The sequence below is a fragment of the Polistes dominula genome, unplaced genomic scaffold (assembly GCF_049000335.1).
Source record: "Polistes dominula isolate Pdom_NZ unplaced genomic scaffold, Pdom_raw_medaka contig_49, whole genome shotgun sequence".
NCBI lineage: Eukaryota > Metazoa > Arthropoda > Insecta > Hymenoptera > Vespidae > Polistes > Polistes dominula.
In genome coordinates this window covers 3,976,586-4,084,895 of record NW_028300914.1, presented here as the reverse complement: position 1 = coordinate 4,084,895, position 108,310 = coordinate 3,976,586, and the positions used below count along the sequence as shown (strand labels likewise).

General features: G+C 29.1%; 2 protein-coding genes and 1 long non-coding RNA gene across 8 annotated transcripts; 2 read left to right on the top strand and 1 right to left on the bottom strand.

Annotated features, from left to right (window-relative positions):
- Positions 1 to 8,207: 8,207 nt before the first annotated feature.
- Positions 8,208 to 108,108, top strand: LOC107068971 (uncharacterized). 4 transcript variants are annotated; one of them, XM_089169976.1, is made up of 5 exons: positions 8,208 to 8,418; positions 8,517 to 8,796; positions 8,897 to 9,093; positions 105,288 to 105,528; positions 107,507 to 108,108. In XM_089169976.1, exons 4-5 carry the CDS (start codon positions 105,321 to 105,323, stop codon positions 107,647 to 107,649), a joined length of 351 nt encoding a protein of 116 aa, XP_089026102.1. In that variant the 5' UTR covers positions 8,208 to 8,418; positions 8,517 to 8,796; positions 8,897 to 9,093; positions 105,288 to 105,320; the 3' UTR covers positions 107,650 to 108,108. The 4 variants fall into 4 exon arrangements, with proteins under 4 accessions (XP_089026102.1, XP_015181335.2, XP_089026103.1 ...); XM_015325849.2 differs by lacking the exons at positions 8,208 to 8,418; positions 8,517 to 8,796; positions 8,897 to 9,093 and adding an exon at positions 57,759 to 57,822; XM_089169977.1 differs by lacking the exons at positions 8,208 to 8,418; positions 8,517 to 8,796; positions 8,897 to 9,093 and adding an exon at positions 62,773 to 62,917.
- On the bottom strand, positions 25,052 to 27,558 carry LOC149033326 (uncharacterized). Its single transcript, XR_016175752.1, has 4 exons — positions 27,320 to 27,558; positions 26,903 to 26,966; positions 26,677 to 26,781; positions 25,052 to 25,379 (listed from the first exon to the last, which is right to left on the bottom strand). It is a non-coding gene; the product is annotated as an uncharacterized LOC149033326 (long non-coding RNA).
- Positions 41,236 to 44,135, top strand: LOC149033325 (cytochrome P450 4C1-like). 3 transcript variants are annotated; one of them, XM_089169971.1, is made up of 12 exons: positions 41,236 to 41,532; positions 41,600 to 41,706; positions 41,795 to 41,885; positions 42,143 to 42,325; positions 42,415 to 42,484; positions 42,573 to 42,699; positions 42,832 to 42,880; positions 42,990 to 43,102; positions 43,182 to 43,250; positions 43,359 to 43,533; positions 43,632 to 43,808; positions 43,895 to 44,135. In XM_089169971.1, exons 1-12 carry the CDS (start codon positions 41,361 to 41,363, stop codon positions 44,056 to 44,058), a joined length of 1,497 nt encoding a protein of 498 aa, XP_089026097.1. In that variant the 5' UTR covers positions 41,236 to 41,360; the 3' UTR covers positions 44,059 to 44,135. The 3 variants fall into 3 exon arrangements, with proteins under 3 accessions (XP_089026097.1, XP_089026096.1, XP_089026095.1); XM_089169970.1 differs by having other exon boundaries at positions 42,832 to 42,892; positions 42,996 to 43,102; XM_089169969.1 differs by having other exon boundaries at positions 42,573 to 42,701; positions 42,825 to 42,892; positions 42,996 to 43,102.
- Positions 108,109 to 108,310: the final 202 nt, after the last annotated feature.

Here is a 108,310-nt window from a genome sequence, read left to right as displayed (position 1 = left end):
TAATAAAATATACTATATAACGAGAAACTTGGAAAATTCCAGTTCACTTTACACTTGCCTTCAGCCAGCAGCCGCCGTCTTTTCGCGCGAGTAGTCTCACCGCATTTTAACAAAGTCAAAGTCGTCTAGAGTATTTCGCTTAAATCGAGATGAAAAACAATTTACAATGGTTCGAGGCAAATGTTACAGATGTATATAAAGTTGACTTAGTTTCTGAAAAACATCGAAACTACCAAAGATGTTTACGCGGTTTTACATTTGAATAAACAACTAAAAACCGCGCAAATAAATATTTACTTTCATTTATTTTATCCTACTTTTCGTTTTAATTAAATACGAGTATCTTGTAAAATATATTATTTCTATGTGTAAAAAAAATATTTATTTTTAATTTAGAATAAGTAAAACAGTATTTCAGAAATGTAATATTTTATATATTTGTGCTGTATAAATATAAAAAAAATATTTTATTAAAAAAATATAATTTAGTATTAAGATTGTATCAGAATTACATTTCAGAAAGAATAATTGACGATTTGTGTCAAATTTATTTTTAGTTAAAATATTTTCAATAAATTACAACATGATGATATTGTTTTTATAAATATAGATCAATAATTAAAAAAATACTTTTCCAATCAATACTAGAAAGAAAAGAACACATTAAAAAAAAAAACGTTTTCTAATTTCGCAACTATTCTACGTTAATTAAAATTTTCAATATAATCAAACATTATTTAAAAAAAAAAATAACAAAGAAAAAAGAAATCTGATAAGATTGAATCATAAAACCTAGGAAAACCAACGTCGATACGAGACAACATTTCTCTCTCTGTTTCCATGAATTTTCAACGCGAAACTTTTCTACGTCTCGTTGTAACTTTTACTTTCTTTTACGAAAGTTTCCGCTTAGCAATCTGACTTATAAAAGTAAGAAAATAGAACACGTAAGTGTGAAAAAATTTCAATATTAAGCCAATTTTCAACTCGACATTTCTTTACTTTTTTTAATTCATGAATTAAATATATCTCCCTACATTCTTTCAATAATTTTCTCATTAAACCCTTAACACGTGCACACATGAAAAGCTTTAACAAAGTATTATTCGTCACGTTTAACTGGATAACTTTGAAAGCACGCAATCGTCTTAGCCAATAGTATTTACCTTTAGATTTATTGAATATAATTCAGAGCAAAGATCGATGACACACGAAAGATTCATAACTCAATCGTTTAAGCTAAATTAATTGCTTCATCTTCGAAAAGGGTATGTTAAGTTAAAACGATTCATTAGAATTACAAATGATATTTCGTTAGAAATTAATTTACGAAAGTGAAATAGCATCATTTTTTATTTTATCGATAGCATAATCCATTAAAATGAAGAACGTCTTACAAATGATTACATATAGCAACGTAGTAGGTTCATAGATGCAATGTACAAAATAATATGATGTAACTAATGTAACTTAAACTGAGCTTATATCTGATTTCCAATCAATGCTATTGTATTTTCTGCAAATAAATAGAAATTGCGTTTATCGCGTGACTATGCATAATGAAAATACGATATGAATTATACTCAACGTTATATTCGATAGTTTTCATATGGATATTAGATAGAACATAATCGTAATAGGATATATTATACAAAGTAAACTAATTAACATTTATTTTAACCACAAAACACTTTCTAATGATATTATTATATTTACTTATACACTTAATTCTTAATTATTTTGATAAATGACACTGAATTAATTTCTACACATAATTGTTAAACAAAAAATGCAATAACGTCTTAATAATATTATTTAATACTAAAAAGATATCAACTACAGTTTTATATTGATTTATGCTCGAACGATTCATGTTTCTTTTTTTTTTTTTTTTTTTTTTTTTTTTTAATTAAATAATTCAAATTTAATGTAGAGAACAAGCTGAAAGTTAAGAAAGAAGCTACGAATCATCGAACGAAAACCAAGGAATCTTCGATTTAGGTGTAACCTGGCAGTGAATGTGGTGTGTACCCTCGAGACACAGGTAAATTCCAAGTGGCGAAGTCAGCACCACGGAGTCACGGAAGATTAAGCTTTCCAAAGCACCGAAAAGTCTATCGTGCGGAAGCTCTGTAATCGCCCTAAAAGAGACGGAAAAGGGGGGTGTAGAAGTATACCGAGGTCAAGTGTCTTTTGGATTAAAAGAACTTGCTTGCTTCTCTCCTTAACTCGACATTCGGAGAAAAAAAAACGAAGAAGAAAAAAGAGAGAGATAAAAATTAATATCAAAACGAAAAAAAAAAGAAAATGAAAGAGAGAAGTAGAAGTAGGAAAACATAAACAAAACAAAAAAATAAGAAGAAGCAAATAATAAAAGTTCGTGTTTTTTACCACAATATAGTATTACACGAATACATTCACATTTCCAATCTACGAAATTGCTTTTCCGAGAATAAAAGAGTAACAATCGCGTTCGTGTTACAACGACGACAACAACGAAAGATGGAAACGTTTCGAAGCGTGAAATTTTTCAAAAAAAAAAAGAAATAGAAAAGTATTTATATACTCGGAAAATTTGGTGGCTCTAAAAAAAAATCTTTTACAAATCGTGACTTCGTTCCTGACGAATTTTCACATCGGTGAATTTCGGAACTCGTATAAACAGGGAGACTTTTAATTCGCTTCATTCATCCATTTCTACTTCCGTCTGATTAAACACAAACGCTTTCTACTACTACTACTACTACTACTACTACTACTATAATTATTGTTCTGTTTGCGGCTAGTATCGAAATACTCTTTTTTCTTTTCGAGTGTCAACATTATCGGGTCATTGCGTTGTTTTCGAATAAAAACTTTTACTAACTCCCTACTCTCTTGTTCGTGTGCATGATACACTGATATAAAAAAAAAAGTAATAACAACAGCGATAACAAAAACCCATCTACACCAAACAAAAATATTTCATGTATATATATGTAAATATAAAAGAAGAAAATAAAAGTGATATGTAGAAAAAATGATTAAAAAAAATTAAAAGCAGAACAAATTCGATGGAACGTATCACAGTGAAAAAATATTAAGTAACTTTTCTACCCTCTCCTATCCTCCATCCTCTGTACTGAATCGTTTTAATAGAAAAACTTTTGTTGATTCATGTTTCTTTCGTTATCGTTAAGTAAAAAACCAGAATCGTCAACTTTCTCAATCGAATTTTTTTCTATCAAATTCATTCATCTTTTTATTAAAAATGAACCCTCATTTATATGGTCATATAATCAGTTGTACTAAATTTAGTGTTACTTGAATTTTTTTCCAGACTATAAGGACAAATGTATGCAACTTAAAAGTAATTAATATAAATCTTTAAATATAAATAAAGAATAAATTAAAAATTACGAAAAATCTTTTCAATCGTATAAAAGAAATTGTGTGATGAGAAGAACAAAAAATTAATTTAGACGGAAATAAATGACGGTATTTCATTTCAAAGTTATACAAAATTATGAAATATTAAAAAAAAAATAGGATAAAATTTTGAAATTAAAATTAATGAAGGAATAAAAATTGTATAATTATATTTCTTTTTCTGACGTTATTATCCAAAAGAAAAATGAAAACTTTCGTTCCTCGTATCTACTACTTAAGGTTTATTTAGGAACATCGTAAGTTTTCTTCACGAACAGTCAACGATCACATTTACATGAGCGTTCGTACTCATCTCGTACTTCGAAGAAAATTGGTTTCAATTAAACTGATAAGTTAGTTCGAGAAAAGTTATCAGAATCGTCCGTGCACATCTCGCGAGTCGCTTTTCTGTAATGAGCGAACGATTCAGCGAGTGCTAATGCATTCTCTCCTACTTCCTGTGAATAAAACAAAAGCCTTAGGATTCCTAGAAAGCTATCTTCTATTGGATTATGCAAAAAGGATTTTCTCGCAGCTTCCAAGGTAGAAATGTGATTTTATTTCTTATAACTGAAATTTGTACATTTGATCTCACACAATTTCTTTTACATTTTCTCTGATTTTTGTTTATTTTATTTATTCATTTACTCGAAGAAAATTTCACTAAAATATACCTGATATTTTTTTAAAAAATAATTTACATAAAAAACTTACCATGTTTAAATAAAAATATAAATTATTATAATACAATTAGACAATTAACAAAAATATTTATAATTTTTTGAAATAAAAATATAATATTTTAAACACTGCAAAAGTTATAAGAAATATTAATACGAATTCAACACTGCATCTTTTTATTGAAATTTGATTAGGTCATATTAACTTGGCAACATACATTTGTTTAAAAAATCACTATAGTTGCAAATATTTGCTGTTACTAATATACGTCATCTTGTACAATTAAAAAAAAAAGACAAGTTTATAAAATCGATTAAACTCGTATATGAAAAAAGAAAAAAGAAAGAAGACCATGAAAAAAAATTAAACTGTAAATCCAGTTTCGTAGGTGAGACTTTCACGTGTAAGTGAATCTTGTAGGTTCGTGAATGTATACGTCGTATCATAAACTTGAAATCTCCATACTGCCGTAGCAACCCGTTCATGTAAATCCATGTGAAACTTATATACGCGTGCACGCGTATCGCGCGAAAACAGATTTTCCGGTCACCGAACGAGTCGTGTATCTTGTTTCGTAGGGCTCTAAAGTACCCAGAGTTCCCATTTCTTCCACTTTGAGAAGGAACGCGTGGAAATCTTCTTAGGGAATAAGCTGGATAAGTGGACGATGAAATTGGAAAGGGTCATCGTTCCTAAAGTAAATCGCCTTGGGTTACGTCGAGTTGAGTTCAATCGAAAAATGATAACCTAGGTACAATCGATTTTTCCAAATATCAAAATATTTCTCAGGGGAAAAAAAAACTTTCATTAAATGACACGTTTCGTCGAGAAAAGCAATTTTCTAAATAAATTGATTTTTTCACCTAAAAAAAAGACCATTTGTCGAATTTTAAGATTTCTACAATTTTTAGAAAAAAGAGAAAATGTTAATAATCATTTACAGTAACTATTAACAATCAACAAAACATTCAACATAAACTTACACATGATTTAAAATCTGATAAGACACTAGTTTATCGCTTAACATCTTAAGACGTTAAAAAGAATAAATGTTCTCTCATTCTTGAACTCAAAAGGTTTACACTCAGTACACTCAGCGCGACATAAACGAAACAATGATGACGTTGGCGCAACTGGAGCGGAAAACCGAATACTTCTACGATGTTTCTCCTTGTTCACGATTTAGGTCATTAAATGGCTGTTTCGTTACTTTCAGGATACTTTAGATAACGCGTCCTACTTCCTGCTATCCTATGAGACCACCGCGCCATGAAGTATAATTAATCAAAAAACATTTGACAAAATATCACAGTTGCATATGGCTATTTCACTCTTTTCTATACGGCATTTTCTGTTGGATTATGTAAATAATACTGAATTTAAATAATTAGGAAGATTCTATCTTTAGCTAATAAAATAATCAATAGAATAAACTATTTTCGTGAGATACTTAAAAACAAGACTAATCTATGTGCTTGAAAATAATATATTTAAATAATAACAACTAGTAATTCTTGCCGATGAGGACCTTTAATCCTCGAAATGATTGAGCACTGGAAGGACTTTAAATAGAAACTCATGGTTTAGAAGTTCTGCGATGGCTCCAAAACACTCCTACTTCGCAGCAAGTATTGTAATCTGACGATGAAAGACGATACTCGATTTACCATTGAAGAAGATCCATCGAAGATCCACCAAAACTCCATTAAATATCCATCAAAGATCCTTCAAAGAATTCATTCCACATGTTTGAAAAGGAAGCAAATCTATCGTCTTATCTGTAACATAAATTAAAAAATAACAATAAGTTATCAGCAATATAATCAAAAAATTATATCAAATAAAATCGAATAAAATGTAAATAAAAATGGATACTTACAATGCATTCCAATGGGTTGAAGCTCAACTGCACCATAGCGATGCACCTCGCGTGAATTTAATAACACGATATAGACGAAAATAAGAAACTATAGATGAGTTTCTTGTCGCGAAACTGAAATTTTATTATACAACAAACAAAACTGAGTTTAATTTGCGTTTGATTTTAATTCATTACTCGCCCGAGATCGCCCTGATTCTACAACTAATTCAAAGACTGCTTTGCACACAGTTTGATGTTACCACCATAAACACTGCACATATTGCTTCTTACATGATTGCAATCTGAAACAGAAATAAAAAAAACAATATTATTAATATCATTACTATTAGAGAAAAGCATTAAAATTTTAGAGATTTATTTAATAGAAAAATATACTTACTTTGATAAATGCACGATAAATGCATGATGGGTCCCCTACCCTTATGATGACGATGAGCACAGGTTTAAACAGAGTAAAAGAAACTTACGTGTTTTTTAACCGAGCAAACGAAACTTTAACATGCAACGATCAACACTGAATCTACTTGTCGACTTTTTTTATATTTTGTTTTAACACGATACAACACACGAATAAGTCATTGCCTACACGCACGATTGCAATGATCTTCTGAAACAGAAAAAGAAAAAGAACAAATTATATCATCGTCGTAATAAAAACCCATTGAAATTTTCATAGAAATGTTTGATAGTAAAATATACTTACTTTTAGTCTTCGTTGATGACTGCAGGATGGGTATCCTACCCTTATGATGACGATGCATAAAATAAAATTGAATAAAAAATCTAAAAAGCTGAAACATTCTAAAGATTATATGACAATATTTCCTCTAAATCATTTCTGAAAGCAGGGCACACATTAAAACCATTGAATATTTTTGATAAAATATTCAATGGTAAATGTAAAGAAATAATTTAATACTCTATGAAATTTGACATAATTAAAAGTTAAAGTTATTAAATATTTCTGAAATTGATCAAAGTATGCAACTATTTGCTTGCAATATTACCTACCAAGTATGTAATATTAGTGAAAATATTAATTAAAAATCTTTAAAGTTGTCTAAATAAAACAGTAATTGTATCAGCAAACTCAATAAAGAGTAACATAAAAAATAAACCAGTTTTTAAATCGTTCTATGCAATGAAAAACTTTTTAAACTATTAAAATCAAAACGATAACGTTAGAAGTAAAATTATTAAATAATTTATAAGTCTCATTTTCCTTCATGTTATCTAGTTGAAAGATAGAAGGCGAATACGAGGTACGTTACTACGTAACCTTGGTAGAGGAGACCTTGAGAGTGTCGAACGTTCGGCTCTTACACCTATATTATCGGCTGTTTTCGTTTTGTCGTTGTTTCGAGAAATATCTGAAAATATATATGTATATACATTAATAATAGCCAGTATGTCGAGTGTTTTGTTTACTTATTCTTCCTCTCTCTCTCACTCCATCTCTCTCACACTTTCTGTAGTATTTCTATATGACAGATATACTTAAATAAAAATAATGCTCGTTCGACACTTTCAAGATTTGCTTTACCAAGGTTACGTAGTAACGTACCTCGTATTCGCCTTCTATCTTTCAACTAGATAACATGAAGGAAAATAAGACGTATTAAATTATTTAATAATTTTACTTCTAACGTTATCGTTTTGATTTTAATAGTTTACAAAGTTTTTCATTGCATAGAATGATTTAGAAACTGGTTTATTTTTTATGTTACTCTTTATTGAGTTTGCTGATACAATTACTGTTTTATTTAGACAACTTTAAAGATTTTTAATTAATATTTTCACTAATATTACATACTTGGTATGTAATATTGCAAGCAAATAGTTGCATACTTTGATCAATTTCAGAAATATTTAATAACTTTAACTTTTAATTATGTCAAATTTCATAGAGTATTAAATTATTTCTTTATATTTACCATTGAATATTTTTGATAAAATATTTAATGGTTTTAATGTGAGCACTGCTTTCAGAAATGATTTAGAGGAAATATTGTAATATAATCTTTAGTATGTTTCAGCTTTTTAGATTTTTTATTCAATTTTATTTTATGCATCGTCATCATAAGGGTAAGATACCCATCCTGCAGTCATCAACGAAGACTAAAAGTAAGTATATTTTACTATCAAACATTTCTATGAAAATTTCAATGGGTTTTTATTACGACGATGATATAATTTGTTCTTTTTCTTTTTCTGTTTCAGAAGATCATTGCAATCGTGCGTGTAGGCAATGACTTATTCGTGTGTTGTATCGTGTTAAAACAAAATATAAAAAAGTCGACAAGTAGATTCAGTGTTGATTGTCGCATGTTAAAGTTTCGTTTGCTCGGTTAAAAAACACGTAAGTTTCTTTTACTCTGTTTAAACCTGTGCTCATCGTCATCATAAGGGTAGGGGACCCATCATGCATTTATCGTGCATTTATCAAAGTAAGTATATTTTTCTATTAAATAATTCTCTAAAATTTTAATACTTTTCTCTAATAGTAATGATATTAATAATATTGTTTTTTTTATTTCTGTTTCAGATTGCAATCATGTAAGAAGCAATATGTGCAGTGTTTATGGTGGTAACATCAAACTGTGTGCAAAGCAGTCTTTGAATTAGTTGTAGAATCAGTGATCGGGCGAGTAATAAATTAAAATCAAACGCAAATTAAACTCAGTTTTGTTTGTTGTATAATAAAATTTTAGTTTCGCGACAAGAAACTCATCTATAGTTTCTTATTTTCGTCTGTATCGCGTTATTAAATTCACGCGAGGTGCATCGCTATGGTGCAGTTGAGCTTCAACCCATTGGAATGCATTGTAAGTATCCATTTTTATTTACATTTTATTCGATTTTATTTGATATAATTTTGGATTATATTGCTGATAACTTATTGTTATTTTTTAATTTATGTTACAGATAAGACGATAGATTTGCTTCCTTTTCAAACATGTGGAATGAATTCTTCGATGGATCTTCGTCAATACCAAATCGAGAAATTCGTTGATCGTCAGACTGCAATACTTGAAACGAAATAGGAGTGTTTTGGAGCCATTGCAGAACTTCTAATGCTAACTGTTCATGTTTCATATATGTGATATAACAGTTAGTCTTGAGTGAGTCAAAAAATTTAAATCCTCTTATAGAACTTATAATATCAAAGATAATACAGTTGATATAAGCATAGCCAATGTACTCTCAACGGATTCGAAATACGAAAATCAAACGTCCTTAGTCCGTTGTTTATCTTCGTCCAAAATGTCATGCGTCACGTACTCTCTTGTGGATATTCCTTTCTCTAACCCAATTGAGATCATAGGGCTTTATCGATCACGTTATATACACTAGACTACTCGAAATGTTATTCTACGATCTATATTGTTTCTAATATATCTTAAAACATTAATATTTTTTTTAACATTTTTTAAATTATATAAAAAATTTTGCATAATAATTTTTTAGTTTTGATTTTAGGTATTGCTTTTAGATTCGAATTTTCTTCCTAATTATTACCATTATGGTATAATATAAGGTATAATGTTGGAAGATACAGTTACTGTATATTTGTTTAAATTCTTATTAATGAAAATATTAGAAAGTTATTTAGTTTTTTTTTTCGATTGATTTATTTCTGTTGTAAGCTTAAATGATTTCCTACTTGAGGATTTTTATATAACTTTTAATACAGCAATAATATAATAACTTGGAACGTTTATTAAAAATCAATTAATCCTTTTTGAAAATTCTAACAATTAACTTATATACTAAATATTTTGTTAATAGTACAAAATTTTTGAGCCTTTCTATATAATAGAAGTATTTTCTCGAACTATTAATATCAGAGAACATAGCTCGGAATAATTGTTGAAGATCAAGTTTGAAGTAAGAAAATAAAAAAAGTTCAGACTCTCAATGGGATCATATCCAAGTTATTATTATTATTACTGTTATTAATATTGTTATTTTTATGGTCATCGGTATTATCATTATTCCGTGCCTAGCCGATCAGAAAATCACAAGTTCAAGACGGAGAGAGAGAGAAAAAAGAAAGAAAGTGAAAGAGAAAAAGGTAAAAACAAAAAAAAAGTTCTTTTGTTTCTTCCATCCCCTTTGTAAGGATTGCTTCTTTAGCACAGCTGTCATAGTATACCACAATCCTTTTCTATATAAAACCACCCTCTTACTCTCTCTCTCTCTCTCTCTCTCTCTCTCTCTTCGTCATCGACTCCTTCTATAGTTTCCAACCCCTCGGTTGGTACTGTCTGTGCCAGGGTGAATACACTTTATGCGAACAAAAAACTCTTAATTGCTGTGCAGCATATTACGCTCAGTCGTTATCGTCAAGAGTAAGAATCATTCAAGATCTATTTCTATGTAGTTTACATAACGGTCGTGGTTGATAATATATGGTTTTTCTGTTTATTGCGTCATCATTGATTTATTAATTGAAGAACTGGTTTCTTTGTCAACGAAATTCTATCAATTTTTGTTATATTTTTGAAAAAATCGAAACTCGTTAATACTAGTTGAAAATTTAAAGAAATATTTTACAAAATTTTATAATTTTAATGTTTAGACTTAATTAGGTAACTTATATATTATATAGAATAATTTTTCGTTTTATTTTTTATTTAGAAAAATTAATGTATTCGAACAAAAATATTACTTTTACTTTTATAGATAATTTTATTTTTCTTTACGTACATTGTTTGCCAATCACACAAATGTACTTTATTAAAATACATGTATACAGTGACTCAAGCAATTGATCAAATCCCGGATTTGTTAATTTCATTTAATTTTGCTTAAAATATGTGTAACATATTTATATTATTTATATAGTATGTGAACTACAAAAGCTATGTAAAATATGTAACATATTTAAATTATTTCTGTACTATGTGAATTACGAAAGCTATGTAAAAATTTGAACAATGTGAGAACATTTGATCAATTGTATGAATCATTGTATATTATTACATAAATCGTTAATACATTATTATTAATTTTTATTTTATCATATTAATTTAAATTTAATTACAAATATAACCGTGAAAATATTCTCTTCATGTAACAGTAATTTTTCTTGTAAGATAACAAAAATATAAAACAATAATTAAATATAGTCACGAGAAGGATTAGTAAACTCGATCTTTTATTACGCTCTAATACGCAACTTAGAAGAAAAAGAAAAAAGAAATGAAAATGAAGTAGATTTATATCCATTCTTTATCGTCTCACGAGATCGCACTTTTCCGTATTAAAATTTTTCTTTTTTTTTTTGCTTTCCTTCTTCTTCTTTCTTTATACAAAAAAAAAAAGGAAAAATAAAAGAAGGCAAGAAATAAAATATTACATGTATATATACGAATGATTAAGTTCAAGCTTTAAAGAATGAACATGCGTAAAGATAATCATGAAGATTGCAGTGACGTTTCGTTAGTGAAAGAACGAATGAACTACGAAAGCAAAGGAATACATTAGACGCGTGATAACGTGTAAAAGAAAAAAGATTATAGTGAACAAGAAGAAGAGAGAGAGAGAGAGAGAAAGAAAGAAAGGGAAAAAAAGAAAAAGGAAAGAAATGAAAAAAAAAAATGAGACAGAAATAGAGTTAATGAGGAAGTTAACGAGCGAAATGCGAAAAAAAAAAGAAAGAGAGAGAAACAGAAGACTCGAGTAGAGAAATAAAAATTCTAGTGAATTTTTTTCCTTTGTTTCAACAATCGTATTGTATTCGTCCATTAAGTCGTAACAAACGCGTTTGAATGATGTGCTCGTCGTCGTTTCATATCCCGCAAATAAAACTTCTCTTTTAAACTTTTCAACAATTAAAAAGAAATATTAATTTTTGTTTTACTCCTTTTTTTGTTTCTATATATATATATATATATATATATATATATATATATATATTTTTATTCATAAATGTTTATTCACATTTTTAGTATAAATGTTTAATATTTATTTGTCGATTTATAATATTATTTATATAAAATAAAAATCAAAAGAGAGTATAAAGGAATACGATGAAGATGATGATGATGATAATAATAAAAAGTTTTGCGATAGAAAAAGATATGAAATAATTTTAGGATTAAAGAGCTAACTGACCGATGACGGTAATGAATCTTCTTTATGACAAAAGGCGAGAGGAAACGTGCGTACATATAAAATGGTTGAAAGAAAAGAGGATAAGGATGAGAGAAAAGCGGAAAAGAGGGTGAAGAAAGATAAAGTCACGAGACAATAAGTGAAACGAATCAAGAATAAGCATATATCACTGGACAGACTTTTCCGGCTCTTGACACCTCTTTTACCGGCTTTCCTTTACGCGAGTCCGGTTTGTATAATGGAAAAGAAAAGACCGCACCTTTTTGACAAAGATAAAAATATAACAGAGAAAAGAAACTTAGAAATTTGTGACCAAAAAATATATAAAAAAAAAGAATAATCTAATCATTTCAATGTATATTAAATGATAAGTTGCTGTCATCTGACTCAGTATTTTTAAACGTTTTATTTTAAAATGATATTTTTAAATTTGATATTTAAAATAGAGATTTAGTATTTATAATAAAATATTAGAGTATGTGAGCTTTATTAACTTTTAATCTTGATACAAGTTCTTTTTTCTTGCTTAACATAAATCTTGATGCAACCCTAATGCAAGACTGCATCGCTGTTATAAATTTTAATCACGTATATAAAATACTGTGAAAAGTTTTTCATACTAAATAAAAATATTAATGTATATATTAATAATTTTTTTTTATTTTACAAAATAATGGGCTAAAAATGTTTAAGAATACTGAAGAAATATAATAAAAAATGATAATATCATATTGAATTAATTAAAATGGATCTATCATGTACTCGTGAAAATGTTGCGTGTGTGAAACATAATACCGTAATTATAGTCCTTGATCTTGTTTTAATATATGCATATTGCGTTCTAATTACAATGTTAATTTCTATGGAAAATTCTCTATCAATGAAAAAGAGAAAGATGGAATAACAGTAACGTGTCCTCTCATTGTCGCTGACGACCAGCGACGTTATTGGTTTTGAATAAAAAAAGTATGCATAAATCTTGGGCCACTCGTTAAACCTACTCGACAGCCAATTACCGTTGCCGATGTCGAGAGCTTTTCCGAACGTACTTTGCTCGTGGAACCATTCCAAAAGCCATTCTCCAGAGAAATTTATGGGTCAGTAATAATGTATTCAAAGGAAGTATCGTTATTCCAGATAATCGTGTAGGCATGCAACTATCATCGATATTCAACGTGCATCGATGCTAACGAAATTCGTTGTCCTACCTTTTATCCTACGAAACATTCCCTTTTCACGAATGATTTCACATTTTATTTAATGAACCTAACTGTATACATATATTTAAATATATTCTTTCACAGTCATTAAGTTTTTTGTTAAGTAATCACATTTTATGCAATGGATAATGATAAGGTGATTTTGTTCATATTTTAAATCATCGTGAACTATCAAAAATAATTCTATTCATAAACTATACGCTTTAATATTAATACTGTAATTAGACATTTCATTTAACGATTAATTAAACTAATTAACCATAAATATGAAAATATTTTACTTAGCTTATATCTAAACATACTTGAGAATTTAGGAAATATCTTATATATGGAACGTACTTGAGAATTTGGGAAATATTTTATATATGGAACATACGCATGAATACTTACGTATCTATTTAGCTTTAGATATCGGTTGCGTTTACTGAAATTTGCGTTGACGAGAAGTAAGGACGTATACGGAATTATATATATATAACTACGAATATTCAAGTTAGATACGTAGAGATAGGTTGAATTCTATGAATTCTCAGTGATCATCGACGTGCATACACTATCAGCCAAAAGTTAGGAGTCTCATTTCTATAAAATTCATATAAATACTTATAAACTTAGAAATAATCCATTTTAAGAACTTTAAGTATTTTCTCATGTCTCAATAATATAATTTTATAGTTTATATATCAAATTTAATGCAATACTACCAATGAACTTTCCAACTTGACAACTCTAACAAGAAAAATAAAAAATATTCAATTAGAAACATAAAAAACTTATTGCTAGGATATCAAGAATGTTAGGCTGTAAGTTTAAATAAGCCAGTTGGAAAGAAAAGATTCATTTCTTTATAAAAAAAAAAATAATAATAATAATAATAATAAAAAATATAAAACACATCATTCATAAGTTTTTTTGACAAAACAAATCTTCCACGATTACTCGAAAGCTTTTCATTTTATTTAATAAATTACTCATGTCTCTGAATTTAAGTAGGGATTCTAAACTCTTGACTGGTAGTGTACATGTATATATATGATATATACGTTTATAGAAATACATATATGTGTGGTATTGCACGTAACGTTAGTCGTGTTGGCGATTCTCGAAGGATTCGTATACGAAGAGGGGGTGGGGAAGAGGAGGGGTCTCTTCTCATCCAAAGAGGAAATGTATATACTAACATCATAGCTATATTTAATGCAAGTTATTCGAGAGACGCGGATTAACTTGTCGGTCGTGTCTTAGCTTGAACCACTTCTTCTATCTCTCTCTAAATACAATATACAGAAATATATACAGGGTGTATAATTTAACTTTATGATAGTAATTTGTATTATACGATAAAATTTTGGTCTCTTTTGAAGAATCATTAGTCAGACCTTACGTAATCGTTCAAGGATCATATGGGAATTGCATTTACATTTTTTAAAATGTAACAGTGTGTCTTCATTATATATTTTTTTTTTATAACTAACTTCGAAAAAAATGTTTAAAGTTGATATGCCATTGTTTAATAAATTCGATCACGCAATTTACTTTATAAAAGAGATTTCTTCTTTTTTTTTAGTAGACTGTTTAAATATGTTATTTTGTTTAAGTCAGAAAGAAATTTTTTTAATAAATTTATATTACCAAGAAACAATTTGTGAGAAATGATAAAATGGGGTGATATACCCTATATATATTTTCCTGTCTTTCAGTCTTTCTTTCATTTTCGTTTCATCCCTTATCATCTCTCTCGTTCCCTCTTTAACGCGACATCTGAGACAGGTTTTATAAAAGGTCTCCTTTCGGAAGGCAAAAGAGCCATCTCCAAAGGCCGCACTCGAGCATTACTGTTATAATGAAGCAATTTTCGAAAGTAGCAGTCTAATTACTTAAACATACTTCGGGTATTCAGGCACGCGCTTTCCATTCACGCGCTTTTGTCTCATCGTCAAAAGAAATCTCCCAAGAGATGACCTTCGAAACGATTTTCGATTAGCCCGTTACCATTTACCCAATTCTAATCGCAAGTATAATATAGGTATGTGTATAGTAATCTTTCAACAACGGTTAGATTAGTCTCGTTATGTCCTATATTTCCAATAAACTAAATAATATTTATATCTCTATGTTTTATATTTTTTTATTATTATTATTATTATTATTATTATTATTATTATTATTATTATTATTATTTTTGATTGGATACAATATTTATTTTATTTCATTTTATTTTTTCAAGTTACATAGAACTTGTTAAAGGTATCCTCTGATGTTTTAATTAAAATTGCAGCGAGATACTTTTTCACACAAACATTTTTCTGCTTCTTTTTCCTTTTTTGCCTTGTTTTTTTACCGACCAACGATAAAAATATAGTCGACTAAAACAGATATTACATACTTACTCAGGAAAAGGAATATTAGTTAACTAACATTTAAATATAACTTTTCAAAAAAAATTTTCATTTTAGTTCCTTTTTATTCGTAATAGGTATTTCTTCTGATAAATTTTTTATCGTGTATTTTTACCTAACTTTCTTTTTTTTCTTTTTTTTTAACAAACAGATTTTAATCATTTCGCATTCTTGTATTTTTCATTCGATTCTATTTCCTTTATTCTTCATTTTTGATTTCGTTATTTGTAATTCATTATTCGTATGTTTTTTTTTTTTAATATCACGTGCATTGTTTAACAATCCTTACCAATCAATTATTCATTAAAATCGATCTTTTTGCCGATAAACGTATACTATTCGTAATTATGTTCGCAATTAACAAGACTTCACCTGGAATTCATATTAAAAAGTAAAAAGAAAGATAAAAGGAAAAAAGGAAACCATTTAAAAGAAAAGAATAAAGTATCATATTCAACGAAAAGAGAATTTTAATTAATGAAACGATTGACATCATTATTGTTAACAGTAGTAACAGCTTAAATTATTTATCTAATTATTTAATTAAAACCTAGCAACCCTTTTTTCAAGAAATACGACAAAGAATTAAACTTGAAAGAGATGAAAATGAAATTATCATATTTTGAAATGAATTAATATAATTAAATGATTAATATCGTAATAGTTATCATAAACGATTTATCTTATAATTTAATTAAAAAGCTTTACTTCTCTATTAAAAACCATAAAAATAATAAAGGGACACAAAGAGAATGAAAGTTAATTTTCTAGAAAACGAATTAATTAAAAAAAAAAAACGATAAACGATTGATGTTACGATTATTATCTCTCACTTACGTTTTAAATTATTTGTCTAATTATTTCATTAAAAAAAGGAACTACATTTTTCAAGAACTTCGGTAATAGGAAGAAGGGCGAAATAATAATTAAAAAAAAAAGAAATAAAAGTATAGTAGAAAAACAAGTTAATTAATAAAAATTTCCTCTTTCACGGTAGTTAAATAAATCACGATAACGCGGTGTCACGGTCCAAAGAGGGTCCGAGAGCAAATATGGAAAAAAAAAAAGAAAAAACCTTGGGAAATAAAAGCAAACAAACAAGCAAAAAGTAGCGCAGAAACAAAAAAGTGAAATGATGCCTCGTACTTCCCAGGTAGCAACATATCGCGCGAGCGCAAGAATAACGAAAGGTCGAGGGAGGGGGAAAATTCGTTGGAGCGAGGATTCGGTGGTGCCGTTTTATGGACAAGGCGAAAGGAGTAGGGAGCAGGGCGAGAGGGAGTGAATGGGTGGGTAGGAGGGGGTCAGGATCGTATATGTGTTTATACATAGATGCATATCGTAAGGTAGAATGTGAAGAGAAATATCGAACGGTTTGAACGAGGGGAACAACATCCATGCATCGACGTCCATCAACGACGTCCATATTACCGATTTTAATCCGCGCGAATACGCGGGCCCGATCTGACAGCTTTAAGCTCGAATGACAATTCACAAAATGACGATGCGAGATGAAGCGCAGGTAATAGCAGTAGCAGCAGCAGCAGTGACAATAGCAGTATAGTGATAGTGATAGTAACGTAACGGTGGTGGTAGTAAAGAGGAAAAAAGAAAATATTGAACGAATGGTGGCGGTAATGTATAATTGAAATATTCGTTTAAATGGAAGGACAGGAAAGCCCTGGTGGGTTTGAAAAGAGAATAAAAAAATGTCTACCTCGATGTCCAGTAGTAAAAGCAACAACAACACCGCCAATGGCAGCAATAGTAATAGTAGGAGTAGCCAGTTGTGTTACTTTCGAAAATAGGAAAATAAAAGTACGACTGGGGTATGTAGAAGGGGGGGGGAGATTGGTTTAGAAGGATGCTACCAACGGTAGAAATGGTAGAAGAATAAAGAAGAGGAAAAAAAATGAAATACTCAATTCAATTATAACGCACCGACGGCTCAGATATTCAACCGGTTCAACTGTGCCAACTCAAGATTCGTTGCATTAATATTTCTTAATGTTTCTTGAGCGAGTCGTAATTAATTTATGTCTTCGTCCCTGAAAACTTCCTAATTAGGCTTCATTCGAGTTTTAACCAGGCTTGTACAATACCGTTCGCGAGGAAAAGTAGGTACTTTAGTGTAGAATCGTGATAGTGATGTGCCTGTGCAACGCGATCCACGCGATCATTCACTCGTGCTAATCTCGTTCGATAAATTCTATGTCAGATTAATCTTTGCTGTTCGTGCTAATTGCTGATAACAAGGAAAATGCCACTGTGCTTTCTAGTCACGTCTCTTTACATCTTTTTCACAATGTTAGTTTTAGAATTTCATGTTGGGATTAAAAAACGTTTCTGATAATAATTTTCCGTGGAATCTTTTATATCGGATTTTTGTTTAAATAATCATGAATATCGAAATAATCATGGGTATCAATTATTAATGTAGTTATTTTGGATACAAATTTAAAATTAGAATTTAAATATGATTGGTTGGTTCTATTTTCTTTTATTTACAGTTTGGTATTTACCTAATATCTTTGTGAATACTGAGATTATTTCATTGATATCAAATTTGGTTTTAGTTCTTTAAAATGAGAATCAGATTATATTTATTTATTAGATTATGTCTATTACTATAACTATTATTTTTGATTCTGCTCAATACGCGGTAACGGATAAATATCGAGTTTTTAACTGTTATTTTTCATCGATATAGCGGTTACAGTATGAAACCGAAATCTAAACCAACATGTGCGAGAACTTTTACAAATATTACAGTTAAAAAAAACGTTTTTTTTCAGTTTTTATAACTATTTTAAAAGCACACAAAAAACCGATAACATAACAGTTTTCCAACCACGATTAGAAGTTTTCTTAAAATATTCTACTATTTCATTATTTTTTACGTTGGATAAGAAAAGAATCATTTTCTCTATATCCCCCTTTTTTTTCTCATTTTTATGTAACATCGGTTATGTTCGAAAAGGTTCAATCAAATGGATCGATTATATTCTTTCTTGAAAAAGATAAGATATTGGAAAAACTTGAAACTTTTCGTTCGTTCATTTTCCTTCATTCATCATCGATCGATCGATCCGAAACCGATCGGTAAAGGCTTTGTCGGCCATTTATCCGAAAACAAATTACTCGAGCTTCAACGAATTGATCTCGCGAACCTATCGAGATTCGATACTATCTTCCAAGACTATTATACCATCGTCATCCAATAAAGCTGCAAAACGAAGCTTCTCTTGAAATTCGGTCCGAACTCCCTCATACGAGACACCTTTCTTTCTCAAGCAACGAAGAAATTCTATTGGTGATCTCTATCGATACTCATTCCTTCTTACACACTCGCATCTTTCATACATCTACTATCGTAGATGTTTCCATCATAGGAGTTTCAAGAAACCAATTTGTTTAGAATCATACTCCACTGGAATTTGTTCAGTTTCGTGAAAATTGAATACAGACATATAAAAATATAATACTATATATATATATTTATATATGTATATATAAATTAAAAGTAAAATGTTAAAAAAAACAAAAGAAATTTAAACATTGTTTAAAAAAGTTACAAATTTTATCTTTTATATTTATTTTATTTTCAATAAATAATATAAAATATACCTAACCATATAAAAAAAAATGGAATAAAATATTATAAAAGTAATCTTTTTACCACAGAATTTATATAATCTTCATTCATAAGAATGAAATTTAATTTATTTTTCTAGAAATAAAAAAATTCGACTTATATTTCTAACTTAAAGAATTATATTATAAATTATTAAAAAATCAATTAACGAAGTACTCATTTTATAACACAAATAATTATTCTCACATTATTTGTAATTTAATCTTTTTTATCGATTTCATAAAAATATTTGAGGAAATAAAATTGTTAGAAACTTGAGTCAAATATGCAATTTAAGCGGAGAATCTAAGTGCATAGGACATGACGTAACATAAATAACAAAAATAAAAATATAGTTGGAAAAAAGTTAAAAAAAAAAAAAGAAGATAAAAGAAATGCAAGTTCCAATATCAATCCTATTTATTCTATAGAATTTTTCTAGAATCGAAATGAAGTAACACATATAATTTTCGTGAATGTGTTAGTATAGAGCATCGTTATCGAACAGCGGCTGCGCGGCTATCTCGTAACGGAAATTATCGTTGGGTTGCATTGAAACTTGCATTCGTTCGAACATGTACACACATATACACATATACATACATACATATAATATACACATACACGTATGATTTTCATCAATATCTATGTGAATCGTTGAATCAGGCAGCAATTTTTCTCTTTCTCTCTTTCTCTTTCTCTCACACACACTAAGGAAAACGATTCTCAATATTTGTGTATGATAGGATCGTGCACAAAGGGTGACCCAAAGAGAAATCAAACAAGAAGTGGGGGTTGAAATAGGGATTCGTCGAAACAAAGAATCTCGTAATTTCATTAGTTAGCTTTTTAAGCTCGTCGCTACGGTATCAGAGATTTTTCACTAATTGCGAGATTAAAACGATACAAAATTAAAATACGAATTCACATTTCTTTTTGTAAATCATTTATTATTATTTTTATATCACTATTATATATTTGCACTGTATATATATATATATATATATATATATATATATATATATATATATATATATATTATTTTTTTTTTGTTCTCTTTAAATATTACATTCAGGTAAACAAATATTTTTGTTACAATATTTACATAAAAATTGTAGTAGTGATGATTATTATTTGGATGAAAGGAAGGAAAAAAAATAATAAAATAAATATAAACGAGATATCGAACAAAACGTGTAATCGAAAATCGGGTTTTTTCTCGTTTTTTTAACTCTTATCGAATAAATATATTTTAAAAAAATGTATTTTTCGAATGGCGGCAATATTCGTGTGATTAGAAAACGGATAACGAGAACATCGCGTGGAACAAATTTCACGAGGCTCTTTCTCAACCATAAGTCTCTTTCTATTCTCTCGTTAAAATACGAGCACACTCGTATCGTTTCGTTCTGAGGGAAACGACAGGATTAATGCTCAAAATCCAACGCGCTTGTAAATATAAAGTTCGATCGATACTGGAGAGAGAGAGAGAGAGAGAGAGAGAGAGAGAGAGAGAGAGAGAGAATCAGACGAAAAGACCAAATCACGACTACGAAACGTTCAGAAATGCCAAATTACGATCGTGCTCTGATTCCATTTACGTGCAACCTTAACTTCTAAACTATTTTATTAGAAATTTCTACCCCAACGATCTAATTATATCTAAATATCGTAGTAATTGACCTCCTTAATTATTCAATTTTTAATACGTCTGACAAATAATTTATTATTTTCAAAATGTTTCACGAAAATGATGATATATTTTACGTTAATATCGTTGACGGAAAATAATAAATACTGTTTATCATGTTATTTATTTAAATATGTATAAAATATGTAATTTTCGATATTACTTATCGATCAATTTTTGGTATTGGAAAAAAATAAAATAAAAACCGACATAAAAATAAAATATTAACAAATTATGAAAATATAAAGCCTAAGAAATGGAAGATCAATCAGATATGTTAGTCAATATTTTTCGTCCTTTCTAAACAAGCCATATATTGGCGCCAGTAGAAAAAGATATGTTTAAAATCGATGTATAAAAATAAAAAACAATTTAACAGAGGTAAAAAACAATAAGTATATTTAATATTAAATTTTTAATGCGATTTTTAATATTATTTACAATGCCACAGGATTGCGGAGTGGGGTCAATTTCGATTGTTAAAAAAAGAAATTCATAATTGTATTTTTTGGGTCACAGGGCCCTACTTGAAAGCTTTCTAGACAGCATTGGTTAAATACTATGTTTGCGTTAGATTGATAAATAGTAACATCTATCTAAAGTGAGCTTTCGATAATATTCCAAAGTTTCTAAATCTATCTTTGATCGATGTATTTAGTGTATCTCATTTATTCAAGGAATACAAAGCGATGTAGATTTAATTATAGAAATCGATCGTGGTCAAGCTCAAACCGAAACCACAACTTCCATCCACTAGTCTATCTCTCTCTCTCTCTCTCTCTCTCTCTCTCTCTCTCTTGTTAGTTACATCTATACATTACCATAACTAATAGCTGAGAGAGAAACTTGGCTAGGTGAATAGGAAGCTTTCGGCTGTAGAGCTTCAGGTTCAACATAAAAAAACAAGGACAACTGGGATGGATTCAGACGCATTAGCACGTCACGTATGTACTCTCGAAACGCGTAAAGCGCGTGCTATTTCTAGTTTCCTTTTTTTGTTTTTTTTTTTATCCACTCATGCACTAGCATTTCGCACTAACATTTACGTACACGTACACACTTGGAGTGTTCCTTTTTCTATTTTTTGTTTTTTGGACGAAATGCATGCCAACGTACAGAAAAGGCTTACTACGTGCGAATGACCATCTTTCTCTTTTTTTTTTTTCATAATGAGAAAAAACAGTGGTAATATAGAAACATTTGTGTATGATAGTAAATGTGTGAGTGCACTTTACTATGATAAAATTTGTAAGATAATTTCGGAGAAACTCTCGTGAGTTCGACGATCTAAGAAAATTCTGGTACTTTAGACTCTTATCCTTCAGGCTCAGATAAAAGACGTTTAAGAGAAGATGCATAGGATGGAAAAGGTAAGAGTAAGGAAAAACGATATATCTTCTTTTATCCGAAGCGACGTTTGTGCTCTTGATACGAACACTCATCAGTGTGCAACTGCTTGGAATTTATGACTCCACTTCGAATAACGATCCGTGTCCCCGTGTGTGTCCAATTGGGTTTGGAATTTTTCTATTGTAGTATACGCGTAAAATGCATGCGAAACTTTTTCATGATTTTTATTCATTTTCTAAATCACCCTAAAATGGATTTCTTATTTCTTTGTTTAATGTTTCTTTTTTATTAAATTTTTTTCATCGTAAAAAAATAATACGATATGTATTTTTATAATACTTTATTTATTGTAATATTGTATTTTTATAATATTATATTTATTTTAGTATTGTATTTTTATAATATTGTATTTATTGTAATATTGTATTTTTATAATATTGTATTTATTTTAGTATTGTATTTTTATAATATTGTATTTATTGTAATATTGTATTTTTATAATATTCTATTTATTTTGGTATTGTATTTTCTCATAATATTTTATTTATTGTAATATTGCATTTTTATAATATTCTATTTATTTGTAATATAAAAATATTACAAATAACGAGTTTGAAAAAAATTCTAAAATTTGTTTTCATAATAGCAGCAACAAGTTTCATTCTGAGTTTAGAAAAAGACATATACCGGATAGAGACGGAGAAATTCTAACCAGTCGTTTTAACGTAGAAATATCATGATGCGTTAATAACGAGACCTCTAGGGTATCATCCGGCATACGAAACGTAATGTAATAAACGTTCTCAATTGTGATTATACGAACAAAAAGGTATTCCATAGAGAAACCAGGTACCGATATAAGTAGTGAACTTTCCATGAGAAACTTTCTAACTTGTGACGCTATCGCTGAACATATCAGTGAACTAACTTTTAGGAAATAGTCATTCAAAATAGATCCAAACTAAAAATCTGAATGTTTTGTATTCCTTTGAGGTTTCATTTATTCAACTATTTGTTATGCAAAAAGTTTGTGCTTTTATTTTTAACATATTTAGAAACAGTAGTTCATTTATTTATTTATTATTTAATATTTTGTTTAATATTAAAAATAAAAATATATTTCGAGTTTTAATATAAAATAATAAATATATAATAAAATTATTTAATTTTTTAAATAAGAAGAAAAAAGATTCTATGAAATGTTTGAATACGAAAAAAAAAATGTTTTCTACTGCGAATAAAAAACAAAAGGGTAGAATACATTCCTGAGGAATTCCTTCGTCGCAGAAACGTGCTGGAACGTCGTACAAAAGATTTCGTCATTCGTAGAATGGGTACGAAATTTCGTCGAAATTTGTTTAGATTGAAAATCGACGATGCGAACTGAGAATCAAAATCATACCCTTCGATTCTTTTCCTGCGTCTAGAAAATATAGAAATATTACGTTGTTTCTTTTTCTTTTTATTGTTGAAAACAATCGATGATATTGAAATTTCTCTATTGCGTGTGTACAATTTTTTTTAGAAATTCAAAGGGTAACAGTAGTTCAAAAAAAGTATCTGCAGTTTATTTTTTATTTAAATAAATAAATTAAGAAAAAATACGGGCTATTTATCTTAAATCGTTAGATGAAATCTTTAAAAAATAGAGAACTAATCATGGCTATAGAAAATTGTAACAATTTTAATTTTCAATCTTAAAAATTTTTATCATAAATGAGTATTGTTATAAATTTTTCAAAAATGAAATTAATACTTATATCATTTGATATTTCTATAAAATTTCTACTTCTATTCCCACGTACTCTTGAAATGTAAGAAAAGAAAGAAATCTTTTTGAAAAGACGGTGCAATATTTCTAAGACACTTGAAAATAAAAAAGAAAGAAAAAAAAAGGTAGGAAGGAAGGAAGAAAGAAGAAGCAGAGATGAACGTACAGAGTACGTTTGAAATTGAGAAGTGAAAACACGAAGAAAGGTGAGTCAAAAGGCAAAGAGTGAACACATACATGTGTACGTGTACGTGTATATGTGAAGAAGGGGAGTGGGGAGGACGTTAGACAGAGAAAGATGGAATATATATGAGTGTGTGAGAATGTAAGGGAAAAGAGAGTAGAGGAAACAGCTCGTCCGCAGTCATCGTCGATTATAACCTAGACGTCTAGAACCCGACAAACCCTTCACCCTTTGAAAGTTGAAAAGAGGGGCGAGGCTGAGGTCACCCTTTAAGTTAGGCGAAGGTATTTCTCGTTCAGGGAATTTGAAGGTAATATGTACACGTTAAAGTAGCACGTCTCTCTAAGTTCATGACTGATGGATTCTGCCCTAGGTAAAACTAGCTAGAAAAATTTTCCTATAATATATTATATTAGTCAATAAAGATCGATAAATTTTTTTCTAACAATGAATTAAATTTTGGGTTACTCGTAAAGTATCTGACGATTGATTTTTTAAATATATTAATTAATATATGAAATAATCTTAATCATGAACTATCTTATGATATGTTAAAAATAGTTATTCCAAAGATAGAATTAAAACATTTAAAATTGAGGTTTTTAATTGGCAGGAATTTAAACAATTTTTTAGAGAGAAAAAAAATCTAACAATTTACATATTTGTATATTTTTTTATATTTACAAAGTTAAATTAGCACGTTTACTATTTGCATATGCAAGCAATTAAAAAATTACATTATACATGCTGTAAAAATATTATTTTGTATTTTTTTTATGTTTATTTAAATATTGATATTAATAATAATCCAGAGGATTTAAAATATTAAAATTTAATTATAAAACATAATAGATTATTGCAATAATTTTATTTTCCACAGTATTTGAAATTCTGTTAATAATTTATTCGCGTGTCAGCAGTCAGAGAAAATAAAATTTTCTACTTTTGTCTGTTACCATATGAGAATTCAGAAATTTCTAAGCTTTCGTTGCTTTTTTTCTGCCCTTTTCTTTTTTCTTTTTCCCCTTTTTGTCCTTTATCTAAAACAATTCGAAACATTTATTGGAAACAGAGAATGAATGTATGTACCCATATGTACATGTAGGAAGAAGAGAAATAGAATTACGAGAGTTACAATAAATCTGGCCACTGCGACGTGAAAAGATTTACAATCCACCTTTCTCTCTTTCTCTCTCTACTTTCTCTCCCACTCTTTCTCTCTCTCACACACTTTTTCTTTTTCACGAAGAGGCTCTTCTCGGCCTTCACTATTTTCGATAACTCAATGTTGTACAATTTAAATTCCATGAGAGAAAATTCATATCAAAAATGACATTATCGAATATAAAAGTTTATAAATGACGAGCCTGTTGCTAGTCCGTCAAATTTCAAATCTACTATTTCTCTATTTTTATTTTATTACTTTTTTGAAATATAGGGTTGGAAAAATACTTTCTTCGTAATTTAATGCAAAATTAAAACGAATTTTTTCGCATATTTTGTATTAAGCCTTTTCCAAATGATTTCAAACTGTTTTGTGGTCGATTTTTAGTTCTAATATCATAACTGGTTATATGGTTTTAATCTTGCTGAATTTTCTTTCATTATCGTAACGACTTTATCATTGATTGGTAGACCAAAATTAAATAAATCTTTGATATTAACATCTCCAGGTTATAAACGTTCGGAATCAACTCGTTATTCGATCGTATTCATAAGAATTACAAATTCTTTTATCATTCTAGTCGCATTCTATCCATTTGTATCATAAAACTTTCAAATGTATCGAATTTTTTCTTGTATTTTTACTCATTTTAAACGTTCAATAGTTCTAAATTGAATGAACAAATATCACAACTTTTTTTAAATGAATTATTTTATGATACGTCAGTTTTCAAATTATCACTGAAGTATTTGTTCAATTCTATATAATAATATCAGAATTATACGATTCTGAAGTTATCAACTGTAAAATTACGATGAAACTATTTTTTCCTAATTCAATATTTATATCTTTATTATTCCCTTTTTATTTTTATTCAACCGTAAAATACCAATATCCCGTACAACGGACGTACGCTTTAATTTATGAGAAATGCAGATGAGAGAAATTCTACAATACTCTTTTCTATCTGTCTCTTTTTCATTTATAATTAATTTTCAAGTAGCACTTTTAAAGGGGTGTCATCGTTGAAAATGAATTTCACAAGGCGCGTTACGAAAGAACGTTCACGTAGAGACTCTGATCGCAAAAGGAAAACAATGTCAACAAGAATGTCAAGAACAAACTATAGTTAACGTTTTAAATGGAACAAAATAAGAAATATTCTACCCTACCCTTTATCTTCCCCTTACTCTTTCTGTCTTTCTCTTTGTGTGTCATAGAATAGCCAACCAATTCGTTTTACCTTCTCGTCATGTTCATCGTTCGTTTCAATTTATCTGGAAAACGTGCAAGCTCTATACTACCAACGTCCAACCTGAAAGCTATGTTCTGCCTTTCGGGTTCGGTTAAAGTGTTAAACGAACGACTCTGACAGACGAACAATGCTCAAACACTTACCCGTGTCGTCATACTACTATCAAGTAGTTTGAGTACCTATGTAAGTGCCATGTCTTTCTTCAGTCTAAATTTAGAGAGAGAAAAATATATTTATTTGTTATAAAAAACCATACACAAATATAGGTCATAATTTATTTAAAAACAATTTAACCCATCTATATATTTCTAATATTTTTATTTAAATTAATAATTATTCTTCAATGAAAAATTACATTTTTGATATCCAATATACATAGAACATTTTTGCATTAATTATTTTTAAACATTTATGTTTAATCTAAAAGCTTAAAAAAAATTATAAAAAGTAACAATACAGTTGTGTGTTGCATACAAGGTAAAAACTATTTGAAATATAATCACGATTACTATAGAATATTATTATCCCATTTCACTCTCTTTCTTTCTCTCTCATTTTACCTTTCATCGTCCCTTCAAAATAAACTCTTCGACACACAGGCCCCAATTTACGTCATATCTTAACGATTGTTATACCACGTTACTTCGTTGACATCGTACACAAGTATAACGAGCTTTACAATATTCTATCAGAACCTTTTATAAGGGCGATTAATGCCACGTTCTATTTACTTTCATTTAACGCGCATGTGCTTTACGATATAATAAAATATAATTAGTTGCACATACTTACTGACACACATACACACACACACACACACACACATATATATATATATATATATATATATATATATGTTTTGTATTATCACTTAAGAGGAACAAATATTAATAAACTTTAATTCCATATTTCTTGCATGCACATATACCAACACTTACACAGATTCTATTTACTTCTATTTAAAGCTTTCATGATATAAAAAAATAAACGTATACTTATGCTTAAACACATATCTCGTATTTCCACTAAAGGTATATATATATATGTATAACAAATATTTGTTAAATTTAATTCGACAAATCTCACATACACGTACGCATTACACATACATACTGATTTTGTTTCATTTTATTTGAGATAGAATAATAAAATAAGATTAAGTATATACAATATATATTTTATAAATGTATAATATTTTATTCTCTCAAAAATATTTATAATATTAAAATGTACAAGAATCGGATACACACATACACGCGTGAACGTACTCACAAGAACATATTCTGTTTCAGTCAAAGCATATCAAATTCACGCTTTACAGAGATCGTGTTGAAGGTTTAATTCGGCTCTTCGTAATTCTAAAGCAAGAGTAAGGAAAGGTTAGTCGGTTAGGTAGCGGCGCGAAATCGCAACTTGCCAAGAGGCATGTAATGTCGTCGGATTTGCAATTCCATTACGGGCTGTTGGGTATAGGTAAAGGATGGAAAGGGTGGAAAGGGTGGTTGTCCGCTACGTTCAATACTATCTTCCTTTACTCCTATTTCTTTCCTTCTCACTCTCTATCTATCTATCTATCTATTCTATATATCTCTTTCTCTCTTACACTTTTTGTGTCCTTTAATCTTGATTTTCTTTTCAATCGATCTTTTCATTTATTATTAAAATAATTTTATTAAATAAATTTGATTTTATAACACTACTTTATACTTTTCTTATATTTATGAAATTGTTCTTAAATTTATTTCGTTTTATCAATAATAAATAAAAAGAAGCAAATGATACCACATTCCATTTTTTATATAATATATTATATCGAAATAATTTGTATAAATAAATTTTCTTATTTTATTTTTATTCTTTTTATTTTTTAGTTTATTTAATTAACGGAATTATATAATTTTTGAAGTAAAAAGTAAATTTTAATATCGATTTTATTAAAATGATCAATATACAGGTGTGTCAATTAAACTTTCGAAATCAGCTTATAATTCTTGATACATTATTAATAACTATATTTAATTTCAACATGTATGTAGATTTATCTTTCAGTATCTCTAAAATAATTTAATAAAATTAATTAAATTAAATATTTGAATATTTGTTATTTTACTAATGAATTATTGAATTTAATTTAATTAAAATAATTAAAATTAATTAAAATGTAGTTTCAATACAATTATACTAAAATACACAAGGTATATGTGTAAGTAAGCACACAGCTGGTTCGCATACACATTCAAGAAAGTCTTAAGGAAAGAAATGAGAAAAGAATAGAAAGAAAGATTTTAAAGTGTTAAAAAGCATTAAAGCTTAGCTTTCTTTCGTTATAACGATCACCGAAAGGTGAAAAGCGTTTTATTACTTTAACGCTGCTTTCCTGCGTTTCAACCCTCCGTTGCCACCGCAAAGAAACACGCGAACCAATTTCGAGTGCACGAACGTGAACGTGAACGCTAACATTAGCATCGACTATTAAAATTCCATCGCGAAGCTTCAAAGCTGATACATACGCTCTTTCATTGTCGATGAACGATCAAAACAAGAGATTGAAAAATTTCAAGAGTATACGCTCATGTGTGTGTATGAGTATATGTTACTGTGCGCGTTAGAAAGACAGAATTAGCTTACCCTCCATCGATCGATTAATTTCCTTCGTGTAACTAATCTTTTCGTAAAGCCTAAAATTTAGATAACCAGATAGATTTGGTAACATTAACGAGTTTTCTACACGATCAAGGAAATAACGCGTAATGACCGTACCAATTACGCTAGCTCGCATTTAATTACTGCGTTTCATAAATGTGGAAAAACGTATATAAGAGGTTAACGTAGCTACGAAATTTCTTCCTTGGTAAACGACTTCCCCTAATTTCGTCGGATAAATTAAAACGGGAAGAAACACGACGTATATTACGATTTACTAGCACACATATTGTGTATCTATATATATGTATACATGTAATTAAACTAAAAACTAAAATATATTTCGCGAGATATTAAAAAACTTTTAAAACAAGCATTATTGATATGCCATTAAAAAAAAAAATACACTTTTTTTTTAATAGACCTATGTACCAAAACATATATACACATACATTTCTTTCATTCTTTCATACGTAATGATACACACGTGTTGTACACCCACGTTTGTCTTTTTTCTCTCTTTTTATTATTATTATTTTTTTTTTTACCAATTTCTCTTTGTTTCTCTTTTGCAAACTATAGCAACACATGGTTGATAATTTTCAGACAGCATCTCATCGTTCCATAACCAGAATGCGAAACTCTCCTATTTTCTCGTATACCTTCTCTACTCTCTTTCTCTCTTTCAATGTTCCTCTTAAAGTCAACGGTAGACTCGTCCTCGTCGAACAAGGACAGCATACAGATATCCGTTAGATGCCACCAGAGAGAAGGTTAATTTAACCCTCCAGGGTAGTTCGTCGGAGGTGTAGGAAGTCAGGGGTGAGCACCGGTGTTACGGATGTATGCTAATGGAGACCTCGGGAGATGTCTAACATTCACCATCCCGAATTGCCTATACGTAACTAACCGCACAACCCTGTGTGTACAGTCAGTACTCTATCTCTATCTCTATTTTCTCTCTCTCTCTCTCTCTCTCTCTCTTACACTTTGTCCGATACATACGTTTAACACAAGAAGAAATCTTCTATATCTATCTCTGTCAAATTTTCCAACAAGTCTGACAAACGAACGGATTTCAAATTTTTGCTTTAATTTCTCTTTGATTTTTTATTTCTTTCACCTACCTTCTTCTCTCTCTCTCTCTCTCCCTCTCTCTCTCTCTCTCTCTCTCTCTCTCACTTTATTTCTCTATTTGTATTTATTATTGCTTTTGTTAAATATTGTTTTTTATTCCATTAAAATATCAAAATCATTTTCGTATCTCCCAATCCAGTTTTATTGCACTACTACACAATTGTTTTGTATTCGAAATGTCGTATTTTCTTTCCGATCAGCTATTTCATTTTCAATTATTTTTTGTTTCTCTGTGAAGATTCGAATACGTTGAGATCGAGATTAAAAAGATTAATTTACATCAATTGAAAATACTAACCTATAGTCGAATGCTTATTGATGCCTGGTAAATGAATGGTATCGGGTGTTGCTAAAACTATACATGAATCTATATATTTATATCGGTGTATGTATTATTATATAAATGGATACATTTTAGTAACATGAACGTATACAAGTCACAAAGTAGTTTTACGCATATCGAGTTTCCAATATAAGTATATTTTCCGGTAACAAGGAATCAGTAGGAATCGAGAGTATTAACAATGTAACGTTCAATTAATATACATATCGTTTCCAATATCTAACGTGTACATGTGTGAAATGTTTGTGAGAGTGAAATGGTAATATTACAATCATAGACTAGAAATCGACTAGGTCCATTTGGTAAATAGGTTTTCGTCGTCAAAAGTACCCCAGTTTGGTAAAAATCGCTGATCGCATAACTAGCATGTTTCCTACGTGCTTGAAATACGTGATGTAAAAGACCGGAAGGAAGTCCATTGAATGCGTTAGGAATTTTCAAGGATTCACCTATCCTCTAGACGAATTCTCAGTTATACGTGATATCTACGTGTCATTTTATAAACTTATTTTCTCAAAAATATATTATAATTCTTTTTTTGTTTTTCTTTTACGTACTTTTTCTAAGGATTATCTAGAATAAGCTTTTTAATTATGATATTTTGCAAAGGATCCAAGTTACTTTAAGCTTGTTATAGTATTTAATTATTTTTGTTTTATTTGTTGAACAATATACTATATTTGATTATACGACAAATTTTTGTTTTTTTAATATTAGAAAAAAAATTATTAATACATTAGAAAATATCAATTAATATGAACTTTTCAGACAACTTAATGCTATGAGATTCTTGCTATTTAGTAACATGATTTACTTATTTACTGTTTATTACAATTACAAACTTAAATATCAACATTAGCATTTATGGTAAATTACTTAAACGCTCGTGGTAATGATTAACACTATACCTAACCAATAGCTTATGTTTACCCATATACACTGTAACCGGTTAAATAATACAAAATTAATTCTTGATAAAATTAAATATGCCCCACAGGTCTAAATAAAATTTAATTAAAATCGAATGAATGAATATTGAGTGAAAAATTGGAATAGAATATATTTTATAATTGATTTATTTAAATATTGAATTTTGAAATATTCAATGTGTTTGATATAAATTTCAATGAGCTTTCATTAATTTAATTTAAAGTTCATTTAAAATTAAAAATTATTTTTAAATATCGACTTATTATCTTAACGCATTGATCATTATTATCTAACAGAAAAGATAATTAATTAAATATAATAATAATAATAATAATAAAGTAGAATGCTTATCCTTTTTTTTCTTTTATTAATTTTTTTTTCTCGTTTGTAACTTTTTGAGAAAAAGAAACCACTTCGTAATGACGATGTAATTCTTTCGTGTGGTTTGGTAAAAGGTGAAGTATAGTAGAGGATAAGAGGACATAGAGGAACGAGGATGGAGAAGGGGGAGGAGGGGATTGTTAGAGTTATAATTTGCACGGTGCACGCTCGTAAATGAAAAAATAATATCAACGACGGAAGGCGGATGTTTACCAGGGAAAAAGAATCTCACATGGCCTTTACACACATGTATTACTCGGGTTAATGTCTAGACAACCCTCGGCACAGCGTTACGTGGACGCAGGAAGCCACTTTTCTCGAACGAGCCAAGAGAAAGGAAAAGAGATAGAGTTAGAGAAAAAGAAAAAGAGATATTTCATGGACAATTTAAGTTATCGCGTTAAGAGAAGAGAGGAGAAGAGAAAGAAAGAAAAACAAAAAAGATTAAGAGAAAAATGAAGGAAGAAAAAAATAATATAAAAAGAAAAATAAAGTAAAAGAGAATAAGAGTCGTTTTAAGAGTCACGAATTGGTGGATATGATTTATTTAAAACAACGTTGTGTTTCGAGAACGAGAGAGAGAGAAAAAAAGAGACAAAAAAAAAGAAAAGTAAAAAATCATCGCTAGTAGTACTACGAATGAAATCAATCAGTAACTTCGAATCGAAAAAAATTAAATATTCTTTTTTCGAAATAGATAAAAAAATGGAAACAACAAGATAGAAAGGTAGGTTGCGAGTGAGAAAGAGAGATAGACGGAAAAAACAAGAAAAATAGATGAAAAAACGTTTGCGAGGTATATACCGAATAAAAGTTCATTTTCCGTTAGATGGAAAATTCGTGAAATATAGTATACTATTAGATGAAAGCTTTTTCAACTAGCAATTAACGAAGATCAATTATCTTTTTCTTTTTCTTTTTTTTTCTTTTTTTTCTTTTTTTGATTTTTTTTTACCCCCAAATGAGTATCATAGATAATGCAATTAAAATGTAATCGTCTTTCTAATGAGCTTTCCTAGTTATTTTTGTGCGTTTGCATGAATTATCATATCGCATAGCCCATATTTGCATTCGCATTTACATTTTGCGATTTGCGGTTACGGGTAAGGCATATTATGTGCCTTGTGTGTTGTGTATACAGCAAAAGTTATTATCGGATGGCTTATAATGAAGCTAGGAATGCAATGAATTTATGAATTTTATTCTTTGTTTTTCTTTTTTCTTTAATGCATTCTTTAGCATTCGTTCTGTTTCGATATGTTCATCGTTTTTATTTGATTATTTCTTTTTTTTTTTTTTTTTTTTTTGAAAAGATTACCTTTATGAATTTTTTATTTTTGAAGTATTTGTTTTTAAAATTTTTACAAACATTGTATCTCTTACAAAGAATATCAAATTTATAACATCATAAAATTCAAGAACGGATTATACAAACATGTGAAAATCCTATTGATTTTTTTTTTAAATCTGAAAAATACAATAGAACCAGCTCGATGTGTTATAAATAATATTTCTTTTATTACAATCGATATACTCACTTTATTAGTTAAATCATTTTCTTAAAAAACCCGTGCGTTGATTTATTAAAAGAAAATTATCTTCACGATAAAAAGTTCTGTTACTTTTTGTAAACAAAAAAAATTCAAATTATCATCCATCAGATATGTGAGACTCGTATACAGTTTCATAAAAATATGAAAAATTAAACGAACTCTGTATTATGATTTATATGATTGTATGATTTTGAAATACAATCGTTTCGTTGCTTGATCGAAGTTTTCTTTTGAAAAGAGAGACAGACACGTAGGTAGTAGTGTGCACGCACTTCAAAGGAACTACACCTGGGAAAAAGGTGAAGGGTTGGAGGATAGTGTGAGGGTGTTGAGAGACGAACTACAGCGGGATGAATGATATTCGAAGAGAAGGTGAGGACGGGGGGAGGAAAGAGAAAGAGGATAAAGCTTTATGCATCGTATGCTATCGTAGCACGGTCATCGATGGTTTTTGGAAAAGCATACTGGTTGACTCGTTTGAATTGGTCGACTGATAGAAGTGAGTGCATCACCAACATCACCAACACCATCACCAGTAACAGCAACAGGGAATATGCTACCTACCACCACCCACCGACTTCATGATGTTGTTTGATGCAAGCAGAGTAGTGTATAGGTATAATAAAAAGAGCGAATGAGAGATTGCTTGGAGTTTTCCAAGTAGGGAAGAAGATAGAAAAGTAGGAAAGTGGAAATGAACGCGGGAAAGAAACTTTCAAATCTATTTTTTAACGAAATGGAATGAAAAGTACCTATTACATTAAACAAGAATAATACAAATTTTCTCCAAAATACAGGATACTTAGATTTCCATTATGGAATTATACGTATTGTGATAACTTAGTCTTATTTAAGGAATTCTTTTTCCTTTTTTGTATGTATGAATCTATTTAATACAATTCAAAGTAAATACAAAGAAGAAAAGTATCTTCTAAATTCGATTTTTTGCTATTTCTGATTTAACCCTTTCAATACGGCGAAAAATCAGTTTGAGTGCGCTCCATTACCGGGATCAGTTATTTCTCCTCCAAGCTATTTTTTAAATAAAATAACTTTTATATCTAAAAGGTTGAAGGTCTTGGAGACGCATAAACGTCCCCGTAACAGCGCACCATCAACAACAATGATTTTACAAGCTTCATTGATGGGACAGCATATGTCCCGCCGTAAACCCAGAGCATCTCAATACTGGGACAGAGTATGTCCCAGCCGTAATCCTAGAGTCAATAGCTCATTTTTATTGACATTTTACTTAACATTTTTATTAACATTTTGATGATTATTTTAGGCAACGTTTTTTTATTAACATTTTCATGTACATTTGCGTTAACATTTTTATTAAGACATTTATTTATAAACATTTTTCAGAATTAACAGTTATAAAATAAGAATATACAAAATAAATAATAATAAATAATTATAAATTAATAATTATTAATAATAATATAAATTAATGTGAGGGAGTGTTGAATATCAAAGAGTAAACACAGATAAGTAGGCAGGCAACAAAAGACTATCGAAATAAAGAAAGACGGTGTTTGGATTGCTCTTTGGAAGTGAAGAAGTTGTGTGTGTAAGTCGGTGTGAGCTAGAAGGTTCTCGAGCAATATCAGTGATTTGTTTATTGGACCGAGCTGGACGTTGGGAAAATTCGAGAACGATTCGAAAATGTTTTGTCCCTCGGAGATGCAGGGTGGGGGAGAAACCTCATAAGGAGACGGTCACGCGTCAAAGGCGGTATTTCGGGAGTAGCGTGGAGAGAACCGAGCGACGAGAGCGAGTGATTCGATACGAGCATGAATAGCGAGTGAATAGTGAAAGAATAGCGAGTGAGTAGTGACTGTGTGAGGTCTGAGTGAGTGTGAGAAGTTGCGAAGCGTACTTATATTGTATCTGTAATAAACAATAACTTGTGAAAATAAAGAATATCTTCTATATCTCAAGTAGTGTCGGCAACACGGGGAGATTAGATATCCTTAGCCGGATACAAAACGATTGATTTCCCTACATTAATAATAATTAAAAAATTTAATTTAGTAATTTTATATTATATAAAAATAAATAAAATAATTATAAATTTATAAATTTAAATTATTAATAGTAAATAATTATAAATAAGAATATATAATTATAGATAGAAGAGGTGCACTTTTGACGTAAGAAATAAGAATTATCAACTAGGCAACCTTGACAGTTTTCGTTTGCTTGATTAGATCAGGAACAATTAAGGTGAGAAATTTATGGACTTAGAACGATTGAGAAGGCCTTAGAATCAGTTTGAAGGCCCAACTTTGCGTTATTTTTGGTCCTAAACGTTTTTCGGTAACTGGGACATATGCTGTCCCAGCCGTAATATCAAAGATTTTCCTGACTGGGACAGCATATGTCTCATGTGGTGCGAAAGGGTTAAGTGAGTAGAGATATTTTTTGAGAAAATTTGTAAGGGCATTTTTTAGTTCTAACCAAAGTTAATTGAAAGAGAAAAAAAGACACAAGCAATCAATTTTGAGATTGAATTTTAAGGGATTCAGGACTTTGGTTTCATCTTAATTTCTAATCTAAATTGATATGTTTATCAATAATTTTGATTTTAGATTAGTTAGTTGGGAAATAGATAATCGAATTAAATGTTCCTACGGATTCACTAGTTTCTAAACGAATTTAAGGATCATTTAGAGTGTAGAACTGATACTTATCTTCTATCTATATTTTATAGATACGTTTCAATCTATAATATTTTGAAAGCCAGTCTGATATCAGTGTGGGAAAGCTAATGTAAGATAATCCTACTCGTCTCTACGAGGATGGGCCATTAGTGGAGTATCGAAGTTAGCATCAATTTCATTTTACTCCATTAGTAGAGTAACGGGAAAGAAAGCGGAAGAAAAGTAGAGCGTAAGTAAACGCGTTAACTTACGAAAATGGAGAACGAACGAACGAACGAACGAACGAAAGATCGAAAAAAAGAAGAAGAAGAAAAAAAGAGTAGTAAGAAGAAAAGAAAGAAAAATGTTATTTGTAAACTTTCCTCTAACGCGTATAACTTTCTTTTTATATAAGTTAATAAATTTCTAAATCTTTGTAATTAAATTCATTGATTACTGTAACTCTAATCGCTGTTGTTTATTAATTTATTGAATTTTTTTATTCAGCAACCATTACGTTTTCCGATTGTTCGTTAAAATTGATAAACATTTTAAGCATTGCAAGTAAATTAATTAGAATTACTTATTCGAAATTTGTTATTTTGTTCGAATAAAAGTTTATTTGGAGCATAGAAATGTCGTTAAAATTGAATAATAAAATGAATTATATTTTGATTTAGTTGACCGTTCGATAGATCGTAAGAGCCAAAAAAAGTACGTCTAACGCAACCATAAAAGTGATTCTCTTCAACGAGCAACTTGGAACGAGGGTCGCACGAAATGCAATTGTATGAGCTTTTATCTGACCTTACAACTCGTGCGCTTTTGTATTCCAAGCGGAAAGCTGAAAGGGTCTTCTCTTTTCGGAAAATATAATTTAACTCTGTTCACTGAAAACGCTATGAAATGAATATTACAATAGAAAATAATGCAATAGTCTCTTCCGTGCACTTTAAACGAATCTATGATGAAATTTTACAGAAATCTTACATTTTATTCGAATAAGAAAACTAAAGTATATGTTTTATTGATGCAACAGCATTAATATAATATTGTAACATTTAAAACAATAAATGTCATTAATTATCTGAAATTAAAATAACATACATCATAAATATTATTATAATTCAACTATATTATATAACTCTGATTAAAAAAAAAAATGTAATACCAATTAATGTTATAATTAAAAAAAATATTATTGAATTTTAAAATGAATACCAAAATCAATCTATATAACAAATTTTATCAAACAAATATTTAATCCATATAATTTAATATATGCCTATATACTAAAGGTTCAGCTTAATGTAAAAGTTGAAAACAGATAAAAAAATCTCTATAAAATAAAAAGAAATAAAAAATAAAAAAAAATTAAAATAAAATAAATAAAAAGTAAAATGCAAAGTATCATGAAAAAGATACGATCGTTTTTACAACGAGGAATTTTAAACGAAACGAAAAGTCGTGAAAATGGTAGCAGCACTATGTTAAATTTCGATAGCAAAATAAAAGTGGTGCTGGTGGATGAGTAGGTGAGTGGGTGAATGGGTGGTTGGATGGTTGGATTGATGGGTAAAGAGAGATGAAGGGGATGAAGGAAAAATAACGAAATATGATCGCACGTGATATGACATTCGTGAATTTCAGAAAACAGGGAAAAAGACGAAGAACACGAGCGTAGATAAGAGTTGGTACCGGTGACACGCATCGTCAAAAAAAATATATGAGGATATATATAAAGATGCAGAAGAGAAAAATCTTCTTCTTGTGACTTTGTGTAGGTATAATAAAATTCGCCTCGACGAATAAGTACGAGCTTTTTCTTTTCTTCACTTTCTTCGAATTTCGGGTGATATTTCGTTGACCTTTTTTTGGTTTCCATCTTTCTTTTTGAATATTCACGATAGATATGCATACGTGTGTATATACGTGTCCGCGCGTATTTCTTTTTATTGATTTATCATGACATATACATATATCTATATATATACAATCTGTACATATAGATAATCTGTATGTATATATATATATATACATATATATATATATATATATATATATATATATATGTATATGTATATATGATATGTATATACAGATATAAAATGAAATATAGAAGAAAACAAATTAAAGTGAAATTTCTATTTGTTTTCTCCTTTTTTTTTTTATTAGAAATTATTTCATGCGGCTACTGATCGATGTAAAAACAATATCTTATTGATTTAAATTACAAATAAATAAATAAATACGACAATAAATTACAAAAAAAAGATAGAATAATATTGATTATATTTTTATACGATTATATTGAAAAATATTCAAACTTGCATTTATATTAAAATTTTTCTTATTATTCGTTGATATTCTTCATCGGTATTATTTTAATCATACAAGATTGATAATTAATCTAAGAAATTTGTTTGTTATTTTTTTTTTTTAATTAATATTTTAATCATTATTTTATATAAGTAATGTTATATAATTGATAATACATGTAAATTATAAGTGAACGTATAAATATAATAATAGTAACAATAAATGTCATCGAAGCGAAATCACGTACACTTGAGGTCATACACGCCCGTGTGCTTTTAGAAGTACGTGATAATGAGACAGCAGGTGTCGACCGAAGGTCTCGAAAATGCAATCGAACGTTGGTGAGATATAACGAGAAAGGTAGGGTATGTAACTCGTGCTCAAGAGCTTGGAACTTATTCAAAGAGAAAGGCAAAAAAAAAGAAAAAAAAAAAGAAGAGAGAAAGAAATAGAAAAAAAAGAGAAACTGCATGGATGGTATCGGGAAACAAATGAAAGAAGTATAAGAAACAGAACATGGTGAATTACGGGTATAATGAGAAAAATAAAGGAATCATGATAATGGATAATTTAACTTTATGGGAATAATGTAGGTATATGTATATTACTTTATCTTTTTTTTCTTCTTTTATTTAGTGTATAACTTATTATTACTTCCTACCTCTATTTATAAATATTATCATGCATTATGATTACATTCATTTTTTATTAAGTTTAATGAAATTATAAACAATAATAAGAAGAATATTTTCAAGGTTTTTGCAATAGGATAAGTTAATTAAATCTAATTTAATTTGTATAGCATTAAATAATTATTATATTATAAATTCGAATAGATTTATTTGTAATCTCCTATTAAGAGAACAATTTTTTGAAAAACCACAAGAAAATAGTAACAGTCAACGTCACTTTTTCATTTGAAATTTAAATGCGGCAATCTCATATGTTATTATCAAATTTACCGAGGAAAAATTTCTAAAATATTCGTCTTACGTTTTTTTTCGATATTAATAATATGCCAAGTTGAGTTCGGTAATTTCTCTTTTTTTTTCGTTTGTCAAGAGAGCCTGATATTTACGGAATAAGAATAAAAATAAAACATTTTGGACTATAGACACTGACTGAAGAGAAGTAAGAGGTGTGTTGACAGACAAAATATTAAATGATCGAAATACCATTCTTTTAATTATTGCAACATTAACTTGCATTTCTCTTCGTAATTCTCACTCTTCTCTCTTATGACGAAACGTTTTCAGATGTGTTACCGATTTACATACTACACATTTTTCTATACCGTTTAAAGTGTTTTTTCTTATATAAGATATTTAATAGAATGTGGTGATTATGAAATAAGCTAGCAAACAGAAACAAAAAACAGCTAGCAAAAAGAAACTCAAACAGAATCTTATTCTATTATTTTTTATAGAGTTGGGGCCGATGTTACCTCCAGCAGTCAAGGTTACGTCAGGTTTACATCAAAATTTTTTGCGAGGATGCAAAAATACTATATAAAGAGAATATCATTTAACAATTATTTATTTGGAGTTGAGGTTTAATACATAACACAATAAGGCTTTGTTAGTTTAATATAGTCAGCAACAGGAAGAAAAATTCAATAATCAATATTCCCGATTAACACCTAAGTAAGTCTTAGCTCCTAAATATCAGTTAATCCTAATCTTACTTAGTATATCTCTCCACAATATTGAGTTCTCTACTTGATGATAACCGCGATAGATAAAAATAAAAATTTATGAGTATTGTAAACTTTTAAGACACTCAAAACATAGAACTTCGGTATAACACTAATTGTCCCGATAGAATTATAATATAATTTGAACTTATTGATCGGTAAAAGCAACAAAACAATCAAAATCCGAGATATACTTATTATTATTATAGATTTGAAATTCGTCAATCGTAATTTGTTCTTGTAAACGTAGGAACCTATCCGGTTCCGGCTAAACCCGGTGAACGCAATGTGGCTAAAACAAGTTCTGAAACAAATTTTAAAACTATCGACTTAGGAACGATGAACTAGCATTATTTATTATTTACAGATACATAAATAAACAATTTTTTTGTATCGTTGAAAAAAAGGATATAACATTACAAAAACATGTAATTATATTCTATACATGTTAATAGCTATACTCGTTTATTACTAGAAATTATTCATCTCGCTATTAACATTTAATACATGTATCATAAATTTTTTTCTACTCTATTGCAGTATTAACGTAATCGTCATAATTATCGTGAAAATTAAATACTATTTTTTGAATGAAATCAAGAAATTGTCGTTATAGCAAAGATAGTTATTGATATTATCAAAAAACTTTAAGATAAATAAAAAAAATTTATTGTAATGTTTCGCAACCGAGCGGTACCTGACATTAATTTTGGAATATCGCACACTTTATTGTCAAAACAAAATATTTAATTTAGTCTAGCTTGCATGGCTTGACCAATATATAAACAACTGCAATATTTGATAGAAATTCCAATGTAATTTTCAAGCAAAATCTGAAACATATAAAATCGATTTGTAAATCAAACTTTAAATCTTACAAACACTTACAAACAGAGTCTGTTAGCATTTTTAAACCAATTAAAAAACTTGTAATATTTCTAGTTGGATTACTTCATCATGGAATACGTTACTGTTTTCATTGCATCATCTGCAATATTAAGTATATTATTTAGAATAATAAAATATTTCAAAAATAAATCTCGAGAATATGATATGATAAAAAATTGTTTAGGACCCAAGGCTTATCCTATCGTAGGAAATATTAATTTATTTATTGGTGATGTTAAAGGTACATTTTTATTTTATATTTATAAAATGTACATTTATGCGATCATTAATTAATAAATTTGTTTTAGACATAACTTATAATTTAATAAAATCAACTAAAATCTATTCTTCGCCTTGGAAATTATGGATAGGACCAAAATTATTTCTAATTTTAGATGATCCTAATAATTTTGAGGTAAGATTTATCAAATTTACTGCATTTCTTTATGTACCAGTATTCTGAATAAAATTTTCTTTTAAATTAGAAATTGTTTCCTTTTTAGATTCTATCTAAAAGTTCTATTGGATACGAAAAAAGTTGTGTATATGAATTCGTAAAATGTATTACGGGCAATGGACTTTTTACTTCAACAAGTAAATTAAATGTTTACATTTTTTTTTTTTTAATTAATTCAAAAAAACTGTCAAATTTAAAAAATAATTAATTTTCTTTTAAGTATTCTTTATAAAGGAGATTATTGCTAATAATATTTTATTTCTCTATGTTTGTATAAAACGTCTACCCACCCACACATCTAGACACATGTAAAAGCATATCTTTTTTTAGTAATTACTTATTTAAAAAAAGACAGAATTAATAATTATAATAAAAGATATTCTTTTATTTAAAGAGTCATTATGGAAAATACATCGAAAAATACTAGATCCAAAATTCCATGACAAAATGGTTTCATATTATATGAAGTCAATGAATGAAAATTCAAATAGGCTAATTAATATTTTAGAAAATACAAACGGAGGAAATGTAGATTTTTCACATTTCGTACATTTATGTACGTTGGACATAATATTTTGTGAGTCTCTTAGAAAGTTTAAAAAGTTTAAAAACATTTATAAATATATAAAAATTTATAAAAAATTATTTTTTCTTTATTACTAACAGGTAGCCTGATGGAATTTGATCTAAATTTACAAAACCATCCGAATTGTAAACTTCCTGAACAAATAAATGAGTAATAATCAAAAGAAAATTATTATATTTATGATATAACATAATATAACTTAATATTTGTCTTCTTATTGAATTTTATTTTTATTCAGAATGCTGGAAATAATTACGGAAAGATTCTTTAAATTTTGGTTGTATCCCAATATTATATTTAACAATTTATCTTTAGGAAAGCGGTTAAATAAAAATTTGGCATACATTAATAATATAACAGAGGAGGTAAGAATAAAGCATAAATTTCTGTACCAATTACCTTGATTGTACCACTATAAAAAAGTTTTAGGAAAATTATATATTATTCCTTCTTCATGTATATTTATATATAACTTTTATTCTCATTAAGATTATAAGGAAAAAAAGAAGTCAATGCAAGAAGAGATATATACCTGTGAAGAAGATGGTCCATATACGAGTAAGAATAATCATTTTGTAAAATATTCTCTAAATAATGTATTTATGGATAGATATCTTTAGTATTAATAATAAATAATTGTCTATTATTCCTTAAGATAAAGTAAAGCATAAGAGTCCATTTCTGGATGCATTATTTAAATCATTTTACGAGACTGGAGAATATTCGGAGGAGAATATTCATGATGAAATAAATACATTTATTTTGGCAGTAAGTTTTATTTATTTAAGATTAGATAAGATTTATTTTCATTTATAAATTGTAATAAACAATTTGAATTATTTCTTAGGGAACTGATACTTCTGCTGGAACTCTTACATTTTTATTTTTAATGCTAGCATCTTTTCCTGAGATTCAAGTAATTACAAATAACGATTAAACATTATCAAATTTATCATAATCTTTTACAAATCAAATTTATTTTTGTACAAAATTTGTGTTGTGTATTTGTCATTTTTGATTGTAGAATGAAGTTTATAAGGAGCTGTACGATATGTACGGTTCAAACAATGCGAATGATTATCCAATTAGACACGATGACATTAAGAATATGAAATATTTGGAACGAGTCATTAAAGAAGCGTTACGTTTATTTCCTCCTGCTCCGTTAATTGGGAGAAAAATACCAAACGATACAAAAGGTACTCCTATATAAAAAAAAAATACTATTCGTAGTTTTTCTCACTATTTAAATTATTGTTCTATGTAATAATAATGTGTATTTAATTATCATTTGAAGTGAATGACAACTTTGTAGTACCAAAAAATACTGAAGTAATTTTTTCAATATATTCTATACACCGAAAGGATAACTATTGGATAGATCCATTACGATTTAATTCTGATCGTTTTCTTCCGGGAAATTATGATCCGAAGTGTTTCATTCCATTCAGTTCTGGAAAACGAGGATGCATTGGTAAAAGCACATTTTTATGCACCTTTAAAATAGTTTCTAAACTGTTTATTAGTAACGTACATGCTTATTTAATATTACTTTTTTAGGTCAAACATTTGCCATGACACAAATTAAGACTATAGCGGCTAGTATATTAAGAAAATTCACTGTTAAAATAGATAATCCAGTATCCGTTGAAAATGTGGGTCTAAAATTCTCAGTTACTTTAAAACCAGCTGAAACGATACTCTTGAGATTTATCAGACGATAATATTTCACATTATTATGAATATTATGTGATAGAATAAAACAGTTGTTATAATTAATTTTACACATTAAAAATTATTATTTTAGAATTATATATCTCCAGTTTTTATTTGCTATATCGATATTTGTATTTGTAACTGTGAAAAAAATATTACCCTTTAAAAGAAAATTAAAATAAAAAAAAATATGTATTATAAAATCATAAAATTTTGATAATAATGTTATATTTATTTTATTATTTTTCCATATAACATATTGTATGTAATCTTCTCCAGTAAATATACACGCGTACAGCCTGAACAATTTTGATACTTATCTACTATTTTTTGTTCTTTACCGTCGTACGAAGAAGACTCACGATGTAAATAACTGCACAGGAAATAATACTAAATAAAACTACAGGAATAACCTTTTAAACGAAGATGAAGATAAATGTTTATATATAAACATTCAGTGTCGCATTATTGGTTTTCAATGAACTTTGAAACTACTGAACCGATCTTATTGAATTTTGTTTTATTTTGTCTGATTTTTTTCAACTTAGGATATAGGATTTTTTTTATCGCGATTATTCCAATTTTTATAACTAAAAGGATTTATTATTTAAAAGTTATCTAGGTCTGTAGCTATTGTAAGTTTTCAATAAAGGGCTCTAAATTACAAATCAATTATTTCAATACATTCACGTCATACGCTTTTTAAGATTTACATATGACGTAACCTTGCCTTTTATATATTTTCCTGTATTATTATACAGGTCTCCCTCCAACAACACGGTAGATAGGTTCCTAGAAAATGCCATGTTTTTTGAAACCGTGTTGTTTGAGACTTAGAGCCAATGCAAAAATGGGGGTTACGTTCCGAAAACTTTTTAAAAACAAATATTTTTTTCTTTTTTTTTTGAATAAACAACTTAATTTTTATTAAAAATATAAATTTGACATGAACAATACAAAACAAAAAATATTATCTTAATTTAACGCAACTTTAATTTAATTTATTTCTTCGTCGTCACTGCTCAATTAATTCAACCGAGAACGTTTTTTTCGGTGGAATGATATCGCCTTGACTTTCAGAACGTTTTTCTTTTTTTTTTTTAAGTTCTTGCATCTTCTTCCCTCTTTAAAAAATCTGTAATTTTAATTTGCTTGTTGTTTCTTACCAGGTCATTGTAAATTTTTTGGTATGGAGCTAGACAGTTTTGATGCTTCCTTTTGAATTTTGTGCTCCTTTCTTTAGAGGGATCTGCATTCAAGAAAAATGACTCGAGATTTTCAGCTAAGTTTAGGCCTTTTTGTAATATTTTTAATGTTAACTTATTAACAGCACAATCTTCATCAGTGCTAGTTTCCTCAGGATCAATTTGATTTACAGTTTCGGATATCATTTCCATCAAATCCGCTTCGTCAACTTCTTCTTCCACTAATAAACCTTGAACGTCACAATAGCCATTTCCACAAAACCTTCGTCTCCGATTGATTTAGCAAGTTCTGATATGCAACCAATTTCATTTTATGACGATTCTACCACGTTTTCTATTTTAACTGAAGAGAGTCATATCTTCGTCTAACACGCATTTAACGTTGATGTTTTCAGTTCACAACAGCGTGAGACACTTTTGTTTTCAGGCCATGGAGATGAAAAGAAACACTTTCCGCAACACTGTATTTTTAAGACGGTAAGACTCGCCGCGGCTGTAGAAGTAAAGTGTTGTAAAAAGGTTTTTTGCAAGAAAACCGTTTTATAGATATCGTTTTGTAGGAGGGTTCCCGCAATAATGAATCGTATTATAGCGAAACCGTGTTAGGAGAAACCGTGTTGTTGGAGGGATACCTGTACTTTTACAAACACATAGACAACTTTCTTTCGTAAATTTTTCAAATTCTTAACACTTGCAACAATATATAAGTATATTTATAATATAACAAGTAATAATTATAAATATACTCTATTTAGAACTAGTTGTACATATTTCTTGTAATTATTGTTTTATCTATTATTTAGTTTTACTAAACAGTTTAGAATTATATTAAATCAACATTTTATACTAAAGCTAGAGCAACGCGTGCCGGAGCATCCCAGTGTGTTTATAAGTTCGAAAACAAAATTCTTATGAGAGAATAATATTAAGCATTCCAGATGATGATGCCGTTGGTCGTAATTATGAAACCAGCAAAAACTAAAGTAAAAGAAGAAGAAGAAAAAGGCGAAGAAGAAAATAAAGATTATGATGGTTAAGTAGAAGGATGTTAAGAAGAAGTAGTATTTCTATTTCGATCAGTCTTGAAGTCCGAAAGGTGAAGAAGGATACACACAATCTTTAATTTGAGAAGAATATTATTAAAACAGGTCTTCTTCTTCCTTTTCATTTCTTTATTTCTCTCTCTCACTCTCTCTTTCTCCTATTATTTTCTTTCTCATTTAGATAGCTTGTTTATTTCTATTATTATTTTTCTGACAAACGAACTCGGTAACTACGTTTGTTTCCCTGATACATTTTATTCCTTTTCCTTTTTTTTTCTTTTCTTTTTTTTTTTGAATGTATATCGTATTCATCAGTATATCCGTCAGTAGCAAACGAAAAAATACACTTTTGCTTATCAAACCTTTCTTTCAAGGACTTCTGTGAGGGACATGACGACATTCAAAGTTTCAAGTTGAAAACAGAAAAAGAATAAAAAGGAAAAAGAGTGATAGCGAGTGAAGGGAATTGGATGCGGGGTTTTTTTTTGGGGGGGGGGCATTCTTTCGTGGTTTAGTGAGGACATCGTTAAAAGTTAGAGTCGAGAAAGAAGAAGTGGGAAACAAAGAGTCCCGTGGATAAGACAATCATCCTGTTGGAGATGAATAGCACGTCGCTGTGTACAGCTTTTTTCCTTTCTTTTTTCTTTTGTTCTTTTTTTTTTTTTTTTTTTTAATCTTTCTCTTCTTTTTCGTCCTTTTTTTTATATCTTTGTAATTTTTGTTTCTTTTTTTTCTTTTTGTTAAATGGATAACTCTTTTTTTTCAGTACAATATAGTTATACATTTGATATAGATCTTCCATTTCTCTGGCCTCATACATTTAACGTTACGATAAAGTTGCGTGAAGAACACTTAAAAATATGCTTGGATACGAGAAAGAGAGAGGAAAGAGAGAAAGATATAAGGCTGGTTGGGAAAAGGGAGAGGGTGAGAGAGAGAGAGAGAGAAGAGAGTGATCGATCATATAACCTGCGAAACCTCTTTTCCAGGAAAGTAAAATAGAGTTTGCGCAACGTATTCTCGTACTCATGAAAATCTTCTTTTCATCGTGAAAGTAGACGAGAGGCAAGAGCTATAGTCTGCTTAATACCTTAACAGTAAATCGGATACATAAGATTTCATCGTTTTTGTATATATATGCGCTCATTTTTCTTTTTTCTTCTTCTTCTTTTTCAACATAAAATTACCCTTTATATATATATATATATAAATGCTCATAATTATGAAAGTGGTCTAAGTTATATATCTCTTGTTTCGAGATATTTAAAGAATTACATTAGAACACTATATGATCTCTATATAATATTGAAATAAGAAACATTATCTTACGATTCATTTTTGACAACATGAAATTATTATTTGTTATTTAACTATAACAGATTTTATTGGATTTATTTAATTTAAAATAATGTAATGTAAAGTAAATTATAAAAATAAATAATTACAAAAATAAATATAATATAAATATTGTATATAATTATAATTATATTATTATTTATTATAATTAATTATTTATTATTTATTTTAATTTTATATATATATATATATATATATATATATATATATATATATATAGTATATTAATATTAATATAATTATATTATATTTATAATAAAATATAAATATAATTATATATAATAAGATAAACTCATTTTATTTTAATTTTGACTTAGACCACTTTCATAATCATGAGCACATATATATATAAAGAAAGAAAATAGAAAATAATATTATATTATTATTATTTTTATTGTTTTATTTTATATTATTTTTAATAGATAATGTATTATACATCGGGTGATTATTAATTTGATAAATTAGAAAAGCATATTGTCAACATTTACATTATGAATATTTGTGTAGATATTTATTTATTTTTCTTTTCTCTTAATATTAAATTTATTCATTGTCGTATAAATTTCATTTAGATTATAATATAATTGAGAGAATACGTTAACAATGAGAGACAGAATTCACAATAATATTACAAAATACTTCTAATGTAATATGTAATATAATATATTTCTTTATTTATACAGTATTAACAAAAAGATTCTAAAAACTTCGAGTAATTAATTACTCTTCTCGAATGTTTATCAGTATTCATTTCTTTTTCTTTTTTTTAAGAGTGTAAAGCTATTAGCCTAACTATAATCATAGAAGAAAAAAAAAGAAAAGAAATAGTAAAAATGAACCGATAATTAATTCGAAAATAATTACTGAGACAAATTTTTGTACCCATCCTTCCCATGGATATCGTAAAAAGTGAGTAAAAACGTACTTTACGTTAAAAGAATGCAATAATAATTAGAAACAATTCATAAGCTACATTAATTGGAAAAGAAAAGAAACAAAAAGTAAAAAAAAAAAACAAAACAAAAGAAAGTATAAATATCCATACAATAAAGCTATAAATGTTCGCCGAACGTAACGACAATTTGTGATATAAAACTTGGTAGGATAATTCAGCCAAGCCTGACCGTTAATTAATTTAACAGCCACGTTACTCTTTTTTCTCAATTGTTTTTTCATCTCTTTTTTTCTGCCCCCTTCCCTTGCTCTTCTTACTCTCTCTCTCTCTCTCTCTCTCTCTCTCATTCTTTCTTTCATTTTTTATTTCTTTTTTTCTCACGTATTCTCGTTCTATCTCATTTTCGCTTTTGCCTGGCATGGAACATTTTCTATCTCTCTTCTGAGACATATACAAACACAACAACTATTTGTCGTAGATGCAACGACCCTCTTGCATGGTTAATGCAGTCCTACAAGTGCGAACGTTGACTCAACGACGACATTTCAGACGAGCGCGTTCTCATACGAATAGATTGGATTACTCCAGTCACCTGAACTATATATAAAGGATATTATTCTTTGTCACTAGTCTCTACGTTTCTCTACGTTTTCGTTGTTAGGATACGCACTCATATGAACACGAACACGCATACACATATGCATACACGTATACTGGATTGCATAAGAAAATTCTTATAGTATGATATTTTTTAATATTATATACGATTTTTACCTTAAATCATTAAAATCTTTTCAAGGAAACGTATGATTATTGCTGCAAATAATCACTGCATATATGTTATACTTTATAATTAATTTAATGAATAATTGGATATGGGTAATTTATATAGTCGATTGTCTTTTTTTTAATCTTGAAAGGTTTCTTAAAAGGAAAATTTATATTCATATAAAAATTAAATCTATATATTTTTATATTTAATTTATGATCATTTTAAATTAATGTATATTTTTGTATGCATAAATTTATGTATATTTATTTAAATGATAATTAAGCCCAATTATTAGAACATCATTTATTTAATTAAATCAATACAAAAAATATGAATTATTTAAACAATCAATCATTAAGCATTTACGTAACGAAGAATTGCGTATTATCTAAGATTTTAGAAAAACAATAAAAAAATACAACAAAAAAAGATTAAATAAAAGAAGTAAACAAAAAAAAGAATGAAAGAATAATTTAACGATCTCGATCTCAATTCGATGGATAAAAGGATAGGATGGAGGGTATAAAACGTGAGTTTCTAAAAATAAAAATAAAATCGAAAAAAAAAACAACAAAAAAAATAAAAATAAGCCCATAGTAGATAATCCAACGAGAGAAGCGATTTCAAAGGCATAAAACTAATTTTCTGTAAAAGCAAACGATGCTACGGAATATTTTTTTCCCATGGTGAAACGGGGCTTAGAAGAGCGGTTTTGCACTAATTTCAAGCGTAGAACGCGAGGTCTCATCTTCTGTTACCGGTGCCGACGGTAACAGAAAAAAGTAATGAGAGGGAAGAAAAACGAAACTCGCAAAAACTCGGCTTCGCAGAGATATCGCGTACGATGTTTTGCTTACTCGAAGCGTAGGAAAAATAACCTCTACCTATATTTCTCTTTTTTCTTCTTTTTTGTTAAATAACTGTATATGAATCTGTATTTGTATATATATATATATGTGAGACTTGGATGAGAAGAGATGAATTCTTTATACCAATACAAATACATATACCTTCATATATATATTCACTTTAGCTTGTGTGCAAGCTACGTTGAAAATAAACGAAGAAAAGAGAGGTAACTCGTTGCTTCGTGATTGGTGAATAAGCCTCCAGCTATGAACAAACTAACCCTCCACACACTATTATTATTACTATTCTATACCCTGGATAAAGTTTACCAAGCTTGAAAAGACATTTTCAACTTTTCTTTCCCTTTTTTCTGTTGTTTCTTTTATTTTTATTTTTTTTTGTATTATTGTTATTATTTCTTTTTTTCTTCTTCTTAATTTATGGCTTTCATTAAAAAAAAAAAAAACTTTTAGTTTGCTAGGAAAAATATTTAACCAATACATTTATTACTATTACTATTATATACTTAAGAGTGTAGGGTTTATCAAGCTTGAAAAAGAAAAGGTAAAAACTTTGCAGATTTTGTTCATTCGAACTTATTCGTTTGTTGTTTTTTTTTTCATTTGAACAATAATTTCCTGATTTTTTCCCCTTTATTAACTTTTAATTACATTTGACTTCTCATATGTTATGACGAATAATTAATTAAATATTTGTTCGCGTATTTATGTATTAACGTATGAAGTTTTAATCAACAATAGAAACTATAATTCAACGAGAACATTTTGAAGGGTCAGCACCTATTTGCTTGTACATACAAACAAACATAGAGGAAAACACGAACGCGTTGTGTTAGAATGTCGTTCGTGATCAAAGTAATTAGTTGGTCGAAGCTATGCACTCTTTGGAGGTTGGCAAATTGAAATCGGTCCAGCACAGCAATTGCTGTGACCATCGAGGTACAACATGAAGAGAGAAAGAGGGAGAAAGAGAGGGAGTGAGAGATTAGGCTAGCGAATTTGGTAATAGCTTCTCTATTCGTATATTCTCAGATTCTGTGTGGTTCCTGAATTCGACCACTTTATGTTGAATCCGTACATTTTAGTATTAACAACTAATTTCATCTAAAATATCTTTCCTATTTATATTTTATTTATTTTATTTAATGATTATTGATACTCTTTTCAAAAGTTACGATAATTGTTATGTATTTAAAAATAATAAAATATAAAAGAGAGAAAGAGAGAGAGAGAGAGAGAGAGAGAGAGAGAAAAGTAGTAAGCAACATGAATCATTTGGAGTTGATTTTTTTAGATTTCTTTATTTATTTTTTATTATTTGAGTTGGTAAATGTAAAGTTTCAAATAACTTGTAAAATATTTGGAGAACTTTTGGGTATTCAAGTTTTAGAATTACCAATAGTTGACCTCAATTTTTACACTAATTTTTCTTGTATTTTTCATTATTTACTTCTTTACTATTTGCATTGGTAAAAATAAAGTTTTAGATAGTTGTAAAACATTTGAAGAACTATGAGTATTCGATTTTTGTGGTTGTCAATAGTTGACCTAACTTTTTATACTTATTTTTCTTTTATTTCTAAATTTATTTCTCTTTTCTTATTTTTTATTATTTACATTTTACTATTTACTTTGGTAAATTTAAAGTTTCAGATAGTTGTAAAATATTTGAAAAACTATAGGTATTCAAATTTTTTAGTTGTCAATAGTTAACCTACTTCTTATATTCATTTTATTTTATTAATTTTTAGTCTGTTGTGCAACTAGTGCGATAAGTTGTTGATTTCCAACGAGCGAAGCGAGTCCGCTCATTCGCTTGAGTGGGCAATCGACAACATCGCACGAGTTGCAAACACTATTTTTTATTACAAATGCGGTACCATACTGTCACGCAAATCTGGGATCCAGGGGCAAAGCCCTGGTGAGGGGTTGGGAAGGGGCGAAGCCTCCCCCCCAGATCAAAATCAAAGAACTGAAAATTAAAGAAAAATTACCACTATTTCAGGTGGTATAGACTCCTCGTCAAAACTCTCATCAGTTTCTGGGATCAGGTCGGGATTAGAACTCATTTTCTATTAATTTTATTACTATTATTTTTATGTAAGTAAGCTTCTTAATTGCCAACCTCACTTTTTAAATATTGACACTTTAATTGTAATTTGTTTCGTTAGTCATTTTTTTTCTATCAATTTGTATACGCCAAATATCATTTTTCTTTTTATTATTTAAAAATCAATTAATTTTTTTTTTCATTCTTCAATGCTTGCTATACTAATTGTTACTTGAATAAAATATTTCTTCTCTTCTCTTCTCTTTTCTTTCTTTTTGTTTTTTTTTAATAATCAACAAACGATTAACAACGATCCAATTGAAATTCATGATCTCATGGTGAAATTATCGATAAAGGACAGACTGGTTGCCGTTAATTCTCTCCCTTACGACGGATTTTCCACTTTCTTACCTTCTCGAAACACTCTTTTTCGCGAGACAGAGAAAAAGAAGTAGTTTAAGAGCTCCGTACGTCTCGATAACTCTTTCGATCTTTAACAAGAGTAATCTTGAGGAAAAAAAGAAAAAAAAAAAAGAATAGAAACAGCCCCTTGAGTTCTTTCCATCGATCGAGTTTTTGCCAATTTTTTTCTTTTCTCTCTCGATTTTTCACACTAAACTGAACGCGATAAACGAACTTAAAGATAAGACTTTACTTCACATATCAAATAAAATCCACTTCTCATTTTTATTTTATTTTTTTATTTTATAATATCAACGATCAAAATAAAAAACAAAATACGTATTTTTCTTGTTTTATTGCAATTCCAATAATTTCGTTCGTATATTATTAAATTGCTAATCTTTGTGTACAAGTTATTAATCAAAAATTCCTAAATCTATAAATTTGTTATTACAAAAATTACAGAACTTAATTTACATACTGGATATATATTTTATGTTCTTTAAATTTTAAATCCAACTATGCGTTAATTTCGTAATCAGAAAAATGTGTTGTTTGCTTAAAAAAAAAAAAATTAAGTATTTATTTTTATTTTCTCAAATAATAAAACGAATTAATGTTTCGTTTTAATAATATAAAAAAAATACCTATGCAATAAACGATGAATTATTAACCACAAGTATAATATAAAAATAAAAAGTATTATTCCCATTATATTAATAATAATAATCAAAATGAAATATTAAAAATGAAAAAAAGGGGGGACGATTCTGTACATTTTTAACCTCGTAAGATAGTTTTAACGCGTTCGTATATTCCCGTAGGGTGGTACGTATAATATAAGTCGTTCTTAACGTCTCTGCTGAAGCAGCTCTTTTTCTTTTTTTTTTCTCACTTTTATAAATTCTCCAACGAGTTCCTCTAGTCGGTGACTTTAACGGCTTTGTCGATGCCAAAGGTACTTTTACGTATAGTCGAGGCAAAACGTTGTGGTGAAAAATTATAGTTTACTTTCCTTAAAATTACATAGTTCTGTAACCGTTTAGTAGTAACAGTGACGAATTTTAAACCACAAATTTCATTGCATTAGAATTCAAGAAAAATGACGTATATTTATATAAACAAATCAAATTGAATTCATCTGTATATGTGTCCTATAATTATAAAAGTAGTTTAAAAGTCAAAATTAAAAAAAAAATGAATTTATAAGTTATTTCACACCACATTATTTTAAACTAGATTAATTCAATGTAATTTTCAATATTGATAAAATTCAATATTGATAAAAATAAACCTTTAGATAGTGTTTGTTAGTTTAATAATAATATAGAATTCATTTAGTGGTCATATATAATTCTTTAAATATTTTGAGCCAAGAGATATAATATGACTTACATTAAACCACTTTCATAATTATGGGCACATATTATAATATCAAATTTTGCAATTACTTTTCTTTTTTATGTCAATAAATAAATGAGACTTTTATTACGAAAAAACGTAACGAGAAGAATAAATAGAGAAGCATGATTTTCGAAATCATTTTTTGAACCTTAAAAGAATCGTATCCGAAGATGCAAAAGGATAGTACAGCACATTACTAGAAACAAGAAAACAAACAAACTAGCGAATCAAACACAACTCAGGTATAACTTATATACGTCATATAGTTGTCATTATGAAACTATGCAGGTGTACTTTCAAGTTATTTAACAGTGAACTTAAAGAAGGAATGTCAATCATCTTATTATTATAAAAACCCATGAAGCAGCACCACATCATTCACTTCTAATTCAATTCGATTCACTTCACGTGATCACTTAGAATTCACATCAGCTTCTGACGACGCAGCAGAACAGCATTAAGCAAGAACAGCAAACAGCATATCAGCAAGTAACGTATCATCAGATCATCAATTCAATAATCATCAGATCTATAGAACAGATCACAGCCATAATCAACATCATAATAGCATTTAGTGATAGATAAAAAACATAAAACCGATCAAGGTAAAGGTCGTGTAATCATTATTGTTTTCTAGTAAATTAAAAGGCCTTGCAATTTATACAGTCTATAATTTGCAGTTTATATAATTCATAATTATTGAGTTATTTACCATTAATATAAAGACAAAAATACTAAAATCTATAATTGATAGATTCCCTTAATACATATATAAAAGTTTATTTATAAAAATCATATAACTTATTAATATATATATTTAAATATTAATCACATTATTTATTATTTATTAATATTATTCGTATAATTTTTAAAAATATAAATTTAAAAAAAACAAAATTACGCGTATCCGTTCGAATAAGAAAAATCCACTAAAGCTATATACAGATGAGTATAATCATATACAGTATCAAAAAGAGAGTAAAGGAAAAGAGATTAAAAAAAAAAGTAACTATCATTTATAAAACTTATACGAATAATATCCCGGTAAATAATCAGAGACATTGAGGTCGGTATAGGTTGCAAATTCTCCGGTTAATCCGTGCGACCGATGGACCGTTTCAGTTAAAATAAAAATTGCGAAGCGTTGGTATATATAAAAAAAAAAAGAAATAAACAAAACTCGTTTAATATTTGCCTTGATAATTGGAAACTTTTTCTCATGCACCACTGAGCTTGGTTTTTAGTAATTATTCTCCTTTTTTTTCTTCCTCCACCCCCCCCCCTTATATTCCACATCTTGCATCAACTAATATTATTGTTGTTGTTTATCGACGTTAAAATATCAGAATGCGAAGTAATGTCGCGTAAAAATAATAATAAAAAAAGAAAAAAGAAAAGGCAAGTAGTAGTTTTCGTCTTCGTCGTCTTCGTCGTCTTCGTCGTCGTAGAATTTTCCCTTCCTGTAACGACATCCGTCGTATAATATTACCTAACGAGATTTATATAACCGTTCTCGCCATACGAGGACATTTTTGAGCTACGTCGCCAGTTTCAGCCTTCAACCGAACGATATGCCTGTGAACTTTTATGAAAAATTATACGTCGGATATGAAATCTATGATGGAAAGTTACGTACGTGTGCTAATCTTTTTTTTTCCTCATTTTTATCTCTTTTTTTTTCTTTTTCTTACATTTCTTTTCGTTATTTTTTTACGATATTACTTATTTTAACATTATTATATATTTGATAGGTCAACCTTTTTTTTTATACTTTATTTTATTTTTTATAATACCATTTGGATGGAGTAACATTTATGGTGGTTACTTTCTTTTGGTTACTGAAAATTTTTGACTCATTGTTTGACTTTATTATTGTATCGTTAACATCTAAATTGTATTTATTATGTAAGAATTATAATTTGTAGAAAGTGTAATATTTTATTTGCAGTATTTTTTAATATTAGCTATTATTAAATTTATTACTATATTATAGAGTCTTTTTTCTTTTAAGTCGCATTTCATTATAAATTCTTATGAATATAATAACTTAATAATCAAAATTCTTATTATCTTACATCTAACTAAAAAACACTCATATTCATGTTTTACTTAATAGTACAATAATAAAAAATGTACAATAGTACAATTTATAATAACGTTTACTATAAATATTATATCAATCATATTATCAACAAAAAAAAAAAGAAGAAAACAAATATAACATTCCTGTTAAAAAAGAGAATTATTTCTATGCCACATTTCCACACTCCCAATACATTTTAATTGATAAAATATCGAATTTTTTTCAAACCGATTATTGATCTGTCAAAACGAGATAACAGGAATTAAAATTTCAAAGGCCGTGCGTTTTTAATCGTATAGAATAACGATCATGATGAAATACGATAGTAATCTCAAAATCGATCGAAACGTAAAGTACTATCAAAAAGGTTCTCTTTATATACTTTGCTCATGTGTGTTTGTTTATTCGATATAAACGTTAAACGCGTGTTTTCGAGCAAGCGTATTAAAATTGTATGCACTCATAACGAATGGAAGACGTAAACGTTGTCTTTCTATAAATTCTCTACAAACTCCTCCCCCCCCCCCCTCGACCACCAATTTCATCCCTCTTATTTTTCTATTTTCACATTTGTGCGCTAGTGCAAAGCATCTTCGTTTTTTTTTTTATTTCTTCTTCTTTCTTTTACTTTCCTTTCGTATATTTTTCCTCTTTATTGTTCTTTTTTCTATTTTTTTTTTTTTTTAATTTCTTCCTTCAAACAGCAGTCGATACCCGGGGTAACGTTGCACGACACGATAGTGAATAAAAATTTGAAATACAATCCGCACCGTGCTGCGTCGCACTACTTTTTATTTTACGATCCCAGTTCCCGCAAAAACCGTGGGGCAACAACATTTTCGCAACGTCGCTTCGACGTACGCGTGATTACTATAGAAACTTTGTAACGACGTTTCGTTCATTCGCTCGTCCGTTCGTTCGTTCGTTCATTCGTTGGTTCGTTCGTTCGTTCGTTTCAAAAAGATTTGCATAAAATGAGTTTGCATGTAAATAATGTTACGCATAAAAATATTTTGTCACGAAATGAGTTTGTTTTTTTTTTTTCCATGAAGAAGATAGTCCTCTTCTAGTCTGTTATAAAGGCCAATGATGATCCGATAGAAATCAAAACGAATAAGAAGGAAGGTACCCAAAGAAAAGTGGGATGTGGTAGGAGAGAATTGTGCGGGGATTCGTAGATTTGTATAAAGAAGTGAACGTAAAAAAATGAAGAATAAAAATAGGTGAGTGTAAGATTTCCAGAAAGAGGACAGACTGAGAAAAGAAGACTGTGAGACGAGGAAAATAAAAAGAAAAAAAGGGTTATACACAACTAAAGCTATTTTCTACTTTGAAAATGCATTAGTCTTTTTCTCTCTCTCTCTCTCTTTTCGTCTTATTTGCTAGAAGCTACGGCCAACTTAATTAAAAGCGGGTCGGATGAAAATGCGACGAAAGTTGGCGAATATCGAGTCGCGGATTGTCCCACACCCTTATCCTCACCCTCATCGGCCCACCCACTTCTTCTGTTCGTTCTAACTACCCCCTCTCTAGCTGCCTGCTTTTCCCACCCTTACTCACCAAGAGGTTTTTCACCGGTGGTTGTACGGTCTCCGTTTCCCTTAGCCAAGTAATTCTTTCTCACCCTCTCCGATCGTTAGTCGCCATCGCGTAAAGTTCGGCCTAATTAGATGCAGGAAAAGACCGTGTTACGGTAAGTTCGGCTTTCGTAGAAACTTTGTTGCCACGGAACACGTTGATTCGATTATTCGTTCGTTCGTTCATTCCTTCGTTCATTCGTTGTGGCAACGCGCAAGTCGAAAAAAGAACAAATTTTATTTCCATCTTCGTCTGGGGTTTGAGTCGTTTGTGGGGTTGACTGGGAAAGAGAGAGAAAAGGAGACAGAGATGAAAGATGAGAAAAAGTAAGCTAGGCACACTTTCATTTCGGAAAAACGGGAATGGTGGTGGCGACAGGAAAACCCACTCGGCAAGTTTCGCGTCCCGCGAGATAAACGTAATTTGTGCAGTTGATATATATATGTTGCTACTATACTACCATACCACTAGTTTTGCTAATTTTTTTCTTCCTTTTTTTTTTCTGTATTTAAAACTTACCTTCTTTCTTTCTTTCTTTCTTTCTTTCTTTCTTTTTATTTTCGCATAAATTTTCATCTTTCCAATTTTCTTTGAAGTTTAAGTTTAAACCAAGCGCAAGATATACGTTCAATGTTCATAGAAATATAGTCAAGCAAAACAGGTATTTGACGTTTAAATAATTTTCTGATTGAAAATAAGTGAGTGATTGATATTTACCATCACCTACTCCCCTCCCACACACACACACCCTCTTATCCCCCGAATAAGTTTGGGAACCTCTGAACTCGACTAACTGGCTGAATAATAACTGACACGTTGCTACTCAAGTTTTCCTATAGCTTTTTTTCATTCCACTTGGAATGACGTTTCAGTTTCGCTTACAACGACAGATTTCCAAAGGAATGTATATATATATATATATTACCTACTTCATTCAAGACGTTTCATAGTTACTTGAACATCGACATGTGATCGACGAGTCTTCAAAGTCTCCCTTCCTACTTTTCGACGGTTTTCTATCAGACCGGAAACGACGAAAAGCTGCTCGTCTTATATTGACAACTTCCTTGTCGAGAAATTCAATCGACATAAATCCAGCCCTATTTATCGGATTTATTTGCATATAAATAAATACCTTTTATATTCGAACAATTATAAATAATTACAATTTCATTAGGATACATGACATAAATACACACGATTAATATACGAGTTATAAAATATCATATTTTATTTTGTTATTTTTATGACGATGTTAATTTGTTGAACTTTCCTTTGACGGGATTAAATTCGTATGGTATTTTATCGGAATTGTAATAAGGAAAATATAATACAATGCCATAAAAATATTAATGACTCAATTTATATGCTTAAATTTATTAAATAGTGCAACAAGACAATTGAATTATAGGAATCTCAGTTTATCCATGTTTTAGACACGTTTTTAAATTTTGCGAAGATTTGTGCTGAATAGAATAATAATGCCCCTATAGGTTAATTTTATTTATACAAATTTGTAAAATATTCAATTTGATCAAATATGAAAAATATTTATTCACACAAGAAAGATATACTTTCTATCATTTTCTCCAGTATATTGTAATTATTATAGTATTATATAATTAAATATAATAGCATTATATATACTATATAATACTATACTAATAAACTAATTAATAACATTACATATTCTAAGCCTGAATAAATTGTAAACAATTAATAATCAATAATCAAATATACCAATGTAAACGCAATCCTATTTCCCTATTAATGACACATTTACTACAATGACATATACACAACAACCTACTAGTTAAATTAGTATAATAGACCATAATAACTGTAATAATCACCTACAATAAATCTATTAATTATAGTAACATAAATAATACTATAATATCATTCCCACGTTAATTTCTTCATAAACCTTCAAATTAAATCAATTATTAATTGTTTAATGACAAAAATATGACAAAAAAAAAAGAAAAAACAAAACGTTTCATAAATATTTAATATAATTTTAAAATTCAAAAGCCACTGGTACTCAAAACGATCGGCCCATTTTGAGAACAACCAATGAACGTGAAGCGACAAGCGTTCTATTTCATTAGTAGTTCGTTAATTGTTAATGGATTATAATGTGGCACTGGCCACGTTTAAGCACGCTACACGTGTTTCCGTAACGCATGTTAGCTCACGCGTTCTCATTAATTGCGTCAGGGTTGTGGTAAACTACCGACCTGTTACAAAAGTATTCGTCACCCTTCCACCTACATATGTAACATACATACATGCATACATACATATCTACATACACTCGTGTATATGTATACATACATACATACATATACAAATATGTACATATAAATACACATATGTTAGTGCAAGTAGTCCTATAATTCCTTTTCCCCCCTCTTCACCCCCTTTCCCCCTTCTCCTACTCCTCCTACTATTAGCGTTTTGACTGCGTACGGTGCATTTGCAATTCAATGTCAAAACTTTGGACATTGGTGACATATTAGCAACGACTGCGAATTTAAATCAATGACATGCTGATTCGTTTCAACGATTCTATCTTGTTTTATGCATCATTTATTATTGATAAACATTAACTCATACTTATTTTATAAGTATAAGATATAGATCTGAATTTTTGTATTAAAAAATCTATTAGATTATACGATAGATAGATTATTAATTATTTACTTTAATTCTAGTTTTATAATAAATATTTTTTTTTTGTTGGTTTACTTTTGAAAATAAATCGATTCTTTTAAAAGGAATATTTTTTATATTTTTTGTATTAATAAAAAATTGAGAATAATATCGTGGTTGGTAATCAATATGGAATGAAATGATGTTACGTTGTTTGATCATAGCATCGCTGTTTTTACCACCCGATCAAACTAAATAAACGTCGAAAATATTCACTCCATCGTTCGCGCGTTTATATTTCCACGTTTATTTTCGAAGTTAACGAATAAACAAAGAACGCAGGAACGAACGAACGACCGTTCGAAAATTAAGTTGTTTTACGTGGACTTATCGTAGCTTCTAGATAGTATTATATGAATGATATTAATTTAAAATAATGTGAATGTAAACATGCCTCGAGATAGTTAATAACCATTGAAAATGTTCGATATGAAATATATCGAAATAAAAATGAAAATTAATTTAATTAACATAAAATACAAGTCGTGATATTTAATATGATCTAATTATTTGGAACAATGTTATTTGTTATTTTAATTAGAATTAATAAAATTTAATATTACATTTTTTTGACTAAAATATGACATACGGTATTATTTTCATTCATATTTACACAGAAATACGAATTCTTTTATCAGTTAACCCGATCAAAAAGTAAGTCATTTTCACAATTTTTGATAAAATTTTGATAATAAATAAACCAGATAAATAATATAATTTGACTATACCTTACATGAACATTTGAAAAACCGTGTAGTTATTTCAAAACATTTATTCGAATGAATATTTTGAAATTTGTTTTTATAAAGAAAAATGCTTTCCATTTATTTCAAATTAATTGGGCAATTTTAGTTCAAATAAAATCCTAACCAATCGAAAAATTGAATGAATTTAATAACAAATAAACGAATATTGACAATAATCTCAACAAAATTGATATTCAGTATACTTAAATAAATGTTCGAAGTTTAATAGTTGCATAGTGGTAGTAGAGGGAGTGAGGGAAGGGGGTTGGTTTTCTTTTTTTTTATTATCCTCTACAGAAAGAAGAATTCCATCCAACAATATCGATGTCCCTTTTTTTTCTATTTTTTTCATTCCACTCGACGTTACAACCCCCATACTTTTAGATGCTTGTACAACCCTACTAGTGTACCATTCTCCTACCACTTATAATCCCCTTTTCTTTTCCAACCCCCCATGTCATCGACGCGTTTTCAGCTCGTAAAATTTCCTCGACGCTTGGGTCAACCGTTTTCGGTTTCTTTGTTCGTGGGGGTCGTTTGTATTGTTCAAATGAACAATCGTCGTCATCGTGTCCGGCTTAAAAGTTTGTAGACGATCGGTAGAAAAAAAAAAGAGAAGGGTGTAGAATGGAAGAAAAAAAAACGAGTACTCTTAGAAGATAGGTATACGTGAGATAAATATTTAAGCACTTTTATATACGCATTTTTTATAGGATATTTGTAATACTCACGTACGAACACTTATAAAAGCTTGTTACAAAAAAAAAGACAAAGGAAATGCCATAATCGGAGACTACGTACAAGGATGTTTCCTTAAACAGACTCACTTCTGAAGAATAACGATTTTCTTTTTCCTTGAGACAACACGTTCTTTCCCTTTGTTTTCTTCTATCATTTTCTCTTAACCTCTCCTATATCAAGAAAAATGAGACCCTCGTAATAGGTTACTATGATCGTTCCTATAAATATCTTATATTTTTGTCTTTTTATTATCTCCTTATTACGAATTCTAGTCACTTATCTTAAAACATGTTCTAATACCTGACTAATAATCTATCATTCATCTTTTAATCGTCTTTTTGAAATAAACAATACATGATATTTTTTTTTAAATGATGAATCATCTATTTTATTAACCATAGTCATGTTATTTGACTTTTGTTATCTTATGGGAACCAGTAATCCAAGGTAGCTAAGTTCCATTGATTAATTATGTTGTATTTTATATACGGATAAACAATTTTATTCTTTAATTTTGTTTTATGATTTTAATAAATCTTAAGTTAGATAAAAATAAATAAAAGAAAATAAATTAAAATTCGTTTGTTATTTTTTAAGTTTGTATAGGGTGTTTAAAAAAACATGTAGTTTGAGTTTTTAAAAGACGTTACCCAGGTAAATCTTATTTCTTTGTAAATACACAATACATCAAAGAAAACAAATGACAATTCCGACACACTAGATTTCGATCAACACTGTCAATTCGATTCACCTTCGCAGCTACATTCTTATAAAAAGAACATTTTCTTCTAAACTTTTTATTTTAGAAAAATGTTTCGGAAAAAAGTAACTAGAAAAAGGTGGTGTAATTTGTGTTGCGAACACATTTCTAGCCTTTCGATCTTCTCTAGCATGCATAAGTACGAGGGCGTGGGCACGCGAGAAAACCTTAAGAGGACTAAGATGGATGAGACCTGCGACTGGAATAACTTTATCGAGTACATTTTCGTCCTGTTGGTATAGGAAAAGGTAAGAAAGAAAGAAAGAAAAGAAAAACAGACTACAAAAATAGAAAACATACTTCTACTTGATATTCCTTTTTACTACTATACGAACGTGATTCTTAAAAATAGTCTTAGTTAACGAATAAATAAAATGTTTTATATTTATTATGTTACATAAATGTTGTTCTATATTATAAAGATAAATAATAATTTATATTTTTATTTAATTAATATATTCAATTATTTTCATATATTTAATATGTATACCATATTAGGTGCAGAGAGATTGATTCGGTTTCATTAATAAACACTAAATTTGTTTAAAATGTATATATATATATGTATATCTGTGAAGATAAGAGAAATTCCAAAATGAATAAGAAGAAGTGTTTCCTGTCTCATGTGAATGTATATATAAATATATAAGAACAGTAGAAATTTAAGAGACGTAAATAACAGAGAAGAATTTCAATTGGAAGTACAGATATAAATATTTCTAAGAATAATTAAATACGATATTTTGAATGAGAAAGTAATTATTAAATATAAAAATTATTATTATATTTATTATATAATTATATATTATTACATTTTTATATAATATATATTTATATTATATAAAAAAAATTATTGTATAATAAAAACATTAAATATTTAATTATTTAATACATAAATATAATTGAAATGAGAAATAAAATAACAACTAGACACGACAAATTTTGAATGTTTTTAATTTGTTAATCTTTTGAAATATACAAAATTAGTTAAATTGACAATTCTCTCCCATAAATCTGCTGTTAATTATCAACTTTCTATTTTTTTCTTTTATCCCCTCAAGACAACCAAAGTAAGTTACGTTAATTTATCCAGTCAGTTTGTTCTTCTTCTTCTGCCCATTAAAAAATGTCGACTTAGCTTCTGAGAAATGTTTTCTCCAGGCAAGAAAAGGAAGGGAAGAAAGTAGAAACGAAACAAAATAGTTTTTCTTTTCCGTTTATAGCTTCAGGCCTTACGCGTAGCATTGCCATCGTTTTCGTTGACTACTACTACTACTATTACTACTTCTACTACTTTTACTACTTCTTTGTCTTTGTCTTTACTTATATTCGTTGCGATGACGAGGCTACTACTCTCTCTCTCTCTCTCTCTCTCTCTCTCTCTCTTTTCTCTCTCTACATTACTGTATATTTTCTTTTTCTTTCTATCTTACCTTGCACTTTTTCTTTCTTCATTTATCCGAGCTCGTATCTTTGAGAACCACGCCCCGACGCTTTCTTGAAACGCTATCAAAGAAGGATAACAAGGAGAAAATGCAAGGACGAAGCTTATTCGGCTTCCGGCACGTTGTTTCGCAAAAGCGTCGACTTGTTATCGCTATAAGCGAAACTTTACAATTACTGGGGGCCAAGAGTAAAGAAAAGAAAAGAAAAGAAAGAAAATGAAAAAAAAATAAATAAATAAAGAGAAGAAAAAAGAAAAAGAAAGTAACTATATAGTTTAGAAATGAAAGAAAAGTGAGTATAAGAAGTGGGGTTCCAACTATTACCAATTCTAAAATTCGAGTAGTATACATAGTTCTTCAAATATTTTACGATTATATCTATAATTTTTAATTTACCACTAAAGAAAATAGTTTTTTTATTACTCATGCGGGATAAGTAGTATCTTTGCTCCAGCTGTTGCGGTTGAAAAATAGCTAATTACCCATTTTACAATTACAGCATGAGTTTTGAATAAATCAAACGTTTATTTGTGTGCGATAAGTTTACTTGTCGCACGCAAATTTTACTTAGATCACGTAAAGAAAATATTTGTGTTTTTGCAATGAAGAATTGATTTTATTTTTTTGTTTACCTCCTCCTGTGTTTCATAATTCTCATCTCTGAATATATGTTCGTAGATGAATGCTATTTGTAGAATGAAAGGAAGATGAAAGAAATAATAGAGACGTCAGTGAACAAAAGCCTTGAAATAGAGGAGACAAAAAAAAGTAAAGGGTTGAAATTGACGTCGGTCACTTATCAATCGGAAACATTGAAAAGAAATCCGAATTCATTTTCCAATTCAAATGATTATTCGATGGTATTCATTCTCCTAGTGTTCAATTGTTTTAAAAAGTATCAGATTTAGCTCATTGTTAAACTATAACATGATCTATCGTATTGAAGAAAATATCCATACGAATACGATCACGTTGATTGGCTTTCAAATTTAATAATGTATTTTTTTTCTATTGATAGATATATGTATACTATTTAATAATATTGTCTTACTAAAACAATGATATATGATCATTTTCATTTTTCAAAATCGTTTTTTATTACTTAGTAAATAATTCCTAACTTATTTATCGATTTATTGTTAAATATAAACAAATAATATGTACAACAGCATTAACAATCTCATCTTAGAATTATTTTAAATGCTATATTTCTATGGGTTTTATTTTTTTAACTATATAAAATTAATTAATTATATTAAATATTTTCACAAAGATCAAGACGAAAGATTAAATTTAATTAGATAAAATTAAAGATACAAAAAGAAGAATATTTTTTTTTATTTTAAGTATCATTCATCCTAACTTAGTACCATTGGTAACATATATAAGTTTGTTGTTTAACATAAGAAATATATTGATAAAAATGTATCCTCACTTTATACGTATCTTAAAACCTTAATTTATTCCAATAAATTATTATTATCATTAATACAAATTTTATAATTAAAATTAAATCAAATAATAAAAATATAAAATTTGATTAATATTTTTCTAACAAAATTTGGAAAAATAATAAACGGTAGAATATAATACGATTAGAATGTCCTAAAAAATGAATCAAATGTTAGAAGATGATATCATCACCTTCGTCAATTTCTTTTCAATGTCTCTCAGCTTTATTTATTGAGTTTGTCAACACTGATTGAATGAAATAGAGAGAGAGAGAGAGAGAGAGAGAGAAAGAAAGAAAGATAGATAGATAGTATTCTGGTTTTTTAATATCCGAGTAAAAGGAGAGAAGAACGGCATCAAACAGAAATGGTGAAGGTGAGGTGAGGTGAGGTGAGATGAGGTGAGGTGGGGTGAGGTGGGTAGGTCAGGCAGTCGTACCGTGCCACGTACACGTGAATTGGACTTACTTCCGCGTATATATTCCGCCTATTCAGGAATTCATTACGGCCGATTCTACGCTCGCGGAGATTTACCGGATACGGAACCGCCTCGGAGGGCAAGAGCGAATATCAGGCATTTCGAATCGGGTTCCAGCTCGTTGAGGACGACCTGAATTCTCGTTCGCGCTCCACGAAAGACAGAGAAAGAGAAAACGTGAGATATAGAGTGAGAGAGAGAGAGAGAGGGAGAGAGAGAGAGAGAGAGATAACGAGAAAGAAGATAAAGGTCTTTTCGTGAGTCCGATAAGGAACACAGTAGTATTTTTTTCCTTTTTTCCTTCGTTGGAAAGATGCTGGAATACTACGTAAGAGGATCTACGTTGTAGATTGTTCATTTTTATTTATTTTAATTTAGTTGATAGGGGCAAGTTGTAAGGAAAAAGAATCTTCGTTAACATGATGGTATGTATGATAGTGGTGGTGCTTGGATGAAGGATCAGCAAAAAAATAATAAGAGAGAAATATATGTTAAAAGAGATGGAAAAAAATAGAGAGAAAGAAAGAGAAAGAGAGAGAGAGAAATAGAAAGTTTTTTAGGTATTCGCTTGAAAAGTAAGAGATTTGAAAATTTAACAAATTTTTAAAAGCTTCTCGAGAGTTTGAGATCCTACAAGTTACACATTTGACTCACCATCGTAACGTGTACACGTGTCGTTTCTCATTCCGTTTGACTGATATTAGTTGAAAGAGAAGAGTACCACGTGTCTGTATATATATATATATCTTGAGTGGAAGGTTAAAGTAACTTTTCGTATTTTCGTTTTTTTCCTTACTGACATGAGATAGGACATCGTGAAAAGAACTTTTTTGAGGATTTTTACTGACACAAGTGTAGGTGTAGTTAATGGTTAATAATAATGGCACTTTTATTATTATTTGTAGTAATAACAATAATAATCGTAGTAATTCTATGAATTAATAGTTATTATAGTAATATTAATAAAAATTGAACGGTTAAATTCAGACATCTATGTTTCGATATTTCTTTTTTACTGACATAAGTGCAGGTGTTGCAATAGTATAGTAATAGTAGTTTTATTAATATTTGTGGTAATAGCAGTAATAATCATAATATTAATAATAGTTTTAATCGTAATAATTCTATCAATTATAATAATAGTTATTATAGTAATATTAATAAAAACTAAACGTTTAGTCAAGACATTTATTTCGATATTTCTTCTTCTTTTTTCTTCTTCTTCATCTTCTCCTCATTTCTCAAACCTTTAACATCCATCACTGTTAACACCCTTTTCAATGTCTATTATAGAAATCAATCATTCACGATGATTCAAACTCAATCAAAATGTTGTTATCGCTGTTTCTCTTCACGTTGATATTCACTGACATAGCAATCAATTTATTTCAACAGAGAAACATCTCTTAATATCTAAATAAAACATACGAGAATTTTTTGGTTATTTTCTTTTAAACAAAAAATAAAACAGGATTATTTGATTCCGATTGAGAATCGACGTGTTTGAAATTATTTAAAAATTATTTAAAAATTAAAATTATTTTTTTAATTTTATTACTATGTGGAATGAAATCAACATTAGTACGAACAATTTTATTCATCTTTTATAATATTTAGATATATGAATTTAAAAAATACATTTTGCATGGAAAAAGATTTTTTGTTTTTAATGTGTTAATATTTTTCTATTCATAAAGAAACAAGAAGGATATTTTATATCTTGTTGAGAACATAACGATGCTATTATTTCCTTTTAGAGTATAGATAATTAAAATGACATTTTCAAAACTAATTGGCAAATGGATTAAAACAAAGTTGTTATCATTTAATGAGAATGAGAAAGACCGTGATATACTTATTGTTAAAGGAGCTAAAGTATCATTAGCATCTGGTATATCATGTTTTTTTCTTTTTTTTTTTATCATCCTTCCTGTAAATTCTCTTAAGCTGGGATTTCAAATAGGCAAATGCTTTTCCAAGCTTAAAAAAGATACTCGTAGTGAAGCTAACGAAGAATAACAACACGATGCATTATCTCAATTAAAGTATTTTTATAAACTCTATGTTTAATCTAATTTTCAAGAATTTTAACATAATATTATCCTCTTATGAATAAATTAATATATTAATATGTGTCAATTATATTATAAATTATGTTTATTAGATAATAAATTAATGATATATGTAAATATAAAAATGATAATCTATTCTAAAAAATAATATTATAAATTATATATTTTTTTATATTATTAATTTAATTATCAGAATTATTTAATAGGATTATTATACTATAATAAATATAAATTATATTTTAATATTTAATGCGTATTAATTTTACGTGTTATTTTCTTTAAGAAAAATCTAATTAAATTAAACAACAACAAAAATATATACATATGTTATAATTTAATAAAAGAATGATTTTTATTATCTTTCAATTTTTGGTGTTGTTTTGGTTTCTCCGTAGTAATTATCCATTAAACAATTTGATGGTTTATATTTACAAAAATTGATACTTAGGATAAGCTTGTATGTTGATTAAATGTGACGTCAGTTTAGAAATAACCACAAGAATGTGCGGTTATCCTATACTTGAGATATTACCTACTTTAAACGCTTAGCACTGGCGCATCTCCATAATTTGCATAATTTTCATAATGCATTAGGTGAATTTCCACGGCCGTTGGAGCGACACGGTACGAGCAGAAAACTGCATCGACCGTTAGAACGTGGTTGAAGAGGTGTAACAGATAGTGAAAGAGAGAAAGGGTGCAAACATGGATGCTCTTCCGGTTCACCACAATTACCGCAACCGATCGACTGGTATCCTCCTGCCTGTCTGCACCTTGCACCAAAACTTGCTAATTCGACTAATCGATGTCACGATGGACATTTTCGATCCTCTTCACGGTGGTTCACATACTTCCTCAGTTTCTCAGTTTTCATACACATTTCTTATTTTTTTTTTTTTAATTCAGTATTTATATTCTGAATATTATCTTTAGTTATAAATATTTTTTCATTCACATCGTGCATGTAATTCGTTTGATTATTTTTATAATAAACACAGTTTTGTTTTAGAATATTAATGTTAGTTATTTGTCGTTTAGTTTTGTTTTATTAAATATTTATTTTCTATGATTTATTTGGTTTTCTCTTTCTCTCTTTTTTTTTTTTATTAAACTGTTTCGTAAAAATAATGATTCTATTTAAAAATTACTTATAGAATGTGTGTGTTGTATGTACGCATGCCCATGCGTGTGAGATAACAAATGCAAAAAGAATGAGATCACAGTTGGTTGAGAACAAACTAGGGAAATAAATTATAGTGCAAAATGTAGAATTTCGTGTCTAAATTTAAATGTACAGTCAGTCACAGAAAGTTGTTTCTAACAGAACTAGGAAACTAGGAATATAAATTAGAGTACAAACAATATATCCTCTATAATCCATTTCTCCGTTGTTCAAAAATGACAATCATTATAAAGTACAATCTATAATTAATCAAACAAGTATAATTCTAAAAAAAAAACACGAGAAAAATATTTAACTAATCATTTGTTTCATGAAAAAAAAAAAACTACTTACAGTCAACAAAATAATTATTCAAAGAATTTTTAAAACGGAATAAATGATATTTTATAAAAAAAAACTAATATATTTTATTAAGTAATATATACAGCCAAAATAGTGTATAAAATAATATAGAGTTAACAATTGTCATAGAAGAATTCATTCTAATAGAAAAGCTTTATAGTCATAGCAGATTCCTAGTAGCAACTACGAGCAACCGCTTGATTTAATTATCCAAAATGGCTGCTTTAGTGGATTATAGCAATCCCGTTATGAGGTAGACGTATGCTTAAACGTGTATTGCATGTCCGATCCCATATAACCAATAGAGACCAAACTAGCATGTGAATAACAACTAACATGAGACGATTCGTAATAAGCCGGTAAAATGGTAGGATTATAATCAAATGTGATTGATAAATAATCAAATGAAACAAAATGAGACGAGACAAAAAGAGGAGAAATTGATATCGTGTTGACATAGTTATTTGATTCTTGCTATTGTAGCCAACTTTACTATAAAGATTTTCAAGTATCGACAATTGCTTTAACGAATAACGTAAATCTCATCCCTTTAACACCTCGTAAATTTTCCACTAATTTCTCTCTCTTTCTCCCTTTCTTAACATTGGCCACTAGCCAAAGTTTCGAAACGTTCTAAATCGTTCAATAAAGTTAGTTGGAAGCTTTTCCAACTCCTTTCACTTCTTTAAAAGACGTTTTAACGATTCGTGAACGTTTTCTTTTTGAACATTTTCACGTAAACATAATATAAATACAATATATACAAGAGTATATATTTAAACAGAGTATTATTATGATAATATATCAAATTTTTAAGGATGATAAAAGAGAATATAAATACCAATATGCCAAATCAAGAACCATAGTCGAGTCAAAAAATGATTGGTCATAATCGTAGATAAAAGTTTATGTCTTTTACGACTATTTATATGAAACATATATAGGTGTTTACTTGTTACCACATAATATACTACCTTACTATTCTGTATCATAACAGCATAAGATGATAATACATTTACAGCAGGTGCTCAGAATTACATCCTCCTAGTGTCGCGAGTGACTCTATTAACATCCTTGAAAACTGATGAGATCACAGGTAATAAGAACTCTTATTCAGGAATACAGGTGTCTCATAAACAACCCTGTTTATATGACAAAAACCCCCTATAAGAAATAACCAACTTTTTCTAGTAAATTTTGATTAGACTATTTCTGGGATCCTTAACGAACTATGGTTCCTCATTAGAAATTGGCGTTTGTATTATTTCTCATCGTTTAAAGTATCGTTATAGAAACACCCTTTATATATAATATAACTCAACTCAAAAGAGTAACGAACATAAAGATAAATCGCATTCGCGTCAAAGCAATTTGCATCGGCTCTCGTTTCGGACCAATAAATTTCTGCTACACTTTCTATCCACGTTTTAACGTAGCATCGCAACACGTCGACTCGTTTCACCCCCTATCCTCTACCCCCGTCAGAATAACCCCCCCCAATCACCCCACCACCATTCGTAAACCATATACTATCGAAATCGTCAAAATGCGTGCCGCTACCTCGCAAATATATTTTATTTCGCTAACGACCGTTAACTCTACTATTCGAAAGTGTTACATTTCATTAAATACCTTTTAATGACAGGCAAATTCCATTAAAACGTAAATCGAAAAGCGTTAAACGCCCACCAATGGCTAACGTTATCTTCTCTTTCCTTGTTTGCATTCGTCCTACTCTTTCGATCGTTTCTGTTTAACAAATTTTGGATTGTACCTGCTGCGTATGTACCCCGTTTGTTAACGTTAAAAGCATCTCTTTCAAGCCCGACAGGTACGATTTTATTCACATTTCTACTACTGAGAATTTCAATGAATTTTTTTTCTTTTTTTCTTTCTTTTTCTTTTTTGATTTTTTATTTACTTACGTTATCTGCAATTTGTTTTCCACGTATGTTTTATTGAAGTGAAAACTTCTCTAGAATGGAGGTGATTTGAAAAAATGAAACACGGCAGCAACGCAGCGCAGCAATGCAGCTATTCGATGCAGCGGCCACGATTCTAAGTAAGAAAAGAAAAAGAGACAAACAATTGATTATCAGATGAACATATATTTCTCTTAAGTTAAACAGGAATAAAACTAATTAACATAGAATTGTGCTTATTAAATTTTATTTGCTTTTTGCGTTAGAAATAAAAATAAAAAAGAAATATTTCTTTTGATATATAAAATAATATTGCGTTATCATATTATCGTATGAACTCCTCCTAATTATTAAGGTATTATTTAACATGATCAAATTTTAATTTATCAAGAAATTTTAATGAAATTAAAAGAAATGTATCTGTTTCGTCACAACGATGTACGGTCAATTGATTTTGATGAAGACCGTTGTCTTGACCATTGCTAATCTAGTTACGGAAGTTAGGTCACAGTGATGAATTGTCTATCCATCGTATTGTTCCTGGTCTCTCTGTCAGAAGCAACGTCGTTTAAGCGAACCACAGACAGAATGGAGAGAACCACAGAAGCAAGTTATCCATGTCATAGTGAGAGGGTCCTTTGGATCTTCCTTTCTATTCAGATATTGCCTTCAATCTTTCGCAAACACGTTCTCATATACTACAAGAGAGAGAGAAAGTTTCTATTGGTCTACTATACCATACACTATACTATACTATACTTATCGATACGTTCAAATACAAATAACTTGTTCAGAAATTGTATCTAACTCAGAGTTAAATTAAATCAATAATAATAAGAATATATCTTATTGATATTTTGTTTTTGTGTAATTTTTTTTTCTTATTTACTATGTTCGTTTCATAGTATTTGTGGTTCTTCTATTGACTTTTATATTTATCATGTAAGTAACAATGCTAACCCGAAAAACAGCGGAGAACCGGTTATCCGTTTTTTTGTCGTCTCAATGTTCAGAAGTTAAAATCGATCGAAGACTTTCAATCACTGTCTCGGTATTGTCCTGAAAGTTTCCAGTAAATTGTGGATCTTTTATACACCTTCCTATAAGAAATTGATAACTACCTAGCTATTTTTCTTCGTTTCATATGTAAAAAAAAAAAAAATGTGTTTGTTCGTGTGTAGCGATAAATAAAATATAAGCAATTCGTGTAACGAAAAATATCAATTAATTATTCATATAATTAAAATACTTTTAATCATAATTTAAAATCAAACTATATAAGTCATTTTTATGAATTATTTAAATTTAAAAAAAGAAAAACAATCGAACAATTTAAATGCGTCACAATAGTTGCATATATTAGAACTAAAAGAATAAGTTTATTGCAATAAATATATAATGTTAATCAATTTTTATTATAAATTTATAATATAAAATGATGATTGGTTATGTGTTCGGAATTTATGGATAAAAAACAGGAGAGATAGGAGAATAACGTTCCAAGAATGATTTCATCAGGCGATATCAAGGGAAAATACTTGAAATTCTAAAGACGACCTTAGAAAGCAATTTCCAATTGGGATCTTGGAGATTAAGAGATCGTAAGAGCCGTTATTTCTTAGATTCCTTCTCGAAATACGAGGACGCGTGTTTTGAGTGTGGAAAAGATTGGATCGAATAGAAATCGAATAGAAAAATGGGAAGCTATGTGTGTATGTGTGTGTGCAAGGACAAATAGTACAAAATTTTGAATGAATTTGATAAAATGGTGTGTTATGCAACTGGGTTATACTTGCAACTTTTTCCAGTAGACATTTTCATGCTAGTTTTGTTGTATTCGATGCAAGTATTTTATCCTTCCGTTTTTCATTTTTCTCCTTTTTCACTGATACGTACTCTTGTAACAGGATCGAAGGACAAAGTTGTTGAGAAAGTTAGATCTTTTAGACCCGAAAGTACTTTATAGCAAAGATAGAGATTCAAAGTTATTATCTTCTGCTAACAGAGAAGCTTTCTCTCTCTCTCTCTCTCTCTCTCTCTCTTTGTGTGTCTTCTTCTCTCCTTCTACACTTCCATCTTTTATCATAGAAAACGGCATTAACCCCTATTCCATTGTTTCAAGTATTTATTCCAGCCCTTTTCGCAATAGACGATTAAAACCAAATTCTGATCTAACTCGTAATAGTTTTTGGCTTCCTCGTTTATGAAAGACTTAAAATCGATCAAACGTGAAGCTAAAGAATAAAGAGAGATGATAGATGAAATAGTAGGAGTAAAAGGGGAGCGGAGAAGGAAGGAACGATTCTGGCTTTTTAGATTAGTCAAAGAAAGATGAGACGAAATTACTTAGTTTTCAATAGTATACTACTTTTAAGGCGAGATTATTAAAGCAGGACAAGAGAAGTATTAGATTAATAATAATAATAATAATAATAATAATAATAATAATAATAATAGTAATAATAATAATAATAGTAATAATAATAATAATAATAATAATAATAATAATAATAATAATAATAATAATAATAATAATAATAATAATAATAATGAGTACTGTTAAAAACATCTCATTCTATTACATGAAAAAAATGAATTTTGATACTGGACGTTGCATACATAATTGTAAGCTTCACCGGTGTACATTTTCTTTTTTTTTATAATAGATAATAAAACTATGTACAATATGAGTTACCTGTGAAGGGGAGGGGAGAGAAGGAGCAGAAAAAAATATAAATTATTTAAAAATGCAAATAACGGGGGAGGAGGGTTATGAAGGTAGGTAGTGGTGGTGGTGGTGGTTAAACTTAAACGTATGCTATTTGAATTTTGTTATTCTTTTCTGTTTTGTTTCTCTCATTCAGATTAGGCTACCATAGGAACGGGAATTTTATCGGACATTAACAATTTGCATATTTTATTTGTTAGGACATAAAGGACGTACGTATTAACGAATGGGAGGATATTCATGCCGTATCTCGAGAGCCGTTCCAGCATAAAACAGTAGGAAATTAAACATATTACCGCGGAACTGTGGCACACCAACGAGTAAGAGGGGTGTGTTACATCGGACGAGTGAGTACTATGCCGGCACGAAATGCTCACGTACGAGTAAATAAATTAATAATGGTGCAACGTGTGTGCTTCGGCGAAACACAGATTTCCCATGTGACGTTTCACGTGAGAAGGTTATAAATACGCTTACAATAATTATCATTGCCAGAATTGGGTATAGTTATTATTTAAATATATATGAAAAAAAAAAATTATAGATTATTTTTCTTTGAGAAAGGTGAGAAAGTAGAAGACAAAACATATTATATATATATATATATATATATATATATATAGAATATGATATAATTATTATACTATAATGTAATAATGAAGTATTTGATTAAGCACAGCTGTTTTAGTCATTTTCTATTTTTAAGGGATTTTCATTTCATGACAATCTATCTTTATCAATTATGTATTTTTGTTAGATGGGATGTATTACCACAAAACAACTTGGTTAACACCATAAATCGAATAATATGTTTTAATATAAATATGTTAAATTAATTTAATAATTTAACAAATTATTTCATTGATTTGTTAAAAACAACAAATTCTTCTTATTAGTATTTATTTTTTAACTTTCTTTTATTATAAAAAAATATTATACTTATATAAATTTAAAAGATACACACACAATAGAAAAATAAGATAAATTATTAATTACTAAAAATTGAAATACTTTGGAAAATCAAATTGTTGACGTTTTTGTTATCATGTATCAATGAAATAGAAGAAGAAGAAGACAACAGAAAAAAATAATATCTTAAATTATTATTTTATTATAAATTGTAACAATTTATGGAATATTTTAAACGATACTATAGAAACAAAGAAACACAAAAAATCCGATAAAAAAAAACTTAAAGAAAAGTATTATACTTACAAAGATTAGATGGTAAATCAAAGATTGAAAATATTGTACTACTTGACACAAAAGGGAAACAACCATGATCTTATTTTGTAAAGGTACTAAAGAAGGATCGATTTTGTCGAAAAGAGGTGGGTGTGAGGGGGAAAAGAGGTGGTGCATCTTTTTGGGCTCTCGTCACGTCGTCGTTAATCTCGGCTTCCGGCAATCCCTACGTTCTACTACTACTACTACTACTACATTCGTCCTCCTCCCTTTCCTGTCCTTGCCCCTTTCTTCTCTTCCTCTTCCTCTTCCTTTTCCTCTTTCTACTTTACGTCTACTACTACTACTACTACTTTCCTCTCGATCGTTGAAAAACCGATGTTGCTCCATTAACGGATAAAACGGTTCCTTGTATCCTGGTTGGTATCGATGAGGCACACTGAACCACCACTCTAAGGTGTTGGTATTGGTGTTCTGGTGCTGGTGTTGGTGTTCTGGTGGTGCTGGTGTATCCGGCATTAACTGGGGAAACCGAGTTAAATGGCCCGTACTACCAGAAGAAGGAGAAGAAGAAGAAGAAAAAGAAGAAGAATTAAAGGAAAAAAAAGAAAAAAAAAATTTATATATTATTTTCGTAGAATAAGGTGAGAAAGTAGAAGAAAAAACAACGATGATAAGGATGAATTATATAACAAAACAAACGTAAAGAAAAAAAGAAAAAAGGCGTGAGAAGGTAGAAACAATGGAAAATAAAGACGGTTAAGACAAAAGAAAGATATAAAAATTAAAGAAAAGTACATATAGAACAAGAAAGAAAATGAGAAATCACGGTAGAGAAGATTAAAATCAATTGAGAAGAAGAAAAGAAAATACTAGAAAAAAAGAACAAGTAGAAATGAAAGAAATAAAAGTAAAAGAAAAAAAAAGATAATACAATGAGTATTCTACAAAAGAGAGAGAGAGAGAGAGAGAGAGAGAAATTAAAATATAAAATATAAAAAAAAAGAAAAAAGAAAATAAGGATGATATAGAAAAGAAAAGGGATTGACGAAAGTAAAAAAAAAAAAAAAAAAAAAAAGAAAAAGAAATGTAAGATAGAAAAAGAAGAAGGATAGTGAGTAGCGTTAAGTGATCAAGATGAATTAAGGACACGCCCAAGGCCGTAGTCCTTTCAAGCATCACTGTTTTACCACCATCCATCCCTCCGCCCTTTATCCCTTACGTTATCTTCTGGCATCTCAGTTTTCTCTTCTTTCATTTTCAAAGCAAAGTAATGATGAAAGAGCAAGTACGGCAGGTAACAATGGCACCTAAAGTTTTTACTCTATTGTCTCGATAGAAACGTAAATACGATATTACGCTTTCCCCTACTTAAATCGTGACAATACCACCCTTACAAGACAAGGAATCCGCTCGGATACTTTATCATTTTCTTTCTGTCTTCTTTTTCTATAATATTTTATTTTTATTTTTATTTTTATTTTTAATTTTATTTTTCTTCTTCTTCTTTCCAAGAGCTTATATTATAACTATAAAATATGTATATTTTTTTATTTTTGATACATTCATCCAAGATGAACTTCATTAAGACGAAGAAATTGTATTATTTTCTCGGAAATTGAATATTTATTTCAATTATTATTTTTTGTTTCTTTTTATGATAGATTCATTCAAACGAAATATTGATATTTTATTATATTTGTATTAATGTTCGTATAAACTCGAACGTATTCTATCTTAAAAATTAATAACACAATACATTTAATACACACACATTTGTATTATTTTAATTTTTATTATTAACACTTTAATAGCCGCACGTGTACGCAGTCAAACGTCGTCAGGGGCCCGGTAATATTTTACAAGAATTAATTAAAAAAAACTATATTTTCATTCACGACAAAATTAACATAGAACAATAAATAACAATTAAACAACAAATTTTATTTTATATATTATATAATTTTAAATATATATAAAGTTATAAATATAAAATAATGGCCAATGTTCTGGCTATCACACACATGTTGTGTGAACGACCATTAAAGTGTTAATTAAAATATCATAAAATATAATATTAAATTTAAAGAGAAAATATTTAACACATTTATTGTATTCTTTCTTTATTTTTTACAGTAAATGAAAAATAAGAGATAGATTCGTTTTTTTGTAAGAAGCTTTATTATAGTTTGTTATGACAAGAACGTTAGGTAAAAGGAAAGTACTATAGTTAGGTATGTTAGTTCCCCAAAAATGATTTAGTGGGAACCCTCAGTGTAGTTGTTGGTTGCAGCTAAAGGATTAATATTGTTCTATAGTAAAGCTTCCAATCAAAGAAGATTACTATCGGATTGCATCTTCCCGTTTTCGTACAACAAAGGCCTCATCGCTATGAATTAAAAGGATTATGATATTCGACTAGATAGTTGAGATTAGGTATATTAGATGCACTTTGGCATACTCTGGGTACGTAAATTTTAACGTTGATGACCAAACAGGAGCTCTAGCTAAATAAATAAATCATCTTCTCTAATTAGAACTTAGGTTTACCGCATTTACAAAAACTTCATTTATTATTTTAATAAATATTAAAAATTATAATATTTATTAAATATTATTATATAATAAATTATAAATATATAAAATAAAAATAATTAATAATATTATAATATAATAAATTATAAATATATTTATAATAAAAATAATTAATAATATTATAATATAATGAAATGTTATTATAATAATAATATTTTATCGAATAACGAAATAATAATTTATCAGAAAAATTGCGGAAAAAAAATATTTATTTTTATAATTCGTTAAAAATATAATAATATAAATAATTTTGATCAAAAATAAAGGATTTTTTATTTTTCATCTTTTTAGTTCAATGTCACAATTATCAGCAAATAAATATAAATAAAAATGACAAGTAGAAAATAAAAAAAAAAAGAAATAGAACAATAGAATAAAGTAAAATGATAAAGTTATCTCGAGAACTAGAACAAACGAGTTTATCGATTAACGCTATCTTAAAACCTCTTCTTTTTAGTTTCCTTCGAAGTTGTCCTTTTTCTTACGAAACTCATTGATACAACTTTTTTCGATGAAAACTGTGCTCAATTCGAATCGGCTTCTAATGCGAATTTATCGCTCATTTTTTTTTACGAAACACATCGTTGCGGTTCGCGATACTCGCGAATAACGAAAAAGAAAAAAAAATAAGTAAGAAAAAGGAAGAGAAAGATAAAAATAAGTCAAAAGAAAAAGTAACAACAAAAACTACGGATTAAAATGTACAATTTCCTTGAGTGTCTTCTTATTTCTTCTTCTTTCTTACTTTTCTTCTTCTTTTTCTTTTTCTTTTTCTTTAGGGGCTACCTTTATTGCATACTTTGCGGTCGAAAAGTTAAAACCTTTCCGTTGTCATCGCTTGAAAAGTTTCGCGGACTTTAAAATATACCGACAAACATCGTCCTGGGACAAGATTGAAGATTCGACTTTGAAAAGTCCATAAGACCCAGGCCCCGTAGAACGTCGTTGACGCATTTTCGCATGCAAATGTCGAAGAAGCTTGCAAGAGATAGAGAGAGAGAGAGAGAGAGAGAGAGAAAGGAAAGAAAAATTCTCAACGATTATCAAGAAAAATAACACTTTTTTTATTTTCCATCGAAAAAGATTAAACGATACCTTTTAACATTATACAAACTTTGTATCTTTAATTCTATACGATATTTAAATTCACCGATTTGTCATAAAATTATCAGAACAATTAAAAAACATGCCAATTATATAATTCTTTTAAACAATGATATAAAAAAAATATTATTGAAAAGTCACGTGGAACATAGTAACAACAGTAAAAATATCAGAAATTAAGTACCTATCTAATGATCATTTATAAATCAGATAAATCCATATTATTGTCTAAAATTATAAAACATTCTTATCAATAGGGTTGCCTTCAAATAGTTGATAATAATATAAAAAAATTGTTTGTTAAAAAACTATCAATCAATCAGAACTTTTCGAACAACCCAATATACAAATCTCTGATTATTCCTATCTAATCATCTTACCTATACATTTCTTTTTATTTCTCTCTCTCTCTCTCTCTTTCTCTCTCTATCTCTTTTTCTATATCTTAATCCTAGTATTTTGATTTAGAGAATGCAACGTTTCGAGAAAATTCGACATTCGGTTCCGCAGTTAGGTCAACAACCCGTCGAAAGGATATAATCGAGAACAGCTAAAGTACACTTCGCTTTCGATTCCCCTTTCTTCTCTTCTCCTCTCTTCCCTTCTCTTCTGTTATGTTCTGTTCTATACTATACGGTATAGTGTACCATTCTGATTCTGGATATCCAGAGAAAACGGGCTGGTAGTCGAGTAGAGTATAGTCCAAGTCGAAGTCGCATCTTTCCCTTATTCATGCGGATTATCGGATACTTCCTCTTCCTGGATCCTAGTAACCATGGATTTGTTCGGCCTTTTGGTTATATAACAGCTACGAGTTGATACTTTCCCAATGTTCATCTTCCCCCTCCCTCCCTCCCTCAAAGTACTCTTCTTCCTCTCTTTCTCTCTTTCCTACTGATTCAACAAACTACATTTTTTACGGAACATTTTTCCCCATCTAAGACTTCGAATTCGTACGATGGACGAATGAGAATAAGGAAAAATACATTTCCAACGGGTGTTCCTAAAGAAGTCAATCGAAACTAGGAAGAAGTAAAAGAAAAAAGATTTAACTTACAATTTTCCAATCACTTGTGATTCTAATAAGAATTTTTGCACAATAAAATGATTGCTGATTTTTCATTTGAACAAAAAATAATATTATGTCAAATAACTAATAACTCTTTGTTTTTTCTATTTTCTTTTTAAATTGAAATCAATAATAATTTTAATTCCGTTAAAAGAGCTCTTTTGTTGCAAATGATATATTGTATACAGAAAAAAAAACAGTCTGATATATTATGCAGTTTATTCGATTTAAAATAGAGAAACCAAATATGTATTTTCAATTTATTTTTCGATAAGAACATTATATTAGAAAAAAAAAAAATTATTAACCTTGAGTTTTCAACAACAGCAACAATAATTATTTCAAAAAATTATGTTTATCGGAAAATATTAGACGCACTCAATTGCAACGTTTTTAATGAACTTAATTAAACAACGAATTACTATAGATGATAATTTTTATTGGTTCACCCTGTATATGTTGACCTCGGTTTTGCGAAGTTTTGCCAGTTTCTGCGGTGGCAATGCCATCGGAAAACTCGATTTCGAGTGCTCTTCCTCGAGCAACCCCTCTGGCCATTTCCCACCATTCCTCCCACCCTTCCCTTACTCACCGTTCTTTCCTCTATCCACTTCTACTTCTATCTATCTATCTATCTACCGACCTACCAAGCCCTATATTTCTCTTTCTCTTCCTACACCATTTCTTCGTTCGTTCATTCTCAAGCTTCGCGTACACGAACTTCTTGAGCACCTTTCTCGAAATATTATCCGAAATGGAGTGGCTCTACATCGTGGTCAAAGGTTCGAATAGTTGAAGGATTGGCAGGTAGGGCAGGCAGGGCAAGCATGCAGGTACTTTGAAGAATAACTTGAAATACCTGAATACATACACGTGTAACTTTCTATCTATATTTCTATCTATCTATCTATCTATCTATACATATATATATATATATATATATATATATATATATATATATATATATATATATATATATATTTTTTACGCGGGTTTTATTTGAGTATGCATGCATATCTCTTTATCTATGTATGTAAATGAATGAGTAAATGTGTGTATGTGTTAGGTATCTAATGTAATGAAAAGAGCAAAAGTGAGACAGTAAATGATGTTCTATTTCTCTTCTAGGAAGAACCTGTCGTGTGTTTAGTCTTTCTACGTTATCTCATTCACGTAGTTACGCCTTAATTGCTTCTCCTTTACTCTTCGTGATATCAAGGGTCTCGTTATAATGCACTAAAGAGGAAGAGAGAGAGAGAGAGAGAGAGAGAGAGAGAGTAGAATGGTACAATAACCGGTACAAGACCGATTTTGCGATTTACGAGAACCTCTAATGTAAGAGAACATAATTAACCAGAATGAATTTAATAATAGTGCAAACGTGGACTTGTTAAGATGTTCCTGGAATGTCTCTTACCCTATCGTCTCTGGAAATTATCCATCTTGGAATTTCAATAATGTAAAGTTTTGTTTATTTAGGTTATATTATTACCACCCTGGTAGTAATTTTGTATCTAATTTAAGAAGTAAAAGAAAAAGTATGTCCTACTCCAAAACTGAATGGTGTCAAAAGCCTCGGAGAAGTATATGTGGACTAAGTCAAGCTGATGTTCAGATTCAAGGATAAAAAGTACTTCTTAGAGAACTGTAATTGTAACATTAATAAGTATACTTTTTTTTTTTACCAATAAGAATTGTCTTTTAAAATATATATATATATATATATATACGTTAAGAAGTAACATTATTCGTGTACCTGAAATTTAAGATGGAAATGGAAATATTAAAAATCAAATAAATTTAATTAAATATAATAAAACAATGAATAATCAAATTGAACAATAAGTTATATTACATATACTATAGTTGAATAAAAATTCAAATTTTCCTGTGAGATGAATTTGAACGTTTATATGAATTTTTTGAAACTGAATAGAAAAGAAAAGTAAAACAAATATGGTGAGGATAGGGTTTAAGAGTAGAGGATGGTTGCATGCACGCACCATCATATATATTGTCCCAGTGTAGATTCGGCTGGTCGACGAAAAGTATACTATATACGCGTTAGGGAAGGTTGCCCGCTCGTTGCTTCGGGCAACCACATATTTGTTCAGTGTTCCAGTCTTGAGTCTAGTCGAGGAAAACCTGGGTTATGTACCTTGCAAGATTTCACCGAGTTAGGTTAGCTCGGAGGATCTATTACGCGACTCGTTGGTTACAGACTTATATATATGAAGAAAATAACGGCTACCAGTAAAAATCATTTTTCATATATTCTACAAACCTTTTTCAAAACTATGTTGCATATCCTAATAATACTTATTACTAAAAGAAAATTGAATATATTAGAGAAATATTAATATTTATTAAAAGTCAAAATAATCTTTTTGTAATTGTATGTATGTTATTTGTAATGTATTTAGAAATAATTATTAAATAACAAATATTAAATATTAGATAATATATATATTAGAAAGAATCGTATTGGTATAAAAATTGCACTTATTGTTATAATTATTTAAAATAAATATGGATAATTGACTCTATGAGTATTTTGTATGTTTCAAGATAAGAGAGAGATATTGTATTTATAGTAATAGTTTAAAATAACATCTATCTATGGTAAACGTAGACAGTGAGAACGATACGTCAGCTTTAAAAGTCAGATCGTATTACAAGCTTTGGATAGGAGTAATCTATGAACCAAGAAATTTCTAAAGAAGTGAGAAAGAGAAATAGAAAGAGAGAAAAAGAGAGAAAGGTATAGAAGAGATTCCTCACCCTTTTCTTATCATCCATTCCCTGTCCTAGAAAAGTTATAGCAGTCGTAAGAGCATCAAGTAGTAACTTCGTTGAGTTTTCTCGATCAAATTCACGCGAGGAACTAATAAATTGTAAGAAAAGTTCTTTGTCTTGACTCTAATTGATCCTGTTTTACCTTCCATATCACGAATAGAATCCTCATTTAAATGACCTTCTTTCTTTTCATTGTATTTTAAGAAAAGGTTCAATGAATTGATTGTGAAGTAAGTGAAAATTGTCGAACTGGGGTTTCAAATGTAGAAATATAAGAACAGACAGAAGGAAGTTCGTGTAAAGAAAAAGATATCTAGTGACTATTACTATTCTCACTAATACCTACCACCAATACAACTACTAACACTTGTGTAGACCAGAGGAACTACCACTACTACTACTACTCTTGCAATTCATATGCAAATGCAAAAGCGGCAGAGGTACGAGCAACGAGCATTGTTCACCTTCCATAGTTCCCACTGTCCTCTCGGGCTTGACTTACTACCCGAATTTCCGGAAAACTCTAACGGGTGGTAGGTAATTGATACTCATCCCAACTCGGTTCTTCTTCACAGTGACACAATGTCCTAACACGCGTCCATGCGAACACCACCACCAGTCGAGTTTCCTCTCGAAACTCTTCTCATCCGCCAAAGTTCCGCATCCCACTATGTACCGGCGTTCGACAAAAAAAAAACAAAAAAAAGAAAAAAGAAAACAACAACCGAAAAAAGAAGAGAAAGATAAAAAGCAAGTATATATATATATATATATATGTGTGTGTGGGGGGGAGATATCTGTGTATAATAGAGAGAGAAAGAGAGTACTAAAAATGAAATAAAAGAGAAGGACACGTATTAAAAGAGGAAAAGCCCAAGTCTGATACCAACTGAAAAGAGAACGACACCTTTATCCTCTCTAGCCCTTCTCACATGTACGGCAGCCCTTCTTCAAACGCTTAATAGCTCTCCGGTCTTCTTTCAAGCGAGCTACGAGCTTCCTGGACTCCCGTAGACGGGATGTCGAAGTACCAACCCCTTCGGGATAGGTGCTTTCAAGTAACTCACATCAAAAGTCGACGATTTCTCGATCCCACAACGTTTTCCCGTTAACACACTTTCACCTTTTTACCTTGATACCTCTTTTCACGTCTATTTATTAGCTTTATCTCGTAAAACTTATCTCTCTCTCTCTCTCTCTCTCTCTCTTTACGTTTACTTAGCTTACATTTATTTGTATTAAATGTGCCAATAATTATGAAAGTGGTCTAAGTCATGTATTCCTTATTTCGGAATATTTAAAAATTTCTATTTGAACACTATATGAATTCTATGTAATATTGAAAAAACAAACATTATCTAACGATTCATTTTTGACAATATCGTGAAAATTACATTGAATTTATTTAGTTTAAAATAATGTGGTACGTAATAACTTATAAACTCTTTTTTTTTTTTAATTTTGACTTAGACCACTTTAACAATTATGGGCACAAATGTTAGTCATTTTTTGATATATATTACATTATCCAAAAGGTTTTTTTTGTATGGACAAGATTACAAATTTTCTCATTCCTAAATAAAATATAAATCTTATGTTTTCAAAATTATTATGATTTTAACATTAAACGAAAATATTTTATATAAATATAAAATAGTAATAAAGAAAAAAACTATATCTGTATGGAAAGTTTTTGATTCGATATTTTTCATATAACAAATCGCACTGTTTAAAATATATATTTTAAAACATATTTAAATATTAATATAAAAATTTATATATATATATATAAAATATAATTATATTATATATAACATAATTTTAAATTAATATTTATTTAAAAATAATAAATAAATATTTCATTTTTTTACATTGTCGATCATTCTTATTAGTTTTATTCTGTAAGATTTAGATTTAATTCCTATTTTTTTCTTCTTTTTTTAAAGAGAGTTAGTTTAACTACGAGTATAGTGATAATTTTATGCTTCCCATGCTCCTTTGAAAAAGGAATTTTACTTTCTTGCTTAAATATACTAAAGTTGGAATTAACGAGTGAACGAAGTAACATCAATGAATAATGTAACTGCTACCATTATCATTACTGTTACTATTACTACTACTACTATTAAAATTCATTCTAATCTATGTGTTCTCAGGTGCATTAACAATTACATAAACTTGTACTACACCCGCTGGCTTGTTAAATCTCCTCACTTTCTACCATTGTTCGAACTTTGTCGTTGAATTACCTTCATGACACGGCAGCTGTTCTCCATCGATTGAGAAGCATCGCTAAATGTGAACTATAAGACATTAATTAGACAAGTTGCATATTCGTGCTTGTAATCGAGTCACGAATTCTATCCACCTAAACCAGAATCTCCCACGTATAAAGGTCCATCTAGAAACTTATTCGATTATATCGAAATTGGGATGGAAAAAAAAATAGAAAAAAGAAATTAAATTAAAAATCTAACAAAAAAGAAAGATACTGTCACGATAGACTAGAAAAAAAAAGTAGAGAATATATATATATAATTTTTTTTTGTTCTTTTATTCATATACTGGAAAGAGGATTTTCGGTTATAGGTGATACAAATCGTTTTGTTAAAAATAATACTGAGTAAAATAAAATAAAATAAAATAATAATAATAAAAAAAAAGCTATATCCGTATGGAAAGTTTTTGATTCGATAAAATTGTTTTTTTTTTCTTCTTTTTTTTTGTCTTCTTTCTATTGCTTTTTTGTTTTCTATTTTTTTTTGTGTTACCTCCCCCTTTACTTCTTTCTTTTCTTTTTTTTTTTTATTCAATCGTTCGAAATATTGCTATATCGAGAATAAAAATCACTTTTTTTTTTTAATTTCTTTGTACGTTCAAATTCGCGAGAATAAATCTTTTACAAACTGGCCATATCAAAATGATATCTCACTGACATATTTACGATATAAGGATCGATTGTAATCGTTCTCTCACGATGTATGGTGTTATCTACGAGCATATAGCGGTGTACTTTCAATAATCTCATCGAGTGAAGTGACAAATGTTGTCGGCCGGTGTTACCACGTGAAATAGGAAATTGGAATATAGCGAGAAAGTTAAACTAATAGCTATAATTTCGAACGATCGCGTACAACAGAACGACCGAATTGTGCGTTTCGTTGTTGTTATATTAAATTGCTCAATAAGTTAATGTCCGAATTTTGACAGTATTTTAATAATATGTAAACGAATAAAATTATGATTTATTTATTTTCAGGAAATAAACTGTGGATTTCTCTTTTTATTTCTTCTTTTTTATTAATAGCGTTGTTGAATTATGGTTTATGTATAAATAATTTATTAGATAGCTCTATTACTTTAATAAATACAGTTATCTGTATATATATTATTTATTAGTTTTATTAAAATATTATTGTGTTATCTTTTAGTACAAAATACGTATTACATACTATTAATAAAATAATGATATACATTAATAATTGATTATTATTTTCTTAAATATAACTATTAATAATATTTAGTAGTATTGTATTAATACTATTGTTTATTAGTGTTGTATGTTTATTTTTGTTTTGATAAAATATTATTTTTCAATATATACATAATATGTATATTTGATATAGTATATTATTAATATATATGTAAGCGAACGTTACCCGTTCGAATTATTGTTTCAAAAAAGAACGGTTAAATTCTTTTTTATTATATGAAAACCAAATTGTGTTGCTGTGAACAAAAGAAACAACAATTTAGGTTTATTCTATCTGTCTTTATAATATTCAACTCACAAACTATTTATCTATCTATCTATCTTTCTACTTCTATTCTTATTGGTCTTTCTTATACTGAGCTCGTTCTTCTTCTATGCTTTGTTTTTATCCCCATCTATGTTTCCCAGTTTACTAACTTAACGATTCTATTAGAGAAGGCGCGCTGATCTATGAAAGCGCGGCTAATTTAAATCAAAGAAAGTACACATTCTTTACATATGTATATATATATACAGTTTTATTTAAATATAAAATGTTACAAATTGCAACATCAACGTAATAAGTAAATACGTTACGAAGCAAAGAATAGTATGAAGACAACAACTTTAACGCGAATGTCTACTTTAAGTCTACGAGAAACCCCATACACGAGAGATTAAACGTATTCTAATTAGATCTTTGTGTATCGTAAGGATTTAGGAGAAGCTCTGCATCAACAAAAGGGGGTTAAAGATTAAACTTCGAACATCTTTAATCGGCAATTATTTTGAGGTATATTGGATTTGAATATATCCCCGGAAGATGAGGAAAGTGATAAAAATAATTTGATTTTTTCCAATCATTCTAATCAATAAAATTGTTGCACTTCACGTGCTTTTTTTCTATTGTTCGTGCGTTATACACAACTGTCTCGTTTTCTACAAATTTTACCCGATCGATATTTGCCTGTTTCACCCTTATAACTAAAATAACGCGTCCCCCTACGAAACATTTCACCTTTCGTGTCGACACGCGCGCGCGCGCGCGAATAATTTTCGATACTACCTTCTGAAAGAATTTATACTTTAAAATGTATATATTTTCATATCTAACTAATATAAGTAAATAAGTAATCACGTATTTAAACCTTAATACGATAATACGAATATTATAATAATTTATAAAATATATCCATTTTATTATTATTATTATTATTATTATTATTATTATTATTATTATTATTATTATTATTATTATTATTATTATTATTATTATTATTATTATTATTATTATTATTATCATATTGTTTTACGTATAACCCTATGTGATCTGTTAAAATGCACGAAAATGTTGTAAATATGTTTCTCTCGCCGCGGGGGACAACACTTGAGTGATGGGGAACATCTCTATTTTATTCCTCTTGACATCTCGCGAATTCTACAACTCCCATCAAAGTGTGCTATACTCTTTGACAAATACTCTCACGTACGTTCGCATGTTCTCTCTCTTTTATATATAGATGTATATGCATATACGTATATAGATATATATACATTAACCGTTTATACTTTCTCTTTGGAGAGGAACAACCTCGAAAAATTGTAACATACACGACATTTCGCTTCGAGCGTTATAACAAACAAACCATGTCACAATAACTCGAACATCAACCTTTCCTTCATTTTCTTTCTATTTTGTATTTTCTTTCCCCCCTTTCTCCTTCTAGTTTCCCATCTTCCTTCAATCCATACACCCATCATTATTTTTCGTTTTGTTTATAAATAATTTCTTTCTATTACATTCTATTTAGTATCATTCGACAGTGTATCTTAATTCTATACGTAATATATAGTGATTAATAGTGTTAAAAATAGTATCTATTTGAATCAAAATTCAAAAAGAATCCCCTACAGCCTACTACCGATTATAAGCAACAAAACATAAGTGGCAACGAAAAAAATCCTCCAGTGCCTACTGTAAACCACAGGTGGCATTATAAACATTATCTATGGACGTAAAAAGATACAAAGAATCTATGTATACCCGGTAGTAGTACCTACGAAAAGTTTAATGAGTATAATTACTTCCCAAAAGGACGCATTATTTTGCTATTTTGTTTTTCTATTTTTCATTTCAAATCCTGGCTATTCTACTCATACTATTACATAGTTATCTTACTCCTTGTACTGCACATTCTTCTTATTCTCTCAAAGCTTAGTTATTTGAAGGTTTCACTTCTATCGTATGTGATTGACACGCATGATATTTATTACAACGAACAATCATTTTACAACAATTCCAATTTCGTTCTTGCCTCCGTCGTTTTTATTATTACATAACAATTTTCGTTGCTATAGATCAAGTGTTAATGTATTTTGTTAATTTATTTATTTTTTTCCTTTCTCCGCCCATTCTCGCGTTGATTTTTATTTTTACGTTCCGAATGTGAATGCGATTTGGAAAAAAGAAGAACAAAGAAATGTAATCTCGTTAAAGATAACGAGTTACTCGTAGTTTAATTTAACATCGATCGGCTTGTGCAATGTTTGCAAGTTAGAGACAATTTTCATTACGTTTCATCGATTCGATGGAATCGTTAACGAATTTATCCATTCAACTCAACTCGAGAAAGTTATCAAGCTATGTATCGTTGTTGTTAATAAGATTAGAAATTACAAACAACGTGTAACAGAGGAGTTTATCGTTCGAGTGGTTAAAATCATCAACGGTTGATCATTTTCTGATGTATGTGTGTGTGTATGAGTTGTATAAACTGGACTTGATGTCAATTATCATCAGATTGCAATAATCTTACAAAAAACATTACTTTATATATAGTTCAAATAAACAATTTGTTATAAATAAAACTTTTCAATTCAAAGTAATCTCAATTGGCCAGGAACCTGAAAAAAACTGCATTTTAATTTGTTAGAGTATTAAAAGTACTTTATATGATTATTAATTTATCGCGAATAAAATATTATATTGTCATTTGAAAACACGAAGCAATGTACATGACTTTAAACAATGTGAAATATAGGTAGAGTACATTAAAGTATTAAAATTATTATTAATTAATCGAAGAAAATGCTATATTGCTGTTTAAAAACACGAAATATAAATTCGACGTACCTTCGAATTTAAACATAAATACATATAAATTAATAAACTACAATTTCACATTGAACATTTTATTTCAAATTGATCGGTGTACGAATATTTTCTACATCCACTGTGTAGATAATCTTAATAAATAATATAATAATCCTTTTATAACAAAAACTAAAACCGATTATTTTTCTCGAATACATTTCTCAAGTTCAGGAAATAAACAACTTATGTCGTTTATACTTACTAGACAAATGTTATGTTTCAAAGAAGCTAGCTCGATATACCTCTTTAGGGGTTCTTCTATCTAAGGATATACCGTAAAACCAAGAACACGATGGTAACAGTAACGAAAAGAATACGTTATAGTTCCATTTCTTTACCAAGTATTCGTCTCGTCGAGTAGCAGATGGAGTTTCTTGTAATTTGATTTTTCAGCATGGAAAATAAATTGAGCAAAAAGCGGTGAGCACAGCTTCTTCTTTTCTGTATTCTCTTTAAGAGGCTTTTGGCTTCACTGAACAAAGTAGAAAGAAGATTGTTACTTATTATTTTTTTTCTTTCCCCTCATCTTTTTATCCCCTCTTCTCTCTCTCTCTCTCTCTCTCTCTCTCTCTTTCTTTTTCTCTTAAACTCCGTTTCTATCTCTGTCTTTCTTTCATTGATTTTCTATCTTTCTCTCTCATTTTTTTTCTTTATAATTTTTCGCTCTTCATTTCTGTCTTTTTATTTCTCTCCTTCTTCATACTTTTATATTTCTCTCTCTCTCTCTCTCTCTCTCTCTCTCTCTTCTCAAATCTTTCAGTTTTTGTCTTTTTTATCCCTTTTATTTTTATTTCTATCTTTTTCTGCCTCTATCTTTCACTCTACCCTTTTCCATTTCTCTCTTTCTTTTCATTTAATTCTCTATTTCTTTCAGACACATTTTATATTTTTTAATTTTCTTACTTTCTTTCTTTCCCTTCTAGGCTTCTATTTTTAATTCGCACTATCTTTCGAGACAGTTCTTACTATTGACTCTTTCCTCTTGTATTTTATTTCTTCTACTTGAAAAGAAAGAAAAAAAAAAGAAAAAAAAATAGTTGAGAGAAGAGACTCATGTATTTTTGTCTTTAGAAACGATGAGACAAGTAAAATTGGTGTAAGGCTTACAAGGAATAATCGTAAACGAGTGTCAGTACGTGCCAATGTTCGAGGGTTGAACTTGCAAAAGGGATTCTTGTTCTCAACTCAAGGGGGAAAGTCTATGCAAGATTTGCATAGCTCTCTTTAAGGTGAGCATAAAACGAGAGAAGCCATAAGGATTGAATAAAGAAGGAAGAAAGGCAGGAAGAAATAAAGGAAGAATAGAAATGCTGATCGATCTACATACGATACGGATAACATTATTTTCATAAAATCTTTTCCACATATACTATCATACTCTTCGACTGTGTGAATATTCATAAAACTACGATTTCTTTTATATATTTTTTTTTTTTTGTTGAAATAAAATCGTAGAATTTTCTTCAATAATCTGATATTATTGCTGACCACATTTTATTTCATTTATGTTTGATAACTTCTTTTTTTTTAATACATTTTTTTTCTTTCATCTCAACGAATATTGTATTTGTATATTGTTACAACCAAGTATTTTCTGTTTTATAAGAAAAACATTGTTATATTCATTTTTAACGTACAATTGAATCTTATAATTCTAATTTATTTTATTTATTTGTTCAAACGTATTTTATTAATATTTCATATTTAATATTACTTTGAAATGAAATCTAATAGTTAGCTTGTGAAATGGAAAAATAATATTATAATTCTAAAGTAGGAGAGTGGAACGACAATTTCTGTGTACCTTAACAAGAACATTATATTCATTATCGTTCACCAATTCACTATTACGATTATATATGCTTAGTTACTTTTGAAAATTTCAGTAATTTTGGTTTCTCAATTGTTTTACAACTGTCGTTCGTATCAGTAGATTTCAATGTTCTAAAATGTAAATCTATTCCTAAATCCTATCGAAAACCCAAGGTAAACTTAGATGAAGAATTCATTGAATAAGGAAAAAGTTTATATAGGTCTCCCTCCAACAACACGGTAGATATGTTCCTAGAAAAAATATCGTGGTATTTGAAACCGTGTTGTTTGAGACCCAGAGCCAATGCAAAAAGGAGGATTACGTTCCAAAAACTGTTTAAAAACAAATATTTTTTCTTTTTTTTTGAATAAACAACTTAATTTTTATTAAAAATATAAGTTTGACATGAACAATACAAAACAAAAAATATTATCTTAATTTAACGCAACTTTAATTTAATTTATTTCTTCGTCGTCACTGCTCAATTAATTCAACCGAGAACGTTTTTTTCGGTGGAATGATATCGCCTTGACTTTCAGAACGTTTTTCTTTTTTTTTTAAGTTCTTGCATCTTCTTTCCTCTTTAAAAAATCTGTAATTTTAATTTGCTTGTTGTTTCTTACCAGGTCATTGTAAATTTCTTGGTATAGAGCTAGACAGTTTTGATGCTTCCTTTTGAATTTTGTGCTCCTTTCTTTAGAAGGATCTGCATTCAAGAAAAATGACTCGAGATTTTCAGCTAAGTTTAGGCCTTTTTGTAATATTTTTAATGTTAACTTATTAACAGCACAATCTTCATCAGTGCTAGTTTCCTCAGGATCAATTTGATTTACAGTTTCGAATATCATTTCCATCAAATCCGCTTCGTCAACTTCTTCTTCCACTAATAAACCTTGAACGTCACAATAGCCATTTCCACAAAACCTTCGCCTCCGATTGATTTAGCAAGTTCTGGTATGCAACCAATTTCATTTTGTGACGATTCTACCACGTTTTCTATTTTAACTGAAGAGAGTCATATCTTCGTCTAACACGCATTTAACGTTGATGTTTTCAGTTCACAACAGCGTGAGACACTTTTGTTTTCAGGCCATGGAGATGAAAAGAAACACTTTCTGCAACACTGTATTTTTAAGACGGTAAGACTCGCCGCGGCTGTAGAAGTAAAGTGTTGTAAAAAGGTTTTTTGCAAGAAAACCGTTTTATAGATATCGTTTTGTAGGAGGGTTCCCGCAATAATGAATCGTATTATAGCGAAACCGTGTTAGGAGAAACCGTGTTGTTGGAGGGATACCTGTACTTTTACAAACACATAGGCAACTTTCTTTCGTAAATTTTTCAAATTCTTAACACTTGCAACAATATATAAGTATATTTATAATATAACAAGTAATAATTATAAATATACTCTATTTAGAACTAGTTGTACGTATTTCTTGTAATTATTGTTTTATCTATTGTTACGATATTATATGTATTAGCTCGTCAAACATGAATAGAAATAGTATTTTTATTGATAATAATAATACATATGAAAAATATAAAATATATAAATATAGTTAAACAAAAGAAACATTATCTTTCACATCCGACACCAGACATGTATGAATTTTATGTAAGAATTATACTTATTTAAGTATCCAAAGGGATTGGTAAAAAAAGTTTGACCCTTATGTGTGTGTGTGTGTTAATTATATCGTCTCTTATTGTTAAACATATTTCTCGATGTGTATGAAACAAAAGCGAAGCTATAGACTAATATTTACTCCGGCAGCATTACGTTTCGTATTCATCGGGAATGCACATAAAGATTAATCTCCATCGGCTCGCATTCTCTGGTTCGTGTAAATACATACGAAATTTGCATATATCTTCCAATGTAAACAGACCAAGCAACCAACCAACCAACCAACCAACCAACCAAGCAACCAACCAACCAACCACGTCACATATCCCCCTATAGTCATACGGTTATATTCGTGAAAACGATTTTCACATACAGTTTAATATCTTTATCGATTACTCAATTGATTTCATTCTTCTTTATAATTTTTTAACGTTTCAATCTTTCTTTTTATTCAATTAACCAACCTCCATTAGATTATTATTCTGTATTGTTTTTTATTTATTTACTTTTTTTTCATATTTTTTCAACTCTCTTTCAATTTATATAATAAAAAGTAACCATATACAACGTTAAACCTTCTTTTACGATTTATACGATTCTATTAATATCGGAATATATTTATTTTGGTTTTCAATTAATTTGGGCAAAGCTAATTTTAATTTTCAAAGAGTTTATGTTAAACATTTGTCGAATTTTCGAAAAGTTAAAAAGTTCCGATTATAGTTGCGCTTAATAATATTTAATGAATTTATTTTATATTCTCTCAAGACTTTCTATTACGATTTATACGATTATTATATTAAATATTGGAATACGCGTTTCTTTTGGCTTTAAATTAATTTGCCAAACCAATCTTGATTTTCAAAGCATATTCCAAATGCGTTTGTGAATTTGGTTAGCCGAAAAATTGTATTTTATATACATCAAAGGATTGATATATTCGTGCGTCATTTAAATCTTTTATCTTTTTGGTAGCTTTCTTTCAAATATAACTCTTGCAGCACATGCTTGTTCAAGATAGAAACAAAAAGATAGTGCTGTTGCGTATGTGCGTAGATCAAATTCACAGATCTGATTTTTTGACAAAGTAGAAATCTGGGTCAGGAAGATACATGAATTATAATTTCAATGATGTAAAAGCTATACGTTTATGAATTTTAACGTAAAATATACTTCTAAAAGCTACAGTCTAGTTCTGTTTCATATTAAACACAGTAAAATCAAATTTTTAACCTAGCAAACAAGCAAACTGTTATTTGACATATTAAAAATCATTTTTTTTTTCTTTCGAACATAATATAAATAAAATTCCGTTCGAATCAACACTTAAAATTAGATAAAATAAGTTTCTGTTATTGACTTACTAATTTCAAAGTATTTTGTTTTCTCCAATAAAACAAATAAATATGATTATTTATGCGTATATAAAATAATACAATTTTATTCAAAATATAAAAAATCAAAGATTATTTAAACATCAAAATAAATATAAAATATATTTTATATATTGATCCAATCTATCTGTTGGAAAAACGCTTGTAAAATACTTTGATAGAAGATGCTAGAAAAAACGTTGTGTACTATTCAGCGGTTACTTATGTAGTGATTATTTATGTCGTTATTACCTTATATAATTAATCTGTTAATCGCTTATGTATGCGCGTGTGTGTGTGTGTGCATTGTTGCCGAAAAAGAAACAATATATTTTTCTCAACACTATCAAATATCATTCATTAACTGTAACAATTTGTATTTTATACGATAAAATAAATATTCAAACGAAAATAAAAATGTAATAATCTTTGCTTTAGGATTTTTGATAAAATGAAAAATCGATTTAAGCGGGACACATATAAAATATAATAAATATTTCTATACATTAGCACCTTATTCCAAATCTCTTGTCGTTTGAGGGCTAACAAGAATAGCAATAATCGTAGATTACTTGCTACATAGGAGAAGGGGTCATGCGTGTTGCAACCAACGTGTGTCTGTTTGTGTATTTGTGGGTGTGAGTGTCTGTTGCTAATGTTAACGTACAAACGTAAATTTTCAAAACGCATATAACTTTGTTTTATTATATCCACGTGAAAATACAAGAGAATCGGTGAGTAAAGTTTATTTCGAAATTGTTCTTGTTACTTCTATACTCACTCACACACACACACACACACACACACACACACATTGTAAAGAAAGTTCGTAGAGAAAGAGAAATAGAAGAAAATGGCAATACAATTTTGTGTTATTCCTAAAGCATGTATGAGTAAACCAAGAATATTGCTACATTTCCAGATGTTACAGAAAATTCGTTAAGCGTCGTTTAATTAAGCCGACTTCTAAAACGAGAGAGCAAGAGTATTATAAGAACGTTTTAAGTAGACATCAAACTGCTACTCTATACTCAATTCTTATTTTATAATTCATTTAACGTCATTAAAATTTAACTGTTAGTAGTTCAAAAGTGGTAGAATGATACTGGGGATTAAGGGGGAGGGGAGTCTATTAGAATAATATTTTTCAAAGTACAATGATATTATATTTTTACAAAATTTAATGCAATCTAATCGACTTATTCAACATAGTAATAGTTAAATTTAATCATTCTATAAAAGCATGCGAGAGTGGGTTTTTTTTAATGAGGTAATAAAAATTGGCTATACACGAAATGAACATTGTTTCCAAGAGTTCATTCACAGGATACTAAACAGTCAGTACAATCAAATAAAAAGCTAATTAAATATCCAAATAGTTGAACTTGATTTGTTCAATGTTTGATCTTGAGATTGTAGGATGAAAAAACATGCACCAAACTTGGATACGATAAATACTTTTTGTTTGATAATTCATTTACTCTTATCACAGTTGAGAAAGTATGGAAGTGAAGCAGCAGCAGGGATGTGAGGTTTGAAAGATACGAGAGATAAATATTGTTTGCAAAAGTGCTGTGATTATTTTAAATAGAGATATTATTTTCAAATCAAGTTTATTAATATAAATATGATAATAATTTTAACTCGATTAGTCGAATAATTGATCTTGAGTAGATAAATGGAAGGAGGTATATGTATATAAAAATTGAGTGTCACATTGTTGGTTTCCAATAAACTTGGAAACTACTCAATCGATCTTATTGAATTTTTTGTTTATTTTGTGTAATTATTTTCAACTTAGTACATAAGATAATTTTTATCGCGTTTATTTTTTATTTTTTATCGTTAATTTAAGGATTTATTATTTAAAGGTTATTAAGATCTTTAGGTACTGTAAGTTTTCAATAAATGGCGATGTATTACAATTTAATTATTTTACGTTTTTTTTTTCAGATTTACATATGACACAATTAACTTTGCTTTTTATATATTTTCCTGTATTATTATTTTATGTATTTCATTCTAATTGTAGTATTATTTTGTTTTACTAAACAGTTTAGAATTATATGAAATCAACATTTTATAACAAAGCCACAGAAACGCGTGGCCAGGAACATCCCAGTGTGTTTATAAGTTCGAAAACAAAAAAAGAAAAAACTATATATTTAAACAAAATACTTTGAGTGAAACTAAACTTATATTTATTTTATTATTTTCCAATATAACACATTGTATGTAATCTTCTAATAATTACACATTATACGGACTACACCGAATGACCTGCAGAACGAACACACGAAGATCAATCTTTATGCTCAATCAACGTGACCACGGTTAATAATAATTTTGCAATTAATAATACGGTTTGTGTGTGAAAAAAAACCGTGTTCTATTAACTTCAGAAAGATAATAAAAATATAATTTATATTTCAACAATTATATATGTTTCTACGCGAGAAATCATGCATACGTACCTGCCAAAACGTATATACAGGAACACTTCATAGGAATCTTGTTTAAAATAAACACTAAACGACTTTGTCTAATGTAAGCATAAACTTATTAATCCAATAGACTTAGACTTTACACTTACTCTGTCTCAATCTTTTCTTTTCTGAAGCTTATCATAGAATTATCGAGATACTTTGAAAATTAACGGGAACCTAAGGAAATACTTTAGTTCTCGTTATCGTATCTAAAAGAATGAAGAAGAAAAATAAAATGATAAAAAAAAAGAAGGATACAAAAAAATGAAATGAAATGAAATGCATAGAAGAAGAAAGAAATAGATGGACCAAGTAAGAAAAAAAAGAAAAAAAGAAAAGAATGAAAAGGGAAAATATCTTCGACCTAGATTAAAAAAGAAACGTTAAGAACGTTGCACTAATCACCTAGCTTCCTTACCGATGATGATGATACGAAAGGAAACGGATAATTACATTTTCTTTTTCTTTTCTCGACCCAAATACGCACCCTTCTTCTTTTTTTTTTTAATCATCGTATCAAAATTATTCATATCAGACGAATTCGAAATACTTTGTAGCTTTCGATTTCGGGGTTCAGATATACGTTCAATACACACTGAACTCGTTTTTTTGAAGGCAGTAAATTACTCGGGGAAAAACTTATGCGTTCAGTTGTACGATTTATTTTGTTGCTATCGTAAAAAAGTGTAATTAGAAATATTTTGTAAAGTTTAAAAGTAGATATTCGTATAGTGCAATTAAGTTTAATATTGGAATACATTAAGCGTAGAATTTTGGGGAAAAAAATAATTAACAAGAAAAGAGATAACCTGATTGAACACTAATCTTCTTTAAATTCTACAAAATTAAAAAGAGGTTCATCCATGAACCTTACACTTTGCATACAGTAAAATCCTGTATTTTTCAATACGTTTCGGAAGAATACATTTTCTACAGTTTTATCATTTTTCCATACAGTGTTTGGCACGAAATTTTTCAACCCACCTTGTGGTAAGTTGAAAACCATTCACAATTCTCCTCGTAAACGTAACAATTTATCCTTAAAAATATAGCTCCATTTTTTAATCTGTTTAAAAAGAAATACTCACAGTTTGTCGACAAGATTTGCAGCTGCAGAATCGATGTATCGCTTGTTTTTGGAATTCCATCGAATGGAGGTCAAGGAGAGAGGTGGCACCCTCTCATCGAGCTACGTTCCTAAAGTTGCGGTAACATCGTGACCCGTAAACGAAAAACGCAGAGATGCAGACGGAAACTAGCCTGAGATGGAGAGCAGATAAAACACCGAGAGAAAGAAAAAGAAAAAGAGAGAAAGAAAGAGAAAGAAAGAACTAGAAAGAGTAGAAACTTTTTAACGTCTGCTTCGTCGAGTGTGTTACCTACTATCAGAATATTCGTTTTGCTTATCGTTTTATTCGAAATTACGTAAGCACTATATATATACATGTATCTTGAAATTTATCACCACAAAATTCTTTTAGAATTTGAAAACAAAATTTAAAACTACTACGCTCATTTTCTTATTAAATTTCTCTCTTTTACGTATAAACATCAATTTTTCTTTAAAAAATTCGAAGAAATTAATTTAAAATTATTTTTTAGTACATTCGTCTAATCTACGTTCATTTAAATGCCCCACTCCCGTTCGTTTTAAGGATATTTGCTATTATAAAAGAAACATTTTTAAATACAAAAGATATGACACGTTTAGTAAAAAAAACAATGCATCATACTTTCTAATATATGTTCAATAAAAATTATACAACTTATTGTAGAAAAATAGAAAAAATAAATAACATGTGTGCAGATCACACATGTTAAAAGTGAAACCTTCAAAAAACTAAGTTTCGAGAGAATGAGACGAATGCACACACTTTCAGGAACCAATTATGTGCGAAAGTCGAGGGCCTACTGTATATATATGTAGAGGAGTTTTAAGTATCGAAGAGTAAACATGGATAAGTAGGTAGGTGACGAAGGACTGAAGGCAAAAGGACTCGATGGTCGAAATAAAGAAAGACGATGTTTGGTCTGTTCTTTGTAAGTTGAGTAAGTTGTGTGTATAAGTCTGTATGAGTCTAGAAGGTTCTCGAGCGATATCGGTGCTTTGTTTATAAGACCAAGCTGGACGTTGGGAAAATTAGAGAATGATGAGAAGGATGGTTCATCCCCCCAAGGATGCAGGGTGGGGGCGTGAACATATAAGAAAAGGACTGTCACGCGGAGGAGCGTTGTTGAGAACCGAGCGATTAGAGCGAGTGACGGAGCGATTCGATACGAGCGTTTTAAGAGTGATTAGTATGGAGGTGCAGTAGGATTGCGAGCATTCGCGGGTTTCGTGCGGTTAGTGTTTGTGAGGTTAGTGTGAGTGTAGAGATTGTGAATCGTTATTATATTGTATTTGTAATAAACAGTAACTTGTGAAATAAAGAATATCTTTTATATCTCAAGTGGTGTTGGCAACACGGGGAGATTAGATATCCTTAGCCGGATACAAAATAATTGATTTCCCTACATATATATATATGATAAGTAATAATGCTTCTTATTTATAATATATAGGAAAGGTATACTAGTCCGTTATGTTACTTTTAGAGAAAAGGATAGACAGGATGGTGTAGGGTTACGTCGTCACCAACGAACACGACGCTAATCTCTAGATTCATCCTTTGGGAACCGTAACGACTAGACTAAGATGTAGAAGGGGATACATATAGGGTGTCCTGAAAAAAAATGTTACACTCAACATAGAAACATCCTCTAAAACCGATATGCAAATTAAGCAGCCTAAATAATAAAGTATATTTAAAATCGCTTAATTTATTTGTTCTGGAAATTTGAATTATATCCAATTAAAAATTATATAAATCAAAAAAATGAAGATGTCCTTAACGTCTTTAAAAGTTTACGATCTTTACAATCATCGCAAGGATTTCTTCTGTAAACCAAAGTATAATTTTTTTCGAATAACGAGTAGATAATAGTACATGAAAGTTAGTACGGGATCACCCTATATATATGGTCGTATTACGTATTGTCCTTATTTACAAAGGGGGGTCTTGGGTAAGGAGGAGGCTCTTAGAAGATGCATTAGACGTCGAATTGAAGATCTATATGTATAGTAGTTCTCTCACTCTCTCTCTCTCTCTCTCTCTCTCTCTCTCTCTCTTTCTCTCTCTCTCTGTTTCCCTTTACATGTTTTCGTTTTTCTTTGCATTATTTCTGCGTGTGCACATTCAACCAACGTGAACGTGAGAAATAAGAGAGACACGAAACACGAATGAAAAGAGGAAAGGTTTTCTGGTAAAATTCTCAGACGCATTGACAGTCAACGAGAAATCGTATAGTCTCCTAGTATTTAGAGAGAGAGAGAGAGAGAGAGAGAGAGAGAGAGAGAGAACTATTCCCAAATGGACTCTGCTTTCTCTCTCTCTTTCTCTTTTTCTCTCTTTATTGTGCACATGCTACGTTACCGCGTTCCTCCTTGTTAAAGGCCTTTTCGTTTTAACGTAAATGTGGGAGCTTCCAAGTCCCGTTGAAAGCTGCCAGGATCCTCGGCGACCGCGAAAACGTGGAAATTTCGTAAGGGGTTCTGAATTCAAGAAACGTGACAGGCTTGAAAATTCCTTTAGGGTTTCCCCCCCCCCACCGTAAAATCCACCTTAGAAGAAAACTTCCCCTTTTACAAAACTAGAAAAAATAAATTAAGTTACTAGACTATTCAACGCTACCTCCACACAACATTTAACGCCCTTAGCTTCTAATCTTCTTTTTTTTTTCTTTTCTTTTTACGACTTAGCGGAAGTTTCCTAATGTTTTTTCTTTTTTTTTTTTTGCTTTTCTTTCGAGAAAAGATATTTAATAATTTTAACATTCGAATTTCATTACTTTGAGAAAAGAGTTTCGTGAGTTTCTCGAGAGCATGGTAATATTAGTATTACCAACAAGCCTCAACATTTTTTTTCTTTTTCCTTGTAATATTTTTCTTTTTTTTTCTTTTCATTTTTCCTCTCTCGTCTACCTTCTAGTTTCTACTTAAAATTAATAATTAGTCTAACTAACTCGGCCACTTTTTAACCGAAATGATTATCTACAAATTCGATACATCATTATACGATTTTAATTAATAAAATACGTATTTTTGAAACAAGTACGTTAATTCGTATATAATTATTTTCCTTTGTTTTTTTTTTTAATTAATTAATTAAACCTTAAATGCAATTAAACAAATTTAATAAATGAAAAAGTTGTTTCGAATTTAGATATAAAAAAAAAATGAAAAATAAGATATCCCATTAAAATGTAGCAAAGCAAATCGTATAAAAATTTTCTAAACGTGTATGAAGAGAAACAAAAAATAAAAAAGAAAAAAAAACAATTAATTAATTCACGTACACAGTAATATACAACTCGAAAGCATCTAACTTTTATGTTGGTAGTAGAATATAGATATAATTTAAAAGAGTTATATGAACTGAACACGTTGATATATAAAACCTGTTTTATTATATATAGTGAAACCGCACATCTGTGATCCTTGAAAAAGATGTGTACGTCTCTCTGTAGCCACATAAACACACACACATACACAGGCACATACGTATAAATGCGACACAAGAAATATATATATTTTTGTATATAAATAGCCGGAAATATAACAGCTCTCTTGCTAGAAACGAGAATACACTAAAATGGAATATAGTGATTTATCGTCGAACGCGGGCCAGTCAATTTGTCCTATTTCCACGCGTGAACTGTCTCCCATCGTGAAGCCTTGTCCCGTAGGATGCTTCGATAACACGGCTTTCGTTTCACCGGAATACAAGTTCGACACGCTTGTTTCGCAACATTTATGGACATACAGATACCACGAAATTCTTCTTATCAAGAAATCCTAAACCATTCCTGATATTATATGATCATTTTATATTATTATGTGTGTGTGTTTTCAACATAATTATATTTCTCTTATAATAATCAAATTAAAAATTATTCAATTAATTTTTTTCTAATATATATATATATATATATATATATATATATATATATATATTTAATACCATCTATTAATTATTATTATATGCAAAATTCAATTAATGACTTCTTGGAATAGGTGATGATGTTGTATCGAGAAGACGTCATTTATCTCGTAATTTACGGAAATGTTAATTAATTATTGGTCATTAATATTCTTCATTAGAATGGTCCTATAATAAATTTCATTAAATGATATTTTGAAATGTAAATATTCCTTTCTACCTTTAAGCACATAACCGTTCATTTTGAATCAAATTTAATTTGGGATTTTGGGGAGATATTATTTTCTGTTTGATTTTGATGATAAAGAAGATAATAATTTAATGAAAATATATTAAACTTTGATTAATTAATAATATGAACATTTCAAATATAGCAGCACAAAATAAATAAATTTTAAATGAATAATTTAATCAATTGCTAATACAAATAAAAGATTATAATATCAATATTGGGTAAATAATCTTATTCTTATTATTTATATATTATCAAAAATTATACTAAATCATTTTACGATCGTATAAAAAAAATATAGAATTTTTCGCGATAATTTAAAAAGTAACGTAAGCTTGTAAAAAAATAAAATACTGAAAATTTTCTTTTCTTCGTCATTAAAAGCCTGAGATTGCTGCTTAAAAAGAACAAGCTCGTTTATTCCCGACAAAATTGAATTTCGAATGAGGTTGAATAAAATGTTACGAAAAGGAAAGAAGTTCAAGAAAGAAAGAAAGAAAGAAAGGAAAAAAGGACACGTAAAGCTTAATAAGGAATTAAGTCTTCAGCAACCCCCACCCCCGCCCTTTTATCATCCTTCTTTTTCTTTCTTTCCATCATCCCCCATTTCTTTTTTTATTATAATTTTCTTTTTTTCCTTTCTTTTTTCGTTTGTTTTTTTCTTTTTCTTTTTTCTTATCCTTTCACTCTCACTGTTAAGTCCTTCAACATTAACGTTCCTTTTATTCTCGTTCGCACGTGTGTCGTCGGCAAATCTTATTTAAGGCAGATTTATCGTCGGTCTCCGGACCTGAAATCGAGCAAGGATATTACACTGAAGCCGGATGCGCCTTTCACAATGCGACTTCTCTCCACTCAAAAAGTGTCATAACTCAAAAGCCGAGCGCCTCTTCGAGCACTTCCGCCATTCCAGCACATCGTGTGCCAAAATCTCTTTCTCTCTCTTTGACTCACTCACTCATTCACTCTCTCATACACACACTCTTTTTCCTTCTTACTCATGTTACTCTTATGCTGAACCTATACTACTACTAAATGGACTTTCATCTTTCGTCGTTTGATTACTATACGTCTCGACAAACTTCTTTTCGTGATAAAAGATGATAATCAAAATCCGCCAACTGTATTATGTAAGAAAAACATTTACAATAGAAATACTTTATAATGAAAATAACTCATTTTCTATTACTAATCGTACATGTAAATGATTAAATATCTTCTATATATTAAATATTAATATTAATCAATGTTTATGTCTAACATATAAAAATTATTATTAAAGAAGAAATACCCTACTCATATTTAAGTATGAGATATTACTATAATTTACAATTGAAACATTTGATATTTATATTTTAAATACAATATTATCATCCAACGATAATAATTTGTATGTTAATTTGGATGACTTTAAATATCTTTTAAGTTAAAAAACTGATCAATTAAATGAATAAAAAAAGGATTAATAATAAAAGTTCAAATTAAAATCTAAAATTATGAATTTAATTGATACTAACTAATATATACGATTTTTTTATTTTCTGTCTTCCGAAATACGTTTTCCAATACATAAAAAATATTTTCAAGTAAAAACACAAGTTACGTATACTTTTATATACAAAAAAAAAAAAAAATACACAAAACAAGAAATGTAAATCAATCCATTTAAAATGTTAATCGATGTTAAATGATCGTAAAAGACCAGCTTATATTTATAATATGTTGAAACGATATCACGGGTAATATAAAAACAAGAACAATGATAAGAAAAATGATTTGCAACAACGTATGAAAAATAATATATCTAATAATAATCGATGAAAGCAAACAGAATATAAGAAATAATAATTAAAAAAAAGTGAAAAATAGGAAAGGTTCTTATACTTACTTGTATAAAACCGATTGGATTCGGTTGCTTTCGTTGGATTCGAAATGAGAATTCTGTCAGAAGGATAAGAAGATAATATTGAACAGGAGCAAGAGATCGACGATGACAAAAGACTTTTTTTTCTTTAACGAGAAAGAAAGTCGATCATTCGTAACAACCAACCAACCAACCAACGAAGGAATAAGTTCACCGTGCGTGACGCGAGTTATCGAAGTTACTATACCATCAACACACACACACAGTGTGGCTTTTTCGGTTCGATAACATTGCCGAAAAAGAGTTAGAAACGTTTTTCTTAGATCATTCGATCTCTTTCTATCATACTTTTCACTCTAATGAACAAACAATTCAACTCTGTGGTTAATCTTAGGATTGGTTAATTTACGCTCGAGCGAGCAACAACATCATTGACGATTCCTTTGTTTTTTTATTTTCTCTTGAATAATTGTGTTTTGCAAAGTGGTAGTGATGGTGATGGTTGTTGTTGTCGTCGTTTACTAGATGGTTCTGAAAAGGGAAATGGATTGATTGGTGTGGGAGGGAGGGAGAATATTCAATCAAAGTCTCCCAGATATCCAAAAAGGAATGGATCTTATGTCAACTTCAAAACTAGACCTATAAAAAGGCAACGAGATATTCTAACCGGTCATTCTTATTTCTAACGATCACGGGATACCGATTGGAGTTATTATTACCGATTTTTTAGTTGTTAAAATGGTGTCTTTCAAAGTTAGTGCACAAAAATGGTGATATTTTATTGCACGATATTTGTTAGTTTTTGGTGGTATCAATCTAACGTTAAAGATTAGTGTTCATTAATTTTTTTATTTTTTGTTGCACTGACCGATACATTTGCTCCAATTATTTGTGAATCATAATTTTTATTATATACTATTTTTGGAACGATATTAATATCTTTTTTTTCATTTAAGATAAAATATTATATTTCTTAGCTTGTTTTTTAATATTAATTTCGTTTTATGTATCGAAATTTATTTTATATTATTTGAATAATTTAATTACGTTATCAATAATATTCGGTGACCGCTAAGGTTGAAAAATACTGCAATAAAATATAATATTTAATAAAATAAATGAGCGAATAATAAATAATTGACAAGTTCTGGGCATTAACTTTGATGTTATGTATGTTAACACAACTAGTTACTCGGGATCATAATTATCCTCAGCACGGTGATGCCAAGGAACGCAAAATCTGCTGGTCATGCACATTCCTTTCAACATTTTCACGGTCCAGTCATTGGTGAAGGTCATGAAGTGACTTGGAAGGACAAACATGGCCATCACGATTACGATTACGTAGCACATCCTCACTATGAATTCTCTTATGGTGTCGAGGACCATCATACCGGTGATTATCATGGACAAAAGGAACACCGGAATGGTAAGAACAAAAACAAGAATTCAATTTGTCTTTTTCTTTGCTTTTTCTTTTTTTCATCAAACACTGTCGAAAAATTAATGTCACTGATTTTTTTTCCTATACATGAACACCATAGAATAATCTAAATTATTTAAATACTTTGGCTGCATGAAATTTGAAAAATGATGAAAATACAAATTTGAATCAATGTGTTTCAATCTCATCGAGACAACTTTAATTTGTAATATCATTTTCGCTCACAACAACTCGCAAAGTATGTTCACATATAAATCAATTTTATATTATAAAAAGAATAAAAACAAAAAGAAAAGAGAAAGGAAAAAAATGTGTATGGTTTATCAAAGTACTACGTGATTAAAATTTTGTAATACTTTAACCCCCATACACGTTAATTGGATTCTTAATCAAAGGATATACCTCATAAATATGAATCTCTAGAGTTTGAACTTTTTTTTCCTGTCATTCATTAGGTTGCATCATATCATTACCAATTATTTCGCGAAATATTCATTCAATAAAATTATTTCACGACTTTCTTTTTGAAGGTATAACTCCGTTGCTTTTCTACTTTATTTTTTTTCCTTTTACTACACAACACTTTTATATCTCGATAAAAGACGATCAAACTAATTAAATGAATAGCATTAACCATAAGCTTGCAAATTCTAACCAGCAACACACACACACACACACACGTCATGCGTTTGTGTGTGTTTACCTTTCTAATTTAAAACAAAAATTGGAAAGAAAATTTTTAACAGAATGTAAACCGTTCACTTTGAGAGCTTAAAACAGTTCTGGAATATCTGTTTGATGTTCTCTATTTCGTTTGTAGCATCGTTGTTAAGTTAGACCCGCAGCCACTTTAATAGACTTAACAAGAACGTAATATTATGTGAGAGAAGTAATTATAAGCACGACACACAAGCACACACAGACACACACACAGGATCTTCGTTTTCAAAGAGACACGTTAATCCAAGTATGCTTAGTTAGAACTTGGTCTGTACAAAGAGACACCAGAATGATGGACGAATTTGAGGATTCCATTGCGTTCGTCAAAGACCAGACATATATACATATAGATATAATATATATATAGATATAACTAAAGGAATTCTTGGTATATTACCATGATACTTGATCATTAAACTTGACAAATGAAATTTGTTAGAATAGATCAAGTCATATGAAAGTATTTTAAATCCAAGAACTTCATCTTAACCTACATTAATCTTTATCTATATTCATGAGAATGATTACGAGATTGCACTTATTAAAGGAACAGATAGATTTAAGCCAGTAAATATATGATAGTGTTGGAATTACGTTTTGCTTGGTATGTTATTATAATACTTGATGATTAAACCAGACGAATGAAATTAGTTCTAGCAAGGCAAGTTATCAAAGTCTTTTAAAACAAGCATCTACTGCATCTTAACCTACATAAATGTCTATCTATGTTTAGGAGAATAATATTAGACTAATCTAATCATAGAACAAGTACATGTGCGTATGTATAGGTGAAGTACTAATCACATTTCTTAGTTTATTACCATAATCCCGGATGATTAACTTGACTAATGAAATTTGTATGATCAAAGAATGTTATCTGATATTTTTAAGACCATGAAAACTTTATATTCACTTTCAATTGGATACATTATCTTTATCTGTGTCACAATGAAAATGATATTAAATTATATTCAACAAATAATAGACATAAGCTGTTCATATATTTTGATTTAATTGGAATCACATTTTTCAGTATGATATAATAATCATGCATGTCCATAGGAATAATATTAAATTGAATTCATCCAAAAATAAATGCATGTGTCACTAAGTACTAATGAAATTTATTTGAGTAAATGAAGTTGTCAAATTTTTGTAAAATGTTAACAACTTACTTACCCAAAATTTTATTTGTATTTATGAGAATGAAATATTACTAACAATATTTTGTTTATTAATACAGGTAAAGAAGTAGTTGGAGAATATACAGTAAAGGAACCAGGTGGTAATATTAGAACCGTCAAGTATCATGCAGGAAAAAATGGATTTTACGCTCACGTATACAACAGTGATGGAAACGATCATGAATATGGGAAATACCGTTAGAAAATATTCTATTTAATGTCACTATGTATATTCATATATTCTACGATATCTTACATTCTTATTTCATTTCCATTTCATTCCAAATTTCTATTACCAAAGAAACGTTATTACTCTTAACTCAATTGTATTCTGTATACCCATTGTTCAAAATTAATTAAAATCTTCTCACACAGAATAAGAATAATTTTTATTTGTTAAATTAATAATGAACAAAAATGAAAGTAGAATTAAGCAAAATATATATATAGGGATGAGTACATAAAAGAAAACAAAAATATATAAAGAATATATAGAAATGATACGAGAAAAAAAAGTATAAAAATTTTTGTTCTTAAGCGAATGTTCAACAAAAAACAAGAAAAGCAAAGGACACGTCGTACTGTTTATTTTCTCACCGTTACCCTCACCGTCTATTATAATATTCACCTCTTCGAACGATCGATGAGATACTTAAGTGCCCTCGTTTTCTGCCACTCTGCAAAAACATCAAAGGTACCAGAAGGGCTTTTGTATGCGTCTCTCTCATTATGTATAAGTATATATATATATATATATATGTGTGTGTGTGTGTGTGTGTGTGTACGTATTCATCATGTGTGTATGTTTGAAGTGACGTTAAAAAGACTTCGTCACGATGAAACGAAACCTTTAGCGATCTCAA

What these genes read in the sequence shown, in the direction of transcription:
- LOC107068971 (XM_089169976.1), top strand. Translation starts at nt 105,321, where the DNA reads ATGCCAAGGAACGCAAAATCTGCTGGTCATGCACATTCCTTTCAACAT. An exon ending in ACAAAAGGAACACCGGAATG is followed by an intron (nt 105,529 to 107,506) that starts GTAAGAACAAAA and finishes TTATTAATACAG; the next exon opens with GTAAAGAAGTAGTTGGAGAA.
- LOC149033325 (XM_089169969.1), top strand. Translation starts at nt 41,361, where the DNA reads ATGGAATACGTTACTGTTTTCATTGCATCATCTGCAATATTAAGTATA. An exon ending in AGAAGATGGTCCATATACGA is followed by an intron (nt 42,893 to 42,995) that starts GTAAGAATAATC and finishes CTTAAGATAAAG; the next exon opens with TAAAGCATAAGAGTCCATTT. An exon ending in TAAATACATTTATTTTGGCA is followed by an intron (nt 43,103 to 43,181) that starts GTAAGTTTTATT and finishes ATTATTTCTTAG; the next exon opens with GGAACTGATACTTCTGCTGG.